The sequence below is a fragment of the Strongylocentrotus purpuratus genome, unplaced genomic scaffold (assembly GCF_000002235.5).
Source record: "Strongylocentrotus purpuratus isolate Spur 01 unplaced genomic scaffold, Spur_5.0 spur5_scaffold_13, whole genome shotgun sequence".
Taxonomy (NCBI): Eukaryota; Metazoa; Echinodermata; class Echinoidea; order Camarodonta; family Strongylocentrotidae; genus Strongylocentrotus; species Strongylocentrotus purpuratus.
This window is the reverse complement of record NW_022145598.1, coordinates 8,463,970-8,608,148: the sequence shown is the minus strand read 5'-3', so window position 1 is coordinate 8,608,148 and position 144,179 is coordinate 8,463,970. Positions and strand designations below refer to the sequence as shown.

Sequence of the window (144,179 nt, the reverse complement as noted above, 5' to 3'; positions counted from 1 at the left end):
TCGGTGTATATATGTAATTGAGTCGCCCATTTAGTATGTATGATTTCCAGGCTGCTTTGTTTTTGTTGTGTAGGATGATCTGTTTTCTTTATTCGAGTACTTAATTCCGTTGACACTGCCGGAGGGTAGAATAACCATGGTGGAAATGTGGAGTAGGTTATCGTTTCTATACGTTTTCCCAGCTTGCTTTGTATTCTATATCCAAAGGTTTGTTTACGTTTTTCCCCTTCAAGTATTCAAAATGCCAACATGGTTCAATGTTTTTTAACAACGGATGATTCGCCCATCTTTCGATGTTTTGTCTATATTTACTTGAAAGCATTTGTCTTCTTATATCCAAAGGCATTTCCCCCATTTCCACCTGTAGTGATTCTAAGGAGGTTAATGGCAGCCCACCTGCGCATATCCTCAGTGCTTGGTATTGGACAGAGTCAATGGCTTTTTGGTGGTAGCAGCTGCACTGTCATACGCCTCACATCCGTAATCAAAAAGAGACCTTATAATTGCTCTGTACACCATGATAAGTGATTTCGAGGAACTTCCCCAGTTTGTTCCAGTTAGACATCTTAAGATATTTAATTTTCTTTTACTTCTCGTGATTACATTTTCGATATGTGGTTGCCAAGTTAACCTTTTATCAAATATAATACTGAGTGTGGTATCTTCAAAAAACAAATTGAAGCAAAAACAATCATATTTTCAACTTTCGTCTGAGCTACTTTTACAAAACGCTGAGAAGACTCATCAAAATAAGACTCTCCACGCTCCAGATGGTGAGGGCAAAGTTTTACAGTGCCCCCACTTTTTCAAGGATCCCAAAATGTACCCTTATTAGGAAGGAAATATGCCCCTTTTACTACAGAATGTGTCCCTTTTTCTTCTTAGCTTCCCCTTCCTTTATACTTCCCTTTTCACCTCGAGCCCCCATTCAAATCTGATAGGTGCACTTTTAATTTGACGAGTGCCCCTTTTTACTTTGTAATAAGTGCTCTTTCCCCTTCTTATTAGTGCCTTTTTTCACCTCTGATGAGTGTCCCCTTTTTGGCCGGATAAATGCCCCTTTTCCCTTCCGTTATAGTGCCCTTAATTCTCGTTTCTAACAAATGCACCCTTTTTCCTTCTGATATATGCCCCCTTTTCAATTTGTAATAAGTGCACCTTTCCCTTTTTTCATAAATATAAATGCCTCTTTTCACCTCTGACAAGTGCCAATATCCAAATCTGATAGATTCCACTTTTACCGACTTTAGTGCCCCTTATCCTTTGTATTTTCATTTTAATATTTAATAAAAAGTCGTATTCGTGTATCAAGTGATTGAATATAGAATGTCGATTATAATATGATTACAACACACAATTTATGCCAAATTAAAAAATTCGTTTCTGATTTGAATTCTTGTTATATTTATTTTTTGCTCGCTCGCTCCTAAAATTTACTAAATTATTAACGTGCCCCTCACTTGTGCACATGGGTAATTGACGAGTGCTCGGGTGAGGCAACACATCTTCTCAGAAAGTTTTTGGATTAGTTTGACACAAACATTTTTAATTTCTTATAAGGATGCATGCATTAACTGGGGGGGGGGGGGAGGGTGAAAAATGTTGTTTTATATATATATATATATATATATATAAAACAACGACCAGACCTTCCCCGTCCGTATCAAACCTGTCCGAGATGCATTTTGTCTCTTATTATTTTGTAAAAACAATTGTTGAAAAATTAGAATATCTAAGTCATAAGGCAAGACTTATTTTTGACCGCTCACTTCGATCGCTTATTATACAAAAGTTTCAGAATCCAAATTGTATATGTCAATCAGTGCAACTCATTCAAGTTTTAAAAAAAAAAAAGACTTTATGAGCTGAAGCGCTGAACTCTTTAATTCCAAAATGTCAATTAATGAGCTATGACGTCCTCTTCAGTGATGTATTAAAGGAAAACCACTGGAAATAAGCTCTCGAGCTTTCGTGGGCCTCCCCCCTCCCCCTGAAAAAAGTACAAAAGTACCCAAAAAAAATTCGCCCCAAAAAATTAATTAGTGTTTCTTAACCTCTCCCCCCCCCCCCCCCCCCCCCCCCCCCGCCTATTCACCGGCTTGCTGATTTGCCGCTAAATATTTCCTCACAAATTGGACACAACACACAATTTTTGTTGTTGTAAAGTGCTCTTTAGACCCCATCCCCCGATTCGCCGCTAAATATTTCTTACGCATTCGTTCCGCCCCCAGGCGCGGATCCAGGGGGGGGGCGAGCGGGCCTTGGGCCCCCCCCCCCCCCCGCAAAAAAAAATGAGAGGGAGAAAAGGAAAAGAAGGGAAAGGGAAAGAGGAGAGAAAGGGAAAAAGAGGAAGAAGAAAAGAAAAGAGGGAAGAAGGAGATCGGGGGGGGGCAAAAGGACTTGCCTCCCAGGCTGTTGCCTCCCCCCCCCCCCCTCCAATCCAAAAAATAAAGGAGAAGGAAGGAAGGGAAAGAAAAAAGGAAAAGAGGAGATGAAGGGAAAAAGAGGAAGAAGAAAAGAAAAGAAGGGGGATATTAGTTGCAATTTCCCCGCCAACAAGTTTTGGATCGGGGGGGGGAGGCAAAAGGCCTTTGCCTTCCCCCCCCCCCCCCCGTCCCCGCTATAAAAAAAAAGAGATGGAAGGAAAAGGGAAAGAGGAGAGCTAAAAGGGAACAAAAAAGAGGAAGAAGAAAAGAAAAGGGAGAAAAGAAGGGGAGATCAGTCAACAATGTGTGAAGCTAATAATTTAATGAAACGTCGAAAATTCCGCGCTTCGCGTGGGAGGGGGGGAAATTGAATTCAGACGAATACTTTCGAGAGCGGTACAACGAATCGTCTTCTTTCTCTATGAAACGTCGAAGCTTCCGCGCTTCCCACGGGAGGAGGGGGGGGGAACTGAATTTAGACAAGGATTAAGAGTCGAGAACGGTACAACGAATCGTCTTCTTTCTCTAATGATTTAATGAAACGTAAAAGCTTTCGCGCTTCGCACGGGAGGGGGGAACTGAATTTAGACAAGGATTAAGAGTCGAGAACGGTACAACGAATCGTCTTCTTTCGCTAATAATTTAATGAAACGTAAAAACTTCCGCGCTTCGCGCAGGAGGGGAAAAATACATTCAGACGAGGATTATTTTCGAGAGCGGTTCAACGAATCGTCTTCTTTCTCTAATAATTTGATGAAACGTCGAAGCTTCCGCGCTTCGCGCGGGAGGGGGGGGGGGGGAACTGAATTTAGACGGAAGATTAAGAGTCGATAACGACACAACGAATCGTCTTCTTTCTCTAATGATTTAATGAAACGTAAAAACTTCCGCGCTTGGCGCGGGAGAGGGGGAAACAAAATTCACACGAGGATTATATTTGGGAACGGTACAACGAATCGCTTTCTTTCTCTAATAATTTATTGAAATGTCAAAGCTTCCGCGCTTCGCGGAGGGAGGAGGAAACTCGCCCCTCCCTGTACTCACCCCCCCCCCCCAGGGGCGTACGCAGGATTTTTTCAAGGGGGGGGGGGTTTAAAATCTGGCCCAAAATATTTTGCTCCCAAAAATTTGAAAATCGCGCCGGCCGAAAAGTCGCTCAGTGGGGGGGGGGGGGGGGGGGGGGGGGGGGGGGGGGGGTGGTAAGCGGACAGTGACTTTTTTTTTTTTTTTGGTAGTCCAAAAAAAAAATCGCAAAGACTCAGCCAACCGAAAAGTCGCTCAGTTGGGAGGGGGGGGGGATTTTTTTTTTTTTTTGGTCTCGAAATTTGAAAAATTGACATTTTTTCGTTGGGGGGGGGGGGTAAGGTCACTTTACGTTAGCCTTGAGCATATTTTTTTTTTTTTTTTTTTTTTAAATTAAAAACAAAAAACAAAAAAAAAAAAAAAACAAAACAAAGGGGGGGATTTTACTTTTTTTAGGGGGGTTTGCACACATAAAAATACCAAAACAAACCCCCCCCCCTGCGTACGCCCCTGCACCCCCTCCCAATTACGTCACTGCTGGTCACCATAACGTACCAATATTTGGCTCGCATGATTTCAAATTTGGCCCCCCCCCCCTAAGAAATCCTGGATCCGCGCCTGCCGCCCCCCCCCCCCTCTTGCCGCTGGCTAGATCCGCCCCTGCCTGTTCACGCTGACTTAATGTTGATCTGATATTCTTTTATATTGGTGTATGTTGGAGGCTTGCATGGCGAATAAAACCAATCAATTAAAAATCAGTCAAGATGGCAAATTGTGGAGATTGTCAGAAGCATGGTTGGGACAATCTACGTTCAGCACAATAAGAAAATGGACACTATATATACAATTAAGATTTTCGAATTAATATATTCAACATTTACTTATCTTTCATACATAAAAACACACAAATTAATTGTATTTTAGATGATATGCATTTTGAATCATACAATCTATGCACGAAAGAGCAAGGTCATTTAAACATAAATTAGTCTATGAAAGAAATTGAAATGGCAAAAATGAGGCATCTAGCTGGCCATCATCCAATGTTGAATGTTGGAGGTATCTTATTTGTACTCTCGATCTCGGGTGGAAAGGAGAGTCATCTAGACCCCCGGGGGGGGGCCCAAATTTGAAATTATGTGAGGCAAATATTGGTACGTAATGGTAACACCGGCAGTGGCAAAAACTTTTTTTGGGGGGGGGGGGGGTAGACACAAAAAAATCCCCATCACCCCACTCTTACATGCAGGCCCCGCTGAACATTTCTCGGCGGGGGTCAAGGAGTGGAGCCCTCAGAAGCTCAGGTGTTTTATACATTAAATTATCGTCAGATGAGCATATTTTATACCTTATTTGTGACACCGGCAGGTCATGAATTGGCGTGGGGTCCAAAGGACGGAGCCCCCGGAAGCTCAGCGGGTTTGGGCAATACATTACGGTCAGATAAGCATATTTTGATACCTTATTTGTGACATTGGCAGGTCACGAATTGGCGTGGGGTCCAGGAGACCGGAGCCCCTAGAGACTTGGGGGTGTTAGGCATTTTAAAACGGTCAGAGAAGCCTGGTGGGGTCGAGGGGGCGGAGCCCCGGGAACTTAGGGGTTTTAGGCATTAAATTACGGTCCGACGATAAACATATTTTGATACCTTATTTGTGACACTGGCAGGACACTAATTGGCGTTAGGTCCAGGGGGCCGAGACTCCAGAAGCTCAGGGGTTTTAAGCATTAAATTACCGTCAGATTAGCATCCAGGTGCCTGACTTTGGGCCCTAGGTGAAATCCAGGGGGCAGAGCCACCGGATTGTCAAGGGAATTTAATTAGGCATTTTATTACGGTCAGATGAGCATATTTCGATACCTTATTAATTTTGTGGCACTGGTAGGTCACTAATTATGTCCAGGGGCGGAGCCCCCAGGAGCTTAGGGGTTTTAGGCATTAAATTACCGTCAGATGAGCATCTAAGGGCCCGCCTTAAGACCCTCGGTGGAATCCAGGGGGCAGAGCCCTTGGGGTTTTTGGCATTTAATCATGATCAGATGAGCATATTTTTATACCTCATTATAATGTGACACTGGCAGTTAACTATTTTTTTCTTTTTTGCTCTCTTTCTTTCTATTTCTCTTTGATATACTTTTTCAAACAAAGTATGTGGGGGAGGGGGGGGGGGTTCGAGGATCCTGTCGAGGATCCCGATCCCCGTAGTTCCGCGGGCCCTGACATGAAGGCATCTCAAGAAGCATTTTCTTGCCTGTCTGTAAATTTAGGAATTTGTCATTTTCCAACAAACGCATAGAAAAGTACAATTTACTTAAAAGTGAGGAAAAATCTCGGAAAATTATGTCATTTCAGCATTATTTGTAAACCACCATTATGGAATTAGAAATAAACCACGTTTGAATTTTATTTCCCCCAAAGCCCCCCCCCCCCTCCCCTATCAGTACGCCAGTGGCCCCCACCCGGCTACAGGTTGTTGGCGAGAAAATTGCAACTGATATCCCTTACCTTTTTTCAATCTCTTTTTTTTCTTCTTTGCCTCTCTCTCCTCTTTAACTTTCCCTTCCCTTCCTTCTCTCTCTTTTAGGTTTGCTGGGGGGGGGGGGAGGGGCAAGGTCATTTTGGCCCCCACCGGCCCGCTCCACACATTGTTGGCGGGCCTTAACCGCATCTGATCTCCCCTTCTTTTCTCCCTTTTCTTTTCTTCTTCCGGCTTTTTTGTTCCCTTTTAGCTCTCCTCTTTTCATTTTCCTTCCGTTCTCTCTCTTTTTTTTTTTAGCGGGGACGGGGGGGGGGGGGGGGCAAGGGCCTCCCCCCCCCCGATCCACAACTTGTTGGCGGGAACATTGCAACTGATATCCCCCTTCTTTTCTGTTCCTTCTTCCTCTTTTTTCCTTCCCTTTATCTTCTCTTTTATTTTTCTGATGGGGGGGGGGGGGGGAGGGGAGGCAACAGCCTTGGAGGCAAGTCCTTTTGCCCCCCCCCCCCTCCGATCTCCTTCTTCCCTCTTTTCTTTTCTTCTTCCTCTTCTTTTTTCCCCTTTTCCTTCTCTCTTTCTATCTCCTTTTTTTTTTTGGCGGGGGGGGGGGGGGGCCGGGGGGGGGGGGGGCAAGGCCCCGCTCGGCCCCCTGGATCCGCGCCTGCAGTCATGGTTCAGTGGCAAAGCAATGGCCTCGTAACTGTGAGGCCCCAGGATCAAAACCGTGTCGATGTGCGTGCCCTTTTGTGGGGCATTAATCCTCCGCATCATACTGTCACTCATGACTTAAGGGTGTAGGTCCCCTAGTTGATAAGCATATTAGCATACACATGCTTTAGCAGTCACGCAAAACAAACACTAGCAAATTATTATTCAATACAATCTGAGAATGTATACTATATCTGGATCTATTAGGAATAAATCGTCAAAAAATTTCCATAAATTGGGGTTTTAAAAAAAATCCAACTTTATGAGCAACAGCGTATATTCAGTGGCAAAATACACCACACGTTAAAAGGCCTATATATCCATGAGTGAAATACCTAAAAATAGTTACAACAAGTAATTGATTTGATTTGTTTTAATGTTCAGACCAATTATTTATGGCATGAATGCTTGATTTCTTAGTTTACGTTATGTGAGATTTTATAAGTTCAATGATAGCTGGATTTTGATTGGCTGCCCCTCTTTGGTTGTGTAATGTTATATGCAAAGTAGCACAGCTGATCGCGACCATAACAAACACATCATCTGGTTGCACAGCCACTTTTGAAACTTGTAAAACTCCGTGGAAATAGCTCAAAATCGCATACTTTGAAGTTTTACAGAATGAAAACAAGTTATTCTCATACATTGGATGGAAACATTTCTTTTAATTGACTTTAAAATAGCTAAATTTATTGAAAACATGGAATGGCGCGAACTCATATTCGTCTTTCGCGCCATCACGGTTTTGCCTCACCCCATAGTTCACAAATATCAAGCCGCTTACTCCTTTATACACAAACGGGTAAATATAGATTTAGACTAAAATTTCTCTTGATTATAATGACCCATGTTATATGTTTATAATTTTTCATATTCATAGTCAATATTATATGATTTTATAAGTAGATTTAATCATATGTAAATGAACTTTTTTTCTGTCTAAGCGCAAGTCTTTAGCAGCCGATTGAACTCTCGGTGAACTGGCGTGCGCGCGGTGAAAGGTTATCGTGTAAACTCGGAATTGTGCACTCAACGCGAGTAGAACGGCGCTAAAGTAACCAAAATGGTGAAAACCCGGCACGGGGGCGACGTGGATACTAGTCCAGGAGGAGAAATTCTTTCTCTCCGTTCCAGAAATGCCAAGAGATTTTCAAGAAGTGATGCAGAGGTGAGGAAAATTGTATTCCTTTGCGTGAAATCGTTTCTCTTGCGAGCCTAATGTATGTGAGCGTATTGTGTGTGTTCTATGGGGTTTCTGTGGCGGGGCGCCCAGGCACTGTTTCTATGCAGGCTGCCGTAAGCGGAGCACCGTTCGATAATATTTATGAGGAGAATGTCTGCCCGTGCACCGCAACACAAAAACTCGGAGGCAAGGTGTGTGCGCTTTACCAGTGTGTTTCTTTGGGGCAGACATCGGAAGTGCAGCTGTTTTGGCGCGGCAAGCGATTATTGAATAAAGTGTTTGTTGTATGTCTGCCTTTCATGTTGCTGATATTGTGGAAGAGTTAGAGAAAAAGAGTGACCAATGGTATGGTAGTTAAGTACTTTCTCTTTGCTGAAATTCTATTCAGATCAGATAGTCTAGTTGACTGAATATGATCTGATCATGGACATGGTGATTGTGAGTGACTGAATGTGATGTCCTGATGTGATGATGACAAGTGACAGATAAAAATTAAAATCTCAAAGAGTCAGAGTCAATTAATTTAAAAACAATAAACAGAACAAGGTCAGGGGCCATATTCTATTGTAAAAATAATGTTTTCTTTTATTTTATGTTAGGAAGAACAATGTTAATTGTCACTAGACTCTAGACCTCTAGATCTAGGTCTAAATAAAACTGAATCAACACTGGACTGGTGCTAGGGTAGGGTGTCTGGACGATCTTTCAATTTTCCCTTTTGGATCGTTTGTCATCATTATTATGGTTGGATATTTGGAAAAAACATTTACTAGGGTGTCTGATCGCGCACCCAATGTTGTGTGCTAAAATACTTCCCATAGAGATTGCACGCATCCCTATGCAGTCTACGTGCATTGCGCGACCATGAAAATTGGTCAATGATTTTATGAAAAAAAATTGAAATTCAAACCTTTAGGGCTTGTGATCCTTTAGGTGAAACTCAATAAATGAGGTGTCATATGAAAGAGCAGGTTTTTCTCCATATTCCCCAAAGGGGCGCACCCCCGAAATTCTAAAAATATCTTGGTCAAAACAGCGATTTAAATGTTGTTTGCATCCTAGCTCCAAAATTTGCCACTTTCCTGAGCTGCGCCCCCCGGGCTTATGTCCGGCATGACGTAAGGAAAATATGTATGCACTTATTTTTTCGCTACCCCCAAGAGATCACTCGCCCCAACAGTTTAAAAATACCCTTCCCACATTTTTGGAATCAGCTAATTAGGGAGGCGTGAGCTCCGCTCAGTCCAAACCATGGTTACATCGCGTAACATCTGCGCGTATAGTGAATGAAAGTATGGATAGCCGTTCGCGCCATAAACCCCGGAAGTGAATACACGTTATAGTAAATGGCAATATCGCGGAGACAACGTGCACGTTGTCTCTGCGATATTGCCATTGACGATAACGTGTATTCACTTCCAGGTTTTATGGCGCGAACGGCTAGCCATACTAGTCAATGGCACATATCGCGGAGACAGAGTGGCTCAAGCTGCAAGTTGCGCATGACATGCGTACGCTATGCATACGCTTGCATATCGCGCGATACAGCTGTTGGCTAAATTTAGCAAAACAACATAGCTCTGCATGTACGTCGTCTTCATCGATTCTGATCAAAATCCTATAAATATTGCTGCGTTTTGGAGGGGCTGTATCTTTTGATAGAAACATCGGTGAGACTTGAAATTTGAAATGTATTATTCTGATTACATTTTTAATTCAAATATCAAACAAAAATGGTGAAAAACGATCCCAAATTGAAAATTGAAAAATCGTTCAGACACCCTACATTTACTCAGAACTACACATTTCAAATTTCAAGACTCACTGATGTTTCTATTAAAAGATACACCCCCCCCCCCCCCCGCCAAATCTAGTCAATTTTCATAGCATTTTGGTCAGAATGGACGAAAAAGCGGTACACGCAGAGTTATAATTTTTGCTCAAAAAAGGTGCACTGCACGGCACGATATGCAAAGCGTGGATTACGGGTATTTTCAAACTGCAACTGCTTGTGATCCCTTGGGACTAGAGAAAAGATAAGCGCATGGATCCTTAAAGCTGGCCCTACTTATCCCTCGGGGGCTCTCTTCATGAAATTTGTAAATCTCTGAGTTACCATGGAAACAATGTTTAAATTGCTGTTTTGATCAGGATATTTTTAGAATTTTGGGGGTGAGCCCCTCTGGGGAATATTGAGAAAAACCTGCTCTTTCATATGACACTTCACTTATTGAGTATCACCTTCAGGATAACGAGCAGTATTGGTTTGAATCTCATTTTGGTAATAAAAACATTGACCAATTTTGCAATGAACATGGCCTGAATAGGGATGTGTGCAATCTCTATGGGAAGGATTTTAGCACACAAAACTGAGTGCGCGATCAAACACCCTACTGGTGCATGTGCAGATCTAAGTCAAACGCAATCAGTTTTGCGCAGACATTTATTTACCAATGATTTGTCCTAGTACTTTAATGTTTAATTTGTTATAACAACATTTTGTTAACAAAAAAGCACACACAAAAAAGTTAGAGGAAGCAGTTGAAAATGTATTAATTTGTGTCAGGAAGCAGCACAACAAATCTAGAGTAAGTCAAACTTTTGAGGAAACATGCCTCCATATTCCCCAAGAGGTCTGGGGAATGTTTCATAAAGTTGTTCGTAAAGTTACGTATGACTTTACGAACGACTTGTACATGAAGTGCCAGATAGGATGCCCAAAGTTTTTTCTGATATTTCTGATAACCTCAATTAAATTATGGCAAAAAATATACTTTGCATTAAAAATGTTATAATCAGAATAATAATCTACATCTGCACAGATCAACTTTATTTGATGCAGTTAATAATGATTGAGCACCAGACCTTTTATTAATATGGGGGTATGTTTTCACAAAATTTTGGGTAACCCAACAACCTTACCTGATGCAAAGACAAGATGGTGTTTCACAAAGATCCTAAGTTGAACTTATCTCTAAGTTGTACTTAACAATTATGGAAAGCCGTTGGCATCTATGAAAATATTTTGTAAAAATTTATTTTAAAAGGCATGCAATGTTGATCCAAATTGATCATTCATATTTTCTATAATCAAGGAGATTTCATGGTCTTGTGGAATTTTTATAAAAAGTCTGAAATACCTGAATTTTCGCTTTTGAATATATTTTATTTTAAGGCTACAAATGGCTTTCCATAATTTTTAAGTCCAACTTAGGTGAAGTTTGACTTAGAATCTTTGTGATACACCCCCCGCCCCCCTGATGGAACGATGAACTGTGAGGAAGAACTAATGTATTAACTATCTCTCTCCTTCATGACAGGACAATATGTTATCAAGCGGGGATGACAACACTCCTAGGAGCAAGAGACAAAGAATCGTTTCGATGAGAGCATCAGGAGGGAACTCAGAAGAGAGTTCAGGATACAGAGGCATGACCAGAAGAAGGTAAGAAACAACTTTGATCCAACATATGCTGAAAAGTAACTACCTACCTAAGGTCTAAGGGTGCGTTCAAGCGACACTTTTTCACCCTAGAAACACAGTTTTCAAAGACGGTTGAAGCGATTTTTGTTGGTCGTAAAACTAAACGTGTTTCAAAAAGCAAACATGAAACGCTGGAAAAAAAAGATGCGTTTTGTAACATGGTTCTGCAAAATCGAGGTCGCTAAAAATCGCTTGAAAGAAACAGAGATCTCAATCATGATTCTATGACGTCATTATCGTGGCCTGCATCCAGTTTTGCAGACAGTCGACCGTAAACAAACTCAGAAAGCGCTTGCCGAAGTTGACCTATACTTTCTTGGTCAAATTCCCCCATGTCATACGCAGTGGTTGGGCTTGAAATGAGCGAGAATCAGCATTGATGGAAAATCGCTCGAACGATCTCCCGCAGTAACCGTGTTTTGTAACAGCGTTTGTGATTCATGTTTGTGATTCTAGCTTCAAAAAATCGCTTGAACACATCCTAAGCATATCCACATTCTGTAATTAGCTCAAGTAAAATTGAATCCCAGGAACCTATCTTTACTTTTTTTAAACAAGGAGGAAGGAGTTCCACATTTTGATACTTTTCTTGCGTACACAACTCCAAAGACGTCATTTTCAGGACAATTACTAAAGGAAGAAAGGATTCACTTGTCTAAACCAAACTATCCTGTACATTTATATATTGGCATACATGTGAGATACAGTTATAAGTCGGCCTACTTGTAAACCTGCTTCTTATAATAATAATAATAATAATAATAATATGTCTTGTTTACCCAGGGTAGCCTCATCAGTATCAATACTGTTCTCCACGAGGGCCCTGCAATCATATCATTACCCCGGCTTTAGCCGAGCTACCATGAAAAGGTGCTCGAGCATACAAGGAATTTCTTCCTCCCAGGTACCCATTTACCTCACCTGGGTGGAGTATAGCAAATGTAGATTAATGTCTTGCCAAAGGACATTGGTGCCGCGGCAGGACTCAAAACGGGAACCATGCGATCAATATATTTCACCTCGCTATCATTATACATATCGTAATCAGAGAACGATAAGGGTCATTTCAAAGAATGAGAAAATGAAGAAGAATTTTTTAAATTCCCATCTCCTAGCTATCACAGTTCAGGGGCTTCCCCTCCGACCCCTGAGCAGCGGACCAAGGGCAAAGACAAGAGCAGCCCCGACTCGACCGTGCCCAGCAACCAGGCCCCCTCCACGTCATCCAAGCTGACGCCCAAGAACCAGAAGGAGTTTGCGTTGAGTCGATCCAGGGAGTTCCGTAGTCTCACCAAGGATAGCCACGTGGAGGTGATCGAAGAGGAGGACGATGAGGATGGTATACGCCGTAGTCGACGACCGAGGAAACAGATTTACAGCACCATGAATCAGAACCTCCTGAGTAAGCAGATATTCACTTGATCGTTTTTGCCTATACATGTACCACAGAAAGTGTTCAATGTCTGCAATGATCTCTGTGTTTTTGTCTCCCCATCCAGCCATTTTATTTTGGAGTAGCATTTTGGATAGATATATGAATAGTATTTCATTGCATCTTTTATGAATGGCAGTTTCCGACTGAATTGCACATGAATTACACAAATTGACAATATATATGTTGTCAAAAGTTAGATAATCTGTAGTTAAGTTATTTAAACTTGTCATGTTACTACTGCCTAAATACCATAAACAATTAAAGAACAGTTAATGTACTTTCAAAAATTGTTATAGTGTCAGAGAAGCGACTTTTCCGGCCATAGCCTGAATTCAGGCGAAGACACATCCCCATTTCAAGCCTTTTCAGGCTTCATATTGTACACCACATTTCAGCTGACTCCAAAATGTCCGATTCGTTTTCAAGCTCATCTGTTAAAAAACAACTGATATTCATTTTTTTTCCCTCTTGTACAGCTGAAATGATGTTGGCTGGAGGTGCGAACCCAAGCCCGGAGGAGGTGATAGTACGCCGGAAGAAGCCCCTGAGACCACCTAGGAAAGAAGAAACTAATGATGATGAAGAGGAGGAGGAGGAGGAAGATGAGGACGAGGATGAGGAGGAAGAAGAAGATGTAGAAAATGTAAATATCGATCATTTATCTCAAGTTTAATCAAAGTTTTGCGTGTGTTGAAATTTACTCATGTATCATGAACAGCCAAGTCCAAATGAAAATGTACAAAACCGCCATCATTTTTTAATTTCACTATTCTTGTTTCTTTGTGAAAGATATGTGATAAATGTAATAATGTTCAAATGAAATTAAGTTATTATGCTCCCCAGGGAGGGGAGAATGTACATATATTGTGTGTGGGTAAGCCTGAATCTGATGACCGGGGTAATGATATATACTGCGCCTGGAAACAAAGAATAAGGTGCATTATAAATGTGATCTATAATTGTTATAATTATTATGATTATTATTATTATTATGATTATTATTATTATGATTATTATTATTATGATGACTCTTTTTCTGGTTTGACAGAGTGAGCCCGGCACTGACATGTACTCGCGTATCAAGAACAGGCAGATAGCGAAGAAGTTGGAAAGACAGCAAGAGAGGGAGGAAAGACAACGTAGGCAGCAGGAGAAGGAGGAAGAGAAACTAAAGAGGAGACAAGAGAAAGGGAGTGGTGATGAGGAGGAGGAGTCGGATGACGATTCCGAAGAGGAGGATGATGATGAAGAAGAAGATGAAGGTGGGTGCATTTCTTAGATTGAGAGAGATAGATGAGGGGGGGGGGGCGAGAGAGAGAGATATCAAGTAGAGACAGAAATGGAAAGAGATATACAGAGCAAGAGTGAGAGACACAATGAGACAGGCAGACAGAGAGGAGACTGAGGGAGAGACATACAGAAACCGAGAAATAGTAAAACAGAGAGAGAGAGAGAGAGACCAACTTTTTGCATTGTAAACTTAATTGAAATGGATATCTCCAAGCGCGTAAATCATGCCACAACAGGTCAAACATGATTTTGTACTGTTATAACCAAACCCTTAACTTTATGTTTTTATCATAAACAGAAGAAGAGGGAGAGGAGCCACAGCCCCAGTATTCCCTTCGTCAGCATCGTCAAATCACTGATCGCTATTCAGCTCCAATGTCGGGTAAGTAGAGCAGGGAAATACTTCTAAATATTTTGTGTGATGCTGTAAAAATCAGGGCCTGTATTCAATTCCATACTAGAGTAAGAAATATGAGTATTTTAAGCTTAGATAAAGTTGTCACCCAACAAAAACACAGTAATTTCTAAACACATTGTCCAATGATTCTTATCCTGCTTTATTGCACAGTTAATCATCCTAATCAGTGTCTTATCCATCAGAGTCAGAGTCACTGTTACTATCACTAATATCTAATTTTACTAAGCTAAGCCAAATGCTAAGTAACATTTTTACTTAAAGAGAAAGTTGAGTTCTGAGAAGAGGTGAAAAATAATTTGTGAGCGTTATCATTGTATTATACAAGTGTGGAAGAACATCAGATAAAAATGTTCCCTGAAAAGCATGGCTCTTCAAATGCCTTAATATTCTAAGTATGGCATGTAACATCATAAAAATTGGGACAGATTTTAAAAGTAAAAACTGCATGAGTGTTTATTTCTGTGATTCAGAAAAAAACTTGCATATATCTCTTTTTTTTTAAACACAGAACCCATGAGGAAACGCCAGCAGAAATATGAGGATTTCATCAACCCGCATTCCCCTCTGAGACGACGTCACTTCAAGCATAAGAAGCACCTCACCCCAGTACATAGCCCCAGGCTAAAACGAAGGTAGGGCCAATTTTTTAGTTGTTTTTGTTGCCTGCATGCTTCGTAAAAGCGAGTGTGTATATTGCACATGAACAATCAGTAGACCTAGGGTTTGAAGTCCTGACAGTACTTGGTACTTGAAGACTACTGCTAAACCAAAGGACACCTCTTTTGACTTAGTTTCAAAGCTGGGACCTCCAGGTTACAAACCGCTGCCTTTGAGTTGGTCATCTAGTCTATATACAAGTCTAAAATGCAATTTTGAAATATACTTGCATTTCTGGACAGAAGTAGTATTTAAATATATCATTTTAAATATGGGGTTAGCAGTATGCAAGGAATTGGAGCACTGGTATTTCAGTGAAGGCTCTTTCTGTAGTACAAGAGGTCCTTGGTTCAATGTTTTTCTCCCATTATGCATCCTTAGACAAAGAGCTGTACCCACATTGGTACGTCTTGACCCAGAAACATGGCAGTGGGGGGGGGGGGGGGACCCTCGGGAAGGGCACTATCAATTCTGATTTTGGCTTCAGTGGGTAAAGAAGACATCAAAGATATAGAGAAAAATTATGGTTAGTGACAGATCCCTATTAATTTGTATTGCATTGGTCTTTCAGGACACACCATGGTGCCCGTGATCTCTCATCGACCAGCTCGGAAGGCTCTGATGACGAGAGAAGGTTTGAACGCAGGAAGAACAAGAGCATGATGAGAGCCAGAAACAGGTAAAATGATCTTCAGATTAATTAATTAATCACCCAACCATCCTGTGTAATTTCCTTCAGTCATAACTTTAAACTTTTTCTGAGAAGTTCCACTCCAACTCTTGGAGCATAGCTGCTAACCATTCCTTCTTTTTTATGTTTTCGGGTTACCTGTACGTCCTGTTCTCGTGATCACGTTATCTCAAGAACTGATTGATGGATTCCTGCCAAACTTTAGTCATGTATGTAACTTGCAGAGCTAATGAACTGATTAGATTTTAGGGTCACAAGGTCAAAGGTCATGAGGCTCATTATGCATGCAAAAATAGCTTGTGAACGCATTCTCATTAGAACTGACGGATGGATTACAATCAAACTTAGGACATGTATATCTTGCAAAGCCAATGAACTGATTAGATTTTAGGGTCACGAGGTCAAAGATCAAACGGTCATACTTGTATATGAGAAGTAGCTTGTAATCACAATATCGTGAGAACCTGTTATGGATTACAATCAAACTTGAGTTTTAAAAATTGCTTCTGTTTTGGTTTGTAAAATTGCTCTTTGACGGAGGCATCATTTTCGATTGCGTGCAGTCAAAGTTCCATCTAGTCTGTATTTGTATTGTTGCACTACTATTCTGTTGATGTGATGATCCTGTTCAGAATCGCTGTCTGAAAGTAATTTCTGAGGACAACATTTTAGTTCTGATCAACAGAATAGGTGCCAAGTTATCAAGGGTTTTTTTCTTCAAAAATTGGTTTGAACAGAAAATTTGTAGATCATTAACTAGTACATAAAAAATCTACATTGGGACACAAAGAAGAATATGCCATACTTTGCAAATTCCAGACACTTGAATTGACACATGTGCTAGTGTGGGAACGACCCAATGCATTATACTCCGGTGTGAATTTAATTGTAGATTTTCATCTTAATTGTGCAATTGACCACTATTTATACAGCAGACCCGTAAGGATTACGCACAAATAACATTATCACGGTACACCCCAATAAAAAGATACTACAGCGCGTTGAAAACGAACGGGCGGTTCAATGAGTAAAAGGAAGGGCAGTTTTGGGCGGTTAAGTTGCTAAAGGGTTAAAGTATTCACTCGGTGCAATGTGGTCGATATTAATGTGATCTCTTTCAACCTTTTTTTTTTTCTTCCCCTGTAGGTGTCTTCCAATGAACTTGACTAAGGACGATATGTCTGGTGGAGTCATCAAGGACAGACAGAGAATAGGGGGTAGCCTGGCTGATGTAGATCCTATGAATATTGATTCATCGGTAAGTTCTTTTCATGGTTCCATGACACATGCTTGGGGGGCAATTGCTCTTAGGTTGATCCTACCATAGCTGTTATCATAACTTTTACCCTGGAACAAACACTTTAATTCTAATCCGAAACAACCTTAAAGAGATTGGGTATATCCGCTCAGATTCTAAACAAAATCCTGGATTTAGCTCATGCTGCAATGATAATTATAAACCTTTAGGTCAGTCAGGAACCCCATGAAATTTACAAGCCGATCGCCTGTCTGATTATCAAGATATTTATGATTGGAAATCAAAATGTAAAAATTGTTTTCTTAACAGTTTTCATAACACTACAGCCTATTGGGGAAAATGAGTATGGTAAAACCGGTCACTTCTTGATCATTTTGAAGGGCAAGTTTGTTTAGGGCTTCAATATTACACCATATCACAGACACTGATAACACGTAGGGCCGTGCAACTCAGATTTAACGTTGTTAAACGATGCCATTAAGGAAATTTTTCGATAAGTTAAACTACACAGCAAAGATGAACTTTTGTTTTTAATTTTCTTTGTTAAGTTGCATTTGATGATGGTGGTGGTTTTAGGCTCTCACGTCCAAATTCTAAGGAGATGAGAGTGTTTCCCTTACAGCTTTCAAGAAGTTATCTTTTCTGTCATACCATGTTTCTTTTATATTTTATTTCCATACTTTGGAATTTTATTTTGACTGTTAGGAATAAATGTTATGCTTTCTGATGTAAATATGCTCATGTTTATTCAGGCCCCATAGAAGACCACTACTTATTTGTGAATGAGCTACCCTGACAAAAGATTGGAAATAAATAAATAAATGTTTTTTTTAATAAATTTATCTTCCAGGTGACCTTTGACACTGTTGGTGGTTTAGGCTCACACGTCCAGGCTCTGAAGGAGATGGTCGTCTTCCCCCTCCTCTACCCAGAGGTCTTTGAGCGCTTCAAGATCGCCCCGCCCCGAGGGGTGCTGTTCCACGGCCCCCCTGGGACGGGCAAGACCCTCGTGGCAAGGGCGCTGGCCAACGAGTGCAAGCAGGGCGATAAGAGGGTCGCTTTCTTCATGAGGAAAGGAGCCGACTGTCTCAGCAAGTGGGTCGGAGAGTCGGAACGTCAGCTCAGGCTACTCTTTGATCAGGTAAAAGCAATTTTGTTCAACGTATTCAATATTACTTTCTTTTCTTCTGGCACTATCCTAAAGGTTGTCATGATATAGAATGTAATGGAAGTATGCAGATCATGAGGGTTAAGTGTTTAATGAAGTTACAATTGAGGGATGAGAAATGAAATGGAGTTGAGGTTCACTGCTAAGCACTTTCAGTACCAACAAATCTGCTGTCATTAACTGATTTACCACTCGCTATACTGTACTGAAATATTTGTTGTGAAGTCATTGTGTCGTCCTTTTCCCCCCATGCACAGGCCTTCACCATGCGTCCGTCTATCATCTTCTTCGATGAGATCGACGGTCTGGCCCCGGTCCGGTCAAGCCGCCAAGACCAGATCCACAGCTCCATCGTGTCCACCCTCCTGGCCCTTATGGACGGTCTGGACAGTCGAGGGGAGATTGTGGTCATCGGAGCGACCAACAGGATAGATGCCATCGACCCTGCGCTCAGGAGACCAGGACGTTTTGATAGGGAGTTCCTCTTCCCTCTGCCTTCAGTCGAGGTATGTTTCCATTTTCGCACATTCTCATTTTCCAGTTGGACGATTTGATTTTGGTTTACAGCACTCTTTGTCATGGACCCCAGCCCGAGTATTTGAAGGGTCAATTTATGATTTGCCTTTTATACAGTCAAAACCTGTATGTAGTGACTGCCTAAGGGAAATACAAAAAGTGGTCCTAGTAGACAGGTTCCTTTAGTACCTGATTCAATGAGAAACAATTTTCAAGGGAAACAACAAATGTGGTCTTTGTTGACAGGTGGTCAGTAAAGCAGGTTTGACTGTATCATACATGCCAACTGTTCAGATTAAAGAGGAACATTCCTCTTTTTGGGAGAAGATAATTATCATTTTAATGCAGGTGTTCCTCTTCCTGTACAAATTTGTCTGTAGTATTGAATAGGAGAGTTAGGATTGTTCCTCTTTTTTTTTTAAATAGCATAATTTGTACAGATTTCTGATTTTCAAATGTTGGCATGTATGCTGTATATCCATGTGTTGTATGTAATGATTTGATTTTGATTTTTGATTTTTGATTTTTCGTATGGGTCAACACTTAATGGAATTATAGGTATTGAATAAAAATCATATCAGGTTCAAGTAAAAGCTGTTAAACTGCCTGCCCTTGAATTGATATAGCTAGATTATGTGTACTGATTATAAAAATAGAGACTCGCGGTAGATCAGTGCCTGATAACTTTGGTGTTTTAAGAAACTAAAGGTGTTATCAGCTTGATCTTTAAGAGATTCTTCCTTAGCGGCTTTCGGAATCATTGCAACAAAGTAAATGCAGGGTTTTCAATGATCCTAACCTCTTTATACCTCTCATAAATAATATCTTTTCAACATTTTCGTTTGTAGGCAAGGACCACCATCCTCAACATCCACACCAAACAATGGAATCCGAGGCTGTCAGAAGCTTTTGTTTCAGAAGTTGCTGCAAAGTGTGTCGGTAAGAGATAATGGAATGATAATGATAATTAGAATCGTTTGTTGTTTGATGAGTTAAATATAAAAATCCTGATTTACTATTCTAAATATACATTGCTACAGGCCTTAAATTTCAATATTTTTAGGTCAAGGCCACTTTTCTGTAGGGCACATTCCTATATTAGAGCACAAATAGGATGAATTGGAAAGGGCACACAAAATCTCCAAGGCCAATGAGAGGGGCATTGAGGCCGATCAAAAGGACATCCACGGCCATGGCCTTGGATTAATTTAACCAGTCATAATCTGAGGGAATGAATTCCTATTTTGGCTCTTCAAATTAATGTGAATACTAGATTCCTTACTCTTTTTGAAATATGTGTAGACCTCGAATTATTCTTATTTCACCTTGAGAGATTTGTATGATTTTATCTATTAGAGGTTAGCAGATTCGTATTGCTTTCATTTTTTTTTTTTTTTAAATGTTAACTGTGCAGGTCATTTTTCTCACAAGAATTTTATACTTTTATCCATCCCAGCATATGATATAAAGTTACTAAATAGAAACAAAACAAACAAAAAGTTTAAATGTGCTTTTTTTGTCATTTCAACTACATCACAGGTTACTGTGGTGCCGACCTCAAGGCGCTATGCACCGAGGCAGCGCTGTACGCCCTGCGACGCCGCTACCCTCAAATCTATACCTCCAAGGAAAAACTCCAGCTGGACGTGACCGAGATCCAGATCGGCGCTGTGGACTTCCACCAGGCCATGAAGCGCATCGTACCGGCCTCTCAGCGGTCAGTGGTCAGCCCTGGCCGTAGCTTGACCCTCCACGTCCGTCCATTGCTGGAGAACCAATTCAATGCTGCACTGGATATTCTACGTCATGTCTTCCCTTCGGCTTTGTATAAAGACAATAGTACTTTACAAGGTGAGCGACTGCAGTTTTATTTTCATATTTGAAGTTTAAAGAAATAAGTAGGCAACATGTCACATTTGTGTTGTAAAGAGAGTATGTACTTATTTTTTCTATGACTAAAGTTGGTTATTTTAATTGTGAAATGCCTTAAAAAATACTTAGAAAAGAATATGAAATTAGTAAATTTGTCTTTTTCTTTTCAATTAGGATAATTGTTGTGCTAGATGCTTTCCATTCCATGTTATTTTTCAGCCATTGAATATAGCATTGAAGCTTAATTTACCCATTTTCATTTAAAATACTGAATCCTGCCTGCCTTTTTGAAAGACCATGCATGGAAAAGACATAACCTGTATTGGGTCACCGTGGTGTAGTGGTTCACCAGCTAAACACTATCAAAGAGGCAAACAGTTTGAAATTGGGCCTGATTCGTTTGTTTCAAGACACAGGACCTCATTTACAGTCATCTCTCTCTATCTCTATCTCTCTCCCTCTCTCATAAGATCAATAGTTGGAAGCTTTTTTAATATTCTCAAGATTAATTACGTGTACTGTAGTTACCTGGCAAGTACTTATGCCGTTATGGTGGCATGGTGAGCTGATAGTGGCTAAACCACTTTGAACATGCATAGGGACATTGTTTTATGATATAATGTGTACTTAATAAATATTACAGTCAAACCTGCTTTAGCGACCCCCTGTATCGAAAGACCACCCATCTATAAAGACTACAATTTCTGTTTTCATTGTATGGGGTTTCTCATTGAAATCCGTAATAACGGAACCTGTTTCATGTTTCCCTTATGCAGTATTTATATACTGTATTATATGTACTGTATTATTATTTTTATTGTTAATAATATCATCTCCTCCTTGGTATCATTCTTCAGAGGAATCTTCAGATCCTCTGACCGATATGCTGCACAATGATGACTGGGAGGAGGAGGAGGGAGGGCCCAGTATATTCAACGGCCCCACCCCAAGGATGGGGTCCAAGAAACACAGCCTTTCACACACATCCAACCATTCATTCCTCAACTTTGCAAGGTAAGAAAGCATTCTTCTCTTTTCTTTTAAAGGTAATGCAAAGTTTGGGAAATTTTGAAAATTGGATGGATAGTACTTCTTTTAAGTTTTGATATATTTGGATGCCCATGTGGATGTATTATAAGCACTAGAAAATTTAGCCCCAAAACACTTCTGCTTTCGAGAAATTGAGTTATAACAAAAATTACAGGTGCTCCCGGTGAATTTCAAATATTTCAAATAGCGCCTAAGGCCATTTCATGGAAGCTGCGACTATGAAAATTTCAGAAGATGCAGTTCTGATATATAATCTCCAAACAGAAATAGCAAATCGGTCTATTGTAGTCAAGAAACATTGTTATAAAACTAAAGTAATATCAGTCTTGAGAGGGATCTATACAACATAAAGAGTTTATTATTCACAATTTCATTACTTTAGACTCGCGACAACGATCATTGAATGTTCAACTTGCATATGCTTTCAATATGTTCATTTGAACCAAATTCATGACCTCTTACCAAAACTTTGTATTACCTTTAATCTTTATTGATCAATAATTGAATAAAACAATTACAGAATCAAAACAGAAAGACAGCTTTTTTACAGAATTATACAAAGCAGCATTGTAGATGCATGAGTACTTGAGTGGAAGAGTTAGCGTTAAACACAAAGATCAATTCTCCGCTTTTTGAAATGTTAAGGGAGCTTGTTTTTCTTCTTAGCTAAAAAATATTCTAAATCCTAGTTGGAATTCAACTAAGCCTCAGTACCCTTGATATTAGGGAGTTTACTTTTCATTCACTCGTATATTTGTTTAGGAAAAACTGGTTCCTTCTGTAAATAACTGTATTATGCTATTGGAACCGTGAAGAAAATATGTGTGTTGTGAATGACTTAGCTCAGAAAAGTTCTTTAAAGAAAAATAGGGTAACACTATCTCAAGAAGTTTTGTGAGAGTGCATTAGAACACCGAGATGCTATTGAAATTATTTATAAAATAGTAAGGCAAAGCAATAAATAATCAAAGTCTAATTGTTTGTGACTACTTTGCAAGCTTTGGTAGCTTGCTATGTATAAAAATGAGTTCATACTGGAATCTGGGCTCGCTGGGGTACGAAAAAGAAGACACGTCCAGGGACGCTCATGGCGCTAGCACAAGTAAAGTAAATGTTTATTTGAAAATAGAGTTATACCATCAACAACAAAAAAACTCTTCTTTATCTCTTCTTTGACTCTCTCCCTTTCTCTCTCTCATCAGTACTTCCTACCATAGACCACACGCCCACCGGCCACGCTTCCTCATCACCGGGCAGCCTGGGATGGGGCAAACCTCGCACCTCGGCCCGGCTCTCCTGCATCACATGGAGAGACTCCCCGTACACTGCCTTGACCTCCCAGCATTGTACGCATGCAGTGCAAAGACACCAGAAGAATCGTGTGCTCAGGTATAATGAAGATGATGGTGGTGGTGGCGCTGGTAGTGGTGGTGGTGGTGGTGATGATGAGGAGGAGGAGGAGGATAATGGATTATGATGGTGATGATGATAATGATGAAAATGGTGGTGGTGATGATGATGATGAACATGGTGCTGATTGTGATAGAGACATCTCTTGGACTTCAATCTGACATTTTGAAAAGACAGAAAAAATCTATCCAAACCCCATCTTGCTTTTAAAAAAAAGCATAGAAAAATGGGTAGATACATAGGAAAATGGTAGATAAATAGGAAAAAGTGTAGATAAATATATAAAAGGAGCACTGTTAAAATATAGCAATACAGTAAATTTGATGTAATGATTATTGCTTGGAAACCCTTGTAGAACTCCTGAGATGAAAAAATTATATTTTACACTTCAGTATCCTCTCTTCCATTGCTAGGTATTCCTTGAGGCAAGGCGCACCAGTCCCAGCATCATCTATGTCCCTCACATAGGCCAGTGGTGGGAGGCATGCTCCGCAACGTTGCAAGCAACTTTCCTCACGTTGCTGCAAGATCTACCTCCATCAGCCCCCATCCTCCTGCTAGCTACCTCAGACTTTCCGCTCAGGGATGCTCCAGTCGAGGTAAGTTGCATGCTGGAAGTTTTATTGAGATCATTATTTGTATGATTTTATTTCTGCTTTTTTCAACATAATAAAAAGTATACAAATTAGGTATTCATATATTATTAACAAAAGTCTTAACACATCGTGTGATCAATCGCAAGTCTTTATAAGACAAGCCCCAGATCTAAGGTTTTACTTTATCTGATCATTTTATTCAGTTGGTGGGCATACTAGAACTTAGATCAGACCAAATATAAAGTGAAATCGCACATTTTATGTCAATTTGAAGTTCAGAGCCCGTCTTATAAAAATTAATTGATGATCGCTTGATAACAATTGTAATTATGTGCATAAGAGTTTGGGGACTGTAAACTTGCGGCGACTCTTTATAAAATGAGGCCTTGCCTTGATCCAAATCAATCGCAAGTCCTTCAATCAAACGCAAGTTTGCAGTCTCCTAACTCTTATGTACATAGTTGCAATTGATATCAAGTTTTTGTAAGAGGGAGCCCAGGACTTCACAATAACCAGTAACATTTGGGACATCAAATGACTGATTCCTTGGATTTGCTCTACTTTAAAAGAGAATAATCCCTCTAAAACCAAGTTTTGACATTCTGTCCTCACTCCAGATGCAGTCTCTTTTCATTGCTGGTCACGGTGAGGTGATGAAGATGAGACTCTTCAAGATGGATGAAAGGAGAGAATTCTTCAGGGATCTCGTCCTAGTACAAGCCACCAAGGCTCCACACAGGAAGAAGAAAATTGGTAAGACTTAAAATTTTGTTTTGTTTTGATGTAACCCTTTTTGTACTGTGTGGTAGGTTTGAAATTGTCCCAAATTTGGGTTCTGTGACACGTGCTCGACTGCTTGCTCCGCAGTCAATTCAGGATTTGAACCCTTGACCTTCGCATCTCCAGTCAAATGCCCTTAACCATTTGGCCATGACACTCGCATTGCTTGATTTCTGATCCAACTGTCCTTTCAGCCGCTTCTGCAGCCCTTGAGGTCCTTCCCGTTGTCGCTCCCAGGGAACCTAGAGAACTGACAGAGGAGGAGATCCAGAAACTTATTAGTGAGGAGAAGAAGAAGTCCAAGTTGTCCAAGAGACTCTTTAAAAAAATCATATCGCCTCATTGCTTAATTTCCAATCTCACTGTTCTGATTTTGAATTTTGAATTTGAACTGTTCTTCCAACAGCTTCTGCAGCCCTTGAGGTCCTTCCTGTAGTCGCTCCCAGGGAACCTAGAGAACTGACAGAGGAAGAGATCCAGAAGCTCATCAGTGAGGAAGAGAAGAAGCTCAGAGAGTTGAGAATCTTCCTCAGGGATGTCCTCACCAGACTGGCGTCCGAGAGAAAGTTCCGGGTCTTCACCAGTCCCGTGGACCCTGAAGAGGTAAAACTGAGAACAATATTTTTTGGTTTCTTATGTAGCTAATTATCTTATTATTGTACAACGTCCCTACACACTTTCATGTGTATGGATGGAACTATCTACCTTGGCTTAAGCTTTTGCCATTATTCAACCAACGATACACTGCAAACAGTGTGCATTGGGTGTGATTATTACGTCACAATAGAGTGCGCGCAAAGTGCGCAGGTTCTCATATGCGTAATAGATGCGCAATGAAAATGACAAATTACCCAGATGTTGGCTCTACATATTGCCTGCAAGTTAGCACGCATTTTGCCTGCAAGTTTAGCACGCATTTTGCCATTGACTTTTCTGATCGGGCAATATTTTTTGTCCATTGTTTGACTGTGTATTAATATTGACTGGCAATTTACACACAAAATCCCATCGAATTTTTTGTGCATAGTTTTGTTGGCTTATCAATTAAACTTGGAAGGGCAATACCATTTAAAAATTGCCCTGCTCAGATGTCTGAAACAAAGCGATATTGATTATTGCGTTAATACACCAATATATTTCACTTGTTTGTCCAAAACTTGATAAAATGGATGTTGAATAGGACTTTAATTTATTATGTTCAACTTAACTTTTGTAGGTTCCAGACTATGTTGAAGTGATCAAACAACCCATGGATCTGTTCACCATGAACAACAAGATTAATCTCCATCAGTACACCAGCGCTAAACAGTTCCTGGGGGATATCGACCTCATCACCAGCAATGCCTTGGAATACAACCCTGATAGACAACCTAGTGGTAAGTAGAGTGCCTGTCCTTCTTTTCACACATAAAACACCTGTCTGTCACCTTTGTTCTCAAAGATGATAATTAGTTCTTATAGCAGCAAAATGAAGTTGGAATGAAATTTGAACATGTTCTCATCAGAGATGCCAGTCTTCAGGCTTTTGCCTGATTTTAGACAGTGACAACACATATGGGGCTTTAACATGTTCTGGCTTCTTTTCAGGCCCAGTAAGTAAAACTGACTGACATCCCTGTCTCGTACTTCTCGCTTGTATCAAAGATGCATGTGCAATATATTTGTTATCATGTTATGTTTCAGACATGGCCCTCCATTTTTTGGTTGCCCATTTGGTCAAGTTTTGCAAATATATAAAGTATTGCCTTTCCGTGCTCCTCTTTCAAGCAATCTTCCCTGAAATCCATTAAATATTGATTATCTTTCTCACGAACCATGTCAAAATTTGTGTATTCATTAGAAAGGAAAAGGATTATAGTTAGTGGATTTATCTGTGTTTATCAAGTATATAAAATAGCTGCAATTGATTCAAATTTATTGCATCTACGTATCTTTGATAAATTTGTACTAATGACATAGGAGATCAATCAGAGAACTTGATCGATCCCAATCAACCGTAATTCTTTATAAAATAGTTTAAAATTGTTGTGTGTCGAGTATTAAAGAGCTAATATCTAACTCTCTTGTCATAGATCGCATGATTAGGAACAGAGCCTGTGAGCTGAAGGACATGGCCTATGCCATCATCGACGCCGAGATGGATTCCGATTTCGAGAAGGAGTGCGGGGAGATCGAGGAGTCGAGGTCCAGAAGGCAGGAGAACTCGACCGTGACCGCAGCCATGGCCCCCAGCTTCTACAAGACATTCCATCAGTTGACCCTGACACAGGCGCAGGAACAGGCCAGGGAGCTGGCCAACCAGAAACTAAAACCGCATCAGTTGGATTCCTCCAGGGAGGAGGATGGAGACGGAGGGACCGGTCGACCAAAGAAGGTCAAGAAGAAGCACTCGAAGCGAAGAAGTGCTTGGTCCAGAGGATTCTTGTCGAAGATTAAGAAGAAGAAACCGGTTGTTGATGAAGAGGAAGACAGCGAAGAGGAAGATGGGGAGGAAAGAGACGAGGAGGAGGATGATGAGGAGGAGGAAAGGGAGGAGGAGGAAGGGGAAGAGGCAATGGAAGATGGAGAGGTGGAGATCTTGCACAATGGACCCCTGACAAATGGCGATATCTTCAACCACCAAGAAACCAGTAACCAATCTGCTGAAACATCCACTGCACCCAGTACTCTGTCCCAGATCACCGACGATACTCCCATCGCGACACAGCGCTCGCCTCGTCTCTCCCACAGGCTCGATAACCACGACAGTGACCGAGAGAGTGTGAAGAGCGGGCCGTGCTCCCCGGTCAGCGAACATGTAATCGGGCGTCGGTCACTGCGTAGGAACAGCAATCATGCGGCCCCCACGCACCATCAGCTTCAGAATGGCATCAGCAGCGAAGAGTCTTCGGAGATTGATCCTCCCACGCTGGAGAAGGTGGTGCCGTTCCAAAGGGTCAAAGGTGACAGGTCAAAGACCAAAGAGATCATAAAGGTCATGGAGGTTGAGAATGGAGAGGAGGAGGAGGAGGAGGAGGAGAGAAGACAATATGAAGGAGACACGCCTACCTCAGCTGAATCAACCAAAGGAAAAGACAGCAATGGTAAAATCAAATTTTATAGTTATCGTTGTGTAATTTACTGGAGTAAATCTAATTTCCTTTTTATTATAGTGCAGTTTTGGAACAAACTGGTTTCCTTATAATTAGGCCTAAAATAAAAACTTGTTGTATTGCCCTTAGGGTGCATAAACGTGGGTCGGTCGGTCAGAATTTTTTTTTTTGTCGCCCTCTTTGGGCCGATATTTTTCAGATTTGAATGTTTTTTTGTTTCTTCATTTTTTTCCGCCCTCTTTTGGCTGATATTTCTCAGTTTTTAATGCTTTATACATGTGTTTCAACGTCATCATTCCATTGTTATCTTTTTCACCTCATAATCACCCATGGTTTGCACGAGTGAGAATTTTGGAATAATTTGATTTTATGCATTTATATCCCATTTAAACAAACAAAATATATATTTTAACAAATTTAGCATATTTAAGGGTGGTAGAAGCTAAAAACTTCATGTTACATATTTTCTATTCATTAATTTAAAAAAAAAAAAAAAAAAAAAAAACGGTTAAAAAAAAAACGGTTAAAATGCCTTAAGATGCCCCATTTGTAATGATTATGCAATCTTGAAATGTGCACTGTGCCTGAATGCCAGGCCAAGTAAAATTTGAAATATTGCAAAACGAGTTGTTGCTATCATTCAACTTGATTCATTCTCCAAACAAATGAAGAATTCACTGTTTACAATGACAATGTATTTTGCAACATTTCACTTATGACTTGGTTTAAGCCTATCTGCACTAGTTTGGCCAGGAAGGATTAAACCTCCTTGCAAAGTCACTGACAGGTGATTATCTCATCAAATCAGCTCTCAATTAACATAAGAAAAAGGGGACCATGAGGGACCTACGGTCACCGATTAGGCTTCTTTCGCTATATAGAGGACGCAAGTAGCTATTTAGTAGTGCGGTGGGGCTTTAAATCGTGTCCTCTATCTCTCACTCTCAGGGCTCAAATTAATTTTTTTGTCCACGGGGGCTCTTCCAAAATAAAAAGCGCCCCCGTGAGCCTTCTCACGGGGGCTCTTTTAGTACAGACGGGGGCTCTTTTTCCATTGAATTGGTGGTACCCATGAAACTCCTAAATTATTAGCTATTTCATCATTATCATTAATAGTCGGCATTATTTCTCTTACAAATTTACAAGTTATAACATGCAGCTAATGGTCAGATCTCTTCCCTTTGTACGAAATTTCTGGTCCAAGCCCGTATACATACGTATTACTCAATCTGTATAGTGGATATGATCGTCGCAATGTAGTATAGTCAAATTGGAGTTTCCTTTGTTCGTTAGGACTAGTTCTCTTAAACATATACAAGTATTATATAATTTTATGAACACTCGTGAATGCCAGAGGGAAAAACCGTTGCAATCGACTGAACTTTAGCCTATTTTGTTAAAAAAAAATTTGTCGCGCCCATATCGAGCTGAAATAAGGAAGTACTTGAGCTCGAAAATATATATCTTCACTGTTCTCACGCGGGGGTGATGTCGAAATAGAAACTTGGCCACAAAACACAACTACACTATTCAGAATAAATAGCAGAAAGGACAAAAGACATGATGACCTTGTCAATCTCATTACACAAGTGTAATTAACACTCCTCTTCAGAAAAGTAGAGACCTAGACCAGACCCCCCCCCCCCCTGATTTCGCGGGAGAAGAAAAAATGGTTTTAATGGTAATGGTCGACATAAAAGCTCTGAGCTCATCCTGTTTTCTATTTAATTATGAATCGATAGAGAAAATTAGCGCCACCCTCGAAGTTAGTTTCGAAAGATGGATGATGTATATACTGGGCTGTTATCTTATTGTTACAGCCCTTCATCCTAGAACGGGTCCTGGATGCTGGAGGGCTGGCCTGTCCCTTGCCTCTATCACCGTCATCTGACGAAGAATTTGCCATCCTGAATAATGCGAGCGGTTTCTATTTGGCTTGTAGTTTAGAGACCCTGACGTGGCTCCGTTTTCCCAAAGTATATGAGTGTGGAGATGAGAGGTGTTTTGGATAGCTGGACGTGTATTCTCTATGAAATTACATCAGTCTATGGAGACTCAACTAATTACACGTTATGAAACGATGGATTGTTTAACTGTATACTTTATTAATACAAACATAAGTCAACTTCTCCAACACGTTATCATAGTTAACACCGACACCAATTACCTGTATTAATCTCAACAAGTAGTAAAGGCAGGGATTGCCTTTTGTAGGAACTCTATTTCTCGCTTCCAGTCCTTTTCCTTACTTTAGCTCAGCTGGAGGAAAGCGGAGAGTTCGCCATCTGACCAAGATGAGAGCCAGCGTCGAAGTGACGATAGCTCAGCTCAATACCGCTATTTATAGGATCTGAGACGCTCTGAGAGCTGCTTTACGCATGGTGCATCCGTAATCGCGCTCTGAGCCCTTACGCCCCAAAAGCTTACTGCCCTCTACGTTTTCTGCAAGATAACTACCTGTAACGGGCTGGTCCTTTACATTATTCTTATTTTGTCGTCGTTGCACGTGCGTGCTTTTCTATTATTTTTTCAAGTCATGTCGTTTAGTGGAAGCACCCGTAGACATGTCGATTGTACATTACTATATTTAATTTTGACTACATATTATTTATTGGGATTTAAATATGAATCTGAAAGTTTATTCCTCGAATAACCTTAACTGGATTAACATGAGTTTGACATAATATAGTTGTCCTCGCGGTGCACTAAAAGTATTGCACGTTAACAGATTTCGACCTTCCCCTCTTTCCATATTTTTTTTCTCGCTTCCGGAAACGCATTTGTTTTGCTTGATCCAAACACAGAGATATATTAATTTATAGAACTATTTTTTATAGACTGTAAATGCTTAACATAATAATAATAATAATAATAAATTACATTTATAAAGCGCTTAATACAATGTTTCTAAGCGCTTAACATACAAGTAATTAGGTACAACGTAAAATAAACATACAGCAATAATAATACATAATTCTAATAATAACATTACAGATAATTAAACTGCCCTATAAATTACTATTACCGGTAAACAAAAAATACTTCAAACTTGCCTTAAAAGACTCTACAGATGGGGATTGACGAATAATAATAGGTAAACTGTTCCATAATTTAGGGGCTGCAATGGCAAAAGTACGATCTCCGTAACGGGTATTTGTTCGGGGACCAGGGGCGTATTGGAAATTAGCATGTGTAGTTGACCGTAATGAACGTGATGGAACAATAGGTTTGAGAAGGTCGTTTAAATATGATGGAGCATAACCATGTTTAATTTTGAATACTAACAAAAGAATCTTAAATTGAATGCGAGTTAAAATAGGTAGCCAATGAAGAGATCTGAGAATAGGAGTTATGTGTTCATATTTTCTGGTTTTGGTAATGAGACGGGCTGCCATGTTCTGAATACGTTGGAGTGGAGAAATGGTGTAATCTGGTAAGCCAAAGTACAATCCGTTACAATAATCTAAATGGGAAGTCACAAAAGCGTGGATCAATCGTTCTGTAGACTGTCTGTCCAAATATTTTCGAAGTTTACTAATCCTGGATATACCAAAGGCAGCCGTCCGACAAGTATTCCTCATGTGTTGCTTCATATTCAATACATTATCAACAGTGACGCCGAGGTTACGAACTACTTTTGAAGGTACGATTTCAATGCCAGCAGCATCCAAGCACGGCAGACTGCAAGAACTTCTAAACTGCGAGGTGATATGTGGTACCTCAGTCTTAGATTGATTTAACTTGAGTTTATTTGAAGAAGACCAGGACATGACATCGGAGACGCACTCGCTCAGTTTATGCATAGAGCCAAAGTGATCTTTGGATGTCATGGTCACATACAACTGGGTGTCGTCGGCGTACATGACATGATGAATGTCCCGATGGGAAGAGATGACCGCACTCAACGGACCAGTATACAGGATGAACTCCAGTGGACCTAGGACAGACCCTTGAGGAACACCTCAGGGCAGGGGAAATGGTCTGGAAATAGAGTCATTCACAACGACGTGCTGTTTGCAATTATCCAGGTACGAATCAAGCCACTTCAGAGCACACCCCTTGATGCCATAGCCTCGCAGGAAACGATCAATCATAGTTGTATGGTCAATAGAGTCAAACGCAGCAGTGTAATCAAGGAGCACCAGCACAGCCTCATGACCCTTATCAACTGCAAGAAGCACGTCATTGAAGACTCTGATCAATGCTGTTTCAGTTGAATGGAACTGTCGATAAGCCGACTGCATCTCAGGAAACAACTTTTGTTTATCAAGGTACACCCGAAGCTGAGAAGCAACGATTTTCTCAAGGATCTTAGCAAGGAATGGCAGGTTTGCTATGGGCCTGTAGGTTTTAAAGTCATCTGGGTTTAAGTCAGACTTCTTCAATAGAGGTATAACGTGAGATGTCTTGAAAAGTTCTGGGACAGTACCAGAAGACAGAGAAGAGTTCATTATGTGTGTAATGGATGGTACTAGTTCTTCAAGGCACGATTTCACTAAATGAGTTGGCATAGGATCCAAACGACAAGACTTGGAAATAGAGTTCTTAATCAGTTTTCTCACCTGTGTTTGCGTAACAGGCTCAAATTGCTGGAACTCACAATCACATGAAAGGGTTTCTTCAGGGAGATTTGAAGGGGGAAATGTTGTCACAATCTTTCGAATTTTATCAAGGAAGAACTCTCCAAAATCATTCGCTAATTCCTCGTCCGAACTGCGATCAGGAAAAACTGAGTCAGTTTTGGGAATGGTGAGCTTACTAACCAGCTTGAAGAGCTGCTTGGTGTCGCACTCTTTAATCTCAGTCGTCATGTACTCCTGGCTCCATCAAGAATGAGATCGTAAACCTCACACTGTTGTTTGTACAGCTGGCGATTTATTTCAATGTTCGATTTAATCATTTTACGTTCAGCGCGACGTCTCAGGCGCTTGGATTCTTTGACAGATTCTGTGTACCATGGAGCATGGGGCCGCAACGAAACAAGATGTGACTGTACCGGCGCATGTTTGTCCAGGAGTTGCCTCAGGGTAGTATTGTACTCTTCGACCGCTTCCGAAGGGCACCGGGTAGATAATGAACACAGAGAACCGTCCTTAATATCCTCCCTCAGTATGTTCAAATTAATGTTACGAAGCTTTCTGCAAGTGATGAGTTTCTTTTCAGGAGGGGGGCGTCCTAGATTAAGTGGACAGATGAGTGCATGGTGGTCTGAAGGGAGCCCACTCACTTTGTCCACAGTGTTGACCAGGTTATCAATTTTCCGAGAAATAATCAAACCTAGAATGTGTCCCGCTTGTTGAGTTGCCACAGTAACATGTTGCTGGAGACCAGCAGAGTCCAGCATCTCTACGAAGTTCATTGCGTCTTTGTTGCGTTTATTATCCACATGTATGTTGAAATCGCCGACAAGTAATTGAGCAATATCATTTACAGTTACTAGTTCAAGAAGAGACGAAAACTCGTTTACAAACAATCTATATGTCAGTGTGTTCTTGGAAGAAGGAGGTGGTCTATAGACGGCATGTATTCTAATTACAGCACGCTGTGAAGCATGGACAGTCAGATCCACATGTTCAAACGAGTTAAAAGTGGGGAAATCGTTGTTCAAAGAGACATTAAGAGCAGAACGATGGATGATACAGATTCCCCCACCAGATCCAGTGCGACGTGCCTTGTGGACAATCACATAGTTGGGTAATGTGTAGTTAATGTTCGCAATGGTGTGGTTGTCTTGTGAATCACCCTTTAACCAGGACTCAGTAATGACAAGTAAATCAAGGTTCTTTTCGAGGATGAGATCACAGATAGATACTACTTTGTTATTCATGGATCTAGCATTCCAAAGACCCAAACTTAACGGTGGATCAAAACAGGAAATAGTTGCAGGATGTCGCCCTTGGTTGCGGCGTCTGCATACATCAATCAAGTTGGTGAGATCCCGATGACGAGGAAAATCTGCGCATAAAGTATGAGAAGGCTGTTTATATGAATTCCTGTCAGTAGTGATAGTAGGGATATTAGATTCAATGCAGTGTGCGAAAACTGGAGGATGAATCTGTTGACGCTTGGACCCTCTGGCCTTTTTTTCCTTCTCGACGCGTCCGCTTTCTATACGAAATACCAAGGGAAGTAAGATTTCTCCACTGGATAGGGGGCAGCCAATGAGGGCATGTTTTAGTCCGATTACAGTTGTACAACTGTTCTCTGGTGTAAGTGACACGTTGTCTTGACGGTGACCCATAACTATCTCTGCATATATCATCGGCAGGCCCAGGATTAGGATTAATGTCACCATCCAGTAAAATGGAGATTTGGAAGGAAGCCTCCGAATTCGGGTAGTAGCTGATGGGACCCCCCAATAATTTCCTTGCAGGTTTTGATGATAGAGAATTCAGCCTACCTTCATGTGGGTATAAGTTGCCGGTTATACTGTGATTAGGCAAAGTAGAATGTTGAGATACACTGTATATATATATCTATTCAGCAAGTAAAGTCCAAGAAGAAACACAAAGGTAGGACGCTTGACCAATGCCATTGTCCCAAGAGGCTGGTATTGTTCATAACAATAGGAACAGCAAGAATGGTATTCAGGCTTGGGTGATCATCAATAGGATGTGTGCATGAAGCAGTTTCAATATGGCTGCACTTGGCTCCAAATACATAGATAGCAAAGCAAAAACTTGAAAGTCTAGAACCTCTCATCAAGTTGCACTAAGTCCTTCAAAAATTGTCCAAAGTGATCCAGAGGGTAAACTTGGTAGATGTGTATGTTTATAGACACACCAATATCCACTCTAACCTCACAAATAAAGCATAAAAGTGGAGAGGAGAGGAGCTGCTCACATGCTGAACGCTCACTCTTACATGAAAAAACATAGTTATTTACAGATGATTCTGTAAACTGTATTTAATAACATAATATTAATGAACAATCTCAAATTTACATGTGTGTGCACTGCAAATTCGTTGAGTAACGACTTTACACAACATTGAATTGTTTACTCCTTAAACACGGGTTGTGTTAAGTCGTGTAATAAAACATTACACAACTTTACACCCTGCAACATCTTTGGTGATCTCCTTCTCAATATTGATTTACTGGTCGAGTTACATTATTTGCTGGCCTTTTAGAATAGCCAGATTTCAGAGGATTCACACTTTTCACAACGAAAAACTTCTCCATGTTTCAGTCCTTGCGCGATCGTCTCCAGCTCCAGCAGATATTGGGCGTCAGCGTGCACACCGGTACTACCGGCGCAGTATAGCCACTGCTGAGGGCCGCACTAGCTGCACTGCGAGCTTCCGTTGTTTGTATCGGTAATACTCATAGAGATGGGAGAGAAAGCGCCATCTAAATTCCATTTCATTGGTTTAAGGTTTGAAAATTGATACTCAATATTGTGTTAAAGTTATATCAGAAAAGATAATCTTTATTTTATAATTCCACGGGGGCGATTTTTAATTTTTCAATCGCCCCCGTAAGCAACCTGACGGGGGCGATTGTGGAGCTCACGGGGGCGAATCGCCCATCGCCCCCGTGTATTTTGAGCGCTGCTCACACTCTTGTCTTGTTCTATTGTGTAGCTACCCTGAGGCGATCCAGCCGTCGGCCGACAAGGAGTCTTCAGAACGACGCTGTGGCAATGGCAACAGTAGCAAGGAACATTCTAGATGAACCTGTACCAGAACTAGTGGTTGATCATGACAGACTCAAGGTAAGTGTAGTCCCAGTTCTTTAAAGCCCACCTTTACTAGTTTACAGGAGGGATTAGACCACCCTGCAAGGTCACTGACAGGTGGTTATCTCATTAAATCTAAGAAAAGGAGGATCATGGGGGACCAAGGGTCACCGATTAGGCATTGTTTGGTATATAGAGGGCGCAAGTAGCTATAAGTAGACAGTGGGGCTTTAAAGGGAGTGGATCGTCAGTTTCCATGTGCACTAGGCCATTATTCGCTGAAACCAAACTTTGCGGAAACACCATTGTGTGTCCAAGTCTGCACACAGCAAACCTGTAGGCCTATCAAGAAATATCCCCTAGGCTCTCAGAGAGTCTTCAGGTGAGGGACAAGTGAAATCAGGACTTAACCAAATGGGGGAATGCAAGCCTGTTGGAAGACTAATTTTGGTGATTGACAACTCGTGCTATTGGGTAAACACCCAATGGGTGTCAAATTCCCCATGAGTGCCCACTCACTTTAAATCTTTGGAGGGATTTGCTGCCCTCACTAAAGAGTGGGTTAAATAGATAATTGTTTTTCAGGAGCAAAATTAGAGGAACAGATAAGTTGTTCAGAAAGGGCACTACCGCTTATATTCAACAGTTGATTTATAATTTCAACATGAAAAAAAAAATCTATATCCACTAACATGGACTTTATACTTTTTCCATTCATCCTTATGGGATAACCTCTTGACTCTTTTGACTTTGAGAGGTCAAAAATGGATAAATATTTATTTCCAAATATTTTTAAAAAAATCTGGTGTATAAATCTATCAAAAATTATTTAGTCTCATCGTATAACAATAATCATGTCTTGATATTTCCTCATAAATCTCTAGTTTAGAATATGTCCACCTAAACTTTTCCCATTAACATTTTCATTCTTTCTTTGTATTCTTTCTATTCAGCGACTGTTGGAGAGCGTAACCCTAGCAACAACAAACTTCAACATTGAGAAGCTGGAGCGAATGTACAGCGTACTTAGTCACCATGTCTACCGACACAGAATGGATTACGACAAGACAGAGCTTATTCAGGATATGGAGCAGGAGGTGATGAATATCACAGTTCACCCGCTCGACTAGGAGACTTTGTTTAGAAGACATCACCTTCTGGGAGGCAACGTCTAAGAGATGCCATCTAGGAGACATTGACTAGAAGACATCACCTTCTGGGAGACAACGTCTAAGAGATGCCATCTAGGAGACATTGTCTCTGAGACATCACCTTCTGGGAGACAACGTCTAAGAGATGCCATCTAGGAGACATTGTCTCTGAGACATCACCTTCTGGGAGACAACGTCTAAGAGATGCCATCTAGGAGACATTACCTAGAAGACATAATCTTCTGGGAGGCAACCTCTAAGCGATGCCATCTAGGAGATGCCGTCTAGGAGACATCATCTAAGAGACAACGTCTAGGAGATACTGTCTAGGAGACATCACCTTGTAGAGACCATCTGGTAGGCAACATCTAAGAGATGCCATCTAGGAGACATTGCCTAGAAGACATCATCTTGGAGACACTGTCTGGGAGGCAACGTCTAAGAGATGTCGCCTAGGAGACATCACCTTGTAGACTCCATCTGGGAGGCAACATCTAAGAGATGGCATGTAGGAGATGTCATCTAGAACTGTAAGGTCCCTCTGAAGACTGATTCACGGTTGATACTTCTGTGAGACAACGTTTAAGAGATGCCGTGTAGGAGACACTGTCTCTGAGACATCTAGAACTAGAAGACCCCTTTTGACGACTGATTCACGTAGACACTTTCACCTTGCAGTACATGGATGTCTGAATGAATGATGATTGTTTGAATGATGTTGGCAGACTGGCCAAGCCGACACAATTTGATATGCTTTGTGTTTGTTGACACAAAATTGTGCTGAATGGAACGGTCCCAGGAAATCTTTAAAAAGATTGATTCAACCAATACCAAGGTTATTCGCACATTCTTCTTATTTTCTTTAAAGAAATATTTGCAAAACCATCATTCTATTTTTTCCTATTTATAAAGAACTGAATGTCACATTTTATTTTTGCAAACTTTATGAAACAGATGTACTTCTGATTTCAATTTCTCATATGCAACAATAATAATCCCCCTTCGTTTTCTGTAAATGTATGAATATCAAACCTCATTTATAATGACAATTTATTAATGGAATATATGATTGTTTTGTGTGTATTACAACATTGTCATAAAAAGCAGTTTACCATGAAAGTCCGTTTTGTTAAGAACAATTCTGTTGAGAATTATTTTACAAAGAAAAAAATGTACTGCCATGACTTTGCAAGTTTATTATGAGCCCAGAAAGATTTGTCTTGTAGCATAAAGCCATAAATATATAATTATGATTTGTCCAGATAGAATACCAACGGATGGTACACAAAGAAAGTGCAACCTGAAAAAGTGTGTGTTTTTTTCTTCTTTTTATGTGCAGTTAATTTTGAAATTTGAATGAATTTGAACAAAATGATTACTTATTTACTGTTTATACATGCTCATGTACATATGGTACATTCACTGTCTGTTAAAGCACTCCATTACCAAGGGGAATTCCCTGTTTGATCAGAGGGGATTCCCCCTGCTTGATGCTAGGGGAATTCCCCATTTGACTGTAGTGTCACATTTTTTGTGTGTACAGGGTATCATAAGGTGTTGCATTTATTTATTGTCTCTTTTGTTTGTGCCACGAGTGCAAAAATAATCGGTCATTCACGTTATATTGGTCTCGCAAACTGATATGTGGACACTTGAAAATAGTATGACCTTTGTTGATTATTGAAAGATTATTGAAAAACAAAAAGAATAGGATACTTTTAGGAGACAAATCTTAGGAACTATTGTCTGATGCATCGAAGTTATAGTATTTCAAACTATGACAGGTACTCGTGTGTGATACGATAGCACCTGTTTGTGAAGAACACAAACCTTGCTTTATGACAAGGAAACTTGCGGTTCTCTGTTGTTTGTAATCTGTTTTGGTCACTGATGTAAGAAGATTTCCGGTACACATTGTTTTTTTCTTAGTGGCAAGGAGATTGTAAGGTTACCATGTACCTTTCTGGCTCAACATGATTGGCAAAATGGTTGCTTTGGCCCAAGTTAATAGGTAGCTCAGGTACTTTATTTTTCTCAATATATTTCCTTCGATATGGAGCATGTGATATGCTCATTACCATCGTGCTGAATGGGCATTCAAGTGTCTCGCACCAGGTTAAATCGTCAACATCAAATGACGACATTCTACTTCAGATACAAAGAACCAACTTGAAAAGAATCTACCTCAGTACTGCTGCATCTTTTCCTCCATCTTTGTTTATTATGCCTGGTTTCTACAACGGCCATTCCTCACGACGGCCTACGGGGTGTACAGGGGGGTGTTTTACAAAGATCCTAAATTGAACTTATCTCCAAGTTAGACTTAACAATCATGGAAAGCCATTATCATCTTTGAAAATATTTGGTAAAATAAACCGTTGATTCAAATAATACATATTTTCTATTATCAAGGAGATTTCATGTTCTTGATGTGAAAAGTCTAAAAATACTTGAATTTCTGCTTTTGAATATATTTCATTTGAATGCTATAAATGGCTCTCCATAATTTAGAAGTCCAACTTATAGATAAGTTTGACTTAGGATCTTTGTGAAACACCCCCAGATCAAGTTCATAATGTGTCTTTTACACACTCTCTTGCTGCAAAAAGTTCAATTTAATGATGATTGTTTTACCTGCCTGCTCAGAATTGACAGACGGCTTCAAGTCCTCTCTGAGGGACTTGGTAGTAATGATGATTAATACCTTACCAAAGGGCACGAGTGCATTGACTTGGTTTTGAATCCGGGACCTCCCGGTTACGAGACCATTGTTATACCACTGAACCATCTGATTGTGTGTTACTTTTACTTACTCTGCAGTCATTGTTCATACAACTTTAATATCGAATGGCAAAGTGGACTTGCAAATCAATGTAATTATGATGATAATAATAGTTGGATTTATATAGCACCTTAGAACCAGAGGATAAAACAGGCTGTCACTTTGTCTAAGGACAAGTTTAGAATTGTAGAGGTGTGTTTTCAGATTTATATGTACCACTACCACTACCATCAAATTTTAAGTTAAGTTGTATTTTTTTAAATTACAATCTTTACCCTTCTGTATCTCAAATCTTCTCAAATCATTACCTCATTTACCTGCCCGTTCTCACTTCAGTTTAAGAAAGAATGTATTGTAGGTGTGATAGAATTTGTTCCATGCTTTGACTTTAATGATGAATATCTTCAAATGAATAAACATGAATGTTTCTGGTTTGACCAAAACTCTTTAGTTTGACTACTAACAAATGAAATTCAGTACAATCCATGCAACGAATAGATCATAAGTTTTTATGGTTTTCAATTCTAATGTCAATACTAGTTATCAACATTTTTGCATGCTATGAAAGTCACTTTATCTTCTTGTTTGATGGTTGCATATTCAAATGATGGAAAAAATAGTTGCAATGATAATGATTCTTGTTGATAAATGCCACTTTTCGGCAAATACTTCAGATGTTTTTTTCGAAAATTGTTTACATTTGCACAAATAGTTTGTGATTATACATTGTACTGTTCCAAACATTTCAGAAATTACTTGTACATTTGTGATTGAAGAGTATTTAATACATCCTAAAAAGTTTTTACATAACTGATTTCTGGAAATTCTATTTTGGTAAAATGGATATTTAATGCTATCTATTTGTTGTACTGTTACAGTAAATTATAGGATATTAATATAAATAGAAAAATAATTTATTCCGTGCATCGGTACAGTTTTTCCTCTTTATTCATAGTTTTGGTGCAGGGCAAATTATATAGTACTTTATTCCATGTGTATTTTATGTTAAGGATAATTAAGAGTTACTAATCAGTAAATGTGAACGAAGCTCACACTAATTACATGGTTGTAAAAAAGTCAATCTTTTCGTTGGTTCCTTTGTTTTTTCTTCCACATAATCTAACACGATGTGCTAGGGTAGTTTGAATAAATTACACAATTTGCACTATATTTTGACTCTATAAGTTAGCTATGCCTACAGTAATATGTTCATAGATAGATGTAATTTAACATTTACATAACACCCTTTCGTTATTTTTTGTATTTTGCAAAATGGAGTTCACTTAAAAGTAAAAGTGCTAGTGTGTGAAGGGCGGAATTGTCTTTTTTATAAATATAGTTTTCATCATTCAGTTTCTAATATGATATGGAAAGTAGAAGCTGATATTTCAGTTCATGAAGTACGAACATCAGCTCCATGTTGCAACGTATGCATCAAAGGATGATTGTCAATATTGTATCTTAAAAGAAGGAATATTTATTGCTAGAATTGAGTCTATGGATGAACATTATTGATGATTAAGTCCTTAGGTTCAGGTTTGAAATCATCTTTTTTTAACCCACAAACCTTCCAAAGTCCAAAATGATCCAACTTAAGTAATAACCAAATGTTGTGTCTCATCATGCTGCAATCTTATGCAATTTTGTTATCCGTCATTTTCTCAGTCAGACTTGAAGTGTTTCTACATTTGAACTCAATTAATTATACATTGTATGTCAGTCCTACCTGTAAACCGTTTTACTGAAGAAGTATTCATTGTACAGTATGTCATGTACAGTATGTCATGTTGTAGTCCTACATTCAAACCGTTTTACTGGGGTTGCTATCTGTAGTAACAGTGCCCTGAATCATTCCATTTTCATATTGTATTACAAAAAACAGTTACATGTTCATAGTTGTACTATGAAGAGGATGAATTTAAGTTTGATGAGATGAATAGGAGTTACTTGTTAATGTCAGTCTTCGAAGGACAATAATAAAACTCCCTAGGTTCCTGGTTTTGTAATTGAAAAAGGACAGTACATGTACAAGAAATGGGGTTTTTAGCAAAAGAATTTAGCTTATTGGTAAAATGCCATCTATTTGAATATACAGGTAAAACTATCTTTAGTGCAAACTACAAAATTGACCCAATATTTGATATTAGCTTGGAAGAAGTCGTGAATGCATTGTGTACCGGTAGTCAAACGCATGTAATTGTGTATGAACATGTAGGTTATATAAAAAAAAATCAGCCATTTTTATATCTTGACTATTGTCACGTTTTCAATATATTTACATATTATAGTGACTCAACTGCCCCCAAACCACCAAAATGGTGGGGGTAGAATTCAATTTTATCAGGGGGGGGGGGGGGGGAGGGTTCAGTTGAAATTATCTCTAAGTTGGACTTTACAGTTAGGATACAAATATTTTGTAAAAGTTATTTTATAAGGCATTAAATGTTGATCCATAATGTTTTAAGTTCGACTTAGGATCTTTGTGCAACACCCCCTGGTCATGTAAGCGTTAGTTATTGTCCTTGGTCAATCGACACATTGATGCTAAGTTCCAGGTACTACGACATACATGTATTTTCATGAGATGAAACAAAGGTCCTGTGATCCCCAAATCTTACTTGGCTATTTACAATAAATCTGAGCAAAGATTCCAAAAAGTTAGCTAAACCCAAGGCTCTTGTCTAAGATGTGGTTATGAGTAGACATATTATAAGACCAAACTTGTTGGAGTGGGAGGTTAGAAAATACTTGATTTGAATTGTTATGTCTTTTGTATTATATATGATTTTCATTTTAGTTGGGTGTTATTTGAAAAGTGAATTGACAAGAAGAATTTCTGTACAAAGTGAATTTGTGTGAACGAAAAGACATTGAAAAAAAATTACAGATAACATTTGAAATGAATAAAAAGGTTTTTGCCTTATGAATTTGCCTGTCGCTCTGTATATTTTTTTCTGTACATGTACGTTTGTTTATTTTAAGGCTCTCATTTTTTACTCCAATAGATGATTACATGAAATGTGTCCCATACGCCGTACGGTTAACAACATAATTATGGTACTGTATTTATGCTCCTTGTAAATATGATGTTTTTTGTGTTTTTCATAACTCAAGATTAAAAGGAGGAATTGGGGGCTTTGTTGGATACGTTTAGATGTATTCATAGCTTTAATATGCCTCATTCTCAAGAAACATAAATCGGGACAAATACATTTTTTACATACAGAAAAATTACAAAACTTGGTAAGGGTATGAATAATTAAGTTAACTGTATATCTGTTTTTCATGTACTTCACCCAAAAATGAAAAATAAATGCTCATATCTAAAGAGAAGTACACTATTAAATTGACTTGGTAACATTGCCTCAGATTCTGAAACAAAATCCTGGATTTAGCTCATGCTGCAGTCATAATTATCAGGGGTGATAGTGAGCACTAAAAAAAAAATAGGTTTTTTGTTTTCCCCTCAACCACGCCCCCCTTGAGTAAAAAAAAAAAAGAAGAGGATTCGCAGGGGAAGAATGGCATCTAACAACATTCCCCCCTTTCGAGTTAGAAAATCGGGGAAAAAGAAAAAAAAATTGGGAAACCGATTTAAATCGGGGTTTTTATCAGGCCTGAATTATAAACCTTTTGGTCAGTCAGGAATAGTCTGTCTGATTATCAAGATATTTATGATTGTAAATCGAAATTTTATTTTTCGTTTTCCTACCACTATTTATAACACTAGTCTATTGGGGAAATGAGTACGGTAAAAACCGGTAACTCAAAGATTTTCCCTTTTTTTGAGGCACTTCATGATCATTTTAAAGCTCAATTTTTTTAGGGCTTCAATATTACACCATATCACACACACTGATGAACGATGCCTTTAATGGTAAAATCACGCTTAGCATTCATTTCTTAACAACAAAAAGTATCATGGAACAGCTTTGAACAGACGACAAACAGATATTCCATTTTAGTTAACATATCAAGATGCTATTTGTTTTTTATTAGCCACAAAAAATAAGAACAAAAAGGGGAGGGGTATGGATACAAAAAGAGGAGATACAAATATATTAAACCAGTTTTTAAGTAGTAACAAAAAAGAGGGAAAATCTAAGATACATAGATGAACTCAACATAATCATAAGACGGTATTTCTTTAAGAAAACACATCTAAAAACAAAAAGGGATAATTCCTTCGACTACATTTTACTCAAAAAAGGGTAGGTGACATTTTCCCATTTTCCACAAGAAAACAGTAGTTTTTTAAATCTTTATATCCCCGGTAGCAAATCAACGTCTTGTATTCAGAATTATCTTTTGGTTAGAAAACTATTGATTTTATGATTTTTATTTAGCCACACAGGCAAATTCTCCATATTTTCTGATCCTTTGAAAACTGAAGACCCCACTGAAATGCGGAAATTATAAAACTTTTTTTCTTTACATTCCACTGAAAACCCAAACCATGATCGGGGCTCGACAAGATAAGGCGCCCGGGACACATAGGTGCCAAAATGTTAAGCCTGGACACCCAACAGTGTGAAGTTTTTATATAGGGCTCATGTTTACAGACTGTTCAAAAGTTCACTGAATTCAGACCTCCTCCGAGCACTGCCATAACAAACAACATTTTCAAAAATATAAACTTTCAGCAGCATTTCTCAGTACCTGCCCAAGATAACTATGTGAGGCAAAGCAACCTCGTTGGTCTGTCGTTCATTTAAATTCCTGTCATTCAGATGTAAATCTAAATTTCTTTCATCCAGAATATATTCCTTGGACGGATCTTTCACTCAATACAGTTACATGAGAAATTGGTGGTAATTCAGGCAAATCGTCTTTTACTTTTAATACTTGGCAAGTACATCGTACCCTTCTCTGATGTGCTTGTCCACCAACAACAAAAAAGAGTTATCTGCAGAAACTCACTTATTTTCTAGGATATGATTTAGATTTTGAACCTTGGCTTAATGTCATTTGTGGAAGCATTTTACGTGCAGCTGTGCCTCTAGACCCAGGTGCAGATAGGACGTGCCATTGATGTGAACACTAAATTGGAAGCCAATGTAGGGCACTATTGGAGTACCTCCAGTGCAAGAACATGGCAAATATCAGTGCTACCAAGGAAAATAATTATCATTACTATTGACTTCATGTCAGTTTAAAAGTGATGTTTCTTTAATAGCAATAACTAATACAGGCGTAATTTAATAGACCCTGTATTTTGTCTGTTCTACAAAAGGATTTGTTATTCATTTCAATTCAATTTTCAGTTTCACCATCCATGAACATCTACATGTAAAGCACCATGTTGTTGTTGTTGTTGTTTGGTTGTTGTCCAAACTTCAAGCACCATGCGGCCCTAAAATGGGAGGGGGGGGGGGGGGAGCTATTGGTATTTAAAAAAATTTCCATTATGCTTCACAATTATGGTATTATACCTTATGCAACGTTATTAAATGAATCACTTCTTTTTTTAGTTAAATCAATGTAAGCAAAAATCTATATTTCTATATAAAGCAGGAGAAAAACAAAATTCTTTATAATTTCAGAACCAAAGTTCTTTGTCAACAGCTTGTAGAAAAAAGATTAAATGATATATGATGCAAGATTCTTAACTAGGCAATTAAACACACTTGTTTCATAATTAATAATTATGTAAATTACTCTACTACAGTGCTATATAAAACAATTGTAAGCTTTTTTTCCTTTACCAAACAGATATATATTGTTCCACAAAACACATCAAACTATTGATTTTAGAGATATATCACGTATGCAATTCTACTTTATCATAAATGCTTTTTGCAATAAACATAAAAACCACACTTTTACACTTTAATAAGAATTATTCTTACTTACTTATTATATGAGATTACTTACTGATTACCATATTTTCTTGCTACGAGTTGCGTGCATGCAAAAATTTGTTTAAATGCTTTGATGAAGATTAGTAAGATAGGCATGAAGTGATTTATAAACAAACATCAAATTGTCTTGTAAGAAACTACGTGTAATTGACACATTAAACATTTTTCCCTTTACTTAATACGACTTATAATTCAATAACAAAAGTCTACAGGTGATTAATAAGCTTGTGATTTACATGGAAGCATACAAATGGCCATTTTCTACTTTAAACAATCATATCTTATATATCTTTTTTTGCTCTTAATGATTTATACAATTTAGTAATAAACAATACATATCTACTAATTTACCTTTATATTTACTATTTTACTTATATATAACCATGCATTCTCCACGCCCCAATTCAGCCTAGCGCTTTGTCAATATTGTTTTAGTTTCTTTTGTATGCAGATTCTCACGTGTATATTGTGAGTACGGTAACAATTCTGCCAAAATATTAGATGTGTATGTTTACATTTCCATCAGCAAAAACATATCTTTCTACTTATTAACTAGATGTGAAGCATTCAATCACTGAGAGCCAGGGATTTAGATTTGTTTCAATCACAAACCGGATTGAAAGATGCACTTTAAATGGAAGAAAAAGGGGATTTTCACATAATTTGACTCAATGTAGTTTTGGTTAGTTCTTTCAAGATTATCAAATGTGCAAAGCATATCTCTGGTTTGTCATTTTTATCAGAAAGATCCTTTTTTAAAGTCAATAACTGCTGTAACATCGGACAATCGAAAGTAAAACATTGCTTTTATTCCTAGGTAGTGAGCACCAAGATACTTATCCTCCATAGTTTTTTTTATCTTCTTTTGACACTTTATTTAAACTCAATTGCTTTTTTACCCTATCTAAAGAGAAAAAAAAATCAAGAAAAGACTTTATAGCAAAAACACAAAACAGGAATATAACACATTGCCTTTTAAAGGCTAGGGGGAAACAAGTGGCAGTGACTTCGCTCATATTTCACAAGAGACGTGAGCATATTTTTGGTTTAGATTTCTGTACAAAAATAAACAAGAATAGTGCTTCTCTCTCACACGAATGAACAACACGTTTTGACAAGAAACTGCCCAACAATGAATGAGGGCAACAATCAACAAAAAAGTAGAAAAATAGACTCTTTCTTCATGAAAGTTGTGGCATTTACATTTTTTTTCTTCCCTTCATGAAATCGTGGAGTACATGTACAACCAGTAATGCACAGGTGATGGCAGCTCTATATTGGAAAACTACATGTATGGTAAGAGCTATCAAAACTACTTTTCATTTCAATAGCTAAAAACATGAGAGGAATGCTGGTTTTGCTGATGCAGAGAGTCTGTGTTTGATGTGCAATCTTGTCTTTATTGAATGGGTTCACTCATGCACGACTGTGATTTATTCCGTACATCGGGCCTCTTGCCAAGAAATTCATAACGTGTGACGCGATACTTGCGCCAAATAAATTGCAAGTGCTCAGTGTAGAAGGGGGTACTAGCCACCTAGCAGGATATGGAGGGAACACAATGCTCTGATGGTGCGACCTGCCGGCTCAATGTGCCGCAGCGAAAATGCAGAAAAAAGCAAATGGTAACAGTGATTATATATTTTGCTCTGTTTTGTTTTCTGGGCTGTCTTGAAGAATTTTGAAGCGCAAATATATCGAAGTTGAGTTGAATTTCATGATTAAACCCTTGTTTATCTTATGGATATCGGAACTTCCTTTCGCCTTGAAGAATTTGGAAACGCAAATGGCACTGAGAGTCATGCCGCACATCACGTCAAACGCAGACTTTCTACATCTAGTAACCAGCTCTTATAGGCGACAATAAAATGGAATGAATAGGAACAATAACTAGAACAGTGTTATTTTTATATAAATTTATTTTTCCCAATGTTTATTTTTTACTCGAACGCTGCAAACCCTACTCATTTTGCAACACCTCAGTCACACCTACGAGACCAACACCATACTGGCGAAAGACCGAAAACATCACGGAATGGCCAAGGATGGGTCTGTTTGGAGTCAGTTTTACTGTGCGACTGTGGTTTAATCATGTTTTATTTCAATAAAAGGGTCTGCATCATTCCAGGAAGAGTAAAGAAATGTCAAAAAGGGCTTTTCCAACTCCTGTTCCTCTTCAATCAGATTGTTCTTATTCACTCCATTTTATGGTACAAATTCTCTGCAATTGAGCAAACATGAGTTTTACAATGTGTATGGCATTCGGGGAGGGAAGGGGAACGGGGATGCTGGGAGAGAACAGTTTGGTACAAATGGAAACGATGCAAAAAAAAGAGAGAAAGGAATAGAGAGACGAGGAGAGAGAGAGAGAGAGAGGGAGGGAGGGAGGGGGAGAGAGAGAGAGAGAGAGACAGAGAGAGAGATAGCGACACAGGCATACAACCACTTTCTCAAGAGTCTGTCACTCATGTTAAAACTATCAAATATATCACAAGTTTTTATCCTGTGCTAAAGAATATATTACTATACGATTGGGACAAACTCAGTATGCCTTTAAACACAAATGCTTTTCTCTGGAAGAGACACAAATGCTTTTCTCTGGAAGAGACACAAATGCTTTTCTCTGGAAGAGACACAAATGCTTTTCTCTGGAAGAGACACAAATGCTTTTCTCTGGAAGAGACACAAATGCTTTTCTCTGGAAGAGATACAAATGCTTTTCTCTGGAAGAGATACAAATGCTTTTCTCTGGAAGAGACACAAATGCTTTTCTCTGGAAGAGACACAAATGCTTTTCTCTGGAAGAGACACAAATGCTTTTCTCTGGAAGAGACACAAATGCTTTTCTCTGGAAGAGACACAAATGCTTTTCTCTGGAAGAGACACAAATGCTTTTCTCTGGAAGAGATACATATGCTTTTCTCTGGAAGAGACACAAATGCTTTTCTTTGGAAGAAAGGTAGTAGGCTAAGTAAATATAGATTGGTAAGTTTTTTCAACAAAAAAGTGCATAAGGCCTCTGTAGCCTATGCCCCTACCTACATTTTTGTTTCTGTCTCTCTCTCTCTCTCTAATTTGATCATTATCTCTCCAATTCTCTCTCTATCTCTCTGTGAGTTCAGCACAAAAAGAGGTCTGTCACAGCACAAGAGGCATAGACACCGAACCGTCAGCCTATTAAAGCGTAAGAAGGACGGCTAGGCAAGTTGAAAGTGCGAGAAAATGAGCTATGAGGGATAGAAGGGAAATCTGGGGCCTGTTTCACAAAACTTGTTATCTATAACAACTGCTAATTTCAATGACAAATTTGCTCTCAGCCAATCAGATGCCATGATTTCAGTAGCTTTAATATAACAGTAGCTTGTAACTTGTTATTGATAACAAGTTTTATGAAACAGGGCCCTGGTCTGATGAAGAGATCAGCCTACTTAATAGGCGACTCATGATTCCAAAAAAAAAAAACTCTCTCTCTCTCTTTAAACCTCATCAATCAAACAAGACTTGGGACTACAAAATAATTGTTTGTGTTTTTTCATACACGGGCACTGGACAAGAACATCATATAATATTCAATGTGGACAAAAAAGACACAAAAAGAGAAAATAAATAGAGAAACAAATAGGTATAAAACAGGAGGGAGGACCGTGATAAACAAGGTGAAACTAAAAGGGTACAGGTACATGCATTCCAATGTGGCAAGTGTTACGTCTGGTAAGAGCTTCATAAAATACTGATATTCTACACAACTCATCGTCCCCCAAATCTGACCTCTTGACCTTGTCCATCTCCAGGTTCAAAGTTCATATCCTTTCGAGTGTCTCGTGGAGGTCAGAAAATGTGATGTATGTCACGTTGCTTGCCGACTCCAAAGTCTGGGTGGACCCTTGGCCATTTGTACGCTGAGTGACCGTACAACATTCCTTTCCAACACGACCCCACAAATTCGGGTCAATACACAAGTTGCATACTTTTCCGGTAGTAATTTTGTTTGAGAGAGTAATCGAGAAGTTTAGTACCGGTTGTATGGGTGTGTGCGTAATGTCTCTTTTTGGTGCATAGCTGATGGGTACTTCAGTCGCGTTTGTGCGCCCTCGCTTGGCCACGTCGACTCAGTCTCTGTAGCCCCTCCTGAATGATTAGAATGGCAAGGCAATTATTTAAAATGAGGTCATTATAAAGTTGGTTTATGATTTATGAGAACAAAGATTATCAGAAAAACACAACTTTTCTCTTCAACATAATATAAGATAATAAATAAGAAAATAATGGAGATGATATCTGAATACATGTTGTATAAAAAATCAAAAATAACACTTACATCCCCTAACTTCTTTTCTCTTTTTTTTCCAATCAGAACCAAGTTCTCACCCGAGTTTTTTCGAACTCATAATATGCTAAAATTGCAATGTTTTACATTTCAAACTAAATAACAAATATTCACAAAAAACTAAATTAAAATATTCACAAAAAAGTGAGTTATAAACATCAACAATAATAAGCACATGACACCTCACTACAGCGTATGTACTCTTCCTGTTCAATACAAGACACTGTTATAAAAAAAAATATGATTATCATAATGAGGAAAATAAGACAAATAAAAATAATCAAAAATACATGGTTTCAGTTTAACATACAATGTATACATACGCAATTAAGGAAAATTTACAGAAAATCTACATCTTCTGTATGCTCAACTCTGTTTTATTTGCCATGGATTAACACAAGGAACTGCCACAATGTTTCAAGTAAATTAATACTTGTACACTGTGTGTGTGTGTGTGTGTGACAAAAGTCGACTGTGGCAGTCTCCTCTTTGTTCCATTAATCGACCACAGCGGGCAAAGAGTTAATCAGTCGATTCCCAAGGTTGTAAAACAGCCATGGGAAAGATGCAGCGAAGAATGGTTTCGGGAAGCAAAGGGGTTAAAAAAAACGCTCACAGCCTTGTCACAGCCAAGGTTGACACTGTAAACGGACGTGTACGTGACATGACATGGAGTCGCACACAATAGGGGACAGAAGAAGACATTCGGAGAGAAAGAAGGAAGAGAAAAAGTTTGGAGAGACAGAATGCGAAGATCTCATTCCAAATAAATAGCAAGAAAAAGAGAAGGAACAAGAAGTAACTACTTTTCAGCTAGCTTGCATTTAAAATTGGTTTATTTTATATTCATGAAAAGTGTTTAGATGAGATTTACAAATACATTTATCTAGAAAATTAATGGGTGATCAATTCTAATTACTTGATTTTATCTAGTTTTGAAAAATCAAACTTCATGGTTCAGGGCAGAAATTTATGAAAATGTTTATCTCTTATTAATATTAAATACTTCTTATCTTTTAATGTAAACCAGTGTCAGTCAAGTTCATGAATTTGATGGAACACATTTATTTTCAGAAAACAATTGAAATGTTCTTTGAATTTTAGACCCCAGTCCCGTAAGATATGCAGAAGGCAAATCTTAATCCCAATGGGGAATCTTTTTAGAACAATCGTAGTGCAACGTGTGATTTTTTTTAATTTTTGTGTTCATACCAAACCCAAGATTTTGATCAACACTGGTTTATCTTACATAAAGTGATTTAAGATCAAAGTATGTTTTAAACCCTTTTAATTGCATGCTACTTTAATTGTTGAATTTTTTAGTGTGGCTCAAAATAATTATGATTTTAGGAGTTTACTTTTAAATAGTTATCTCCTAATTCTTAAGTTTAGATAATATATCATTCTTAATCAGACAAAAGTTAATTTTATGACTAAGAATGAATGGCAAAACTTGTTAAGTATAATTTTATGACTTAAAATGGGTTGTTAGTTAGTACATGTATGCAAGGTGGGATGGTTGAGGGTAAACAAATGACAATTAACAAAGCAGTGAACAGATGACAAACAAACTTTAAAATAAATATGGCGTGAATGTGGACATGTTGAAAACTATTAAAAAAATGAACAACACAAATGGTTAGGGGCAATGTAAACACATAAGTTTAAAGGGGTAGGGTGGGGTTAAGAAGGGGGGAGGGACGGGACTCGCTCTGTGGGTCCAGTTCTCGTGTGACATACCATAGCTATGTTCTGTAAACCCTTCGCCGGCGCCGAATTCTTGAAAGCCTGATGCTCCGCCGCTGTGTGAGGGGAGAAGGAGAGGAAGGGGAGCTAAGGGTCAAGTTTATTCCTATCATTTAGATTTAAAAAAATAATTATTCATTATTCTATTTATTATTTGATATTAAAGTTAAGGTGAGTTCTGGTCATCAGATTGCAATGTGAAAGAAAAGGTGTGGAATGGATCAGAAAAAAATTGATCATGTAGCATGTAAGTATTGGTGTGTACTGCGAAGTTTTGGAGTCATCAAAATCATGATAAATTTGGCCCAGTCTTGGTAAAGTAACAAGCACTGTACCCAGAAAGATGTATATGGGACTACACAAATGGTGTCGGGGCTACTAACCTTGATTTCCTAATCTTCCTATGCTCATTACTCAGCCAGTATACATTTTCTACCAAAATTGTTTGGCAAATGACATTTATTTGTAATCTTGAACATTCAGTGTAATTTTCGTTTGATTCTGTGAGAATTAATTTTCTTTTTTTTAACCAGAACTCACCTTTATCTTTAAGGACTGTTTAGTATAATATATTATATTTATTTCAGAGTATTTTAATTTGATATCAGAATAAGTGTTCTTCCATATTTGCAGATTTATTTTGAACTAATCATATTATTCAACATTTTATCTATAATATATCAGATTTATTTCAATGTATCCAATAGATTTAATAACAGATTAATTCTAAATATCATATTATGTCGAATAAGTTATCTTTATCTATAATATTCCAGATTTATTTCAATGTATCAAATATATTTAATAACAGATTAATTCTAAATATTATATTATGTCGACTAAGTTTTCATAAAAACACTTTATTAATCAATTGAAGTTTATTTATTTTGTTAGATCAGAAATATCTTATTGAGGTAGATGAATTTAATCACATAAGATTGGATTCATGAACAGGACAGAATTGTCATATTGTCATATTTCACCACTGACACGGTATGATGGATATCTTTCATCTTCATGAAATAAACTTACTTTTCCTGTCAAAATACAGTTTAGGTTTAAAAACAAAATTACTACCAGTTATTCAATAATTAATTAAATCATAACTTCATCTTCAAAATACAGATATTCGATCTTTCATAGTTTTTGCCCACACATGCTTATAATATGTGTAGATAAAGAGAGTCCGTATAAGGCTAAAAATATACAAATCTATTATATTTGCAATATCACTATAAACCAAACAGAATATGTGTCACTGGGTTTTACAGTTAAAATGAAGGCCACAAAATCAAGACTTTAATAAATGAAAATGGAAAATCAAAACAAAATCAGAAAAGAAGAATTTCAGCCCCAATCTGTATAAGCGTGAGAAGAATTGTTAAGTGAAAACAATCAATTCTATTTAAATATCTGTTAGCTATTTATGTAATTTAATCTCATTTCTGAATGCCACGATCAAATGTAAAGCATTGTAATGACATTTAGGTTACTACATTTAAGTTTTACCTCACAATTGTATTTTCTAAATAAAAAAGCAAACAAAACCTTACATTTATTAAACAGATATTATCCTTTTATCGGGATGATTTTCAATCTTTTATTAATTTCTGCGACCAAAAGCTGATAATATAGTCCTGTTAGTATGTTAGTTATCTCGAGATTATAATGTGAGATGTAAAACAAACAAGAAAACTGTGTGATTAAATCTTCATGACAGTAGATATAAAGCTGTTAGTGTTATTAATCCTGATGTACAGGTACTTCCAATGGCCTGGAAATGTACAAGTATAAGTTATTGCATGAATTCAAGATGATTGATCGTAATACATTCCTTCCCATGAAAACCAGAAGTAAAAAGTGTTATAATCAAATTATGATAGTATATTTGGAAAGGCATCTAATTGAGTTAAGGTTTAAACAGTTTAATTCAGATAATTCAAACAGAAAAGTTTCTGACATTAAGTTACCAATTTTAATATTTATCTGCTCCAACAATATTTACAAAACTTTAAATAGAAAGTTTTTTGGCATTGGCTTATCATGTTTTACGCAAATTATTAAATATAAGCTTGAAAGTATATAATATTTTTGTGATATTCATAGTTACTGCAAGTCAAATGACCAGGCATCCTTGAAGCCCAAACACTTGAACATAATATTTCATTATATTCAAGACTAGTTTAAGTATAAATGTTTAGAGGATTATTACATCTAGCCAATTTCAATACTTTACCACTACCGGTACTTTATTTTTTATGTTAACTGAACTTTAACAGGATTTATATGTCACTTAGATAAAAGTATTATCTGTGTTTACATTATAAAGACAGAAAAGTAAAGGTAAAAACTGCACACAAGAAAAAGAAAAAGAATGAAATAAATAAGTAAAAAAATATAAAGCGAGGTGCAATGGTGAGGGCTGTATTCCTGTTTGATTCAAAGTGGCTTGAATGAAGAAAGAAAAAAAATGACAAAAAATAGAATCTAGAAAATAAAATGAATCACATTAAAAACAACATCAATGAAAAAGCATTCATTTGTGGTGCACATCACCAAACCTAATGTGTGTGTATATATGAACAACTGACAAACAAAGTTGCACATTAATGAATTACACTAGATTCAAACACAAAAATTTGAAGAATACTGTACAAGTAGGCAGCATTAATATCAACTTGGAAATCAATAAAATAGAGATATCATCTGATGAGGACTAACAGGCATTAACATTATATGCATGTACATCAAGAAATATTTGAGTTGTCTGCTCCTACCGCTCTGCAGCCATAGACGATGTGTAGAAGAAACAAGCAGTTCCAAAACTTTTCAAGTGACATGAAGATTGCACAATATCTCTCAATCCAAAACTAAATGTTCAGTCAAATGTACAAATTTTGATACAAACCTAAATTAACCAAGATTTTCACAAAACAGGAATGCCACTTATATCCTTCTAGGCCACATCAGCAAGCCATTTTAAAAAGTGTTTCTCTTCATGACATCTATCACAGGTTTTATTGTAAACACCTGGGGTCTACATTATTTCACTAAACAGTACTTAGTGGAACGGGACTTTTACCAACGTCCTGTTGGTACTTTAGTTCCACTTGACCATTCTTTACTAAGTCCTGTCTGTGTCATGTCTTCCTGACTTTGAGTCTATAAAGCCAAATTTCGTGAACTCTGACCTTGTGAAGTTGAAAATATTTCTTTGCCATAAATTTTAGCCTGCAGCGAAAAAGTGAACGGAGGCTGAATTTTGTCATTTTAACATGATTTTGACTACTGTAGGAGAAAAATGGGGAAGGTATGTTATTAACCTTTTTCTGACAACATAGAAGTAAAATATTGAAAGTGAAATGTATCTAGTGAAAATTTGTGATGGAAGTTGTATTCGATCCTGAGACGAACCGCGACTATTAAATTGGCAGTGCACCATATACTGCCACACTATTCCTCATGCACTACCAAATGGGTACGAAAATCAACAAAACATTAATTTCACTCTTTAAATGCATTACAAATGTTGGTTTTATTGTTGACACTCTTGTTCAATTCACTTAAAAATTGAAATACAAATTTTATGTCTGGTAAACCTGGCTAGACTATTGTAGAAAATCATCACATGACATATACAGATAATATCCCCCCACCAAAAAAACTCTTCATTACAAACTCGACACCAACAAAACCAAACAACAAAAATCAGTGGCATGGAAATAAACAACAACACGTGCATCAACACCAATGCAGTGCAGTGTTTACGATATACCACAAAAGAGAAGCGTTTCTGTGTGGAAAAGAAAATTTGATGATATCATACACACTACAGCTCATTTCTAAAAAGGAGAAAAGGAGAGGAAAGGGTGGGGGGGGGGTGGACTTTAACAAAAAAAGTTACAAGGTATACTTACGTATTTGAATCCTCATACCCTTGGTAGTGTGATTGGTCATAGCCCCTTTCATACTGGAATAAAGGTCAAATGTCAAATGTTAAAGGTCAAATGTTAAAGACCATATCCGAACTGAAAAATGGAATGAATGTATCATATATCAATGGAAAGCTTATACCGGTAAGCCATAGATTACTTACAATAATATTGATTATACACCATTTTAGTGTCTGTCAGACGAGTGTCAGCTCTCTAAAAACTCAAAATATAAAGCTTTGAAAATCGGGAGATGTTGACCTAAAAACTTGCCATCGACTTGATGACATCATCTTATGTAGAGTATGCATATTCACAATGACTTTGCATTAAATGAGCACGGCTCATCGCCTCAGCCAAATACATCAATATGAACATGACGGACAAAGAAAGCGAACAAAATATACAGTTCCTCATTCTACCCTCAACAATTGATATGGTAGACAAAGGAACATCCCTTCACTGCTATTATGTAAAAATGTGTAGAACAGGTGAATATGCATGTGACACCTGTTCTACAGATTTTTACATAATAGCAATTCCTTTATCGACCATAGCAATTGTTGAGGGTAGAATGAGGAACTGTATATTTTGTCCGCTTTATTTGTCCATCATATTCATAGTGTCGATCGGGTCCACATGTTATGTCGTCACTGTAACTTCAGCAAATTTGACCCCTGTTGACTCGTAATTTGGAGGGGTGCGGAAAATGAGGTTTTAATTTGCTTTTGTGCAATAATGAAAGGGTAAATACTTGTTATTCCTTTATATTTGTATTCTACATTTATTAAGTTTTCCACTTATATCAAGTTGTATTTACATCGGACAAGGTCTTTATTAACATCCAAGACTTTACAGAAAATTATAAGGGTGCCATTTAAAGCCAATCCTACATATGTTTGAAAGGCCATGAGTAAGTAATAGTAATTCCCAGTTCCGATTCATGTTTTGTTTTGTTTTAAATAAAAGCTGAAGAAGGCCTATGAAATGGTACACTGAACTTGTAACAAACTGATGATAAAATCTCCCCCATTTTCCTGGCTGAATACAGGAATTAACCTTTATTTATAAGTTAGAAAAATGAATCTGCCTGCCACCCAGGTGTTAAATGAGAAACTGGTAAGCGCAAACATTAATGAGATTGGATGAGGATGTGCGTGCCTGTAAACAGGCGACAAGCTGGAATACTCTGAAGAGAAGTGGAAAGCGTGCACTGTAAAGAATTGTACTTTCATCCAGTGAACAGGGTCATAATAGTGTACATGAGCAATTTGGTGACTTACTTTAACTGGGGGTGTTTCACAAAGACTAAGATTGATTTTAAGTTGGACTTAACTATGGCAGGACGTTCATGCCACTAGTTGCTCTCACCATTGGTTTCTCAATTATAATCTTTACATAATATTTTTCCTTTCAATGATGAACTATCGAAAAGGTAAATTCTGTACATTTGTAACCACAATTTGTATATCTTGAGAAACCAATGCCAGGAATAGTACTTGGCATGAACAGCCTGCCATAGATAAGTCCAACTTAAGTCAATCTTAGTCTTTGTCAAACTCTCCACAGGTAAGGCACTACATGATCAACAGGTGCAAGTATCGAAGCATTGAAATGAATGCGAGTACCTCTCATACTCACATAGTCATCAGCACCTTCCATCTGTTGTGAATGTGATCCGTACGAGGGTGCGCTCATCCTGGGCCCACCTGCCCCTCCCCTGTACCCTGCTCTTGACATCCCTCTGGAGCTGCCACTTGATAGTGACCCCCTCTGGGTCATGCCGCCCCCTCTAGACATGCCACGCCCTGGTGGGCTACCCATCCTGTAACATAACCAATAGATATGTTATCAGCTCGAGATTGCCAAATAGCCCGCTATTTCTGATTTGAGAAATAAGTTACAAATCGCGTTGAGCTTGAGATGTCTTGTCCAGCGTTCGTGCATAGTGCGAAGTTTGGGCTGGTGAAGATATTTTGCCAAATAGCGGGATATTGTGCAAACTAGCCCAAGATGTCTTGGGATGATTATCTCAACCAAATATTCCGCTAATTGCAACTTCGGGTTGATGAATACGCGAATTAGCTGGATAATTTGCGATCGGGATAGTTAAAATAGCGGGTTATTTGGCAATCTCGAGCTGATGAGGACAGGCCTAAAAATGTACATGTAGTTACTAAGCAGCAAAAGTCAGCAGATAAGAGTTAAATACTCTACTAAACCACCACAAATTTGAAAAAATGTGAACATAAAAAAAAAATTCAAGTTAACTGCTAAAAAACTAAAAAAGTATGTGCATTGTTTATACCGGTATCTGGAAAGTCAAGAAGAGTCCACTAATACAGAAATAAGTGATATATTTAAATTATTTTCAAAAGTAGTTAACCTTTCATAAAAGCAAGATAGTTTTCTGCTGACATTTTAAGTATATTGCACATGAAAGGATGTTTTTACTCAAGAAATTATTAAAAGACTTATGTCGCACACACTATTTCAGTCATGACCATGACTAATGTTTTTGTTTTTAATACAACCTTTTATGGTTACAAGAGTGCACATGCGCAGACATGGGTGCCATTTTAAATTATGGGTAAACAACTTTGTTTACCCGTAATTTAAAATGTCACCTGTGTAAATATGATGTGAGCGCACAGCGCAGGAGGTGACGCAATAATACATGCGCATCTGAAAACATTGATGACGCAATGTTTACGCGCAAATTAAAATGGCGGCCTTAACCGTGTAAGGGTGTATTAAAGAATAACATGAACTATTTTGAAAAATCAAACCCATAAATCGCCTTTGGTGTTGCAAAAATCAACTACCCGGCATGTGCTTGGATTTTGCCAACATGCATAGTCCCACACAATGATTTTTGTGGTTGTAAAAGTAACTTACCTGGCTGGACTGGGCATGTGTCCCGTGGGTCTGACGGCATGTGGATGATGGCCCATCCCCCTCATGGGTGGGGGGCCGCCGCCCCATCCCACTCGACCCATTCCTGAGGGTCTAACACCACCACCACCCCTTGGTCCCCCCCTGGGACCGGGGGCGTTGGGAGGGGGGCCGGTGAAGGAACCACTGATGACGGCCAGTTCTCTCAGCTGCTCTTGGCGGATGGTGTCGTTGGGATCCTACAATTCAAACATTTGATAAAAATCAGTGACCAATCTACTGATAACCAATCAAAAGCAAGGATTTCACTAGCTTATTACAAAAACTGTGTATTGTAACTGATGACAGGTTTTGTTAAACACCCCCCAGAATTTCACTAATGACCTTGATGTTTCAGCTAAGTATACCTGAAGGTCGTTCATTCATCAAGATTTTTAATAAAAGCAAGGATGTGTTTCTGAAGATTGCTCCAATGGATAATTTGGTCCTAATCCAATAATTAGACAGAGAATGAAAATTCAAACTTATGATAAATATTAATTATTTGTGAGTCCTTCCCTGCAATGGGTTGCCAAGCCCAAAATTTCAACAATGAACTGGATGTTTCAGCAAAGAAAAAAAAATGTAGTTTTTTTTTAAAATATGCATTATTGACTTTAAAAAGTATAATGCAATAATGAAAGATAATGATCATATATACAAGAAAATCATTAAAAACCAAAAAAGGCCCGCACCAAGGCAAAGACGCGCTCATCCCGTGCAGGGCTCCAGTTTGAGTTAAACATTTAAACACTCAAGCCAGTGGCTGAACTTAATGAGCAAATTCATAAAATATGTTTAAAAATTTTCCCCAACATGACGAGAAGGAATTAATCAAGTTTCATTCTAATCCCTTTTACATGTTAAGAAATCTCCTTTAGATACAAACAAAATTGTAAGATAATTAATGGAGCTAGTTATTTCTGCACTTGTTTCTGCAACCCTGTCTGCTAAGCTATGGCAGACCATTGAAGTTTTATTCTGTCTTTGCTATTACCAGGACCCTGTCTTATAAAGAGTTGATATAAATCGCAACTTATTTTGCGATTGATATCAATCGCAACTATGTACATTTAGATATAGGAGATTGCAAACTTGCTACTGATTAGAGGACTTGCGATTCATTTGGATCAGTCGCAACTCTTTATTAGACGGGGCCCTAGACGAGTAGTCGAATGCTCGAGTACCCGCACTGTTGACAACTGCTCGAGTACGATTTCTCATACTCGAATATTCGGCCGCAAAAAAAAAATAATAAAAATAAAAATCCGGTCACCTGGTACTGTCCACGCTGACGCCTAGCCGAGTCAGGGAGAGCGCCGACCCCTGGCATGGTACCGTAGGTAAAAATGTTTCCCAACTCAATCACAGTCAAATGCACCACTCAGAAACTGGGACCAAATGTCCTGATTTCTGTTTGGACTCGGAGGAAAATGGATTATTCTGCCATCTTTGGTTTTTAAAACAGCATTGTTTACTGTTATTATTATTAAATCGGCACCTTCAACTGTAAATCGAAGTAAAATTGCATGCGTTTTTGGCGACAGAGTTGGGATACTGCTCCAGTGGTATGGTGGTGGCAAAAAACAAAAAAAATAAAAAAATAAAAAAATAAAAAAATAAAAAATTCAAAATTCAAAAAAATTATAAAAAAACATGGCGTCCGAATATTCAAGTTTTCGCTGGTAAGCCTGGGAGTGTACTCTGGTACCTCATTACACTGTTGTGCACAGCCTTACTCTTCACATACACTTTAGAGGATAAGTCCACTTCAAACATAATTAGCTTTAAATAGATGCAGAAAAACAAGAGAAACAGAGCATCTGATCTTGCTCAAACTCTTTTCGATTGGTTTGTCCGATTTTTCTGATTCTATTGAAAGCAAGTTATTTTTGGAGTGGACTTACCCTTTAAAGATATTTTGTTCTTTTTCTTCTTTCATTACTAAATACTCACTGGAACAAGGTATTTCTGTACTTCTGCAATACTGTGTGCTAATCTGTGGTAGGCCTCTGTGGGTGACCCTACAAGTTCGATCTGGACGTGAAGATCATCGGTGAGATGTGCATACTTTTGGTTGCTTTCTTCCCTCAGTTTGTCTTCCTACAGTATGGACAAGAGTTGAGATTGAGAAGGCATGAAATCATTTGCAACAGCTCTACTTCTTAACAAATTATCATTCCTACATGTATATAGCTGAGGCGATGAGCCATGCTTGATTAATTGCAAAGTCATTGTGACTAGCGTACTCCACAAGCGATGATGTCATCAATTTGATAGCTAGTTTTTAGGTTGACAACTCCCGATTTTCAAAGCTTTAGATTTCGACTTTTCAGAGAGCCGTTACTCGTTTGACAGGCACTAAAGTAGCATATAATTGGTGTTATTGCAATCTATGGCTAGTAAGCTTTCCTTTGATATATAATTCATCTATTTCATTTTTCATTTCCAACAGGGACTTCCAAGTACAATACCTATTATTGTTTAGATGCTTCAATAAAAGGCCCACACCTACCTTCTGTTTGTCTCTCATGGAGCCTTTACCTAAGATTGCTATCTTTGTACCCGTTATCTCCTGCAGTCTCTTCAATGAGTTCCCTCTCGGCCCAAGCAATTTACCTACAAAATTAAACTGTCAGAGAACAAAAATAACATAGTTATTAAGCAATGAAATGCTGTAATCATATAGAAATTTACCAACAAAAAGAAAATGTGAAATAAGAGAAATAATGTTGCGACTTACCAAAATAAAAATTGATAGGATAAAAAAGAAAAAATGCAGTAACATGAGCAATTTAAAAACAACCATTAAACTTTGTTCAGAACAAAAGAAATTACTTTACCTACACTCAGAATAAATAAACACTTGAAACATAGGAACCTAAATTCCAAAGAATAAATGACTAGAAGTTGGTTAGTTTACATATAAAGAGTACCAAATTGTGGCCAGTCAGTTTCGTTCATGATTTTGACTAATAAATGAGGAAAATTTGGAAGGACCAACCTTCGGATGCTCTTTAACAGGAATTAGAATCTTGACACGCAGTCTAATTGGCGCCGATGAGCTGACGTCGATCAATTTTGGATTAGTTTTGGGTTTATCTCCTCCACCATCTGCAGCATTCTCTTTTCTTTCTCCTCCATTCTCCACTCGCGTAATTTCTGGGGGGGGGGGAGGAATAAAGAGGATTACTGTTGCATGTTGTCTGTTGATAAACCTAGTTGGATTTATCTTTTAAAGGTAAAGACCAGTATTGGAAACGCCCAAAAAATAAAATGGAAGCTCTTATTACCAATCATGTGAAAGAATATGTTTTGAATAATACATAATGATAAAAATGTTGATGGGAAACCGCCTACTAATTGATATATTTGGTAAATTAGTGTATCTCTCGCCTGTTGAGAGATATAAATGCATGTGTCGCGCACGTGTGTGTAGTCCCATATCAGATATACATTTTTCTGTGTACAGTGATTCTAACTTCAAGAAGACTTGGCCAAATTTCTTATCATTTTGATGATTCCAGAACCTTGTAGTACATCTCAGGTCTATGCTAGATGATCAACCTTTTCTAATCGATTTCACAATGTTTCTTTCACTGTCTGCCCTAACCAAAAGAACCTTCTTATTATTTAATGCATCACTGTCATTTTTATACAATATCCACTCTGCTCGTGCTAATGCAATCGCTAATACATTTTCTACCTGACATGACAATCCTGCCTGCTATGACAAACTGCAGTACCCTGGTAGCTGCTGATCTCCGATAGAGCGGAGGAAGAAGAAGAAGAAGAAGGAGAAGAAGAATGCAATCGCATGACCATAACTGGTCTTTAGCTTTAAACAGGATAACTTGATAAAAGACAGTGATCAGTAGGGGCACTGGTACGAGAATAAGGATCCTCCGCATAAACGAGGGTATCCTCGTAAACCTGGACAAATCGCGCACTAAAATATAAGGATCATCCACATTTTCGCGGACGTCCTTTTTCTTCGAGCACTCTGCGGATGTAGGGTTCCCAATCCACGCGCTGGCAATGCAAAAAACGGATTCCGCTTATTAAAATACCCCCAGTTCACCGTCTACTTTTACGGGTTGGCCGTCTTCCCAAGGATTTATCGCTCTTAACGTGAAAGTCTCTGTTGAGTCTACAATACAAATTCAATGTGAAATGCATCAAGAAAATTATTGTGGAATCAGTTTTTTGCATGGCAAGTTTTGAGCCTCTTTAAAAATTTTAATCTTAGATACTCGGTCATAAGATCAAATAATCCAAGGACTTTATTCATGAATAAACATATACTATTTCGTGACTTATAAACTGTTCTATTAGTTCACTGACCGGATAGTCTATAGGCCTATCACAACTTTTCCCCTCCGTTTAGAGTTCATCGGAATAACATAAATATGACTGAGCTGAGATTGAGAAAAGGGATCTGACATTTCTAACGAAGAAATTTACCTTCTGTTAAAAGTCGTGTGGCATGTACAAATGACGCATCTAAACAGTCCCTCTCAGCCATTAGTTCCTTAAGAGTTTCATTTTCTTCTAATTTGGCGTCCATGCCTTCCATTTTGAGAGAAAAAGGTGTGATTAGTGGTGAATTTTCGCGGTTGCCGCACGAATATTACCCTGGACGGCAGGCTCGTTCAGTTTTACTATAATTAATAAAAATTGATATAATTTAAAACAATTATCAATCAACTTGAAAATGATTATCAAGCTTGTATATTTCAAATTAAAATGAAATATTATATTTAAATGCTTATAGATATATTATATTGTTGTGAATTTAACTTCTACAAAATATAAGAGAAATGCTAGATTGGCAACGTCAAGATCAGACAGCCATCCGTTTTGAAGTATTGTTACTTGTCACATTAAAATCACCCGACCGATTGCATTGCGGTACATTGCACATCTTTGTCTACACTAAAATCGGATAACAAGGAAGTTATGAATTTTTGAAAAAAATATGAAAAACTATGGACAATGGAGATCACTACACCACAAAATGCCAAGTTGGTTATCAGTCTGTGACGTCATTGCCTCACTATTCATCAAATTTATATATTTTTATCCCACAGCATTAATTTTTCCCTTTTTATCCCCCAAAACTTGATTTTCCCATGCCTTTGACAATGTTATGTTGCGTGCATGACATTTCACAAAATCTTTTATGAACTTTGAAGCTTACAGAGGCAGGGCGGATCTAGGGGGCACAGGGGGCACGTGCCCCCCCCCCCCCCAACAAAAAAAAATTAAAAAAATTAGTGCTCACTAATTGTTCTGCTTCTATTAAAAGTAAATAATAATTGGAATGGACTTGCCCTTTAATACGCACAAAAATATGCAGTTCGATTTCGACGAGGGTAGTTTTCTGGGGGTGATTGGATTGTCCTAGAACCCCCTAGGACGGAGTCTAGAATTTTCAGAAACCGGGGATTTCGATTTCGAGCGAGCAAAAATTATAATAAATTGTGAGGTCGCAGTGCGAGAAAAAAAATCTTAAAAGAGGGGGGGATCCCGATTGGATACTTTCAGATGCACAATCTAATCATGAAAGACTGAAAATACTGAAAAGACCTTTTATAACTAACATAATCAAACTATAAATGCGAGCGAGGGTAGCAAATAATAATAATAATAAAAACGTTACTTATAAAGCGCTTACCACCGAAGTCTCCAAGCGCTATACACACAAAATAGACTGATATACAATTACTTCTTATACAAAACTAAAAATGCAAATAAACATAAATATTACAATACATAATGGAATACACATCAAAGTGAACAGAGTTAATTAATCATCGAACGCAATTTTGAATAAATATGTCGTGAGACTAGTTGAATAGGTTAACGGTTTGACAGTTTTTTTTTTACATTTAAAGGTAATCTGTTCCAAAGTTCGGCAGAAGCTTTGCGAAAGGAGCGATTTCTATAAGAAAGAGTTGACACAGAAGTAGATACGAGGTTTAATTGTGAAGATGAACGTAAACTACGTGAGGGTTTATATTCCTCGATTAATTCTTGTAGATAAATTGGTGCCAATTCATGAATGCATTTAGGGAATAAGGTTGCACTGAGTTGGTTTAGAGGCGCATGACTGTGATGGAGTGAGAAAAGGGGACACTTATCTGAAGGGGAAATGAGACTTATTAGAAGGGGGAAAGGAGCGCTTGTCAAAGTAGGGCAGTACCCAGATGGTAAAAAGCATAAGAGAATGGACAAGAGACATCTGTCGAAGGAATAGGTTAACCTATCAGATGTTAATAGATGCATTTATCAGAGGTGAACATGAGCATTTATGAATAAGGGAACGAGCTCATAATGGAAAATGGGTACTTATCAGTAGGGAGTAGGAAACTTATTAGAAAGGGAAAATGGCACTTGTCAAAGTAAAAGGAGTAATTATCAGAGGTGAAAATAGGCACCCACCAGAAATGAAAAGGGGCATTTATGAGAATGGGAAAGGGGCACTTCTAAAGGGGAAATTTTCGATGAAATATGGGCACATTTGAACAGGGCAAATATTAAAGGTAAGGGGCCACGGCACTAATGTCCTCTGGCAAGACATCAATCTACATTTGCCACACCCGACCCAGGTGATGCAAATGGGTACCTATAGCAGGAATTAATTCCTTGAAATGCTAGAGCGCCGTAATGGCACCCATGCTTATTAGCCGGGGTAATATTGCGGAGCGCCAGCCAGAGTCAAGTATGACTATTATGAGCGCTATACAAGAACCCACTATTATTAGGAAAATTAAATTTGGGGAACTATAACAAAGAAAAGGGACACTCATCAATGATGAAAAGGAGCACTTATCAGTAGAGAAAGAGGAAATTATTACAAAAGGGGGCACTTGTCAAAGTAAAACGGGCACCTCTCAGATTTGAATAGGGGCAATTATCAGAGGTAGGCCTATAAGGCGGGCATTTAATAAAAATGAAATGGGGCACTTCTCGTACCTGAAAAGGGCACTTATCAGTTACCAGAGATGAAAAGCTAGGCACTTATAAGAATGGAAAAGTGACACTTATTGCAAATGAAAGGGGGCACTTCTCAAAGGATAGGGGGTATTTATCAACTGTGAAAAGGTGTATTTCCCCAAAAAAAGTAGAATTCAAAGACGTTTATCAGCCGCTCTCTCCCAACATGAACTGCAACTTTTAACTACTCTAAGGAAAGCAGTAGACCAGGAAAGCCAGAGAAGCAGAGTGTTTAAAGTCTGAATGAATCTTGCAAAAATATGAAAGTTGTTAATTTTTGTTCCCTATTCTTAAAGGTATACAATTAATTTCGGTCCCAGCATGTGACATAATAGTGCCGGCCGGCTCTCCCATTTTGTTTCAATATAGTTCACTAAAAATAATGATGAAATATCATTTTCCCTCCCAAAACGTATATAATGAGTTATTACTGAATTTTAGAGAACTTATAATAAAATGCTATCCATAATGCATATTTTGAGTAGTGCCCCAAGAAAGTATTAGAAGGGGAGGGGGGAGCTAAATCAATGATATTTTTGTAGATGACAAACATGACTATCGACATAAGTGCAAATTTGAGATTCTCAGATTTAGTGTTTTCCTATTATAGGTCAGATATATTTCAAACAGTTAATACGGTTAATCATTGCGTCTTATTGAAGAAGTTACAACTAATGGGTTTTGATAAGGCAAGTTTAGATTGGTTCAGATCCTACTTATCTAATCGACACCAAGTAGTGGCCATTCATGATATTCGTTCCAAACTAATGCCTATAACATGCGATGTTCCTCAGGGAAGCATTTTAGGCCCAATTCTATTTTCAAGTTATATAAATGATATGTGTATTTGTATAAAAGACTTCGAACTATTATTGTACGCAGATGACAGCGTACTACTCTATTCAAATCCTGATCCTAAATAATATTGAGGAAAAGCTCAGTGAACAGCTGTCTACGTGTGTCGATTGGATGACTGATAATAAGCTTTCTTTACACTTGGGAAAAACAGAAAGCATTTTATTTTGTTCTAAAAGTAGTTCTAAAAAGTCATTTGAATTCAAAGTGACACACAATAATCAAGCAATCAAGAGAAAAGATTCTGTGAAGTATTTAGGCATTCAGTTGGCTATAGCGCAATTTCATTTTCATCTTTAGTAGAATCAGATGTAAAAAAAGCAAATTCTCGTCTGAAATTTTTGTACAGATATCAAAGTTGTATGGATTTAAAAGCAAGACGTACACTCTGTTTTGCTCTTATTCAATGTTTATTTGACTATGCTAACCCTGCATGGTATAGTAACATAAACAAATCAGATCAAAAGAAGTTGAAGATTATACAGAACAAAATGGTGAGATTTATCAACTGTTCTGGTCCAAGAACTCATGTTGGCTACAGCGAACTTTCTAAAGCTGGTTTTCTTGAAGTCGACCAAAGATCAAAACAACTCGTATTGCATCACGTGCATAAAATATATCATACTAGGTCGAATCATTATATTCGATCCAACTTCGATCTTGTTACTGACGTACATGATTATAATACAAGAAATAGCCGATTCAACTTTAACTTACCAGAAAGAGTAGGTAGTATTGGAAATTCGTTTTATTACAATGCCATAAAACATTGGAATTCCCTTCCCAATGGTGTAAAAGAAATAGGAAACTATGATCATTTTAAGAGGAAATTAAAGGAATATCTAATACTTGACAGTCAGAGAAGAGAAGTGAATCACAATCATGTTATATGATTGAAATTTTTATTCTTCTGTCGGTTCATACTTTTTCATGTTGTATGTACTTATGTTTTCGTACGTTATAGAAATTCTACAAATTCATCATTATTTTCTTCTTCTTCCTTCTCCTCTTTTTCTTCTTCTCCTTCTTCTTTTTCTTCTTGTACTTAATATCATTTCTATCTTTAGTTTAATGTTGTTATTATTATTATTATCTTTAATAAGTAGTTCTTTTAATTTTCTTATCTGTCTGTAAATATTACTATTTTAACTTATTAATTTTATACATGTTTGTAAGGGACCCCACTGGAAATAAGCTCTCGAGCTTTCGTGGGTTATCCTGTTCAAGCTGACTTATTTTTGATCTGTTATTATTGTATATTGTTGTATGTTGGAAGCTTGTCGAATAAATATCAAATAATCAATCAATCCGCTAGCCGATCTCTTTCTCATGACCTACTCATACGTAAACAGACTTCTTATCGCAAAGGTTGGATTGCGTTATCAGTGAGCAGCTTCAAAAGACATTTCGAAGTTCCTTCTGTTTTTCCAATTTTCTTCAGAATGAGGATTTGTGGCGGATTTCCTCGCTTTCACTTTCAAAGTCACAGAAGACCAGTGCTGCCGATCCAAGTCAAGGGCTTGACGTATGGTAGCCCCCCCCCCCCCCATGCACGATATTCATGTTAAAGTGTTAATCAACAAAATGACAATACTGCCCCCCTCCCCCCCCAAAAAAAAGAAGTAAACATTGTTTTTGTGATTGTTTGGCTCAGGGGGGGGGGGGGGTGTTCAGTGATAAAGTGTTCACCCCCTACCGTTGAGTCCCCCCCCTCCACAAAAAAAAATTAGTGCTTAAAAGTTTTTTAAAACCTGTTTTCTACAAGGAGGGCCGGGCCCGTCGCCCCCCCCCCCCGTGGATCCGCCCCTGACTCATCTAACTATGTCTTGCCTAATCAAAAAATCGAGGATTAATGTCAAATTGTTTTTTTTCCCCGCAATTTCTTTTTCTATTAAAAAATATACAAAACAAATTCAGTCGGGTCTCGATATGTCTAGTCTAGGCTAAGCCGAGCGCGCATCGAGCTTTCAAAGAGCAAGGTCAAAGGTCACCATGGCGCGTACGTGAAAATTCTGAATTAAGCCTTTGTCGGTCGGAGAAAAGAACGGAAAACAATGATTTGCCGTCGATGCGTAAGAGTAACAGGTAATTTTCATGACTTATTATCATTATTTATTATCAAAGATGATAATTTTAGTTGTAAGATTGCAATCTTTGATGGGTAATATGAGTATTTTTACCATGTTTTGATGCCCTCTTCAACAAGAAGTCTCAAGTTCAAGACCTGTGCTGGGCCAGCCACAGGCAGCGGACAGCTGGGCGGCTACCGTCGGGGGTCTACGTGCATTGAGCAGGTCTGCTAATGGCATAGGCCTAATGCCCAATCATAATGCCTGGCAATGCCCGCCCGCGCCCGGCCCGGCCCGGCCCGGCGGATCCGGTCCCTTAGCTTGATGGAGCCGAGAGTAAGCCCTAGCTTGGTTGGGTTTATTTACTACGTCTTATACTTTACTTTACTTTAAAAACACGATGTTGTAGGTCTAGACTGTTCATCGATCCAGGATTCTTCCGTGATTACTGCTATTTTGTGGAGGGAGGAGGTTGTGTAAAAGTCATAAGACAATAGACAACACCTAGTCTAGACCGGCTCATACAGAAGGCTTACTGGTACACTCTTTGACCAGTGACTATCAAGTCTATTCTTAAAAGAGTTTACCGACCCAGCTGCCACAACGTTTTCTGGGAGACCGTTCCACAGTTCCACGACTCTATTGCTAAAAAAGTATTTTCTTATAAAGTTATAGGCTATCTAGCCTTGAATATTTCTTTTCAAGTTTTCTAGAGTGACCTCGAGTTCGATCTTCTGTACTCATCTTAAAGGGCATCTCTTGCACAGTGTACAAGCCATTCACGTACTTATACACATCGATCATGTCCCCCCTTTTACGCCTGTGAACAAGAGTTGGAACAACTTAACTAAAATCAAATTTACTAGATAAAGTCTAGACCGAATTTTCCGTCTCTTTCGTTCGTTAGCCTCTTATTGGGGTAGGGTCGGCTCTCTCTTTAGAATTAGAGACCGAAACGGACTATCCCGCGAAATGTGTAAGTTAGGGTTATGTGGGCAAATCAGCACACCAAACTTGCAAAACTTATCCCCGAATTACTCCTTTCACAGGATGCATAGCCGATGCATTTTATATTGTAAATTAGATTAAAACTTAACTAGGGTCTACTTCGGTTCCACTTACCAACTTGACTGAAATAATCCGTTTAATGGTCCATTTTTAAGAAATTATGGGTCAAAATCGATATCCATGATAAAAATCTTGCAGCGGGCGTTTAAACTCTCGCTGCGCATGACGTCATCTAAATCTCAACCCTTCTAGTCTACGCCGAAGGCAAAATGATTATAACGGAAAAACTGTGCATGAGCGACGAGTTCGTAATGACATATGGCTATGCATGTTAGCGCATGTGCTAAGAGAACGCAGAAGTGCAGAAAGTCTTGCGACACTGACCAATTTTGAGCTAAGTTGGAGATCTTTCCGGGGCCCTAAATCTGATTTAATTTTGAGAGTTAAGAAAATTTGTTCAGCTGCTTGATTTGTGCAAGTTTCGTGGCTCGCAAATTATTTTTAAAATTGTTACAGCTGTCGAAACGGCTGTCTGACCGAATACTGGGAATTGACCGAATACTAGGCTTGACCGAATATATGCATCACTTTCAAACACCAAGGCCATTTATGGCCATATTTTTATGCCCCCAAAATTCCACAAAATTTCATTTTACCTCGTGCATATCCAATTTAAATTAGGCCTAGGCTATAATACATCGGTTCCACTTACCAACTTGACTGAAATAATCCATTTAATGGTCCCTTTTCTGGGAAATTGTGGGTCAAAATCGACATCCATGTTGACAATCTTGCAAGACGTATTTTAACTCTTGCTGCGCAGGACGTCATATAAATCTCATCCGTTCTAGTCTACGCCGAAGGCAAAATGATTATGAAGGAAAAACTGTACGCGAGCTACACGTTCGTAATGGCGTTATCACAGTTTTTTCCATGACCTAGCGAGGCAGTTTTCGGCCGCATGAATGTACGTAGTCAGGGAGCGTGCTCCGTGTGTTCGCCCGCTGATGCTATAGCACGGGCTCGCTGTGGTACCAAAAAAAAAGACGCGTGCGGCCAAAGCACGTAATACCCCCCACACGGCCGAAAACTACACCTGCGGGTACGCTGATCAGAAATTGGAATCTAAACTATACAGAGATACGGTGTTAATAATAGTATCTGACTGATAGGATAATACACATGTGGTGAGAAACGGGCCAAAATTAATTTCACCTATGAAAAATAACACAAACTCTGTTATATTGTTAACTTTGGTTTGCCTTTTCACTAAAAGTGAACTAAACAAGGTAAATTAAGCCTGCATTATTTGGCCTCAATTAAACTGAATACACCCTATACAACTGATACGATTGTAAATGGCTGAGTAAAAGTCCAACATATTTTTTTTCTTCAAAAACGATTATTGTTGTTGTGCAATAGTAAGGTTAATGAGATAAAATGTCAAGGTTATTTTTCAAAAGGAATTCAAATCTACATGAGGAAATTCTGACTGTAATGCATTTTCACACGTACACTGTACTGTACATGTACATGTACATGTAAACATACAAGCTTTCCTGAGAAGCTGTTGTTTTCTACCTTCTCTAAATAAAGCACACATCATCTCACATAAAAAAGGTACACAAAAACACACCAAAACAATAGATTATAAATTAATAAAATAATAAAAGTAACATTACACAGATATACAGAGGAGCTAATATTTTGTGAGGAAGGGTCATACTGATTTAAGATATGCATGCGAAAAGGTACATGTTTATATTCTGATGAGTGACTGGGAACTCTCTCATTTGATAAGATTTAGTGACTTGTCATGCTGCCCAAAGGGTTTGCTACTTCCATTCAGTCATGGGAAGGTGTCTATTGCCCAATCAGGAGCAGCACGCGGTTTGTTTCTTTGTTTCAGTGTCCATTGTGAAATTTTGGGCAGCTAACTACAAGGTATGCGCAAATTGGCGCTTAATGTCTATGCGCATCTTCCTGCAATGCCACGCTGCTTTTAATAATAATAATAATCTTTTAAAGTCCACTCCAAATTTTATTAACTTAAACCAAAAATGGAAATTCTTTTTGCCCAATTGATCGTGAGCCTAGCAGCCACTAAGCAGCGCCAGATCGACGCTGCTCTGTTGAACGCCAAACAAGGTAGCAGCAACTCCCGTCTTTTAACGTCTTTTGGTATGACACGGCCGGGGTTCGAACCTACGACCTCCCTGTTGTGAGGCGGATGCTCTACTGACTGAGCCAACCCACCTGTGTTATTCAATGAGGAATGTCACAATAATTCTCTTTGCAAAGCAAAATTCAATGTTTTTGTCAAGAAAATTAGAAAGATTAAATGAAAACTTACCGTTTGAAATTTGATCTTTATTTTATGAGGAAGTTGAAGAGGGAGATTACGTGAGAAGCCCGCTCTAGCATGTAAGTCAATCTTTGAAGCCGAATGGGACTACTAATCCAACAACGTTGTAATCAATAGAAAGATCTCTATAAAAGAAAAAACTCGAACTTTAACCGTTTGGGAGGGAAGCGGAGGGCACGTAATCTCCCTCTTCAACTTCCTCATAAAATAAAGATCAAATTTCAAACGGTAAGTTTTCATTTAATCTTTCTATTTTATTTCGTAAGTCTCGACGGAGACTACGTGAGAATTTAAAGCCAGTAGTCCCATTCGATTCTATGAGCAATTACCTAATTGCATAAACTGGCATAGAGAAACTCTATAAACAGAAAGTAATGCTAACTTACTACTGAATATATATTATAACCTTGCTGTAGGAACACGAGTTCGTATCTTTAGACACTCTATTAATTGCTGTTAAGCACTGCATCCGTAAACTTCTTGCCCTTGCTCTCCAAAGGCCTGTCATAGAACTTTTGGAAAGTATTTTCCTTTGCCCAGCCTGCTTGAGCCAGTATGTCTTTAAGAGGTACATCCATCCTCTTGGCAGTCGACGTGGATGCTGCGCGAGTTGAGTGTGCTTTAAACTCGGTGTTGACACCTGCGCTTCTCATCGTTAATTTTATCCAACGCGAAATTGTTTGAGAAGACGCACGATGATATGGCTTGCGATAGCAAATTAGAAGGAATCTCTCCTGACCCCTAATATCCTTGGTTCGTCGAAGATATTCTCTCAAATACCGAATGACACAAATGCGGCTATCCGCTTTATAAGCCGATACCTGAATGGAGCAACCACTACGCCCAGGTTGATTTTGCTTAAGTTTCTTGTCGAGAACACATTCCATATTCTTGTCTGTCAAATTCATCTTGTCCAAGTTCATATGGTATAATGTTTGAACTCGTTGTGCTGAAGTAAGTGCTAGAAGCATAACCAGCTTGTGTGTCAAATCCTTAAGCGGGAGCTTGGTTGCTGGATATAGCTCCCGTAAGTAGTTCAGTACAATTCCAACATCCCAAGTCTTGGTATATCTAGAAACTGGGGGCCTAAGATGAAAAACTCCCCTCATGAAACGGCTAATAGTTGTGTGCGATCCAACTGTATGAGAATCATTCTCCAGAGTTAAGAAGGAGGCCAATGCACTCCTTGCCGTGTTAATGACACTATAGCCAGCATTGCCATTATAGAACAAATCACTTAAGAATTCTAACACATTCTCAGCTTTTGTCTTGAGTTTGTTTAAATTCCTCTGCTTACAAAATGACTCCCATTTCTTTATGTACACTTTATATTGTCTTTTCGTTGAGTCCTTCCAAGATGCAGAGATGATATCAACAGTTTTTGCGCTCAGGCCTTGTTGTCGGTAGCAGCAGCTCCAAGCCTGCAACAAAGAAGATCAAGATTAGACAAAGGATGAGAGAGGTTTGACACAGGCTGTCTGAGAAGTTTCTCACTTTTGGGTAGGAACAAAGGTTCTCCAATAATCATATCCTTCAAGAGAGGGAACCAAGCCTGTGTAGGCCAATTCGGGACTACTAGTAAGCCTACTGCCTTATCGGCCATAATTTTTTGAATGCATTTTGGGACAAGACAGAAAGGAGGGAAGGCATAGAAATTCAGATTTCTCCAATCTAGTGTGAACGCATCCACTGCCAAGGCATGGGGATCTGGTCTCCATGAAACATAAGTAGACACCTGTGCATTAAGCCTAGAGGCAAACAGGTCTATGTCAGGGATACCGAAATGTTTAGCAATGCGTTCAAACTCCCTTTCATTGAGCATCCATTCTGTCCTATCATTGAATTTACGGGACATAGTGTCTGCTTCAACGTTATCCCGGCCCGCTAAATGTGCTGCTGTTATCCAAATGTCCCTTTCTATACACCAATTCCATATGTGTGTGGCAGCCTCATTACAATGTGGGGATTTCACGCCCCCCATTGCATTGACATACGCTACCGCGGTGGTATTGTCAAGCCGTAAAAGGACATGCTTATGAGACATATTGGAACAGAACGATTTAAGTGCCAGGCCAGCAGCAAGAGTCTCTAAATAATTAATTTCATTACCCTTCGCTATCACTGCCTCTTGACTGTTCCACCTACCCCCCGTATGGGTGGTCATGTTAGTTGCACCCCATCCTGCCCCACTGGCGTCTGAGCGCAATTCCAAATCAGGGTTTCTACGGTTTATCGGCCGAAAAGAAGAGTCAATATGACCAATCCACCAAAGTAGTTCCCTTCTAGCTTTGTCCAAGAGTTTCATGGGCCTATCAAAGTGGCCCCTATTTAGTCTCAATGAAACTATCTTTCCTCTTTCTAGTTCGCGATAATGCAAAAGCCCATATTGAGCTGCCGGAAAAGCTGCAACTAGTTTTCCTATAACCCTTGCAACTTGCCTAATGGAGGGAGTGGCATTTTCAAGTAATGCTGTACATGTTTCCTTTAGTTCTTCCTTCTTATCTGAAGGCAAGGTCACGGTCATGTCAATAGAGTTAAGCACAAACCCAAGGAATTTGATTTCTTGAACCGGTTCTATCACCGATTTAGTGGGATGAATAATGAACCCCAATTCAGAGAGCAGTTCTGAGGTAGCTGTAACCGCCTTTGTGGCCTGTCTGTGAGACCTACCGATAATAAGGGTATCATCTAAATAGCCTAGTACAACATGGCCTGCATTGTGTAGTGAGGCAAAGGCCGGTTTCAGCAGTTTGGTGAATAGGCGAGGAGCAGAGCTAAGCCCATTTGGGAGTGCTTTATATTGCCATAACTGTCCTTCCCAGATGAAACGCAAGTATTTGCGCGACTCTGGGTGAATTGGTACTGAATAGTATGCATCTCGGAGGTCGAGAGAAGCCATGAAACAATCTGGCGATAGCAGTAAAACTGCTGAATTAATGTTATCCATCTTGAAGTGCTGATAGGCTACGCTTTTATTCAATTCAGACAAGTCAAGAATTAGTCGAAGACCCCCACTCTTTTTGGGTCTGGTAAAGATGTTAGAGATAAATTCTCCTTGTGAATGACTACAGCGTTCTATCACATTTTTTGTCTCGAGACTCAGAAGCTCTGAGCTAATTTGTCTCGACTCTAAAGCATTACGCTTGAATGTATGAAAAGGTTTCTCCCTCGAGGGGGGAAATCGAGCCGGATCAAACTCAATTTTGTAGCCTTGAACAGCACTCAAAATGTATGGATCATTGGAAATTGCACGCCATTTATCATGAAAAGACTTTATTCGACCTCCGACAGGCAGTGTGTATTCACTAGAAATAGAAGAACAATTTTGACTCACCTGATCACTGGAGTCAGGTGCCTGTTTAGCGTCTGGGACTACTTTTTCCCTCCTCGGAAAGGCCTGCGTTGGCCCGTCTGGGGTGTTTGAGTGTGTGGGGCTGGTCTGCCCCTCCACGACGGGCGGCGCCCTAAAAAAGGCCTGTTAGTGTTCATGTTACCCGCTCCAGGGTTGTGTCTTGCTGTGTTGGAAAACCAACCAGCATCTCGGGCCTGACGTTTTGCAGCCTCTGTATATCTCCTGTAAGGATGGTAGCTGGGTTTTGGAAAATTTGCGGCACCTCTCATAACACCTGCAGCCGCCTTATGTTGGTCCTGAAGGTCTTTGACCTTTTTGCCCAGTTCATCCCCGAACAGGAGCTTTGTGACCGGGTTAGCCGGCTTGCAAAGATGAGTATAGTTCTTATTCATGTCTGGTCTAATCATGTCTTTTCTCATGCAGTTCATTTCAAAGTTTGCATTACAGAGGAGTGCGAGAGCATCCTGTTGCGTATCAGACATGTTGTGAGAGTCCAAGGTTTGGACGAAAGCTCCGATTCCCTTTGTCAGTGCTTTTTGAATCCGCTGAAGTTTCAAATCTCTGCTACGAGTCTCGGCGGGGAGATTCTCCCAAATTGCGGTATTCACTTTTGGAGCGTCCATCAAAATGCAATTTGCAGGGCATGGGTACTTGGTAGCTGTTTCTTCAATTGTTTTTTCCTCCAAATTATGTCCCATCAAATAAGATGCGGAGTTTGCTAGCTCTGAATCGAGCGGCTTCCCCACGCCTGTTGGCACTGCAAATTTTGCGGCGAAGGAGGGGACCGGAGCGTCGTCGCTGTCAAGCTCAAATCCAGCGGGTTCCTCACCGGGGATTCCTCCGTGTTCCTCACCGGGGTTTCCCCCGTAATCGGCTTGCAGCGGCCCGCTGCTACCCGCTGCCATGTCATGATCATGGTTATCCCAAAATTCATCCGCCGTTGTGAAAACGTTGTCGCCTTCCCGCTGAAAATGCGGATTTTCTGAAGACGTAGACGTAAATGTCTGTTTGGGCAATGCATCTACCACTTTAGTGAGGAGTCCCTCAAAGTGATTCAGCCGCTCTTTGAGCGATTCGATCTCGGGATTTGGTTCCACATGCTTTTTCTTGGAACTACATTTTTTCGGCGTAGTTAGTGAGGTAGACGCTTTTTGCTGAGTCGGCACTGTCGAGCGCTTGGGCTCAGGATGACAGGCTAGTGAAACCCCCGCACCAGGCTTGGCTGGATGCGACGGCACGTTCTCGTTTGCTTTGCCGGGAGCACGCTCCCGCTCGGCCGAGCCCGATTTATCTCCTTCTGACATTTTCTTCTTAGAAGTAGACATGAATTGAAAGTTGTCTAGCAGAATCAGTATAATCCAGAAAATAATCCAAATTGGAAGGGGCTAACTAAAACCCAGAAAAACTGACGAAAAATCGATAGATTGACGAGTCGATTGTAGTTTCCTGCAATCATTGACCACGCGAAGAACGAATTGACTTACATGCTAGAGCGGGCTTCTCACGTAGTCTCCGTCGAGACTTACGAAATAAAATAAGTATTAAACAGAGTTTAATAAGTGACATGAACTGTAGATGTATAAATCCCTGTAAGTTAGAGCTATGATCAGATCGGATGATCGTATCGATGGTTTGGCTCCCGATATCTGTATCGGATCGGCAGATGCTGAGGGAAATCTGATGATTTTTTGTATAGTTAAGTTCTTCCTCGAAAATGTTGGCAAAATTTTCTACAATTTTGAGCACTCTAATACCTTAAATCATTCATACCTTGGACAATTCTCTCATTTGAAATTCTAGTAATCCATGTTTAAAGCTATTTTCATGCCAATAAATGTCAACAATTGGCAAATGATCGGAAGAAGAAAAAAAACTTGCATAGCTGGGATTATTTTGTATTTTGGAGTATTTTTAGACCATGTTTGATATTAATTAAGTGCATTTTCATGACTATGAAGTTTGAAATTAATAATATTAGTCTAAGAGAAGAGAACATACCATTTAGGATTATAATGACAATGAAAAAAAGGCATGCCTACATTATATACAAAGTAAATCTCTGTGTATAAGCCGCACCTTTTTTTACGCCAAAAAAAAAAAAATTTTAGTCGGGGGTCCGCCTTATACACAGATACAAGAAAATATACACTGAATATATTTTTGTTAAAGTGTTGATTTATGCCCCTCCACCTGGCACTGTGCCTGGCAATGTCTCCCAGCTCAGTCATACACAGTATGTCAACTCACCACTCAGAAACTAGAACCTGTACAGTACCAGTATGTCTGGATTTCTGTTTGGACTGAGAGGAAAATTTGTCTGACACATTTAGTTTTAAAAACGACATTGTTACTGTTATTTGTGACAAGTTCACAAGCCCAAATCGGCACCTTCAACTGCACCTCACAGTGAAATAAAGGTCCTAGTCTGCATGCGTTTTTGAACATAGACCTGGCTTGCTGCCTACAGAGTCGACAAAAAAAAATGGGGGTGTCTTATACACAGGTGCGTCTTATGCACAGAGATTGGCGGTAAGCCAAAATGGCGACTCGCATGTTGTCCCAACAGGAGCAGAGCCAAATACACTTAAGTGTATGAATGGTGAAGCTGCAGCTTATATAATAATAACAATAATAATATTCATTTGTAAAGCGCAATAACTATGTGGATATATTCTGCTGCTCTGCAAGAACTCGTAAATGCTGTGCTATATATATACTACAGTATATGAACAAGTGAGTTTTCAGTTTTTATTTAAAATTGTCTAGTGATGGGGCTTTCCTTATTTCTAGTGGTAATTTATTCCATAATCTTGGGGCAGCACAAAGAAATGAGCGGTCCCGAGGGTTACTTTGGTTTTATATGGGGGTATTTGCAACATAAATGTGTCTTGTGTACTACAAAGGTTACGACCATGAGTTTGAGACTTGATATGCAACAATTCATTAACGTAACTAGGAGTTTGACCATTTAGAGCTTTGTAGACTGTCATTAATATTTTAAATGCAGTTGAGTCAATGTGCACATGCTACCTTGTCGTCTGTACTACTTTATTTGCCTGTGGTATTCACAACTTGGTAAATTGTAGAACATAGAGCATGTTTAAAATGTTTCCTTGAAACTGGCAACAGAATTTACTCATGGACAGAACATTTGTTACTTCATGGACATTAGTATTGGATACTTCATTCATATGGGGATTTGCATGAACCAATACAAATATTGACTCCATTTGACCCTGTCTGTTGCATTTCTTTCACCTTCAGACCAATAATTTTCACTCAGGAAGTGCGACACCACGATGGGTTCCTTGGATAAGCTGGTAGTGACCTGTCACGGGCATTACAATGATCCAGAACTGCATTTCAAGTTACACTGGCTCATCAAGCAACTTTCCAATCTAACAGAGACAGGTGAGGATCAAAGTTAATTTTCAACAAGTTTTGAGGGGAATTCTGCTTGGGAGAGATCCCCCCCCCCCACCCTCCCATCCTCTCTGGGGGCCTAATCATAATTTAATCAAATCTTTATGTACTACTAAAAATGTTTTCTTGTTACTCTTGTACTTCATTTGTTCATATGCTTGGAATTCGAAATGTCAAAAAACGTTTGCCAAATGGTTTTGAACAGCTTTTTATATTACCTAAAGTCTATTGGGACAGATGAGTATGGTAAAATCAGTCACCCAAATATTTTTACTTTTTTGAAGCACTTCATGATCATTTAAAGCGCCATTTAAAAAAAATAAAAATTTATTATGGGCGTTCCTAACTCAAGCTATGCTTTCCAGGTTTTCTCCTCCTTCCGTATCTGAATTATTTACTATATACTTTATGTTGAAATAATTGGTACATATATCATGTATACAGTGTGTTTCATATTGTAATGTTGAGAAGGAAATAAATGTTAATAAATACCAAATACCAAATATCATAGACACTGATAACATGTAGAGCTTGCATCTCAGATTTGTAAACGTGGAAACATTGTTAAACAATGCCTTTAACTTTTATGTACTATGTTTTTATGATGCATGAAATATCAATTTCAATTTCAACTCATGCTCCAGTCCTCGTGCGGGCATAAAGATATTCCATTGTATTCTTTGTTTGTACAGTGTATATCTTATTAAGTATTCTTCATGTTTTTTTTCTCCTTTTGTTTACCCTTACTGTAGAAACGTTATCCGTTCATAAAGTGGAGCCATGGAACAGCATCAAGGTAACATTCAACATTCCACGCCACGCTGCCACTCATCTTCGATCACTGGCCCAAAATGGAGATCCATCTCTAAGAAACCTAGGAATTTTGTCTGTGCAACTGGAAAATGGAAATGTCATTGACTTGAACACCGGACCGCCACCTCCACCACCTCCTGCACCGGTTGCCCAGCAGCAACAGCAGCAGCAGCAGCAGCAACAGCAACAGCATGTTCAACAGCCTCAGCAAGCACCACCACAGCAACAACAAATTCACCATCAGCAGCAACATCAACAACAACAACAGCAGCAGCAACAGATGCAAGCGCAGCAGTTTCAACACCCTCAGATTCAGCAACAGCAACAAGTGGCACAGGCTCAACTAAATCAGAATGCAGGCTTTCCATCTGTTCTCGGACAAAACCAAGGAATAGGCATGAACATGAACGCCTCGCCTCAGGCTATGGCCTCCAGAATGGGTATGACACCTTCTCCGGGGCCAATGGTTATGCATGGAAACCCTGTAGCACCTCCTTCTCAATCTCCTGTACCTCAGGCCATGAACAGGGGCTTCAGTCATAACACTAACCAGTTCCAGCAAAGAGGGGGCTTTCCCCCAAGACCAACTACCCCAACAGCTCAGTCTATGTCGCCCAATCCGATGAGTTCAATGGCCACGTTGGCACAAGGACATAGTGTGCCTCCTAATACACATCTCACTCCAAGCAGTATGATGCAGGATAGCAACCAGCCGGGGAATATGTTCCCTTGGGGTTTGACTGGCTTTCCACAGAGAGGACAACAACATCAACAGCAACAGCAGCAGCAGCAACAACAACAACAACAACAGCAACAACAACAACAACAACAACAGTGGAACCAAATGCCATTCCAGCCTCAGCAGTCTCCACAGCAGCAACAACACCAGCAACACTTGCCATTTCCTATGCATCAAGGTATGTCGCTTGGAATGGACATGGCTGCAAATCAAACACTACCTAGTTCAATGGGAAACACACAGCAGGCTGGAATTCCGTCACGGCCTCAACCTCCTCCTCCAGCTCAAGTGAAAAAGCCAGCCCCTAAGAAAAAGCGCAAGAGCAAGAAAAAGCAGAACCATCCTCAAATTCCACTGCCACCACCACTAATGCCTCCCGACCCACGAACTATGAACAATCCCCCTCCTCCGCCTCCTTCTCAAGACCCACTTCAGCAGAGTAAACCACCCAATCTAGCTTTGCCTCCGAGTCTCATGAATAATCCTCTCAGTCCAGATGCACCTTCTGTGCAGTCCAGAGTGATGCAGCCTCCTCTGCAATCAAGTGCAATGCCTATATCAACGTCGTCTGGGCCAGTTCCAGAATCTCTCCCCTATTCCCAATCCCAATCACAGGTCACGACTGCGATGTCAACATTCCCTTTCTCTGATACTTCAGGTTCTAAGTTGCCAATGCCTCAAGGAACAACAATCCAGCAGAGCCAAACAGGACAGGCCCAAATTGGACAATCTGACATGTTGTTTACTCAAACCCAGCAACTCCAAGTGCCTTCGTCACATGGACAGCACGCCCAAGTTGCCAATATACCACAAAATTTCATGCCAGGACATCACTTATTAGGTCATCATAACAAGAAATCTGTAACTGCCTCTTTGACAAGCCCTTTGCTTGTCAATCTCCTACAGAGTGACATCACGGCTACGCAGTTCTCATTTTCATCAGAAGAGATTAAGAGTACCAATGCTTCAGCAATAACCACAGGTGGTGTAGCAACGTCAAGAAATGAACACACATTACAGCAGTTGCAGCAACATTTGCAACAGCAACATGCACAGCAACAGCATCAATTACAGCAGCAGGTGCATCATCAGCTTCAACAACAGCAACATCAGCAGCATCAGCAGCAACAGTTACAACAAATCCAGACCCAGCACCCTGAACTTCAGAACTTGAATCCTCAGCAACAACAGCAACTGCAGCAACTCTTCGCTAATTCAGGACAACCACAAGCAACCAATGTCCCTGGTCAACCACCATTTCCTCAACAGACCCATTCCAATGTACCAAACCAGAGTGTTGCTCCCTACTCCATGTCATACCCTCAGCCAATCTTCAGCACACCACCCATTCAGATGGGTTCTGCAGGTCCTACACCTACAAGTAGTTTACCTGTTTCAACATCAGCAGAAAAGGTTACATTGTCAACAACAGCAGGATTCCCTGTAACATTGCCAAACCAGATAGGACCAGGTTTACCAGGCTATCCTCCCACTAGACCAGAATTAAGAGCTATCCCTCGAGGCCCAAGTCCAAGAATGTCTATTCCTGTGCCATCTTTACACTTTGATCCAAGCAGGACACAGTCACCACAGGTACCTCCCTCAGTTGCTGCTCTTATTTCAGCAAGATCTCAATCATCGTCACCTCCAGGAGCGGGACCAAGACAGCAGACACCACCTATTGGAGGAAGGATGGCATCTGGATCTGGATATTTGCCTCCACCAATTGCAACATCCAGTATTGCTACAGATGTTCCTAAAACAACTGCATTTCATCAACCAACCTTCACTACCGGTTCCGGAAGTTCATTTTCTGCAGCAAGTGCTACTGTTCCTCCAGCAACCACTTCTCATGTCCAGACCACAGCCAGTAGCATCATGCAGAGCGCTGTTCACAAGCCTGTAAAGGAATCAGATAAACCAGTTGCAAGTGTTGAAAAGATGGAAGAAGATCACTCTTTTGATGAGGAATCTGCGATGGCATCCATGACTGAAGCAGAAAGAGACACATTTGCAATGGCAGCAAGGATAGTTCAAGAAGTGAAAGATGAAGAAGAACAGAAATTCAAAATGGTAACTCCACCCACTAAAACAACACCTTCGCAAAAGAAGAAACAAAAAACTGCCTCGACGTCTCGTCAGTCTCACCTGCTCTCTCAACCCTCTGCAAAAATTTCTTCCCCAATGAGCCCCAATCCTCCAGCTCCACCACCTCCTCCAAGTACCCGAGAGCTCTTGGGTAACATCTCGCATCCCATTAGTGGGGGACACATTAACAAAGGAGAGACTCATTCTTCTAATTTTTCCAATATTCCTTTTTCTAGAGGATTCCTTGGAAGTTCAAATTTTCCTCCAGGTGGGGCGCCACCCACAAACAGCCCATCATCTCAAGGCTTAGTTCAACGATTTGTAGGGAACCCAAGGGGTAATATGTCAATTCCTCCTCCGCGAATGGCAGCTCCACCTGCGGTTTCTTCTACGCAACAATTTACTGGACAGAATGTGAATGTACCTGTAACCTCCATGATTGCTGGTGGAGGCATGGCGAATCCTGTTATTGGGCAAGAGAGTGATCTGAACTTCGGTCAACCTCCTGTAAGCAGAAGTCTATCAAGGCCTGCAACAACAACGCAAATTACAACTACAGATGGTATTCAGACGATCGATAGAATGGTAGACCTAAGTAGGCAAATGGGCTTTGGTTCAATGAGCGTTGCTGATCAAGTGCTTGGTGCTCAATTACCACAGATGGCTAAAACAGAACAACATTCTTTTCCACCTGGAAGTCAGATGTACCCCTCTCAGGTTACTTCTCACCCGACAAATCCTACAATGGCTGGTCCAACTCCAAGCATGTTGCAGGCATCACATGCACAAGGTGATAACTCTAGCAATCAACCTTTCAACTGGCCTTTAGACTTTCCACCATCAACATCATCAAGCTTGACATCGGAAGGGCTGCGTTTCATGGAAAAACTAGCAAATAATCCAAGAGAAAGCCAGTCTGTGCGTTCAACATCCAATCCCCCGGCGTATGGCGCTCAAGGCAGTGACCCATCTGGGGCTGAAAAGAAAGATGATAAATCTCATCTCAAGGCATTACTAAGTGAAATCAATGTTGCCCCACAGATTGCTTCAACTGCTTCAACTACTGTGCACCAACCTGTAACTTATGTGACAACTCATTCATCAATCCAAGGACAGAGTATGCAGCCTGTACTCTCAAGGGTAGTAGCCCCAAGCCAAAGTCCCATGCTTAGCCAAAGACCGACAGACGTTCAACCTAAAGCAGAGGTCAGGTCAGAAGTAAAGCAGTTACTACAAGAAGATATTATGATGAGTATTGCACAAGCAGCAGCAACAACCCAAATTGCTTCTGCTTATACTGCTGGAAGTGCAGTCGAAGAATCATCTAGCAATAAAGCATCTGTTCCAGGAAGTGTAGTAGTTAAGAAAGAAGGACATGAGCAAACCCTCAAACAAGACGACATGCCTATCCTAAAGCCATATGGAGGCTTGTCAAGTCAAATGCAGGATACCATACATATGCCTAGATTAGCAGGAACGGGAAGGACCCCTGCAACTTCTGATCCAAACCAAGCAATAATACCAGGTGTTCAACAAACTGCATCTCTACCAAATGTGCCTGCAACAATATCAGGTTCTGTGCCCTCGCATTCTTCTGTTTCTAGTCAGCAAATGAGGAGAACACCACCAGCAACAATTGCCTTGACTCCTCCTTCAGATAGTCTTCACATTTCTACTGTTGAGCAGCAGAAAATGCATCCACAAGATCTTCACCCTGTTCCAGGGGTGTCACCAACTAACCAAACTGGGCTTCCTACAATGCCTGGCGTGTCTCAGTCACAAGTTGGAGAACCTCCTATGGATCAGGTTTCCAAAGTGCAGTCATCAGAGGCAAAGTCTCCTGGGGCAGCAGCTGAGCGAAGTCTTCGACGTCAAAGAAGTATCAGCCCCCAGAGTGAGCGAGCCTTCAGCAGTGCCAGTGCATTGCTAAGTTCTATCGCAAAGTCAGCCAGTGGACGAACAGTTGGGAGTACTACTGGGAGTACGGACAAACTTTCTTCCTCGGGAAGCAGTGTAGGGAGTGGTGGTGGAAAGCAATCACCTGTTATATCAGAGCCACTCAGTATTTCTCCATCTCCAACACAAGCACCACCAGTGACCTCACCCATGCCAATTCTGCAGCCTCAACTAGCTGAAGCTCTTGGAAGTATACCTGACTCAGCTGATCTGACTAAACTTGCCACATCTGCCATTCGTGGTTTGAGTCCACCCCGTATTCATGAGGAAGAAATCAAGCCACCTCCACAACACGCCTTAGACTTTCCTGCTCTGAAACAGCGGAGAAGGCGCTCGTCCAGTGGTAGATCGTTGACCCCACCTAGGTCAGGTACACCTCCTGCAAGCTACAGACAAGGTATGATGGGTAGTTCCACAATGATGAGAGGGGGCACACCTCCAGCACAGACTGACAGGAGGCACTCACCTACAGTTCTGGGAGAAGTCATGGGTGGTTCTCCACATGGTATGAGGTCCTTGATGCCAATGCCTCAGAGAATGATGTCCCCTGTAAATGAATATGGCCCTTATGGTGGACACATGATGAAGAATATGCATCAGCATAATGCATTTCAAGACCAGTTTCCAGGACAGATGCATGGTACCTCAAATCTTCCACCTGGCTTGATGGAGTTACAAGGACAGCATCCCATGCCTCCACATTTTATGGGAGGCGGAATACCTGGTAATGTTCAGCACTCATCTCAGCCTGTCACAACATCACTGCAGCAAGGGCAAGCTGGAGCTCATCAGCTTGCATCAAACATGACAGAGTCTCCTACATTGACTCATCCAAGTGTGACCACACAAGGAATTATACAAAGCCATCCAACAAATGTACACCAGACTTTTGCCAGAGGACCTCCAGGCAGTCCAAGATCAGGGCAGTTTGATCCATCATCTGTTCCTGCTAGAGCTCCTCACACTTCTCAGCAGCTCCCAGGGAATATCGACAGTGGAGCCATGCAGCCACAGAGTCGAAATGAAGTACTGGCAAGTGTCCTGGGTCAACAGCAGAGTGCTGTGCAACAGGACTGGTCTCAGAAAAGTGATTCCACTGGAAGTCTTGGGAGAGGTTTCCAAGGCCAAATACCACAGTCTACAGTTACCACACCAAGTCAGGTCCAGCTGTCAAGGTCCTTCCCCCCTGAAGCAAAACTTACAGTTCTACCCACTCAACTCAATGTAGAGAGCAGTAGTCAGCCAGGACAGGCTAACAATGCTGCAACTGCAGCAACAACAGAGTCATCAATCCAGTCATCTATGGTTGCCGCTCAAAGTACAGTTTCAGAAGCTGTTACGAATCCTTCACAGGATACTGTTCCTGCTATGAAAAATGCTGAGAACATTGCTTCGCAGTCATCTGCTTTGCCTGCAAACCCCATGGTGTCTTCTGCTCAACAAAATGTAACAACAGCAGGGCAAGATACCAAGGCACCTTATCCTGGTAGCGCACCTGCTCCACCTCCTCAGCATCATCAAACTTCAGAAACTCTCAGTTCTGCAAGTACTGTCCTGGATGCCATCAACAAAGCGCAGATCACTCCCGAACTCTTTACACCAGCCACCTTAACCACAACCACCTTGCCTCCAGAAACCCAAGTGACCAGCGCCCAAGTGACCAGCGCCCAAGTGACCAGCGCCCAGGTGACCAGCGCCCAAAGCTCTGAAACTGCAAGCCTACCGGTGCATCAAATGCTGCATTCAGATACAGGGCCACCAACCCCTGTCCATATGGAATTAGCAAAGGACCAGGCTGCCGTTACAAATACTATTAAGAGTGAAGAAGAGCCCACTCTTCCAGTATTGACCAGAGAGATGAGTGACCCTAGTGAGTATTTTTCCTGTAATGTTCGCCTCGAAAGCAAATACCGTATGTACTGGCAAATTGTTAAAGTTATCAGAGACATGTATGGGAGAGGGGGGGGGGGGGGTGGGCTTCCAACTTTTTTTCAGTCTTAGCATCTGATGAATATTGCAATTAAGATCCTCTGAAATGAAATATATTTCTCATCAAATTTGCAATGGACCTCATGAAAAACATGTACTTGCTTGAATATTGGGTTGGAACATGTCTCACAGGCTCTGGAGGTAACACAAGTGCAATAGAGTAATGTGTCTGTAGTCTTTGTGCACTATTAAAGATGTAGAGCAATAGAATGTGGTGATTTACTGGCAAAAACACTTGTTCATCCTAAATGAGAAAGGGGAGAGTGTATAATGTATATTTGTCATTGTATGAATTGTGCACATGCTTATCTGTAACTTAACAATAGGACGTAAGGTGATGTCATTAAAAGGGATCACTTTATGTAAAAATAAAGTTGGTAGTAAATAGTCAATTTAGGATAAATAGAACCTACAGTGATCGGAGTGAAGTGAAAACCCAAACAATCATTTTAGAATTTTAGAATTGACAAAACTCATCTCACGACTTTGTATTAAACCAATGTATTTTTGTTCTCTACTTCATTAAGGCCCCATTGCTGAGAAAGAAGAAAGCTCTCTATCCAAACAACCAGACTCTGTACAAGGCAGTGCAACCCCTGAGATACCTACTCTATCATCGGAAAGCAAAGACAAAGGTATGCTACAGGACGCAACAGCAAAGCCACCATCAGAGACACCATCGGACACACCAAAGCCTGCACCAGAGGCATCGGTGTCCCTTGAGACGTCTGAGGAAATGGACAAAGCTCCAGAGGATCAACCTGAGTATCATGAAGAAGCAATAGAAGCAACATCATCTGGAGAGGGTTTCCTGATGAGAGAAATGTCGCTTCCAGACCATGAAGACACCGACTCCACCAGCTCGCGTTCCGAGACTCCTAAATCCTACTTATCGGAACCGCCCCCGGAGGATACGTCCCCAAGCGTTAGGACACGTCGGTCCGGTCGAAAGTCTCCAGGGGCAGCCACAACTCCAGGTCTTGAGGGTGGTCCAATGGGAACCAGAACCAGGAGCACCAGTGGTTCTTTGACATCTGCTGCTGCCATGGCAGATAGGGACGCTGATGGCATGTCTGACCAGGATGGGGTGACAACAAGGAAACGCAGCTCGAGACACAATGCAAAAGGTAAATTTACACTCTTTAGGTTGCCCAATGTTGTTGACTGAGAGCCTGGGCCTGTATTCCTTTCAATACTTAAGTACAAAATTTAAGCTTTTTACTTAGTAGTTGGCTTAGATAAAATACTTAGTCAATTTCGGTATTCAATTCAATTTTTTGGCTAAATATTTTACCTAAATTTAAGACAGCTTAAGCCAATTATTTGGAGGCCTTGACTGGCAAGCATATGGTTTTCTTACGCAGTATTATAACGTGCGCACAATTATATCAGCGTGCATTTATTGCAACACATTAGTTCGCTTTACTTTTGATTGACTGTGTGATGTCACAATGCTTATCAGTTAGTATTTTACTTAGATTTTGTCTTACGTAAGTATGAGTCTAAAATGGGATTTGAATACAAGATAAGTAAATTATAGCTTAGCCATTAGCACTGAATGAATGTTTTACTTATGCTAAGTATTGAATTGAATACCGGCCCTGATGGTAATTAATTATCTCGTCACCTTGAAAACAAATCCCATCCTGTTCTGTCTCCCAACTGTTGCTGGATAAAACCTTTTATGGTAGAACTTGTTAAACCAACAATTAAATGTTACAAAACAAGTCAACTGACCAACTTTGTCTAGTATTCCATCTATCAAGCACATTTAACAGCCACCACTCACCATACACCTGTTCTGTGACTTATTTTTGAAAGAAATTGAATAGGATAAGATTTGAAAATTTAAAGATTCCATTTTTTCTTGATAGAAATCCAAAATGGCCTCATGATTAGAAATATTTGAATTACGGACTCCTCACCGAACCCTAATTTTTTCTTTCATGGTCATTCTTTGTAACGTCATTTTTCGTTTAGCCTGTTGCCAGTCTCATTGATGTGACTCTGGTATTAGCCTTTGAGTCAGAGAAGTCCTAATCAGAAGTATCGTAGTCGAGTGGTTTAAGCACTTGACTTGAAATTCAAAGGTCGTGGGTTAGATCCCCGACACGGCACTAACGTCCTTTGGCAAGACATTTGCCACTCAATACCTAAGAGAGAAATGGGGACCCAGTAGGATGACGAAAGCATTTGTGTTTCATCATCCTACCAGGTCCCCAGTTCTCTCCTGGGTATGGAGTGGCAAATGTAGATTAATGCCTGACCAAAGGACATTAGTGTTGTGTCCGGGATCAAGCCTACGGCCTTTGCATTCAAGTCCAGTGCTTAAACCACTCGACTACGCCACCTCTTATTAAACAGATATTGTTTGATTTCCTCATTTCATTCTTCGTTGCAGCGGAGATGTACTATGGACCAATCCCAGCCTACAAGAGAAGAAAACCCAATCAGAAATAAACGGAGAACAAAACTTTCCTACTTCTTATTGTGAGCTGCATGCCGAGGCTGAAGACCCTATGGAAGAATGACCCTGTACAGACGATGAAAGGTCAATGGACTTTTTATGCTACTGTGGAACTTCTTTATGGAGAACACATTTATAAAGTGGAACCTCGTTATAATGAGGTTCTTTGGACCGTGGAAATTACCTTATATTAGGGTAAAAACCCCAAAAGAATATAAAGAGCTGGGACCAGCAAATTTTACCCCACTATAACAGATACCTTGTTTTATCAGAGTTCTTTGTAATGGGGTTCCACTGTAGCAAACTTTCATTGAAATAAAGTAATTTTGCCAGCCCCAGATATTGTCTTTTTTAGGGGTTGGTCTTGTCATTATCGTGTTTTTTTAGCCCTGATACAACAAGATTTCAAAGTGACGAGGTCATTGGGTAATTTTCTTTTTCCTAGGGTGTTTAATAATAATAATATTTAATTTATGATAACAAGGATCCACTGTGAAGTGGTGTATTTGTTTTTTGTATTCCCTGTAAAGGTGCTGGTAGTTATGAATAAGTTGCACATGAGAGGCCACATGGTCATTTGTTGATTTATGCTCATTTGATAATTCTAAACCAGATAAATATTCTTATGTAAAGTCGGTTATTATATGCCGAAAGAAAAAAGGATCTATCTAGATATAGCAATCATGGGGCATTGTTAAATAAAATGTTGAATATAAATAAATTTTTGATAGATACTGTGTTTTGACAGTTAATATTTTGTGTAAAAAGAATCGTAATACAAGAGAAGCAGTGTTATTGTTTTATTTCAATTATTTATCACCTTGAAAAGTAAATTACCCTTATTTTCAGAAGATCATGGCTAAAATTGTATATTGCGTAGCAAAATAATATTGTTACAACAATCGCCAAGTAAACATTTTGAGGGGGAGGGGGGCTACATTTCTAATCTTTTATAACCCCACTACCTCCTGCATTTGTTGTTGTAGATTTTGATTGCTTCGGTGGTAAAAAAAATGAAGTGTCACATCAGGGATTCAAAGGTCGTGGAAAAACCAGGAAAGTCATAGAGAAATGACAAAATTCTCCTAAGTCATTGATATTGTGAGGGGAGGCGGAGGCAATCGCAAACAATAAATAATATATATCACTGTGTGTTATTTGTATACCACTTGGATGCCGCAACCAATACCAAAATGGTACTTATCTTTTCAAGGAAAAAGGCAAAAATAGATCATGGAAATTCATTGAATTTAGTACCTTAATTTCTCTGTGGAACCTTGGATATATATTTTGTGAGACCATGTTTTTTACCACCAAGGCAACAAAAGACACCTTTTATGCTGCCAGACATAAACACCCTCTCCCCCCCCCCCCAAAAAAAAGGAAGATGAGGCAGAGAAGCAACCGTTATGTTTGAGGCCTGATAACCAGTTTACTTGTGACCTTAAATGTTTTGATACATGTTATTGAAAATGGTGCCAAATGGTGAAGAAAATTATTAATGGTTGTTGACAAATGTAATTTTGGGTACATGGTTTGCAACCATTCATGAATTCACGACACTAATTTCCTTTTTATGTAAATGTACCTACACTGTTTGTGGAACACATAGAGAATCCTTATAAATGTATTTTTACTTGTAAATACAATGTCTGACAAAATATGGAAGCTTGGAGAGAGAGAGAGAGAGAGAGAGAGAGAGAGAGAGAGAGAGAGAGAGAGAGAGAGAGGGGAATGAGAGAGACTTAATGTAAATATTTATCCAGTGGGCATAAATCATGAATTTCCAATGTGAATTCAAGAGCAGGGGCCAGAATGTTCAATAATTGTTCATTTTTTTGTCATTGTTTTGTGTTATTTAGTACTTTTTTAAATGCAGTCAAACAGTAAAAACATGGGTTCAATGAAAATAAAGAGCCCGTGTAGATGGAAAAGCAAAAAAAGAATTGTGAAATTGCATGGGTGGAAGAAGAAAGAAGAATAAGAAAGCTAGGGAGTATGCAAAGAGAAAGGAAAATTCAAGCTAGAATTTTAGAACTAGACTATAGTAAATATGTCTGTATTATTTTTGTGTTGTCTTTCTTGATTATGTGAATGTCTTTTCTTTTCATGCTATGTCCTCACTGAAATGTCATTTTCTTTTTTAATAATGCATTTAAAGTATTAGTATTATTTGCACAGTGTTTGATATTTTGTGGTGCATGTTTATATTCTGTCAATTGTATTTGCCATTTAATTCATTCATTTGTAGAAGTGTGCATTATTACATGTAAGGAAGCGCAAGTGCTTTTCACTTGTCAATGGGGAAGATTTTGAATAAAAATGTTTCTATGAAATGTCATTTCTGTTTTCTAGAGCAACAATATATGAAATACATAGCAACACTTTAGAGTACAGAAGCTGTGACATCATAAACATCTATTTTTAGAATTTCTCAATTTGAACTTTATTTTCAGAAAGAGCATCAAAATAATGTCCAAATGTTGAAAATCAATTGAATATGGCTGCGATATGCTCATCCGAATGAATTAATTTCAATAGGAAATCACTGTTATTATTAACCAGAGCAAAATAAGAGTGATTTCATATTGAAATTAATCCATTCGGAAGGGCATATCACAGCCAATACCAGTACTCAAAATATTCAATTGGTTTTCAACATTTGGACATTATTTTTGTATGCTCTTTCGGGAAACGAATTTCAAATTTGGAAACTCTAAAAATAGTTTTTTGATGACATCACACTTGACCACTCTATAAAGACTTGATCAGACGATGCGGTAAACCACCAAAAAAGAACCCACAGCATTTTTTTTACGTGTAAACTGAGTGCATGCAACAAAACTTGTGCATATTCACCAAGCTTTGTTGCAAGATGCTGAAATGTGAATGGTGTTCCACTTTACGTCATCTTAAACAAATTTCGGTGGTTTTGCCACATCCTATCTGAACAAGCCTGAGGTAGAAAATAGGTACAGGAGAAAAACAGGAAGAGAGAGTGAGACGGAGAGGGAGAGAGAGGTCGGTCAAGGGGAAGGAAGAGAGGAGGGGGGGGGAGAGATGGAGAGAGGATTATGAGAAAAGGGAAAGAGAGGGGGAGGGGGAGAGAGGATTACAAGAAAAGAGGGTAATTGGGAGGAAAGTGAGACAGGGGAGGGAGTGAGAGAGGTCACGGGGAAGGAAGAGGGGGGGGGGGGGATAGAGGACGGTAAAGTATGAGGCAACAATATACAAGGAACGGGTGGTAAGCTTTAAGGGAGGTAGAGAGAGAGAGATGAGAGAGGTCAAGGGGAAAGATGAGAGGGGGAGGGGAGAGCGAGAGGATTATGAGAAAAGAAGGGTGAGATAGAGGATGGTAAAGTATGGGGGAACTGAATATAGGAGGAAGGGGTGGTAAGATTAAAGAGAGAGGAGGGTGGAGATAGGAGAGTGGAGAGATGGGAATATGAGAGGGCAGCGAGTGGAAACTAGAGAGACGGGGAGAGGGAGTGAGAGAGGTCGAGGAGAAAGAAGAGGGGGGGGGGGGGGGGGAGAGGAATACAAGAAAAGAAGGGAAAGAGATAGAGGACAGTAAAGTATGGGGGAACTGAATATAGGAGGAAAGGGAGGTAAAGAGAGAGAGAGGAGGGTGGAGAGATGGGAATATGAGAGGGCAGCCAGTGGAAACTAGAGAAAGAGAGGGATGAGAGAGGTCAAGGGGAAGGAAGAGAGGATTACGAGAAAAGAAGATGAGAAAGAGGAGGGTAAAGTATGGGGGAACTGAATATAGGAGGAAAAGGAGGTAGAGAGAGAGAGAGAGGAGGGTGGAGAGATTGGAATATGAGAGGGCAGCGAGTGGAAACTAGACAAAGAGACAGGGAGAGGTCAAGGGGAAGGAAGAGAGGGGAGAGAAGGGGGAGAGGAATACGAGAAAAGAAGGGAAAGAGATAGAGGACAGTATGGGGGAACTGAATACAGGAGGAAAGGGAGGTAGAGAGGGCAGAGAGAGAGAATGGAAACTAGAAAAAGAGAGGGATGAGAGCATTAGAAAGGGTTATGGCACATATTACGAGAACAGTACCAACATATTAATTATTGATTAGGAAAATATCTACCGTACTTTATTTAATACTTGGATGTATTAATGAGAACAAAAAACCATGTAAGCAATAATTGACTAGAAGAATCTAGTAATACACATTCAGATGGATCCTTGTTAAAATGGTGTTGGATCCGAGGAAAACAGCAACACCAATATATACCTCTTCTACATTGGTAAATTTATCACTATCATTGACATGTCAACTAGACCTCAAAGAGTAAAGATTAGGAGGAAAAGTGGTGGGGAGGGGGGGGGGGTGGAGCTGAGGGATTCGGAGTTGATAGCCAACTCTTATACCCTTATTGGTAGCATTTAACAATTATATAGTACTCTAAAACGAAAGGGAGAACAAGAAATGTGTGAAGATAGTATTACAGATGAACACAGAAGGAAAAGGAATTTAGAAATGTGCACGCAAAGATGAAGTACAGACAGGCGCGTACGCAGCATTTTTTCAAGGGGGGGTTTAACATTTATAAATCGGGCCGAAAATTTCGCAACGACTCAGCCAGCCGCTGAATTTTTTTGGTCTCGAAATTTAAAAATTTGACATTTTGCTCCGTTGGGGGGGGGGGGGTAAGGTCAGCTTTTTTAGGTCAGCCAAAAAAAAAAATCCAAAGGGGGGGGGGGGGGTTTACACCCAAAAAAATACCAAAGGGGGGGTGTTCATCCCCCCCCCCCCCTGTGTACGCGCCTGAGTACAGACATTCATAATACAGCTCCAACAAAGAATAAGGAAGTCTAGTTAAACAAAGCTTGATGTTAAACAACTGAATTTAATTTCCCTCTTTTTAAAAGAATTGTACCAAAGTGATGGCTGCTTTACAGCTGATTAACTAATTGTTTTACATAACAAATTAATCCATATATGATTTTAAATTTGTTAAAGAAAACAAATTTCTGAAATAGGCTCTCATTATATCTAGAAAGAACAATATAGACAATTTATGGACACATTCTTTTGTAAAGACGTATCAACTATAACTAAACTGAATGTTTTTGGCTTACAACTGCGCTTCTACAACAAAAACAGTGCATATTATAAAAATACATTTTTAAATGTTCAAATTGTGGTATCATATCACAGCTGCATTTGAAATACATGTACCAGTATACATATATATTTTCTCTGGGTTGCATAGACAAAGGATCAAGAATAGAAAAATAATTTGATTTGAGTTGTGAAAGGCAAGATAAAGGAGGTTTCAAATGTTTTGAAGACATATCTGTTCTGGAACCATGCAGACTAATTAAATCCACATTACAAATTTAGAAGAAAAAAAAAATGTTCAAATAATTCACACACAATACTACTGCACATTACATTTACAATGCTTTGCTGTTCTGGATCTTCATCCCAATCTAATAGATTTTATAATGAATAATGAAACAAGAAAAGAAGAACTATATTGGTCAAAAGACACTTCCCATATTTCCCAACAAGATAATGGAAGGAATTGAAGTAAAAGAGATTGATTCATATAAAATGAATACAAATCGCATACAAAAATATATATAAAAGTCTTTGAGGATATAAAAATTGACTAATATCAACCATTTTCTGTACCACTGCTAGGCACGTTTATCATCAGACATACATGATTTCAATTTTGACATTTTCACTGGACACTTGATGATAAATGATGTAAAAATAATGATCAAAATTCTTTTTCGATCATGCATGTTGAAGTGCACACACTATGTAAAAATTGACTTTTGAGTTTCATTTTTTTAATTTAATGTAAATGTTGAAAATGAATCATGAAAATCTAAAGTATGTCCAATCTTGCTGCATTTGATTGTATCTTACCATGCATTATACATTTCTGTAACATACAAATTAATTGTACTGGTTAGTCACTTTTTACTGAAAAGTTACAATTGGTTGATGGAGATACAATTAATAATGGGGGAGATACAATCAATCAAAATTCATTATGATACAGGGTCCTGAATGGTTTATGACATCAACCAACTTTTCTTACACTTACAATAAAAAACCTTTTCCCTGAATACAAGGAGGTTTATATTTAAACATAACAGTTGACAATTAAGTGACTCATATTAATTGAGAGTTACCAATTACAGAAAAGTTTTAGTTGGTTGAAGGAGATACAATTAATAATGAGGTGAGATACGATCAAGCAAAATTCATTAGGATACAGGGCCTGAATGATTATCACATTAGCAAAGTTTTGTTACAATAATTTTTCCCTGAATACAAAGAGCTAGAATTATATCTAAACGTAAAGGTCAACAAGCGTCTTTTATTAATTGTAACGGTTATCAATTACTGAAAAGTTACAATTTGGTGAAGGAGATTAATAATGGGGGAGATACAATCAATCAAAATTCATTATGGTAGAGGGCCCTGGATGGTTTACGACATCAACCAAATTTTCTTACAATAAAACACCTTTTCCCTGAATATGAAGAACTAGTTTTATATCTAAATGTAACGGTTGACAAGTGTCTCATATTAATTGCAAGTTATCAATTACTGAAAAGTCATAATTTAACATACAATTAATATTGGGTGAGATACAATCAATCAAAATTCATTATGGGACATGCAGGGCCCTGGATGGCTTATGAAATCAACACGCAAGTTTTGTTAATACAATAAGACACCATTTTCCCTGAATAAGAAGAGCTAGGATTATATTTAAACGTAACGGTTAACAAGTGACTCGTATTTCTCCTGTTGGCCAGAGGTGACGGCAGGCTCTCCAGCTTTCTTGATGAATGCCTAATACACAGGAAGGAATAAGACCACGCATTGTAAACATAAACTCGTCAAGATAAGAATGACGATAATAATTATATAATGATGACGATAATGATATGATACATATAAAAGAAGGAATATAAAGGAACATGGACAAAAAATTGAAAATTTAATTATTAAATGTGCATTTAAAAATCTTAACTTGTTGCCAATTAACATATTGTAATGTTTATTTGCCTTTCAAAAATCCACTTTATCAAACACCAAAGGCAACAAAATATTTACTTTATATTACAGAAATCTCTGTTTTTCTTCTCGTTCATCTGGTACAGCTTTTAGGGCAAGGATTGCTTTTTACCAAAACAAAAAAAACAGCCCTTTTTTCTTTACCACTTGAAGTAAATTAAAGCATATCTTTTAAGAATTTCAGGACTCCTATTTGGCAGCAATAATTCTAAAATATACAATTCTGTTCCCACTGCAATCTCTATGAAAACCCAATAATATTCTATTACCGGTATATGTTTTGTAGTGGCTTTAATAAAGGTAAAGGATAATAAATGATATAGAGATGTGGGCCTCATATGGAATAGAACAAATAAAACATTCATTTCATTCAAAGCAGATAAGATTTTTTATTTTATTTACTAATGTACCTCACAATCCTGGAGGGTAGCCGTGCCTTCTGCTATTTTCAGTCCAATACCATGGGTGAAGCTGGAATAACGATCCTAAATATAAAATAAAATGGAAAAGTAATGTAGCTCCACTACTTTGGTCACTTTCTTCACCTCTCTTCACGATTAACTATTGGCAAAAGTGGCAAAATCTTCTTCTTTCTTCTGCTATTTATCTTTAAAGCCCTTCTGCACTAGCTTGGCCAATAGGGATTAGACCTCCCTGCAAGGTCACAGACAGGTGGTTATCTCATCAAATCAGCTCTCAATTAACATAAGAAAAAGAGGATCATGTGGAGCATTGTTTGCTATATAGGAGGCGCAAGTAGTGCAGTCCCGCTTTGAAGGGCTATGTAGCCTATCATGCAGATCTGTCGAAAGATTACTAGTTTTTGTATGCAGGCATACTAAACACTGGGTTCACATCCTGATATATACTGTTCTTCACATGCTTTAAGAAAATTAAATTTCTAAAACACTTTAACAGTATTAAACACAAAGCTCTATGAAATGAGGAAACTGCTTATTCCATGTACATGCTATATTGGAAACTGGGATACTATAATTATCTAGAGTACAAATAGCTGATGAAGTATAGTTTTATACTTTTCTGTCCATTATATAATGACAGCAAAAAGAAATCAGTATCTTTTAATAATAATAATAATAAGTAGATTCTTATATAGAGCAATAATACTCAAAAGGCCTCTATATGCGCGTTACACAGTACGGTAGAAATTCAAGAGATAATTACAATAGATGCTTACTGAGATATACATGTAGTATACTTCAAATAAGTTGGAAAATGCAAAATATACAATAAACTATGTAAATGATTAACACATACATTGTCAAATCAAATTTGATGTTTTAAATGTTTTTTTCTCTATAATTTTTTGTAATGAATTTAAAGTTAAAGAAATTTGTGTGAATATAAATAATATCAAAAATTACAAGAAGTTAATTCAGCAAACCTACCTCTACCATCTTCTGGAGGTGCCCCTCAGAAATGATCTTGGCAGCATTGCGCAGACCTCTGGCAAAGGAATCCATAGCCCCGATGTGAGCGTAGAACATGTCCGCCAAGTCTGTGGACTCACGTCGGACCTTGGCATCAAAGTTGAGACCGCCTGGTGCTACCCCGCCCTGGTCAATAATGCACTGCAGGGGGGGGGGGGGTAAGATGAACCAATGGTAAACCATTTTCATGTGACAATGACAATGACATTTATTCTCATGTCACCCATAATCAGGGTATTGGAGAATACAATCATATATTTTTCAAACCAACCAAAAACTGTACTAAAAAGAACTTGTTTATAGACATCTTCTGCTTATAAAAACAAAACAATATGAGACTATATTTAAATTGTAATCATATTGCCTGAATTGAAGAAAAGGGCAATGTGTGATACATAATGGGACCATTTACACAGTGCAAACACCATTTAAAAAATATCATCCATTTACTGCGGAATTGTACCACAGTTTCTCAAGCAGGCATTTAAACACTGCAAAAAGTGGTGACATTTCGGCAGGTCTTCAAAAAAAAAACACACCAGAGGTGGATTTGTTTGTTTTGTTTCTTTGTCCTGTTTTCGGGTAGGTACTATGCAACTACCGAAAAAAACATAGGAATGTGAATTTTTTGCTTGCAGTGTCAATGCAGCTATGAATCGTACAGGCAGCCTACCTTGCAGATAGCCGTAGCTCCTCTGATATCCATGGGGAACTGATCGGTATCCCAGCCAAGGTCAGGGGATCCAGTGTTAGCATCAATCGAGCCTAGCATACGAAGACTGCAAGAAAAGAAAATGAGAGACATATAAACATACATTTATTGGTGTATTGTTCATTGGTCTATAAGAAGTGACCAGCAAGCTGAAGGGGTCAGTTTACAACTAGAATAATACAATATACAATTATAAACATAGAATGTGCAAAAGAAATAGAGTGTATATAAACAAAAGGAAAAATTACAAAGAATTATACATTGCTTCAGTAGGCCTATACACATGTGATAGCAAAGAGATTAAAGGAAGGAGAGATAAAGGTTCAGAAGAAGGTAGCGAAGGAGAGAGCATGAGAGAGAAAGGGAGAGAGAGAGAGAAAAGGGGAGAGAGAAAAGGGGAGAGAGAGAGAGAGAGAGAGAGAGAGAAAGAGAGACAGAGACAGAAAGACAGAGAGGGAGGGAGGGACAAAGAAAAAAAAAGTTTAAATGCAAATGTATAATGAATTGTCAGTCTAATCTGCTCTGCTGCTGATGAGAAGAATAAAATCAATTGTCAACAGTTCAAAGGCCAAAGGTCAAATGTAGTTATAGTAACTTGAAAAATACATTGGACCAATTTAAGGAGATAAATGCACTATATCGTTTCATATCAAGGCACAAACGAATGTGCAAAGCTGTTTTTATCTGTGTCCATTATTTGCATAGACTTTGAGATACATACAATAAAGTGTTTTTAAACAGATATTGAAGATCACATCACTCAGTCGAGTCACTCAATTATTGTCTCACACTTTAGTACACCCCTTCAAGTAAAGAATCATGTTAAGACACGCATCTGCAACACACTTGCTGTGGTTATTTCTGTTGGATCACAGTGAAATAAATATTCATATATGTGTGGTATACTAGTCGAGATAATTTGAAATGATCGATACATCAATTCCCAATAACTCTCCATTATTGTTGAAATTTGGGCAAAAGTTTATACTGGAATGGAAATGTGAATTGAATTGAATTGAATTTAAATTGAATTGAATTGAATTGAATTGAATTGAATTGAATTGAATTGAATTGAATTGAATTGAATTGAATTGAATTTGAATTTGAATTTGAATTGAATTGAATTTGAATTGAATTGAATTGAATTGAATTAAATTTGAATTAAATTGAATTGAATTGAATAGAATACTGGATGGAAAGATGAACAATTTATCATACTCACGCAGAAGCCATAACGATGTCATGCTCATACGCATGTCCAGCTAACATGGTATGGTTTGGTTCGATGTTCAATTTGAAATCATTCTGTAGATTAAAGTGCTCCAAGAAACCAATCACTGTCATTGCATCTAAAAAATAAAAAATAAACAACATCAAATCATCTTGATCTTAACGTGCTTTCAATGATTTGAAATAATAACAAATAGACATTAATTAAAGTGTGAGCTGCCTTGTCCAAAAAATCGGGGGAGAATATATATTCCCAACAAAATTCAGTTATTACAGTCATTATGGGGTATTATATTGAAAGTTGATTCATGACACAGTTCGGGAAGGAAGAGGGAAGTTGGTCCACTGGGTTTAACCACTTCGATAGCAGTTTTGAGGGTAACAGGCAAGATAGAAGAAATGGGAGACAGTGGGGCAGTATTCCTAGAAGGGGGAACCTAGATTTTTTTTTTCAAGAGTCTCATCTTTTCCATACCTATGTTAAAAAAAATTGCTTTGCATTTTCAGTGCCTTACAATTTATATTTTCACTCTCAAAGGAATTGCCCCCCCTCCCAAAAAAAAGATATGCATTTAGATGTTTACCGTAATCATACTGATGCCTGGTTGGTTCTTTGGGTTTGGGTTCTATCAAAAGCTGACCAGTGAATCCAATCTCATTCTTGTACTCTGTAAAAAAAAAACAGGGAAAAATGACATCATAGGTCAAAGGTCGGCAATAAATCTCATACATAACATCACATACATTAATCTACCGTCATCTAGACAATTGATCAATATTGCGTATATATCAATTCAGCTACATTCCTGACAGCAGTTTTATCAATCAAACCAAACCTTCAATTGATTAATCATGTGATAAATAACATACAGGGAATGAATCAATTAATTGATGTATAAATCTATTTTTGTGTTATCTATTCAATCATCTACATGTATCTCATCTATCTTAACCTATCTATCTATCTATCTATTTTTCTTTCCATCTATCTATATCTATCTATCTATTTCATAATCAATCTACATTTATCTATCTAACTATCAATCTATCCATCTATCTATCTATCTACATGTATATATCTATCCATCCATCCATATAACTATCTATTTATATATCCATTTATCTATCCATCTATCCATTTATCTATCTATCTATCTATTTATCTATCTATCTGAATATCTTTCTAGCCATCTATATATCTTTCTATTTCTCCATATATCTATCCATCTATCTATTTCTTTATCTGTCTCCGTCTATCTTTATATTTATATATCTAAATGTAACATGGTATCTACCGGGTACACTTAAGTTTATTTATCTGTGTATTTCAAGATCTACGTATCTAATTTCAATAATGTCCACATTTGTAAAAAATTCCACTCACTAATGGCCATCTTGAAGAAGTTTGCCATGTGGGAGAGCTCCCCCTGTAGGTCAGTATTGAGCAGGCTCTGGTAGCCCTCTCGTCCTCCCCAGAAAACTAAAAATACAACAGAAATTAGTTAAGTTAAATAATATCAAATCAGTTATCCATATATATTACATTTTTAAAGGTACTATGTCCCATTTGCAGGCCCAAAAAATGAAAAAGTTAAATTCCAATTGCATTTGAAAGATAATACTTATTTAGAACTTCCCTTCAAAAGGTGGGGCATGAAAATGTCTTCAAGTGGGAAAATAATGACTATTAGTTGTCAAATCGACTTTAGGGCTATAGAGCCCAAAAGTAATAGTTTTGATTTTCAGACAATTGTACCGAATGGTCATACGTTTTATGCTGCGCAAAGATTCAATCAGTTTAATCTTGGCCATCACAAGAAGTGGGTTATTGATGTAGACAAATGCTCATGTACCCTTAACAACTCTTTTCATGTATGTTATTACCAAAGAAGAAAAAAACCAGTCAGTCACTCAATAGTGTCTGACAGTGAAACGGGTTTTCTTGCATAATTTGAATATAAGGACACTGCTAACGTTTAAATTTCACAGATAGGACATACATGACATATTCATAATTCCTGCAAAGTTCTACAGAATTTGAGGTTGGCTGCAAAAGGGACATAGTACCTTTAATGTAAGCTCACATCATAACATCTCTTCCTTGCTTTGTAAAAAGTGATTTAAAAAAAAAAAATTGTGACACAAAAGTTAGCTGGCTATCTTCTCTGATATAAAAGCAGACATGAACAAACGTGAAACAGGAAAATTGGCATGCATGAAATTTTTCCAAATTTCTGATGTATACAAAGAGGCCGAGATTCACTAAGTTTCAAGAAGTAAAAACAGGCTGTTACAAGCCATTCACAGAGAGTGTGCTTTGATAGTATGATATAAACAACTCACCAAAGTTTACTCCTCCCAGTTTCTTGCCAACCTCTAGTCCTTTCTTCACAGCTGCTGCTGCGTAGGCTACAACATGAGCATCAGGGTTAGTAGCACCGCCATTCATGTACCTGTTTACAGTAAGAGAGGAACTCCTGATCAGCATATATATTCAAACAGTCTTTAATAAAGTTTAAGTTCAAGTTCAATTTTATTCAATTCTAATAAAGCATATATTTACATACACATCAAAAAAACGGAACAGTATTCACAAAGGAAGATACTAACCACGTCCCAACCAAGGGCACCAGTCAACATCCATCTATGCCATGCATCGAGTTTAATACTGATGGAATCAAAAAGCTGTTGGAGAACCTAAACCCAGGGAAAGCTCCGGGACCAGACCAGGTACCAATACGCATTCTAAAAAGAAGCTGCACAACAGATAGCTCCCGTTCTTCAGGTCATCTTTACTCAATCCTATGTAACTGGAACCTTGCCTCAAGATTGGCTCACAGCAAACATTGTAGCCATCTACAAAAAGGGTAATAGAAGCCTCCCAGTGAATTACCGCCCAGTGTCCTTGACGTGTGTAACAACTAAACTGATGGAACATATTATCTTCCACTCAATCATGGATCACCTGGAATTGCACACTCTACTCCAACATTACCAACATGGATTTCGGAAACAACATTCCACCGAGTCGCAGCTTGCTATAACAGTCGAAGAAATAGCGAGGGCTCTGGACCATCACCACCAGATTGACATGCTGATACTCGACTTCTCCAAAGCTTTCGACACGGTACCACATCAGCGCTTACTGGGGAAAATAGATCATTACGGCATCCGAGACAACACCAAGAACTGGATAAAGACCTGGCTGACTGCACGGACACAACGACTAGTTGTTGATGGAGCAGCATCGGAAACCATAGATGTTGAATCAGGGGTGCCGCAGGGGACAGTTTTAGGGCCACTGATGTTCCTACTTTACATCAATGATATTGGAGAGGACATTAGTTTAACCATTAAGCTCTTTGCCGATGATTGCCTCTTGTTCAGAAAGATCGACAAAGATGAGGATGCCCAGGATCTACAGAAAGACCTTCAAAAGCTGCACAAATGCGAAGAAGTGCTACAGCATGAGAATTCATCGCATGCAGAAACCCATCATCCTTAACTACACCATGGGAGATGAGGTGCTCGCCGCTGTTTCCAGCCAGTCTTACTTGGGGATGGAGATCCATGAAAAACTTAGCTGGAAACATCACATCAAGGCAGTCGCAGCCAAAGCCAACAGAACACTTGGATTCATTCGAAGAAACCTCAGCCTATGCTCATCTGCCATCAAGAAACAGGCATACACAACACTAGTCAGATCACAACTAGAATATGGGGCAGCTATATGGGATCCATATCGGCAAAACCTGATAGATAGCCTTGAGAAAGTTTAGAGGAGGGGGATACGCTTCATCACAGGGAATCACAGCCGAGAAGACAGCGTCACGGCTATGCGATTGAACATCGGACTCCCAACTCTACAAGAGCGACGACTGGAATCACGTCTAGCCATGATGTACAAGATCCTCCACCACCAGATAGCCATCCCTCTTCCAGATTACATCTCACAGAAAGACAGAGCTACAAGGAGTCAACATCACCTTCGTTTCACCAGACTTGGTACATCCTCCAATTCTTACAAATACAGCTTCTTTCCTCGCACCATGAAAGACTGGGATGAGCTTCCTACAAATATCATTGAACTGCCCACATTGAAGCAGTTCAAGGAAGCCATCAGCTGCGAATAGTCACAGCATCATCATTATTTTTTATGATTTTATGATTTTTATCATTTTACTTGCACCATAAACATGTATATATTTCGGCACAAATTTACACAAGCCGTCCACCGTCAGCAAAAGATCACCCTTGTCTAGATGCTGAACAGGCTTTGACAAGTAGTAGAATAGAAGATGGAAATCATATCAATGTAATCAAGGGTACCATAAAAGACCAAGGCTGTCTTGTCAAGATAGTCCCCTTATGAAATAAAAGGAAAAAGGAAAAAGTGCTCAAATGAAATTGAGAGAGGATATTTAAACAGTCGGTTATATGAATATGCAAAAAAAAAAAAAAAAAAAAAAAAAATTGTAGATTAAAAGATGAAATAAGACATAGAACGATATATAAAACACGGGGCGAAAAAGAAAAAGGCCAAAACAAAATTTATAGCTTTAGACTGAAAATTCAGAAGATAAAAGAATGGTCACAGAGGAATAAAGTTTTAACCTTGTCTGAATGAACCAGCTTAACCTTCTCAAATAGGCACAAAATCATTTTGGGGGTTATTCTTTAGACTGTATAAACCTGTTTGAATAACTTTTAACATTACAGAAACTGGCAATTTCCATTTTACAATGTTCATATTCATGAACTGAATTATGCACTAGACCAGACAAAGTCTCTCTAGAGGATATATATATTCCTGAGGATCAAAAAAAAAGTTTCTGTCAACTCAAAATTATTTTATTGAATGTCTTTTTGAATGGACGTAAATTGTTATTTGTGTATCTATATACCATGTAAATACCACAAATTTCTATTGTAAAATGGACAATAGATATGAACCTTATCAAACCTCATGAACTGTCAAATTCTTCACAAACTTTCACTATTTCTCATTTTCTGGATTTCAATGTGAAGTTGAAATTACCCTTTATTATAATTATATCACACAGGAAGTGCTGATATCAATACCATAATAATAGAGACAAATGATTTGAAAGAACGTGTCACATATTACCTCTTGTGAGAGAAAAGGTTACAAGTGTTCCATAGAAGCTTGACTCCTGTTTTGTTCTGGAGTTCCAGAGCTAGATCAACGATCTCATCGAGATTACGGTTCGACTCTTCTATGGTGGCGCCCTCTGGAGCAACATCTCTGCCAATCAGGAAGAGGAGTATATCAAAAAACAAAAATAAAGAAGAAAAAAAAACAAAATAACAGAATTTGGAAATGTCAGTCTTGCCAGGCAAGATCTATGGTAATCCCTTCTGCTCCACTATTCCCCACTAAGGCTTCATTAAAAACTGTGGCGTTTAAAAAAAATGATACATAAAGTTTAACACGCATCAAATTTCTGAATCTTATAACACAGAGCTCAGTGAATATGCGCAGGACCTGTGTTATGGAATGCTGCCCATGGAGTGGAGAATGTGCATACATTTTGTGCAGGTAAGCCTGAATCCGATGACCGGGTAATAATATATCTGTAAAGCGCTTAGACATACCATAGATGTATTGGGCGCTATATAAAAGCGGAATATTATTATTATTATTACACAGTTGCCATTCATTTTAATATACGTTAAAGGTAAAGATTGGGGGGTGTTTCACAAAGATCCTAAGTAGAACTTAACTCTAAATTGGACTTAAAAATTATGGACAGCCATTGGAGTCTTAAAATGAAATATATTCAAAAGCAAAAATTCAAGTATTTTAGACTTTTTTTTATAAATTCCACGCCAAGAACATGAAATCTCCCATGATAATAAGAACTATGAATGATTTGAATCAACATTTTATGCCTTTTAAAATAACTTTACAAAATATTTTCAAGGATGCTAATGGCTTTCCATAATTGTTAAGTCCAACTTAGAGATAAGTTCAGCTTAGGATCTTTGTGAAACACCCCCCAGTATTGGAAACACCCCAATTTCAAAAAATGAAATGGAAGCTCTCATTACCAATCATGTGAAAGAATATGTTTTGACTAATACATGATGATAAAAAATTTGCCGGGAAACCGCCTACTAATTCATATATTTGGTAAATTTGTTTCTCTCATGGTCTGTGAGAGATATAGGATAGTCCCATATACATCTTTCTGTGTATAGTGCTTGTAACTTTACGAAGAATGGGCCAAATTTCTTATCATTTTGACGATTCCAGAACCTTGCAGATGCTAGATGCTAGATGATCAACCTTTTCTGATCGATTCCACAACGTTTCTTTCACAATGCAATTGCATGACCATAACTGGTCTTTACCTTTAACAAAATTAATGTGACGTTAATTGCAGCGATTTACTGAGCCATACATGTATCTGAATGAGCCTATGCTCACACAATTATCATACATGAACTTTGAAATGAAGTATAATGCCTGTTTTATTGCTAAATTGGACTTTAGAAGAATATCCAAAGGAATAAATTTGACAATATATATATAGGCCTAGCTGTTCAATGTAACTTTGTGCTGTGTAGGTTCTTTCAAAGTAAACAATAAACTGACTTAATTGTGTAATGTTGACAGGGGTGTATTTGTGGAGTTGCCTGGACAGCTAGAACACATGCAAGTTAGATAACACAAACATGGTTCAATGATATGCAGTAGGAGTAAATATATTATCAGAGATATGGCAGAGATAACAGCTTAACTTTGACCAATTAGACAACATATATTGCATAATGGGTAATATTTTTACAGGATACAAAATCTGCTATCTTATTCTGTGACATGTGTAAGACACATGAATATACACATGAATATACATATACCAAGGTAAACAAAAAAAATGTATTAAAATTCATGCTTTCATAGCCTCTTTTTTGGGGTTCAAACTCTCAAATAGAAAGTGAAAATCTGAATTTCAAAGACTGAAATTTTCTAGAGGAAGATACAGACCTGAATGTGATATTGTAACGTTGAACACTTTGAAATGTGTTTTTCTTTCACTTCATTGCACTTCAATTCTTTTTTTAATATTTGCATCAAACTTGCAGAGTGGCACTACCTACTGAGTTCACACTCTAATCTAGCAGCGTTATGAACTTATCTGTTATGGAACGACTTTAATCTAATGCCTCAGCTTGGTGTAGAACTCCAAGGTGGTGATTTCACACTTTCTTCTAGTAGCGTTTTACACTCACCTGTAATGAAATGACCAACTGCATCTATAATGCCTAGCCTTGGTAACAAATGATATAGGTGGCGAGTTTAAATTTAATCCTAGTAGTGCTTTAGCCTCATCTGTCATGAAATGATCAGTGTCTAATACATGTACCTAGCTAAGTTTAAGGTGGTGAGTTCAAACATTACTTTAAGAGCATTTTGACTAACCTGTCATGGAACGACCAGTATTTAATGCCTAGCTTGGTGAAGAACTCAAAAGCTACCCTCAGCCTCCTCTTGGCATTCTCTAAGCTTTCACTACCTATACAAGGAATGGGAGAAAGAGATAGAGAGGTCAAGTTGAGAGAGGTCAAGTTGAGAGAGGGAGATGCAGAGAGATAGAGACAGTAAGGGAGGGTGGAAGAGGAAGAGGAAGAGAGAAGAGAGAGAAAGATAGAGAGAGAGAGAGAGAGAGAAAGTTTAATGACACAAAAACTCATCTTTTTCTCCAGATCAAAAAAATATATAAAAAAATAGAAGAATTTCAAAAATTGATACATTTTATTTCAAATTCAGTACAAAACAAAAAAACAGGTTATAAACATTTAAATACAAATAGTTGGAAAATGAAATAGTGTGTAGAAGCCTATGTGGCTTGACAAGTTGATACACCCATCACAAAGAATGAAAAACATTATATAAATTTCAAGTAGCTGTCGGTTTCATACTAAATTGCATAACTTAAACATACAGGGACAGTAAATAGCGATTGTTCTTACATGCATGTATTTTTAAAAGAATTTCCAAATTGAGTATTACATATTAAGGGGGATAATGTATGCCATATAATGGGACTAACAAACCAAATAGACTTAAAAAGAGGGTGAGATGCGACCTTTAATTGATGGAATAACTGGTTGTGTCTAGTATTACAATTGTGGACATGGACATTTAAAGAAAACATATTCATCAAGTATTCTGATAATGTATCTAAAACGTAACGATGCATAATTATACCCAATTTTAATTGATTAATATCAAAACCAACAAGACACTAGGTTAAATACTGGGCTAGAAAGTAGGCTAGAATTTGGTCTATTATTTACCATCATCCCACTCTCTAGTTATGGTTGGTCCTCCAAAGGGGTCCAGACCTACACCCCTGAAGGTGTGCCAGTAACAGACCGAGAACCTGAGCCACTCTGCCATGGTCTTGCCGAGGATCTCCTGTTAGGACCAAAACAACAGAACCATCATGAATGTGGAAATTTAAGTCTTACACTTTGAGTTGATTTGATTTGATTTGATTTATTGGTTTCTGCATCTTTTTTCTTTTTTTTCATCATACATTTACATGAACGTAATATGGTTTGATACAATATTTTTAGTGTATATAATTTTAAACAGATAATAAACGAAATTAAACAAATATACTGAATGCATAATTAACATACATTAGATGCAGGAGGGCTACAGAAATAAGCAAAGTAGCTTGACGTGCCCGCAGCCCCTAACTTAGATACAACAATAAAAATATTAATAAAAAGGGTGTGACTTGCAGAGAAGAAAAGGAAAGGGGAGAGAAGGAGCGTTGGTAATAATACAATACATCTCATACATCTGCTGATTGAATGCAGGTTCATTCATGAATGGATAAATGATGCTAGGTCACACTATGAACATGACTGACAAAGAAAGCGGACAAAATATACAGTTCCTCACTGGTACACAAAGGAACATCCCTTCACTGCTATTATGTAAAAATGTGTAGAACAGGTGTCACATGCACTTTTTACATAATAGCAGTGAAGGGATGTTCCTTTGTCTACCTGAGGAACTGTATATTTTGTCTGCTTTCTTTGTCCGTCATATTCATAGTGTCTTGGACGATTAAAAATCATTGTTGAATATTCAGTCAATGTACACACGAACATGAATACATGACTTTGTCACAAAACACATTTTCCAGACTTCATGCAATAATAATTATAATAATAATAATAATAATAATACTAATAACGACAATTAAAGGTAATACAAAGTATTGGTATGGGGTCATGAATTTGGTTCAAATGAACATATCGGAAGCATATGCGATCCTATAATATTCACTGATCGTTGTCGCAGTTGAAATCGAGTCTAAAGTTATGAAATTGTGAATCACTCGTTATGTTGTATAGCTCCCTCTCAAGGTCAAGATATTAATTAAGCTATACAACGATGTTTCTTCACTAAAATCGACCGATTAGCTATTCCTGTTTGGAAATTATATATTGTATCTACTTATTCTGAGATTTTCATGGTTGCAGCTACCATTGTACGGCAGTAGGCGCTAATTGAAATTTATCAAAATTTACCGGAAGCACCGGTAAATTTTTATATTCAATATTTCTCGAAAGCAGAAGTGTTTCAGGGGCTAATTTTTCTAGTGCTTATAATACATCTACAGGGGCATCCAAATATATCAAAATTGTAAAGAATCACTATCCACCCAATTTTCAAAATTTCCCAAAACTTTGTATTACGTTTACTATTATTTATTTTAAAAATATTAATAATATTAACAAAAATAATAATGACAAAGATAATTGATAATAATCAATGTCTTGCAACTTGAACCACCAACCATGTGATCCACAGTTCAAAGATGTATCCGCTAGACCACAACACCTCTAAATTTTTTAAAAAAAGTGATTTTATACATTTTTAATTATTGTACCTCGTCTGCATTGTAGTGTTTGTAGCAGAGTAAATCAGTTGGCTTTGCATCAGGTTTGTATTTAATCTTGTTGATACCTGAATCAGATAAGAAAGAAAGAAAGTATGAATTACGCTAGAACGAATTGATACAAGGAAACATGCACAATTTATTAATCTGGAATGCAGCAACCTATTTAAAAGCCTACAAATTATGTATTGGGAATTCTTTTTTCATAAAACAAAAAACATAATAGACCAGGAGAAAAATTTAGTGAGTACAAACTGACATTATAATTTTTATGCACCATCAACACAAAGAAGTAAACGTATTTATATTCTTTTGATGATACAACTATTAGTATGCTAATTTCCATGTTTGACCGATAATTCTGCGAGTTAATATCAATTATCTCATGGTCTAAAAAGAACCACATGTATGCAAAATCAGATCAATAAAAACAACAACTAAAGATCCCCTTTGAATTACTGTAACATTAAAATTCATTAAAACTTTTAAAAACAGATTAAGACACTTTTTTCCCCTACCTCTACTGAAATGAATGCTCTCGCAAACCTACTGGATCAATAAGTTTACACCCCTCCCCCCCCCCCCCACCAATAAAAATGGAGAATTTATAGGGCCTATCCCCCAAATTAGTGGCTGCAAGGTGTTTCCTGCCCCTTGTCCTAGCAGGTTTTACACACAATCATTTCTAAGGATGCTGTGATGCAAGACAGTTTATTCAAGGATATTAACCATTTCCTGCACCAGGTGTGGGTTTGGGTGGGGGGGGGGGGGGGGGGGAGGCACTTGCGTTCATTTTTGCTTAAATTCATCAATGATCCAAGAAAAAATTGGGAAAGGCTTGAATAAATTAGTGGGAGAAGGGAGAAGGGGATGGGGGGGGGGGGGGGGTGGCTGACTGACTAGCTGGCCCCACGGCCCAAAACTCCCCTCTAGCAGTAGATGAGCAGAGCCGATATGAGAAGCTGTTTCGTATTTGGGCGGTTGTCTTTAATGTAACAGACTTTTGTCAAGATTTTTGGTAGCCTATTTGGGATACCAATATTCCTTTATTTGAATTTGCTGTAAGGGATTTCCGTTTGCTCAAAATAAATTGACTGCTTTCTTTAAAAATACACCATCTAATTATGTTTTTATAAGTTTTTGTTATGAGCCCTACACAAAACCAATGGGCTCCTGATCTCAGAGAGGCAAAAAACTGGCTTGCCTTATTGTTGATGTTATTTATTTGGTTCTTTTGTAACTATAAAGTTAAGTCTCCAATATCATGAATATGGGAGACAGTTTCTCAAAATCAAATTGGCTGTGCACCATTTATTCCCGATCTCTCTCTCTCTCTCTCTCTCTCTCTCTGCTGGTCAAATCAATGTAATTAAATGAAGAAAAACAAAGTTTAAAACAAGTTTGGTGCATTTAAAACACAATGAATTGTCAACCTGTAGACCCGAAATATATTTGTGTTATTTTGACCTTATACATTACATAGGTCAGCTCAATGCAACAGGTGTGCTGGCATGCAAGGGAATGCAGGCAGAGACATAGAACGTACCTGGGAAGAATTCGTTTGCCCCCTGGTTTTCCTCTGTTTTCGCTCTCTTCGACTTGTGTTGAGACATTGTCACTGGTGAAACTATTACGATTCCCTTCAAAACCCAGAACTTGTAAATTGAAAGTTGAATCAACTATAGGCTACTGGCTGGAAGAGCGAATTCCAAAAGAACTGCAGAGGATCGAAGCTAAGTCGGTCTTCACGAAATGCATGTACTGTCGAGCTGGCGGCCGTATACGCAATACATGCATACTGTGCACGAAAACCTAGTTGGCCTACAACCTAGGCCTACAGAACACTCATTGCAGACAGATAAACGAGAGGGGCGTGACTTGTTTATTACCCTAAATTGAGAATCAGCGTGTTGCGGCTCATGCACGCGTGGAGGGAGCGGGTTGGAGACTTGGAGTCCGGGAGGCGGGGGGTGGGGGGGGGGGGGGGGGGGGGGGGGGGGGGGGGGGGGGGGAGAGGATGACGATCGAGTGGGGTTAGGGATGGGGATAAATAACAAACACGAACGGTGAAGTAAAACAAGATCGGAGGCAGTTACTATGTATTATGATGGCAATTAATAAGCAAACATCGGACACTTAAGAAACCCAAATTATGTATTGTTATGTCAATATTTGTCATCAAACACATTTTGAGAGGGAAATCTTTTCAGAAGTGTGTCTTAAATGAAATCCTCCTTTGCACATTATGACAATTTAAGTGAAATTTTGCCATCATAATATTTGGGGTAAGCGGACATTTTTTTTTTTTGGAGTCCCAAAAAAAAATCGCAACGACTCAGCCAGCCGAAAAGTCGCTCAGTGGGAGGGGGGAGGGGGTAGTGAGCACAATTTTTTTTTTGGTCCTCGAAAATTTTAAAATTTGCACCCCCCCCCCCCTTGAGCGCCAGGGGGGGGGCCCAACCCCCCAAAAAGGTAAAAATCGCGTGATTTTGCATGATTTTTTTCTCAAGGGGGGGGGGCCGGGCCCCCCGGGCCCCCCCCCCTGGATCCGCCACTGAGGGGAGGGGTTCTTATAGGGTTGCCACTTTTGAGCCAGAGAGTCATTGCGAGGACTGTAATGAGCACTTAATTTTTTTTCGTGAGAAAAATTTTATCCGCGAATTAGCCGGCGAATAAGTGGGGGGGGGGGGGGGTGGGGGAGGTGGGTGGGTGGTGAGCACTAATTTGTACGGGTGTAGCTACGATGCTGACTAAGTTAACGAAATAAATCGTAATATATTTATGTTGTCGAGGAAAATGAACATGTGCCATATCGCAAGTAGGCCTACTATACAGTGCGTCCCAGAAAAAATGAATTAATCACAATTATAATTAATAAATGACACAATTATTTGTAAAGCTTAGATCCTCCTTTTTCATTTGATGTAACTCATAATTATGATGCATATTTCACGCACGAGTGATTAAAATCAAATTGAAGAGAGGGTACCAAAAAGTAATTTGGCGGGCGTTATCTGAATTTCAAAGAGAAAAACACATTTCTAGAAAGTTTATTTTCTGCCCTTTCATACGACACCTCAATCAGGAATAACAAAATTCTGTTTGTTTAAATTAATGCTTGCATTTCCATAATTTGATGAAACGAATTGGTTTTTACTGGTTGCCTGCCATAGCAACGAGCAGACTTGACAAAAGACTTAGCATTAGCATCCAAAGATTAGCATCCAGAGGACCGCCTTAGGGCCCTAGATGGGGTCCAGGGGGGCAAAGCCACCGGATGTTCAGGGGTCTTGTTCAGGGTTATGCCGACATGTTTTGATTGAGTTATGAAATAAAAACTATTTGAATTTAATTGAAATGAATGACAATACGCAATCGAAGACTCGAATCATATCACATTCCCAAAACGACCGAACATAACTTTAGTGTCGATTTTATATTCGCAGAGAAATTTAATTTTAATTTTTAAAGATAACCAGATCGAATGATTAAAACAAAAATTATTGGCTGCCATCAAAGCTGAATCACGAGACATTCTCGCACTTCGCATCCTCGATATTACACACACTGAGCTTAAATGTGTTAAAATATTACTTTGATATTTATACAAAAATCATACTTTCCGTGCGCGCCTCAAATGTCTGACGGACAATCTGTGCGGAATAGATCTCGCACCAATAGTCCGCCTGCCGCACCGAATGTCCGTAGCTAAAACGGAACACAAAAGAGGAAGAAGAAAAGAAAAGGGTGAAAAGAAGCAGAGATCAGTTGCGATTAATCCCACCAACATCGTGTAGATCGGGGGAGGGGGCGAAAGGCCCCTGCCTCCCTCACCAAACTTAAATGAGAGAGAGAGAGAGAAGTTAGGGAAGGGAAAGGGAAACAAAAAGAGGAAGAATAAAGGTGGGGGAGATCAGTTGCAATTTTTCCCGATTTGTACCCCTCCCCTCCCCCCCCCTCAGGAAAGAGAGAGAGAGAGAGAGAGGAGAGAGAGAGAGAGAGAGAGAAGGAAGGGAAGTAAAAGGGAAGTAAAAGGGAAAGAGGAGAGAAAGGGACAGAAAACAAAGAGGAAGAAAATAAAAGGGGGAAAAGAATTAGGGAAGATCAGTTGCGATTTTCATTGGTTCTTCTATCATCATTGTACAACTATCGTACAAAATGTACTGTATTATACAAATGTATTTATATATTCATTTATTTATTCCTGTTTGATAACAAAAATATGAATATAAACTCATAACAGCAACAAAATTAAATACAGAAGGAAATATTTTGCTGGCAGCAAGAAGCGCAAAAATGATCATGCATTGGCATGTCCATGTAAGTGTATCATTAATGTCATTCATATTGTTTAATTACATCTTGTGAAATAGTATGCATTCAAGCTTTTGGGATTTTTTGGGGGTGTATTTATAGGAAAGAAAGCGTTTGGAGCTTATAATGCACATGTTGCAATTTCAGGTGCAGCTTAGTGTTCAAAATATATGGGACACGCACGGCAGGCGCGGATCCAGGATTTCTTAGGGGAGGGGGCCCAACTTTTTTTTTTTTTTTGCTCCCGAAAATTTGAAAATCGCGTCGGCCGAAAAGTCGCTCAGTGGGGGGGGGGGGGGGGGGGGGGGGGTAGTGAGCAATTTTTTTTTTTTTTTTTTTGCTCCCGAAAATTTGAAAACCGCGCCGGCAAAAATTCGCTCAGTGGGGGGGGGGGGGGGGGGGGGGGGGGGGGGGGGTAGTGATCGCATTTTTTTTTTTTTGATCCTCAAAATTTTTTCAATTTGCACCCCCCCTTGAGCGCCAGGGGGGGGGGCCCAACCCCCGAAAAAGGTAAAAATCACGTGATTTTACATGATTTTTTTCTCAAGGGGGGGGGGGCCCGGGCCCCCCGGGCCCCCCCCCCCCCCCCCCCCTGGATCCGCCACTGACGCACGGCCAGGCACTAAGGAAATCTTCAATGTTAATCAGATACTTGTCTGTTGCCTTACGAAAAAGTTTATATTTAGTCAGGCCTGGATTGAGTCGCAAAACAATTAGTGTGTTTAAAAGGAAAAAAACATATTTTATGACATTAGAAATTCCCCAAAAACCAATACGATTGGAGAGCGAGTACTCGTTTTGTTTTTCTTCAAAACTTACTCAACTATAAATAGCTTGCCCGGATACTTGAGCCACTCACAAAACGCAAATATAGGCCTGATGTGTCGTCAGGGGTGTCGCTAGACCTTTTTCTGTGGGGGGGGGGGGGGGTAAAGAGGCCAACGATTACCGACAAAACAAGCCACCAACTACCGAAAAAATTAAATGTCCCAATATCTACATATTTAACCCAATAAACCCGGGGCCTTAGGCTAAATTGTTTATGCGCAAATGGTCATTTTCGTCGACGACATAAATATACAAATTATTTCGTCAACTTAGTAAGCATCATAGCTCATTTTTTCCTCGCACAACCGAAGCATGGAATAATCTCAATCCGACCTTAGTATCCCTGACTGACTCAGCAAAGTTTAAAGTAGCACTCCTTCCGAAATAAGTCCACTCTCTGCCACCACGACCTCCAGTTTAAATTCCACCAGGAATCTTTTGGAGGAACAACAACCAAGTACCAAGTACCAAGTATGTTTAAACCACTTCAATACAGCAAATATACGGAAATATTCCAAGAGAGCACCATAAACTAACGTACGCCCTCTCGATCTCACATAAATTGCATGGTGGTAGCGCTCGAAGTAATGCAGCGACTTACTTACTAGACGTATAGAGATCTATAGTGCCTACATAAAGTTCACGAGAATATTTAGGCTTATATAGAGGGTCTACATGTATATGGCAGAGGCACAGGTAAGTTAAAGAGTCAGTGATATTTGATATGATCAATGACTTCTCATAATATCGCGATCGGATCTGAATGCGCTACAACTAGGACTTACAATTAAACTGAAGAAACGACCATGATTTAATTGCTCCAAGATCCAGGGAGCTCCGCCGCGACGCGAACGGCGTCGGAGGAGCTCCCTGGACTGTGGACTCTTGAGTTAATCTATTATCTAGATGTAGGCCAAGCATGACTAAGTTAGACAGATATAACCGTCTCTGCGTCTGGTATGGGTAATTCTTTAAAACTGATATTTGTCAACCTTATCCATACAGTTTGGTCTATTATGAATATGACAGGCACAGCAGGTGCTCAAAGGGGGGGGGGGGGCACAGACACACATTTTCGCCTCCCTCCCCCCCCCCCTTCCCCCGAAAAAATATGTAACTTGAATAGAATCACCATAAAAATTATATTCCATTTGATTAAGAAGACAAGAGAGTAAACAGGGGGGCGGGGGCAAACACATTTTCAATCCCCCCCTCCCCCCCCCCCCCCCCGAAAAAAATATGTAGGGTCTAACTTGAATAGATCTAGAATCACCTGGATCCCACCAAGGGCCTTGAGGCTTTGTCTCTTGCTTGCTTGCTGGGTTACATTATCAGGATTGTCGTAGTCCGTAGTAATTATGAACAAGAGTTAGTCCGATTTTATTCAATCATGCATAGATCTACCAATAGATGCATATATAGATCTACCAATTAGCCTAGACATGATGTTTATTCAATTTAATTTTCTTCATTTCTATGCAAGATCTCAAACTTGAATAAAGACAAGTACTACTGAAAGTCTGAAGAGCAGCATGAACAAGCGCAAGCAGAGGGTAGCTGTGCTTGGTGCTGGTATCACTGGGATATCAACAGCTACAATATACAGTTGCTGTGCCCCAATACTGAAGTCACAATCATCTCGGCAGAGTTCTCGCCGAACACAACTTCAGATGGCGCGGCGGGTTTCGTTCAGCCATATCTTGCTCCTGGTACACCAAGAAAAGATATAGAGTGAGTCTTAACTTTGTCTAGAATAATAACTAAAGTAAAAACTGTGGGGGGGGGGGGGGGACAAATTAACAAACAGATGGCCTAATGCTTTGGTAATGGCAATAGACTGGCTTTAAATCTTCAAATCTATGGATGTTTCTTACCTTGGCTGGGGGGAAGAGTGATGAGTTATTCCATTAACCTGTTATTAATGAATGAAATATGTATACCTGTAATCCAGCCTGCTTACATTACGTGTTGCTATGTTTGGCAAGTGTGGGCAAGCATGGGGCAATCAAGACCAACTTTTTTTTTTTAAGTATGCCTAAATTAGGTCTTTTAAAGGTACAGACCAGTATTGGAAATGCCCCAATTAAAAAAAATGAAATGGAAGCTCTTATTTCCCATCATGTGAAAGAATATGTTTTGACTATTACATGATGATAAAAATTTTGCCGGGAAACCGCCTACTAATTGATATATTTGGTAAATTAGTTTATCATTAGTATGTGAGAGATAAATGCACGTGTCGCGCACATGTGCGTAGTCCCATATACATCTTTCTGTGTACAGTGATTGTAACTTTACGAAGACTGGGCCAAATTTCTTATCATTTTGATGATTCCAGAACCTTGCAGTACACACTAATACTTATATGCTAGATAATCAACCTTTTCTGATCGATTCCACAACATTTCTTTCACAATGCAATCGCATGACCATAACTGATCTTTATCTTTAATAAACCTTAAATTCTTCCTGTGTATAAAAAATCACCCTCTGACCAATAAAACTGTTTCCTGTGTATTAAAAAATCACCCTCTGAGGCTCTGACCTATAAAACCGAAAAAAACTAAAATAGGTCTATTAATAACCCTTAAAATTCTTTCCTTTGTATTAAAAAATCACCCTCTGACCTATAAAACTGAAAAACTAAAATAGGTCTATTAATAACCCTTAAAATTCTTTCCTTTGTATTAAAAAATCACCCTCTGACCTATAAAACTGTAAAACTAAAATAGGTCTATTAATAACCTTAAAATTCTTTTCTGTGTATTTAAAAATCACCCTCTGACCAATAAAACTGTTTCCTGTGTATTAAAAAATCACCCTCTGAGGCTCTGACCTATAAACCGAAAAACTAAAATAGGTCTATTAATAACCCTTAAAATTCTTTCCTTTGTATTAAAAAATCACCCTCTGACCTATAAAACTGAAAAAACTAAAATAGGTCTATTAATAACCCTTAAAATTCTTTCCTTTGTATTAAAAAATCACCCTCTGACCTATAAAACTGTAAAACTAAAATAGGTCTATTAATAACCCTTAAAATTCTTTTCTGTGTATTTAAAAATCACCCCTGACCTAAATGTATAGAACTGAAAATCTAGTTCGTTCAAATGACCCTGAATATCCACAGTCCGTTAAACATGGACATGTCAGACAGTAAGGCTTTGTGCATTTTCTAATAATGGCTGTCAAATTAAGTCATGGAGGTGCTTGACCCTGCGCTTCATGAATATCTTTTGTTTGCCCTCTTGAGAAGAATACTTCCACCTGTGATACATCAAATGTACGGTCGATGCATAAATCAATAATGATTACACCACATTCATAAGCCATTATTTGTAGGTTTTACTATTTTTTGACAAATGACCTTTATATCAAATTATGTTTTTCTTATAAATTGGCTGCGTTCGCAAGCTTCTTTCATAATTATATGCACATGTATGTGCTGCATTTTTTTTCTTAAACAGGAGATGGTTTACATCGACATGGAAGCGTCTGGCCATGCTGATAAACTCAGTTGATGCTGGGAAGGCTGGGGTGCACTTCACATCAGGCTACAATGTCTTCAAGACTGTTGTGTAAGAGTTGTTCACATATATATCAGCTAGCCATAACAAAAAATTGCAGAAAAGGGCCCTGTCTTTCGAATTCTGATGATCCGAATCAGTTGCAAATGAACTTCAGTGTTATATTAATAGACCAGTTCACGGTTAGCACATGTCCCAAATGACCCGGAATATCCACAGATCTACAGAACATGAAGAGGTCCCACTTTGTACATTTTGAAATAATCAGTTCTACAGCGATGGAGGTGCTACATGCACATAAATAGCCTTTGTTTCCCCTTTCAAAGAATACTTCCACCTGCATCATAGAGTGCACTGCTTGTGCATAAATGAATAATGATTACATCACTTTCATGAGCACCTATCCAGTATTTTGTCTCCGTGTATTTCACAATTTGGTCTTGCAATGACCTTTATCTGCTCATGCTCAGACTGCAACTATGAACTAGCTTATAAGTTGCAAATGAATATAAGTCTTATATTAATTGCAAAGGTTTGTATAACTGTTTCATGTGCATTGTGAGTACCATCTCAAGTTATTTTATGTATGTTGTACACTATTGATTTTTTACTAAAATGAAAGATGAATTGATTTGAATTGAACCTTCTACATTCAATAAAGAAATAGGTAAATGTAGCTTTTTGTGTTTATTTCACAATTTGTGATTCATTGTAAAATCACATCTCATCATAAGATAAAATCTGCTTAATATCCAAAGTGAAATGTTATCATTGTTATAAGGCAGGGCCTAGGCATGGCTACATTTAGGGTGCACTTAACATCGGGCTACAATGTCTTCAAGACTGCTGTATTATTTAAAGAAGAGTCTGATCGAGGTATTCACATATAAGCTACATGTAGTCTTTGCAAAAAGTGTTACTCATCAGGGGGGTGTTTCATAAAGCTTTGTGTAAAGTTACGCATGACTTTACGAATGACTTGAATATGAAGAGCAAACTGTACATTGTAAATGGGATTCTCAAATCCTTTTGATTGCATAAGTTAAAGTTGAAATATGCAGATGTACATGTAGATTCAGCTTATCATTATTAATGCAAAGTGTATTTTGGGCTAAAATTTAATTGAGATTATGGGAAATACAGTCACACTTTGTTAAAATGTCAGGAAAAGCTTGGGCATCCCATTTGGCTCTTCATATACAAATAATTTGTAAAGTCATTCGTAACTTTACGCACAGCTTTATGAAACACCCCTAATCCCTTTTTTAAAACCAAATTTATCACAACTCAATTTGAGTTTTTATCTGTTGCAGTACTGTATATTCATACGGCAGTACGTACAAGAGATACCGGTAATGATAATACTAATAGGTCCATTTGTATAGCGCAACTACAGTACTATGTGAATACATTCTACCTCGCCTAATATGAAGTATCGCATGATTACCCCGGCTATATTTAACAGTGCATGTACTCTGTAGGCAATTGGAACTTTGTGACTGATCCCCATGACCCCAGATGGTTTAGACCAGTCGCATCTTGAACACCACAAAGCCTGTGGAAATATTAGAGAACAGGAATTGAATTGAATTTTTTTATTCATTGTCATACAACAGAAATCCCTTTCCATTGGTTGAACGATAACAAAGATCATGCTTGTCACAAACAGAATTATTTATAGCAAAGAATTGTAATGAAGTGTATGGGACTAACATACATTATATGATCACAACATGGGAGAATATACAAAATGAATTATTGTAGGAATTCCTCCTTCTCCTCATTTCTGTGGTTTTGTGGTTTTTCTATGCGTTTTGAGCAGTATGCATCCTCAATTGTGGTGAGGCAACATTTGGTCCGGTGGCAGAACTTTGCTCCAGGCTTTTTCTCCTTAAAAAAATATAGGGTAGAAAATGGGATGTTGTTGTTTGTTGTTGTTTTTCCAAGGTTTGGTTTAGGAACATGTTATATTGTTGAGCCCAAGGTTGAAGTTACATGTATGTCCTTGGTTCGTGTTGTGAATTCTAGTGCTGTGACCGTATGTACGGGTACACATCTGAAGGACCACTATACATGTACAGTATAAAAGGGGGAGAAAAAAAAATCTCCCTTTATTCAGCATTGTAAATTGCTGTAGTCAATATTTCACCAAAATATCCGTCATCAGTCTAAAAATGAAGTTTAAATTATCTTGTCGTCATGCAAACAATGCACATCATTACGGTCTGACTTTCACATGAGCGCGCGAGGGTTTCGTGTGCTGTACCGTTACTACAGTAACAACTTTTCCAATGCCGTCGAGTAAGTTACTGTCGAGTCTCTTCTCTATTGACAGATGATGTCACAAGATGAATGAGATCTGGAGCATATTTTTAGGGTGGGGCTTAGCAGGTCTGAGAAGATTATTTTTAAAAATATTAGAAAATCTATGAAATATATTTAGATGTTTGAAAAACAAAATATTAGTTGTATGCAGACCTGCACATCAGCAGGAATCAACTAATGTTTGGATGTCACCCAACCTTTATAGGATGAAGCAGTTCAGATCACTGTGCCAAACCGAACACAAATCCTGCATGCTCAATCATGTGTGCATGCCAACTGTTCAGATTAAAGAGGAACATTCCTCTTTTTGGGAGAAGATAATTATCATTTTAATGCAGGTGTTCCTCTTCCTGTACAAATTTGTCTGTAGTATTGAATAGGAGAGTTAGGATTGTTCCTCTTTTTTTTTGAAAATAGCATAATTTGTACAGATTTCTGATTTTCAAATGTTGGCATGTATGTGTGTGATCCTTTCATCATGGTTTCATGAAAGGCAGAACATGAACTTTTCATAATCCCAAATTATTTGTGTATCTTTTCAAACCACAACAATGAAACAAGTGTAGCAGCAAATAGACTATTCAGAGCTCACACATTAGATGTTTTTTCAATGAGAAAAGGTTCGGTGATTCCATTTACATACATGTTTCAATCATGTCTTTCACACTTGACTTGACACCCCTGGCGCTCCTGTATAAAATTTATCACGGCAACCATTACAGAGCTCAAGCATTCTCCAGAACAAATCTTAACCTCACCTTGGCTGAGCGTGGTACACTTGCCTATGATCATTGTGATATAGATGAATGAATGAAAATTCACATTCTTTGTTTAAAGGTAAAGACCAGTTTTGGAAACGCCCCCCTCTCAAAAAAGAAATGGAAGCTGTTATTACCAATCATGTGAAAGAATATATTTTGACTATAAATACGTGATCATACAGATTTTGCCGAGAAACCGCCTACTAATTGATATATTTGATACATATTATATTTATTTGGACCTGATAGATATAAGGCACGTGTCATGTAGTCCCATATACATCTTTCTGTGTACAGTGCTTGTTACTTTACGAAGACTGAGCCAAATTTCTCATTTTGATAATTCTAGAACCTTGCAGTACACACCAATACTTATATGCTAGATGATCAACCTTTTCTGATCGATTCCACAACGTTTCTTTCACAATGCAATCGCATGACCATACATGCAACCGGTCTTTATATTTAATGTATAATCATATTTGTACTACCTTTGTTGACTCACAGTGGTACTTTTATTTGAATAATCTTTTTCTCTTTTTTTTTCATTAATTTTTTTCTTCTTGACTGCCCAGGAGGAGCAAGGTACATTTTCTGGGGGGAGTTTCACAAAGACTAAGATCGACTTTAAGTTGGACTTAACTATGGCAAGCCGTTCATGCCACTTTTTGCTCTCACCATTAACTGGCATTGGTCGCTCAAAGGATGTACAAATCATGGTCACAAATCTGGAGAATTTACATTTTTTCATTATTATTGAAGGAAATATAATACCTAAAGATCATAATAATGAGAGCAAACAGTGGCATGAATGGCCTGTCATATTTAAGTCCAACTTAAAGTCGATCTTAGTCTTTGCGAAACAACCCCCTGATCCGTCATCCTTTCTGTTTATAAAATCATTTAATTATTATCTCCTTATTTCTGATGATAGAGGAATGTATGAATGCATGTATCAGTTTGATTTGATTTGTATTTCCTTTCCCTATAGCCCGATCCTGAATGGAAAGATAAGGTGCTTGGATTTAGGCATACCACCCAGGAAGAGCTCAAGGAATTATTTCCATCTTTCAAGTATGTCACATTGTCAATTGATTGATAATGAAATAATACATTGTAATTAGATCATTTTATATAGCGCAGATGCTATATACATTGTAAATGTACCCTGCTGCCCTGTGGAGAAAAATAATACACCTAACAGTGCTACTTTAAGCAGGGCTCCCACTTAGCCGAGTTGGAATCTCGAGTTGTGGCGAGCTGGCGCGATCTTATGGCAAGCCGTTTTATTATTAATTGATATCAATAAAACAATTCTTGTTATCAAGAAATAATTTTATGTTGTAAAGCAATGTTAATTCTTGATATCAAGAATTCGATTTCGTGATATCAGGAATTCGATTTCGTGATATCAAGAATTGAATTCTTGATATCAAGAAGTATGTTTTAATGATAAAATTGCTTTCCATAAGATCGCGCCAGCTCGCCACAACTCGAGGCTCCAACTCGGCTAAGTGGGAGCCCTGCTTTACAGACACACATTAACAAAATATGGGATTTAGTGACCACCTGTATAGAAAGGCTGTTTGGTTATTCAGACTCAATTTTTTCTTTTTTGTTAGTTTCCCTTAAAACAGTGTTTCTTATTGAAACATGTGGTAAAAGCCTATAAACTTGACTAAAAATACCGTTTCGGGGGTCTCCCTTTGATGGTCTTTTTATACAAGTTTAAAGGTATTACAAAGTTTTGGGAAATTTTGAAAAATGGGTGGATAGTGATTCTTTACAATTTTGATATATTTAGATGCCCCTGTGGATGTATCAAAAGCACTAGAAATTTTAGCCCCTAAAACGCTTCTGCTTTCGAGAAAAATTGAATATAAAGATTTACCGGTGCTCCCGGTAAATTTTGAAAAAAATTCAAACAGCTCCTACGGCCGTACAATGGTAGCTGCGACCATGAAAATCTCAGAATATGTAGTTGTGGTATATAATTTCCGAACGGGAATAGCTAATCGGTCAATTTTAGTCAAGAAAAATTATTTTACAGCTTAATTAATATCTTGACCTTGAGAGGGAGCTATCCAACATAAAGGGTTTATTATTTACAATTTCATAACTTTAGAGTCGATTTCGACCGCGACAACGATCAGTGAATATTTTAGGATCGCATATGCTTCCAATATGTTCATTTGAACCAAATTCACGACCCCTTACCAAAACTTTGTATTACCTTTAAGTTAAACTGCATGTACATGTATGTTATTGTCATCACACTAGTGTGAAAGTAGTAAGAGAAATATCATTTGAATGTTATTTCCCAAACTTTTTTCCAGTTACAAGTACAGTTAAAGATAAATTTGCTTTACAAATACTAGGCCTACATAATGTCATAAGGTGTACAAGAAACCATTTCCATTTTAGGAGGAAAAAAATGTTCATCAATATCTGTAAAATCAGTTAAAGACATCCTAGAAGTTTAACACTTGCAGAATATTATAAGTAATGTTTTCCCTGTAGAGACATTTATAATCCAAAATATTCCTTCAGTAATTGACTTGATTTTTTTCTTCAAATTAGGCATGGATGGTTCTTCACATCAATAATTTGTGAGGGTCAAAGATATATTCCATTCATGACTGAGAAGTGAGTATCTCATCCATTTTGCAAAAAATTAAATAAAACATAGTGGCCCTAATTTGTTAAATAATATTAATAATCTGGATATATATTGCACTTAATACAAAATGCTGTCTCTAAGCGCTAGAGTGATACAGATATTGTATACATCTTCCAATTTGTGTGAAGAATAAAACAGATGAGTCTTTTTTTCTTCTCGAAATTCCTCTTGATATATTTTGAGGTACTATACAAAAGACTTGGCTGCAGATTGGTCAGCCGCAGCGATGTTGCAAACATCTTTCAAATCATGTGAAGAATAAAACAGATGAGCCATTTTTTCTTTTTTATCATCTTTTTGTTAATGATTATTATTTATTGCAAAATAAAACTATAGAGATATACATGTATATTATGTAAAGTGAATGAGACGTCATATAATTTGCTTGTTGTGCAAAATATTGTTATTAAAGATAAAGGTGAGTTCTGGTAATGCGATTGCATTATGGAAGAAAAGTTGTGGAATGGATAAGAAACAGTTGATCATGTAGCATGTAAGTATTGGTGTGCACTGTAAGGTTCTGGAGTCATCAAAATCATAATGAATTTGGCCGAGTCTTGGTAAAGTAGCAAGCCCTGTACACATAAAGCTATATATGGGACAACACACATGGTGTCAGGCACTATGAACATGACTGACAAAGAAAGCGGACAAAATATACAGTTCCTCAGGTAGACAAAGGAACATCCCTTCACTGCTATTATGTAAAAAAGTGAATATGCATGTGACACCTGTTCTACACATTTTTTACATAATAGCAGTGAAGGGATGTTCCTTTGTCTACCTGAGGAACTGGATATTTTGTCCGCTTTCTTTGTCAGTCATGTTCATAGTGAGGGCTAGTACTACCTTGATTTCCTTGTCTTTCTATGCTCATAACTCAGCCAGTATTATAATTGTTATTATCCTCCAATCTTGATTCATTTAGATTTTTAAAGAATGGTGGAACAATGATACAGAGAATGGTGACAGTTTTTGCTGAGGTGAGTGGTTTGAATTGCTCTACATTATAACAGTGCCAAAAGATTTTGACATTTAGGAACAATAACCTTCAAGAAAAGATTATAAAACTGTGTTTTCTTCCTATATCTTTATCTGTATAACGACTAGAGATACCGTGCTAACCTTTTTCATTTTAATAGAGATATTGGAAAGCAAGTTTTCATTGAGTGTTTTCACAATGTGTAAAGGAATAAATTCACTTAAAGCCCGTCTCCACTAGTTTGGCCTAGGAGATTAGACCTCCCTGCAAGGTCACTGACAGGTGGTTATCTCATCAAATCAGCTTTCAATTAACATACACTGTAAGAAAAAAACGATCATGGGGGACCAACAGGCACCGATTTGGCATTGTTTGCTATATATATATATATATATATATAGGGGCACAAGTAGCTATAAGTAGTGCAGTGGGGCTTTAATATCTGTTAAAGGTACATGTATATGTGCAGATGCACTTATTCTAGTGGAGGCTTTGCAAAATTGCACGCTTACGGTTCTTAAAGAAACTCATTGTAGAATGAAATTGATTATTTTGGTCCTGTAGCAGGACTACCCCCCCCCCCCCCCCCTGAAAAAATCACCTACCGGAAAATTACCCTCCGGAAAACTACCTTCCAAGGACATCCATCCACTTAGGACAATAACTCCTCAGGACATTACCCCCTAGGACAATTACCTCCCCCCCCCCCCCCCCCCATGGAAAATTACCCCCACCCCTGAAATTACCCCCTACAACAATTACCCCCCTGAAGTCCACCCTGATAATAAGTTGGTTTTGATATATTTACTTGTTAACTGTATATGGTTGGATAAGGGTTGGAGTTGATTGTACATAACACGTAGGTTAGGATGAGGGTTAGATGGATTTTTTCCTGGATTGGAATTATATTTTAGCTTTTAATAGGGTGGAAATTAAAGGGATAGTTGAATTCTGTTTCCAGACCACAAATGCCTTCAAAGTGCACGGTTATTGCTCTTATTCTTATCTATGACATTTCTAGTGCCCTTTTAAATGTGTGAAATTTAGTCAATACGATCATACCAATTCAGCTCCAATTTTTAAAAAATGTGGTGACCGTTAATTAATTAATAATAACAATACATGGGCCGGCTGGCTGTGCGTAATATAGCCAACATGAAAAAGCCATCATCGGCATTAGCTGAAATGCTACATAAAAGGCGCTATTTCGTTTTTTCAATGGCTTATTCAAATTATTGAATATTTGTGGTGGTACACAAATATTAGAAATCGTTATATTTATGGATATTTCAGCCGTCTCTGAACCGATTTTGATCAAACAAAGATGATTTTTTCATTTAAACTGTATGTTCTTTCAAATTTGACACTCATTTTTTCATTATCTCACAAACAAATTATTTTGTGTAGCGCCTTCTGCAACAGAATTCAACTATCCCTTTAACCATGGTGCAAAGTTACTATTTTACCATGCCTAATTTAATTTTTTTTCTCCTTACTCCTTTGCAGCTAAGTGGTCAGTATGATGTCATCGTCAACTGCACAGGGATCGGTTCCCGGTTTCTTGCCAACGATGATTCAGTGGAGCCAGTGAGAGGTCAAGTCATGAAGGTATGTACACATCTTTACTTCTCTATTTTCCTTCCCTCAGTCGCCATCTTGTTTTCTATCTTTATGTATTTCTATTTCCTTATTTTTCCTGTCCATGTGCCTTTCTTTTGTATTGCAACCCATGCTCTCTCTGTCGCTGTATGTATTTTTGTTGTTTCCCTCTGTCTTGCTCCTTTCCCCCTCTCTCCCTTCTCCCTTTTCTTCCCTCTCCCCTCTCCCATCTCCACACTCCCCTCTCCCCTTTCCCCTTCTCCCTTCTCTCCCCTCTCCCATCTCCCCTCTCCCCTCTCCCATCTCCACACTCCCCTCTCCCCTTTCTCCTTCTCCCTTCTCTCCCTTCTCTCCCCTCTCCCATCTCCACACTCCCCTCTCCATATATACTCCCCTCTCCCCTTCTCCCTTCTCTCCACTCTCCCCTCTCCCATCTCCCCTCTCCCCCTCTCCCCTCTCCCCTCTCCCATCTCCACACTCCCCTCTCCCCTTTCTCCTTCTCCCTTCTCTCCCCTCTCCCATCTCCCCTCTCCCCTCTCCCCTTTCCCATCTCCACACTCCCCTCTCTCCCTTTCCCATCTCCCCTCTCCCCTCTCCCCTCTTCCCTCTTCCCCTCTCCCCTCTCCCTCTCCCCTCTCCCATCTCCACACTCCCTCTCCCCTTTCTCCTTCTCCCTTCTCTCCCTTCTCTCCCCTCTCCCCTCTCCCCTCTCCCCTCTCCCCTCTCCCTCTTCCCCCTCTCCCCTCTCCCCTCTCCATCTCCCCTCTCCCCTCTCCTCCTCTCCCCTCTCCCCTCCCCTCCCCCTCTCCCCTCTCCCCTCTCCCTCTCCCCTCTCCCCTCTTCCCTCTTCCCCTCTCCCTCTCCCTCTCCCCTCTCCCCTCGTCCCCTCTCCCCTCTCCCCTCTCCCCTCTCCCATCTCCACACTCCCTCTCCCCTTTCTCCTTCTCCCTTCTCTCCCTTCTCTCCCCTCTCCCATCTCCACACTCCCCTCTCCATATATACTCCCCTCTCCCCTTCTCCCTTCTCTCCACTCTCCCCTCTCCCATCTCCCCTCTCCCCTCTCCCCTCTCCCCTCTCCCATCTCCACACTCCCCTCTCCCCTTTCTCCTTCTCCCTTCTCTCCCCTCTCCCATCTCCCTCTCTCCCCTCTCCCCTTTCCCATCTCCACACTCCCCTCTCCCCTTTCCCATCTCCCCTCTCCCCTCTTCCCTCTTCCCTCTTCCCCTCTCCCCTCTCCCCTCTCCCATCTCCACACTCCCTCTCCCCTTTCTCCTTCTCCCTTCTCTCCCTTCTCTCCCCTCTCCCCTCTCCCCTCTCCCCTCTCCCCTCTTCCCTCTCCCCTCTCCCCTCTCCCATCTCCACACTCCCCTCTCCTCTCTCCCCTCTCCCCTCTCCCCTCTCCCTCTCCCCTCTCCCTCTCCCCTCTCCCCTCTCCCCTCTCCCCTCTTCCCTCTTCCCCTCTCTCCCCTCTCCCCTCTCCCCTCTCCCCTCGTCCCCTCTCCCCTCTCCCCTCTCCCCTCTCCCATCTCCACACTCCCCTCTCCCCTTTCTCCTTCTCCCTTCTCTCCCTTCTCTCCCCTCTCCCATCTCCACACTCCCCTCTCCATATATACTCCCCTCTCCCCTTCTCCCTTCTCTCCCCTCTCCCCTCTCCCCTCTCCCATCTCCACACTCCCCTCTCCATATATACTCCCCTCTCCCCTTCTCCCTTCTCTCCCCTCTCCCCTCTCCCCTCTCCCCTCTCCCATCTCCACACTCCCCTCTCCATATATACTCCCCTCTCCCCTTCTCCCTTCTCTCCCCTCTCCCCTCTCCCCCCTCTCCCCTCTCCCCTCTCCCATCTCCACACTCCCCTCTCCCCTTTCTCCTTCTCCCTTCTCTCCCTTCTCTCCCCTCTCCCCTCTCCACACTCCCCTCTCCATATATACTCCAGTAGCTAGATATGAACAAATTGTGTTATCTCTGAATTTGTAAAACATGCATGGTGAGGTCTGTGTTTGTTCTGTTCTCTCTTTTTCTTTTTGTTAGTTACATCTGTATGATATCTCTGTTGAGCCTGTTTGTCTCTCTAGCTTTCTCACTTTCTCTCCGTCTCTGTCTCTCTCCTTCTATATCTCTTTCCTTCTCTTTCATTATTCCTTTTTCTCATTCTAAATGTCTCTTTCTCATGACGTTGATGAAAGATAATGCTGATAGATTTTCATTCTCTCACCCCCCCCCCCTTCTCTCTATTCTCTCTCTCTCTCTCTCTCTCTCTCTCTCTCTCTCTCATCTCACTCATCGCAGTCACATGAAGACCTGTGCATTATCTCTCCCACTCTTCCTCCCTTTCTCTCCTTTCATTCTACCTAGAGTCCTTTTGTGCATCTATATTAAACTCTCCATAGTATAAACTATATTTTAATCATCACTGCACAATGTTGCGCCCCTCAGCAAATAGTACTATTGGAGTCACCTCTTGCGCATAGTTTTAACCAGTACCTCGAATAGAAGGCATGGTATATTTGTTTTATATCCTGCATAAAAAAAATTATTAAAAAAAAAAAAAAAAAAAAAAAAAATATTTAGAACAAAAAAATTGTCAATTTTTATCTAAAAAGATTTAAAATATTTTGTTTTCATTAAATTAAGATTTGAAAAAAAAATTGATTCAACTAAAAAAAAAATTCACATTTTTTTTTTCAACTCCCAAATAGTAAACCAAAATAGTACTCTCATATAGTACTTCCTAAAAATAGCTCAAATATTTTTGGTCATGTGACGAGCTCTCAACCAATCAGAAGCCGACAAATTTTTGATGCAGGATATAATATAAACTATATTTTAATCATCACTGCACAATCATCAATGATCAATTTGTAAGGCAATCTGGAGTACAGTTATGACCAAAAGGAAAGAAACAAAATCCTTTTGGCGTGATTAAAATTTGTGCTTCTAATTCTATAACATAAAAGGAAAGCTGCATTAAGCCTGAAAAGTATTGACACAAGATAATGTTTTATTAACTTTCCATAAGGGGAGGACCTGATTGTTTGATACAATACATACATTTACATGTTTGTATATACATTTGTGTGTTAATATATGCATAAGGGGATGAACTCGTTATTTTGTTTTGTATGATACATGTATGTGTACATGTAGGTTTAAATGTATTGGGCTAATTGGGTCACAGATGGAAGTTCACTTGGGATAAGTGGTGAGAGGGGAGGGGGGGGTGTGGGGGGAAGGCTTGGTTGTTAAGATCTGTTTGAATGTTAATAAATCATGTTTCATTTCATACATGCATTTTACATTAATATCTATCCATGCCTCGCTTGAATAGGTTAATAATAGTGATAATAATGGACAGTGCTTGTTCATGATTTGCGCAATCCTCTTAGATGCGCTTTATATTTGTCTTTTTAATCAATATATTGATATACACTTCATCAATTTGATTTCCTACATTCTTGAACCCATTGAATGACACTACATGGACATTGTCATATATATATATATTGCCCCAACCTCATGTTATGGCTTACACATAGAATAACGTGTACGATAGCTTCAGAAGATGCTGTGCTGTGTTTCCTGTTCTTTTCCTTGTGTCCACTGTTTTCAAAGTTCTTTGTTATTTTATTTAGACTATGCATATCTGACTACAATTGCTTTCAGGTTCATGCGCCGTGGATCCTGGGTTATAATCGTTACCGAGGAGACCCGGGTAGTGGGGCAGATAAGCATCATATTTATCCCCGGTGAGATTTAAAACAAAAAATGTTACAGTCAGCAGAAGCATGATAAAATACCACAAATACCAAAAAAAAACTTTTAGCCATTCCCTGCAACGCGCCCTTTGTAACAAATAACTGTTATCCATCTGTTTCATCTAAAAATGGGAAGTCTCTTGTTTTGATGTTTTACTAATGGTAGTTAATTGCTCATTCTTTCATCTATGCATGCAAATTTTCCATCCATCGACCTCATTATTGCGCAATACATGTAGTTATACAGGCACTTCAATGTAATAAAGATAGTTATTTCATTTCATTTCAATTCATTTTATCTTCATTGATCCATGATAATACATAGAAATTCTGTTTCCATTGGCTTCGTTACAAGGTACCATAATTTTACAATTTCAAATGCACATAGAACATAAAAATAATCACGCTAACGTTTTACAATTTTTATATATTTTCCTACATGCATATGATTATTTACTTACATAACATATACAAAACAAATCTTTATGTTTTCAATATACATATTGGTTTCAGAATATTGAAATTATGATAATAATAAAATATATTTGCCTGGTGTAGTATCATGACGTGTATCCTGTTAAAGTACTTTGATGTACATCTACATACATTTAGTTATGAACTGTAGAATTATTAGTTATGATATAAAATAATTATAATATGCCAAGTGTAGAACTATAGCTTTAGTTATAAACACAGGTAATTGTTTGGGGCCCAGAACCTTTTATATCACATAGCATATTTCAAGGGTTCAGTGACACAAAGACGTCACTCAATATTTTGCCAAAAAGAGTATTTGATATCAAAATGTTCAGAAAAATGTGGGCTTTCCAGGAAACCCAAAGACTTAACTCCTGAAGGCCCAAGTGCTCAGTAACACATACATTAAATCACTTTTTCTCAAAGTAGCCAAAATGGAGTTACGTCTTTGTGTCACTGACCCCTCGATTTATGCTTTTGTTACTTGTCACCCTTGATAATTGCAATTCATTAGTCTTTAGAATACCCAACAGCCAAATTTACTGATTCTGCTTCTCATCTTTTGACAAACTCAAGAGGGTCATTTCTGTTTCTGTTTCGGTTGTGTCCGTATACTCAGGGTTAAAGGTAAAGACCAGTATTGGAAACGCCCCAATTTCAAAAAATGAAATGGAAGCTCTTATTAGCAATCATGTGAAAGAGTATGTTTTGACTAATACATGATGATAACAATTTTGCTGGGAAACCGCCTACTACATGTAATTGATATATTTGGTAAATTAGTTTATCTATTGTTGTGTAAGAGATAAACGTATGTGTCGCACACGTGTGCGTAGTCCCATATACATCTTTCTGTGTACAGTGCTTGTAACTTTACGAAGACTGGGCCAAATTTCTTATCATTTTGATGATTCCAGAACCTTGCAGTACACACCAATACTTATATGCTAGATGATCAACCTTTTCTAATCGATTCCACAACGTTTCTTTCACAATGCAATCGCATGACCATAACTGGTCTTTATCTTTAACTGTACTTCACCAACGTTTTGATTAGTATAGGCATGGTTGTGCTATGGAAGGAGAGGTGTTTCACATTTGAAGTTTCTGCTTGAAGACTGCACTGGAGGTAGTAGACATAACTGTTTCCTTCTTGAGTAGGTTCCATTCTGCTGCTGTCCTGTGGAAGAATGAGTACTTGCGCCCGTCCTTCTTAATCAGTACCCTCCGGACCCGTTTAATAACACTACTTGGACATTATGTTGCCCCAACCTCATGTAATGACTTATGTAGAATAACATGTAATGAATAAGATGCTGTCATGTTTCCTGTTCTATTCCTTGTATCCACTGTTTTCAAAGTTCCTTTTTTTTTATATTAAGACGTACATGTATGCATATCTGACTATAATTGATGCAGGTTCATGCACCATGGATCCTGGGTAATAATCGTTGCCAAGGAGACCCGGGTAGTGGGGCAGATAAGCATCATGTTATTGCCCGGTGAGGTTTTGTTTCAAATGTTACAGTCAGCTTTAGCATGATAAAATACCACAAATACCAAAAACAGTTTTAGCGGTTCCCTGCAATGTGCCCTTTGCAACAAATATCTTTTGTCCACCGGTTTCATCTAAAAATGGAAAGACTCTTTGTTTTGACGTTTGACTAATGGTAGTCACTTAATCATTCATTCATTTATGCATGCGATTCTTCCGTCCATCCATTCATCGACCCCATTATTGGGCAACACATGTAGTGCAAATGTTTCACAGGCACTTGAATATATATTAAAGATAGTTACATGTATTTTCTTTTATTTCATTTCATCTTTATTGCTCAATGGGAATATATAGAAATTCTGTTTCCATCGGCTTTGTTTACAAGGTACAATCATTTTACAGTCACAATGCACATGCATAGAACATAAAAGGAATCACACTAACCTTTACAATTTTTATATAATTTGCCTACAGTCATATGATTATTTACTTACACATACAAAATGAATTTTACGAATGCATTACCATTATATCTTATATGTTTTTAATACACATATTGGTTTCAGAATAATGAAATAATATTAATATTAATATATGCCTGGTATAGTATCATAACATGTATCCTGTGGATGTATATCTACATAGTTAAGAACAGTAAAATAATCATGATGTGCCAAGTGTAGAATTATAGCCTTAGTTAAAACAATTGAGCAAAAAGAATTTCCATTTTCGGTTTAACTTACCGTAATAAAATTTAGAGTGGACTTTAAAAGATTATTATTATTATTATTATTATTATTATTATTATATCACAAAGTGCATGCTTTAGTTTTTTGTCGATCACCCTGATAATTGCAATCCATTAATCTTTAGATTACTAAACAGCCATATTTACCGATGCTGTATGCTTCTCATCTTGTGACAAACTCAAGAGCGTCATCTCATACCACTTTCATCCCGAAATCTCTTCACTGGCTCCCTGTACATTGAAAATCATGTAATCTACAAAACTGAAGCTATCAGGCTCTAAATAACCTGGCTCCAGAGTATAATTATTTCATCCCTTGTAACACCCAATTCCACATCTTGTTCCATTTTACGTTCATCTAGTAATGTTAGGCTTTAGGGAATCCGGGCTAAAAGAAACACTGGGGGGGGGGGGGGGGGAGGGATAGAGCATTCACATCAACAGCTCCCCTGTGGAATAAGTTACTCTTTTTCTCCTCAAACAGCCACTACCCATCAAACTTTCAAAGCCCACCCAATTAAAGAGAAGGTTGAGTTCTGGAAAGAGGTGAAAAATAATTTGTGAGCGTTATCATTCTTATTATGCAAGTGTGGAAGAACATCAGATAAGACATGTTCCCTGAAAAGCATGGCTCTTCAAATGCCTTCATATTCAAAATATGTCATGTAACATGTAAACTCGGGGGGTAGGATTTTTACGCCACGTGTTCGTGTAGTCCCATATACATCTTTCTGTGTACAGTGTTTGTAACTTACCAAGACTTGGCCAAATTTCTTATCATTTTGATGATTCCAGAACCTTGCAACACACACAGATTCTTATATGCTAGCTAGATGATCAACCTGTTCTGGTCGATTCCACACCGTTTCTTTTACAATGCAATCGCATGACCAGAACTCAACTTCATCTTTAAGTTTCCCTTCTTTCAATTCATTGACTTCATCTATTTTTTATTGATCTACTTCGGAGCTTTTAAATTGAAACTGTTTTGTAGGCGCCTTGAGCGTCTCTAAAGATTGTTATATATGTGCGCTTTATAAATAACTAGATATTGTCATTATTATTATTATAATCGATACAGAACAATACAAATGATTTCTGCTCATGTTTGCCGGCCCTTATTTCTGAAGTATAAACCCGACATGAGTTTCTGTGAAGCTGATCTTGTAACACCTCTGTCGATCCCAAATCTTTCTATTTTGTAGGCAGGATTTACAAGAAATTGCGTAACAGCAACCTCTTTTTTTTCTCTCTTTGTTTCTGCCCCTAGATAAAGGCCCCCAACCTTAAACAATTCAACGTCTACGAATATAATGACGCTTCTGAAACTTACATTTTTGCACGGTAAGCAAAAAGCCAATTGAAACCATCTCACAAACAGTTTTTTGGCCACAAAGTCAAAGCGATTTTACCATCATCAAGCATTCAGTATAGCCTAGATAAGGGTGCAAAAAGCAACCCTTTTTTTCTCTTTGTTTCTGCCCCTAGATAAAGGCCCCCGTCCTCCAACAATTTAACGTCTACGAATATAATGACGCTTCTGAAACTTACATTTTCGCACGGTAAGCAAAAAGCCAATTGAAACCATCTCACAAACAGTTTTTTTGCCACAAAGTCAAAGCGATTTTACCATCATCAAGCATTCAGTATAGCCTAGATAAGGGTGCAAAAAGCAACCCTTTTTTTCTCTTCGTTTCTGCCCCTAGATAAAGGCCCCCGTCCTCCAACAATTTAACGTCTACGAATATAATGACGCTTCTGAAAGTTACATTTTTGCACGGTAAGCAAAAAGCCAATTGAAACCATCTCACAAACAGTTTTTTTGCCACAAAGTCAAAGTGATTTTACCATCATCAAGCATTCAGTATAGCCTAGATAAGGGTGCAAAAACCTTTGCACTTAATCTCAAATTGATTAATCTCAATATCTCTGAAGGGAAAAAAATATTTAAAAATATTTGAGGGCCTACTTTTCAAGCTTGCTTGCATGAAAATAATACTCTTTAATTTGTTTTACACTGTCTTTGAAGTTTGAACTATATGCAAATTTTTGGGGACTCTTTTTGGCATTTCGGGGGCAAATTCGCCCCGAGCCCCCATGTATTTTTTCCCTGTCTCTCTGAACCAGCTACCGGGTATCTTGGTTACAATTTTATAATCAGCAACACATTAGGGATACAGGGGTGTTAAGGAGACTACAGAAGGGTTTCAAAATGAAGTTAAGCTGCATCATGTACCACGATATACATGAATTGTCACTTTTGTTGGTATTTCCCATGCCTTTATTTGCCACATTAAAAACTCTAAAAATAAGTGAACTACACTACTGTACATGCAAAAATCGCTGTTCATGTTTTGGCTTAAGTCCGGCATTGTTCCCCCATCACTAGTCATTTTATTCCAACATAATTTTAATTTTCATTCCTACCCAACCAGGCATTTCAATGACTATCACCTATCTAACACCAAAACAGCCTTAGCTCAAAACTCAATTAGACATTCTGGCCCTGATACCTGGAATGCACTACCCCCTAAAATAAAAACGATGAATACAATGCTCTCCTTAAGCGGTGAACAAATTTCTTTTTGCTCATTATCTTTAAATCTACCAACAAAATAAGTTCTCCTCATTTAACCCGTCGTTACAAAACTTGATAATTTTCAGTACTCTTACTTATTTTGCTTCCATTCATTGAAACGTTGAATATATCCTTCCATGACCTGGTATGAATAAATGTAAAGAGTGGCCTGCTTGGGATACTGACTTAACACTGTTTTGTATACAAACATTTCAAGGCTCCGACTCGCAGGCCCAGGTTTAAAACCAGCTCGCTGATCTCACATTCTCATTCATATTGTCTGAATCTCGCGAGTCTTCTCATTCTATTATATCCCAAGTTGGCCACTCGATATTAAAATTTGCATCTTCTTTTTTATCTTTATATATCAAATTGAAATCCAACTACCACATACATCTGTGAATCTTGATGTGCATCCCCTCTTTCTTTCTTTTCTTTTTTTCTGTCTTTTTCCCTTTTACCAATATTTTTTCCTCAATCATCTTAATAATAATAATAATATAGTGGGTTCTTGTATAGCGCTCATGTCAGTCAGATTTGACCCTCCTGGCGCTCCCGATTATTACCCTGGCTTTAGCACGGCTGCCATACGGCGCTCTTACTTTATTCTACATATATTCTTTTGTCATGTGTAAATTTGCAATGTTTGTTTGTTATATATTTGTAAAAATGCAAAACAAAAAGAAAATCAAACAGAAATGAATAAATCAAATCAAATAAATAAAAAACAAAACAAAAGCCATTCATTCAAACCCACACAAGCTACACAACATACACATATTTGACAAAACAAGTTCAGATTTGATAAGTGCAATATATTTTGAAACCTGTAAGTTTTTATAAAGCCAACAAAACATGGGTACAATTATGAGATGAATTCCAAACTTTTGTTCCTTATGTTTAAATCAAAGAAACATCTAAAAGCTTTATAACAACAGTTTCATGTGACAGGATGTCTGAAATAACTTCAAGTGTACAATGTCATGTTATGGACACTACATTTTGCATGTCAGTTACATAGCATTAATAAATTAGATATGAATAGAAATCTGTAAACGTGTTTCCATATTTTTCCCCATTGTTATGAGATTCAATAATGAATTGTAGAAATAAAGAGACATCAATATAAAAAGATGCATTTTCGCCCCCTTTTACTGTACCCACACCCCGCCCCCCCTCCCCCGACTCGGTGTTATTTACGGTATGCCCAATTGCCCATGCATGTTCCTTCCCTTTGAAAGCGCCACCTATCTCTGGTGTATAAAGTCAATACGGGCCAGATTTTTGTGTATGAAGTGGGGGTCCGGGACCCACACTTCCACCACAATTGAAATTTTAAAGAAAACAAGGAGAACTCGTACAGTCTTACAATACATTAAAACCAATAAGACATTTGATTTTAATGAATTGGTTTTTTCTGGAAAGACCCATTGCACTCCTTGGTAGAAAAGATGTACCCCGATCTCGGCTATACCAATTATATCATACAAATATTGACTGCTGTAAGGGGCACGGTAAAGACTTTTGGTGATCTCTGAAATGAAACTGAACTGTGCGGAGAAGAAGACGAGGGGCAAAGTGCAGTCTCAAAATAGTCGGTCATTATTTGTTTTACATGTATATACAGCATTTTGTGCATACGGGTAAACTCTCAAAAAAGAAATTCACACCGAAAAATGGCTGTCGACCTAAATTCTATTTGTAGGGAAATTTACTTTTTTAAAGATTATTGCGCGTATATCACTGCTGGTATCAGCTGTTAACTTCATGAGCAATTACCATTGCATCCTTGCAGTGCATGCACATCCGAAACTATGCCCGGTCAATATTTTTCGCTATACTGCCCAGCAGTCATTAGCAAATTGCATGCCTGCCCTTCATTATCCCTGTATGACATGAAGATAAACTGCGTATCTCAGTTTGCATTTATATATAGGGTCTCACTTGATTTGATTCTTTCCTGAAACATTTTTTCAAAGATACATGTTCATTTCAATATGCATTGTAAATGTGACATTCATATAATTTTGTCATGATAGTGCCTACTTTTTTTAATGACATGTTCAGTACATGCAGACTTCCATGGAACAATTGCTCCATTTCAAAATAATCCCTAATTTCTATACAGATCGAGGAATTCCATGCAAAGGAAACTAAGATGCAGGTTTGTGGGGTCATGGAATCTTCAAAATATCAAAATGTTTGGTTCTTGATATTATTATTCTTCAAACTCATGATCTGTTTCTCTCAATTTGAAACATTTTTAAATTAAAATGTAATACAATCAGCATCTCTGGGTTTTTCATTCTTACGCCTTAGCTGTCATGTAAAGGGAAAATGAGCTTTTCACATGTAGTAACAATGGAATCAACAGGGGAGACTCTATGTCATATGTTCGTTCGGTAAGTTTATTTTTGGGGACATAATGCAACTAGTGAGTCGACTAGTCCATATACGCTTGCAGTTTTTCTTCATACTTGTTAACTACTTAACCCATAGAGTGCCAGGTTACTAAAATTGTTTTTTATTTTAATTTTTACCGCCTACCTGTACACAAATTATTCTTTAAGGTGATTGGTACAATTTAATCAGTATATATCCTCATTCAGACATTACATGGTAAATCACTTTAAACAATACTGCCATCGCAAAATGAACATAGCGTACGTATTAAGTAACAGATCATTTAAGGTGATTGGTACAATTTATTCAGTATATATCCTCATTGAGACATACATGTAACATGGTAAATCGCTTTAAACAATACTGCCATGGCAAAATAAACATAGCGTACATATTTAAGTACCAGATCTGTAAATATTCACACAAAGATCACACAGCTTTTGTTAGGACCTTTGTTCTATGCATCTTTTTTCTTCACCCACTTTACCATCATTAATGCGTGAAAAAATGATTTGATTTGCTGCAGTGGGTTTTTTAAAGGTGGTTTAAGCATTAACAGGTTTAACAGGGCTTGAGGACCATTGTTTTTTCCTGTTTGAATGTTTCTTAAAGGGGAAGTCCACCCTGAAATTAAGTTAGTTTTAATAGGAGTAGAAAAATGAGAGAAACAAGTCAGTGAAAGTTTGAGCAAATTCCGATTAAAAATAAGGAAGTTAGGATTTTTGAAGTTGTGATCGATCAAACACAAATTGGCAACTCTATGACGTATCATGCGAGCTCAACTTCCATTTGCTCAGTACTAAAAAAATCTAAAATTTTCATTTTCCCTCAAGAAAAATTTCAACCATACATGCACCCTAAATATAATAATTGCAAATATGTTTCTATACTCCCCCTGCAAGGAACAAATATATATTCCGTCATCAATAACGAAGAAAACATGATTTTATGGAATATTATGTACAAAGCAAATGAAGGAGAGCTCGTATAATAAGTCACAGAGTTGCCAATTTGTATTTGATTGATCACAACTTCAATAATTCATAACTTTCTTATTTTCATTCAGAATTTGCTCAAACTTTCACTCACCTGATTTTCTTATTATTCTGCCTCTATCTAAACAAACTTATTTTGGGGGTGGACTTTCCCTTTAACAACACATTTACAGTTTGTTCCCTGGACACATGGCAAATTTTAAGCAGCTTTTAACATATTCACTTGCCGAGCAATCAGAAAATACAAGTTATGCTCTTTAAATGATGGAATTGCTTTGCATTTCGTTTAAAAATCGTTACTGACCAGTGTTACATTTGTAGATAATTTTCTGATACATGCAATATCCGTATCAGTAATGTATTAAATTGATTTCTATTAGCATAGTGTAAAGAGACAAGCTGCTATGATATATTGATACATGTACATGTTGTGAAGAATAATGACTGTAAATGTTGTAGAAATGATAACAATCAAAACAAAATTGGAGTTTATAATATCAAACTTGACAGCGAGTCATCTACATGTGGCTCACTCAGAATAAGTATGAAGTCTTTTTAATTGGCTGCAAACAATCAAATGCCAAAAAATCTTCTTTGTTCTCTGATCCAAATATGCAATTTCATTAAAGAGATCCGGTAACTTTGTCTCAGATTCTAAAACAAAATCCTGAATTTAGCTCATGCTGCAATGATAATTATAACCCTTTAGGTCAGTCAGGAACCCGGCCATGACTTTTACAAGCCGATCTCCTGTCTGGTTGTCAAGATATTTATTGGAAATCGAAACCAAATTTTGCATTTGCCAAACGGTTTTCATGACACTACAGTCTATTGGGGGAAACGAGTATGGTAAAACCGGTCACTCAAAGATTTTTACTTTTTTAAGGTACTTCTTGATCATTTTGAAGCGCGATTTATTTTTTAGGGCTTCAATATTACACCATATAACGGACACTGATAACACGTACACGTAGGGCCATGCATCTCAGATTTAACATTGTTAAACGATGCCTTTAATGACATTATTGGGAAGTCTTGTTGGGGTTGTATGACACTTACACTAGTGACAATTGCTCTGGGCAGCATTTCATGACACCGACAAGTACACCGACATACCCATTGAAACGTGTGTTAAACTTAACACACCACATTTCAATGGGATGTCGGTGAACTTGTACTCATGACGGTTTCCTGAGACGCTGCCTGCTTCCTACATTAACCCAATTTCACTGGCACTAACTTGAACCCTGGAACAAAAACAATATTAATCACATCCATAACCCTTTATTTCAAGCATGTCAGAGCCATGTAAACACAGAGTTTGGCCATTAAAAAAAAAATCTTTTAAAGTATGTGTTAAAGTAATTCTCATACATAATAAGTAACATGATTGTATAGACAAATAATATGTACTAAGGGTACTACTGGTAATAAAATGAATTAACAAAATATCTGCCATTTCTTATTATGATGATCTAGACGATTTTTCTTAAAAGCAATAATACATTCCATATTAGTTTGGCCAATTTGGTTTCAGTTTGTTGCAACAAATAATACATGTTTGTTTGTATATTTTCTTTTTGGTGCTTGCCTAACAAAGCAGTTAACTGTATTGTGCTCAACTCGGACCAGGGCCCTGTTTCACAAAGACTTTTTTCTATGAAAAATGACAAAAATCAGTGACAAATCTGCTGATAACCAATCAGAAGCAAGGATTTCAGTAGCTTATAACAAAATCTGTCATTTGTCTTTGTCACTGATGACAAGTTTTGTGAAAAGGTCCCCCTGGTTGGCAAAACTCTCCTAATCAGTGGCATTAAAGCCTGTGAACCATCAGCATTTATAAAAACCTACTTGAGCCAAAAATGGTTGAGCAGTGGATGCTTAAAAAGAGGAATGAGGGTAATATTAATCATAAGTATTTAGAAAATATCGCCATTAAATCTGATTTTAACCTTGAAAGAAATTTCATATATGATCCTGATCCTGTTAATAAATCATAAAGGGTTTTACACTGCTTCGTACACATGAAGGGGGCATACATGTACATCAGGAAATAGGTTTGCACATAATTGTTCATTGTGTCGGGTGTGTTTTTTTTTTGTGATCATTGCAGATTGGGCGTGGGTTCTAGAAGAAATAGTGTTGTTGTTTATCTAGATTGAGAAGCCCATACCTACATGTTATAGCCATTCACTCAGGGCAGAGCTACCCACTCCAGTTCCCACATTGTACCTTGGGGGTGTTTCACAAAGATCCGAAGTCAAACTTAAGTCTAAGTTTGAATTTAAAATTATGGAAAGCTGTTAGCATCCTTGAAAATATTTTGTAAAAGTCATTTTAAAAGGCATAAAATGTTGATTCAAATCATTCACATTTTCTATTATCAAGGGAGATTACATGTTCCTAATGTGGAATTTATAAATAGTCTAAAATATTTTTTGCTTTTGAATATATTTTATTTTAAGGCTACAAATGGCTCTCTATAGAGATAAGTTCAACTTGGGATCTTTGTGAAACACCCCCTGGAAGTAAACCTTTCTCTGTTTTCTCGACAGGCAAGATGATGTGACTGTAGGGGGCACAGCTCAGCTTGGGAGATGGGACACAGAAGTTGACCCCGAAGATGCTAAGCAGATCTGGGAGAGAGCCTGCAAGGTCGTCCCCAGTCTCAAGGTATACCTCTCGCAACAAGACAATCAAGGCTGGTTCCGATATAGTGCGGGAAACCACCGCAAAAAGGCGCTGCCGTATTTTTATGTGTACTTGACTGGCATCTTCATGCATCAAAGGACTTGCGCGTATTCATTGAGCTCTGTGTTATAAGATACAGAAATGTGAAGTGCAGTATTACACTTTACAACATATTTTTCTTTGCTGTTTGTAAGTATCGGCTTGCATGGTGATGTAGATATACAGTAGGCTTGCGGGTGCACCATGAGCCACTCCTGCCACCCATCCTCACCAAGCGCTATAGTTCTCCTTAGAACTACAAGCTAAGAAAGATAACCAACAGTCTTTTTCAAGACTCCACAAAGAGTCGTTTTCAGGACTACACACCCTCAAGAAAGATTACCAAGAGTCCTTTTCAGGACTCCTCAATCCTCCCTCTCTCTCACATGGTGCACCCGCAAGCCTACTGTATATTTTTCATTGTTAATGCTAATTTTTTGCTGCATAATGTCTTAACATTTTGTTTCTTGGCTCAATAATATTTTATTCAGAGCCCTATAAAATATGCTAGATGCATGAGTAAAAGGAGTAAATTTTCTGCACGCACTGCATCCTTTTTTATTTTCATTGATATGCTGCGTTGATGCCAGGTATTACGCAAAATAAAAGAAGCTTTAAAATCCTAAATTGTCAACACATTGGGAGATTTAAAATCCTTTTTTTTAAAAATCAAAATTATCAACTTTGTTGCTTATGAAAATTGTTTTTCAAAGACATTACGTGTAATTTAACAATGTAGCAATACAAGAAAAATATGTGATTATTTTTTTATAAATTTTTCTCCTTAGAGTGCAAAGATCATAAAGCACTGGGTTGGACTAAGACCCCAGCGCTCCAAAGGAGTGAGGGTAGAAGCAGAAACTATGACCTACGGCTCCGACAAGGTCAAGGTAAGCTCATCAGAACCAATAGAGAGGCCTTGGGTCTTTTGTTAATCCCTTCATATATATATTTATACAACACCTAGGTGGGTCCCTGTCATTTGATTGGAGGATTGTTGGTCACATGATATTCAATAGATGGCATATTGCACAGTCGTGCATTTTTGGTTATATGCGCCGTGCATTTTTGGTTATATGCAGACTGCGTACCTCTCTGCCGTCCGCGCGCGTATCCCTGCGTGTATCTGACGCGAAGGCAATCTGAATGTAATCGAGAAGGCTTGAATCCAACTTGAATTTATCTTTAATATAAGGAGTAAAGCACAATTTGTTGATTAACGTTCTATTAGATCTTCTTCGATGTTGTATAAAACAAATAATGAATGTTTTTCATTCGTTCAATGGTGCGAATATTTTCATTCGTTGAAAGATTAACATTAATTCTATTCAACTCGGCTGACGCCTTGTTGAATAGAATGTTAATCTTTCAACTCATGAAAATATTTGCACTATTGAACTCATAACCATTCATTATTTGTATAATATTCACTCGAAGCGAGCCTAAATTTCTTTACAAATTGAAATTACTCCCAGGAAGCATAATATTTGAACCCTCCATATATACTTTACTTTGTTGTCAGTAGAGCGTCCGCCTCACAACCGGGAGGTCGTGGTTTCGAACCCCGGCCGCGTCATACCAAAAGACGTTAAAAGATGGGAGTTGTTGCTACCTAGTTTGGCGTTCAACAACAGGGGATAGAGCAACGTCGATCTGGCGCTGCTCAGTGGCTGCCGGGCAAAAGGAATTTCCATTTTCGGTTTAACTTAATAAAATTTGGAGTGGACTTTGAAAGATTATTATTATTATTATGTTTATGTCTTTACTGTCATATTCTGATGTTTTTCTTTTGTTGTTTTCATGACTATATCTTTTACATATATAAAACTTGTTTTTTTTAGGAGTTATGTGGAAATAAAAATTTGAATACTTGAATTTACAAGATGGAGATATTGCTAAGTTGTCACTAGCTAACCCTTTATTCTTTTTTTTTTTTCTCTCTTTATTTCCTTTTTCTTTCCTTCGTTCTCTTATTTTGTTAGGTTGTGCATAACTATGGTCATGGCGGATGTGGAATTACTCTACATTGGGGCTGTGCACAGGATGCCGCCAAGCTGGTACAAAAAGAACTCATCCATATGCCTGCATCTAGACTCTGAATACCAATTGGATTCTCTTTCCGGTGAGAAAAAAAGGGGAGTGGTGAGCAGTTAAGCACTAAAAAACTTAAGGAGCTCTGATAAACTGAAAATAGAGCTCTGGTAAGAAGACAATAAAAACAATCAATTTCCACCCATTTCCCAGCAATAAGTGAAGCCAGTTTGCTCAAATATATGATAAATTGCATGTTCATGTCCCTGTACTGAAGTAGCCCATAACAGCAGTAGTTCTAACAGATTTTGTCATTTATTTCATGCATCATTAGAGTTGATATTATAAAATGATGGATTTATGTTAATTTTACGTTTGTAGCTTAGAAAGAAAATATATTAGCTAGTTATCTTTGGTCTAATTATCTATGGTACCTGCTGCTGCTGTCCTATCCAAAGGACTGGCCCGAGGGTGCTTAACACATATGTAAATAAGGTGGGCCAGATTTAGCAATTAGATATCGGGCCAGTGTGTATCACCAATATAACTTGAGATTAAAAAAACAAGGTAGGAGATTGCAAATACCTTTGATTTTATGTCACAAAATTTGTACATTGAATGCATATCATCATTCAACGTATCATATACGTAACTCATTCCAAATTTACTTTTTGAAATTAGATTACAACCTAAGCCTCCAATACATTCAATTTTTGTATTCTATAATACTGTTAAAATGAAAGCCTTCTTTCAAAAGAAGGAAATAATCACCCTCAATATTCTTTGTTCTCATCGACATTCATTTGATTTCTTCCACTTCCTTTGCATTTATTTTTAGCTCTATAACCAAAGTGTGATCAAGTGCAGTTTCCTTGCATTGGTTTGAAGTTTCTCTTTTACTTTCTCATTGTAAGTGTCAAAATTCTAAACAAAACTGAGATTTTACTGCCAGAAAGAAATTGAAGATTTTATTTCATGAATTCTAAAGATATATCTTTCGATTGTGAAGAAAGAAATAATTGCAATTTACAAAATTGTTTTGTCATTTGTAACACAGTCTACATTTTGTATGCAATGTAATTACGCTAATTTATCATTTATTTTTTGTGGTTATTGTAAATTAAGCAATCAATCACAATAACTGTATAATCTATTGGTCTTATATTTCATTCAGCATTATGCAATATATTTTATGACAATTTACATGCAGATGAATTGTGATATTGTACAAAAGGAGCAAAACAATATGTTATCTTCATTAATTTTTAATTCATATCTTATACAATTGAATTGAATATATATTATTACAAATTACAATAAATTATAGTATACATTTACTACAGTGTTATTGATATATTTTATTAATATCTACATTTTAATAGTTGTACATGGATTGTCAAGACTAAACAATAAGGAAAGTCACACTAGCAAAGAGGTCAACTTCACTGGGGAGGGGGAGGGGGGGGGGGGGCTGATGTTTCTTG

The 144,179-nt window shown here is 38.5% G+C and overlaps 6 protein-coding genes across 9 annotated transcripts; 3 read left to right on the top strand and 3 right to left on the bottom strand.

Annotated features, from left to right (window-relative positions):
• The first annotated feature begins 7,615 nt into the window (after nucleotides 1-7,615).
• Nucleotides 7,616-37,970, top strand: LOC585573 (ATPase family AAA domain-containing protein 2). Of its 2 annotated transcripts, none has more exons than XM_030982840.1 (22): nucleotides 7,616-7,802; nucleotides 11,138-11,262; nucleotides 12,417-12,703; nucleotides 13,213-13,379; nucleotides 13,785-13,998; nucleotides 14,328-14,408; nucleotides 14,953-15,076; nucleotides 15,673-15,780; nucleotides 16,939-17,050; nucleotides 17,901-18,191; nucleotides 18,476-18,724; nucleotides 19,583-19,673; nucleotides 20,274-20,585; nucleotides 21,464-21,620; nucleotides 22,859-23,045; nucleotides 23,480-23,665; nucleotides 24,280-24,415; nucleotides 24,849-25,045; nucleotides 25,659-25,818; nucleotides 26,515-27,525; nucleotides 35,119-35,249; nucleotides 36,167-37,970. In XM_030982840.1, exons 1-22 carry the CDS (start codon nucleotides 7,698-7,700, stop codon nucleotides 36,341-36,343), a joined length of 4,608 nt encoding a protein of 1,535 aa, XP_030838700.1. In that variant the 5' UTR covers nucleotides 7,616-7,697; the 3' UTR covers nucleotides 36,344-37,970. The 2 variants fall into 2 exon arrangements, with proteins under 2 accessions (XP_030838700.1, XP_030838699.1); XM_030982839.1 differs by having other exon boundaries at nucleotides 14,325-14,408.
• Nucleotides 37,971-44,597: 6,627 nt separating this feature from the next.
• On the bottom strand, nucleotides 44,598-62,598 carry LOC588527 (KH domain-containing, RNA-binding, signal transduction-associated protein 2). 3 transcript variants are annotated; one of them, XM_030982836.1, is made up of 9 exons: nucleotides 62,411-62,598; nucleotides 60,951-61,108; nucleotides 60,462-60,578; nucleotides 59,903-60,049; nucleotides 57,911-58,146; nucleotides 56,654-56,837; nucleotides 54,998-55,050; nucleotides 51,075-51,136; nucleotides 44,598-49,135 (listed from the first exon to the last, which is right to left on the bottom strand). In XM_030982836.1, exons 1-9 carry the CDS (start codon nucleotides 62,520-62,522, stop codon nucleotides 49,017-49,019), a joined length of 1,188 nt encoding a protein of 395 aa, XP_030838696.1. In that variant the 5' UTR covers nucleotides 62,523-62,598; the 3' UTR covers nucleotides 44,598-49,016. The 3 variants fall into 3 exon arrangements, with proteins under 3 accessions (XP_030838696.1, XP_030838698.1, XP_030838697.1); XM_030982838.1 differs by lacking the exon at nucleotides 60,951-61,108 and having other exon boundaries at nucleotides 62,411-62,516; XM_030982837.1 differs by lacking the exon at nucleotides 51,075-51,136 and having other exon boundaries at nucleotides 49,044-49,135.
• A 5,170-nt stretch (nucleotides 62,599-67,768) lies between these two features.
• On the top strand, nucleotides 67,769-90,410 carry LOC590238 (nuclear receptor coactivator 6). Its single transcript, XM_030982834.1, has 5 exons — nucleotides 67,769-67,885; nucleotides 77,859-78,005; nucleotides 78,770-85,483; nucleotides 86,130-86,729; nucleotides 88,004-90,410. The coding sequence occupies exons 2-5, from the start codon at nucleotides 77,894-77,896 to the stop codon at nucleotides 88,060-88,062; spliced, it is 7,485 nt and encodes a 2,494-aa protein (XP_030838694.1). The 5' UTR covers nucleotides 67,769-67,885; nucleotides 77,859-77,893; the 3' UTR covers nucleotides 88,063-90,410.
• LOC115922969 lies at nucleotides 71,489-75,940 on the bottom strand. Its single transcript, XM_030982835.1, has 2 exons — nucleotides 74,577-75,940; nucleotides 71,489-72,663 (listed from the first exon to the last, which is right to left on the bottom strand). The coding sequence occupies exon 1, from the start codon at nucleotides 75,917-75,919 to the stop codon at nucleotides 74,615-74,617; it is 1,305 nt and encodes a 434-aa protein (XP_030838695.1). The 5' UTR covers nucleotides 75,920-75,940; the 3' UTR covers nucleotides 71,489-72,663; nucleotides 74,577-74,614.
• Nucleotides 90,411-92,906: 2,496 nt separating the features above from the next.
• On the bottom strand, nucleotides 92,907-110,232 carry LOC115922968 (xylose isomerase-like). Its single transcript, XM_030982832.1, has 13 exons — nucleotides 110,011-110,232; nucleotides 108,456-108,532; nucleotides 106,843-106,963; nucleotides 105,965-106,058; nucleotides 103,646-103,783; nucleotides 100,861-100,970; nucleotides 99,902-99,997; nucleotides 99,102-99,185; nucleotides 98,510-98,636; nucleotides 97,249-97,354; nucleotides 96,534-96,716; nucleotides 95,535-95,609; nucleotides 92,907-94,899 (listed from the first exon to the last, which is right to left on the bottom strand). Exons 1-13 carry the CDS (start codon nucleotides 110,075-110,077, stop codon nucleotides 94,816-94,818), a joined length of 1,362 nt encoding a protein of 453 aa, XP_030838692.1. The 5' UTR covers nucleotides 110,078-110,232; the 3' UTR covers nucleotides 92,907-94,815.
• A 3,991-nt stretch (nucleotides 110,233-114,223) lies between these two features.
• LOC576222 (D-aspartate oxidase) lies at nucleotides 114,224-143,242 on the top strand. The gene is given in 13 exon segments (XM_030983862.1): nucleotides 114,224-114,302; nucleotides 115,090-115,202; nucleotides 115,205-115,337; nucleotides 117,074-117,184; nucleotides 121,210-121,293; nucleotides 122,800-122,865; nucleotides 123,828-123,889; nucleotides 124,716-124,729; nucleotides 125,289-125,489; nucleotides 129,141-129,223; nucleotides 140,490-140,607; nucleotides 141,453-141,554; nucleotides 142,647-143,242. Coding segments are annotated over 12 exon segments (1,155 nt in total). The 5' UTR covers nucleotides 114,224-114,302; nucleotides 115,090-115,138; the 3' UTR covers nucleotides 142,764-143,242.
• The last annotated feature ends 937 nt before the right edge of the window (nucleotides 143,243-144,179 follow it).

Coding starts and splice junctions, on each gene's coding strand:
- LOC585573 (XM_030982839.1), top strand. CDS start 7,698: ATGGTGAAAACCCGGCACGGGGGCGACGTGGATACTAGTCCAGGAGGA. Junction 14,409..14,952: donor CTATTCAGCTCCAATGTCGG/GTAAGTAGAGCA, acceptor TTTTAAACACAG/AACCCATGAGGAAACGCCAG. Junction 25,046..25,658: donor GTCCCGTGGACCCTGAAGAG/GTAAAACTGAGA, acceptor TAACTTTTGTAG/GTTCCAGACTATGTTGAAGT.
- LOC588527 (XM_030982836.1), bottom strand. CDS start 62,522: ATGGAAGGCATGGACGCCAAATTAGAAGAAAATGAAACTCTTAAGGAA. Junction 61,109..62,410: donor CACACGACTTTTAACAGAAG/GTAAATTTCTTC, acceptor CCCCCCCCCCAG/AAATTACGCGAGTGGAGAAT. Junction 56,838..57,910: donor CACATGCCCAGTCCAGCCAG/GTAAGTTACTTT, acceptor GTTATGTTACAG/GATGGGTAGCCCACCAGGGC.
- LOC115922969 (XM_030982835.1), bottom strand. CDS start 75,919: ATGTCTACTTCTAAGAAGAAAATGTCAGAAGGAGATAAATCGGGCTCG.
- LOC590238 (XM_030982834.1), top strand. CDS start 77,894: ATGGGTTCCTTGGATAAGCTGGTAGTGACCTGTCACGGGCATTACAAT. Junction 78,006..78,769: donor TTCCAATCTAACAGAGACAG/GTGAGGATCAAA, acceptor CCCTTACTGTAG/AAACGTTATCCGTTCATAAA. Junction 85,484..86,129: donor CAGAGAGATGAGTGACCCTA/GTGAGTATTTTT, acceptor TACTTCATTAAG/GCCCCATTGCTGAGAAAGAA.
- LOC115922968 (XM_030982832.1), bottom strand. CDS start 110,077: ATGTCTCAACACAAGTCGAAGAGAGCGAAAACAGAGGAAAACCAGGGG. Junction 108,533..110,010: donor GGCAAACGAATTCTTCCCAG/GTACGTTCTATG, acceptor TATCTGATTCAG/GTATCAACAAGATTAAATAC. Junction 95,610..96,533: donor ACCTCCAGAAGATGGTAGAG/GTAGGTTTGCTG, acceptor TTTTATATTTAG/GATCGTTATTCCAGCTTCAC.